Source organism: Spea bombifrons, chromosome 13 (assembly GCF_027358695.1).
Source record: "Spea bombifrons isolate aSpeBom1 chromosome 13, aSpeBom1.2.pri, whole genome shotgun sequence".
Classification (NCBI taxonomy): domain Eukaryota; kingdom Metazoa; phylum Chordata; class Amphibia; order Anura; family Pelobatidae; genus Spea; species Spea bombifrons.
In genome coordinates this window covers 23,045,343-23,189,521 of record NC_071099.1, presented here as the reverse complement: position 1 = coordinate 23,189,521, position 144,179 = coordinate 23,045,343, and the positions used below count along the sequence as shown (strand labels likewise).

Genomic DNA, 144,179 nt, shown 5'->3' with positions numbered 1-144,179 from the left:
AATAACAAAAGTTGACCAAAAATTGGATGAGGACCAAAACAAAGCTGCTATAATTCCTACAGAGGTTTTATTGCCCCGGTGGGGTAGACTGCATGCCAAGAAAAACGCGCATTAACACTTTCATGTATGAGAAGCAAACTTAAGTACATCTTCAGCTTTTTATAGATGGAAAGAAGGAAAGAGAGACATTTCGTTAGTTATAATTATTTCATTAGCAAAACGCTGATGAGTCGAGGAAGTTGTGCTTTTCAGACAACGTTGAGCTCCTCCGCGGTCTGAGCCTCCTAAACAGTTGCCGTACGCAGAGCCGTGGGGGATCGCGAGCGCGGGCGTGCGGTCATCGGGATAAAGGCTCGCTCTGTACACCGGCGTGTTGACGTATTCTGTGCCGAAGCCAAACGCTCCGTGTCTCGGTGCCAGAAGTCAAGCGTTTCCCGGGACGGCTCGGGAGCTTCGTGTCTACTCAAAACTCCCAAAATAATCTGCTCATCAGCCGCTTACATCCATATCAATATCCTCATAGCTGGGAAATAAAACATAAAGAAAAACGCCCAGTCATAACGCTGTGAATCGTGATTATTCCTCCGGGGAAATCAGAGAAATTAACATCCATTTAGCAAGCGGCCCACACGGTATAAAGGAGCCTCCTGTGATCTCTCTCCTCTCCACTCCTCTCTCTCCCTCCTCTTCTCTCTTTTTCCCTTTTCACTTTCTCTCCTCTTTTTTCCTTTTCTCTTTATCTCTTTTCTCTTTTTCTCTTTCTCTCCTCTCTCTCTGTCTTTTCTCTCTCTCACCCCTCCCATTGGCAGAAGGATTTTTTACTCGTATCCATAGAAAAATATCTCTGAGATAATATATTTAAAGGAATAGTCTAATGTCCTGCACAACCTCACCAACAAACAATACATTTTTTTTTGCTATTTTGTTTCTCTTTTTCCTGAGGTTTTAACCATAAGTCAACTTTAATGGGGGTTAATGGAATAAAAGGGGTTAATAGCCCCAGAGACACTTTTTTTTTTCTACCCTTACCTGAAGGTGTGAAATGAAGTGAGGAGGCGGAATTTACTTGGGATGTGGAATCTACAAGCAAAATTCTTTATTGCAGTCTTATGTGGAGCAAATCGAGCGGTGAGGAGCGGAGACCCCCGAGCAAGTCTTTTGTCCTTACTGAGAGCGATTGATACGTTATGCGTTATCAAGAAGTCTAGAAAGAGTCAGAAGCTATATTTAAACAGGATTTCTGTGTCTTCTCCTTTTGGAGGATTAGAATTCTTCTCCCCTGATGCCCCTCTTTTTTAAGCCTAAATGACAATGGGTGGTCCCTAAACCCATTGAAAACAATGCATTTGTCATTAAGGGGTTAATAGCTCAGAATGTTTGCTGGGTATCACAGGGTTCTACGGCCCTAAAAGCCCCGATAATACTTGAAGCCCAATAAACCCCAAAAGTAAGGATCTCGCTTGTTTGCAGCGGCTTTTGCTTCCAATGGTTTCATCAATAAAAGGCCGCTGCCGCTCTTCTCTCTGAAGCCACTAACTGCCCGTCGTCCTTCCCCCCCGCAGAGGATTCCGAGCGCTTTCATCTTTAAAGGGCAGCAGTAAAAAAACACCAAGAAAAAACATCAGAAGTATTTCTGTAAATGTAGGAAATTAGCTGTTTTATTTTTATTTTTTGTCAATTTTGTACCCCCCCCACCACTAAGTAGCGTTCTTCCAATGACCGTTCTGGACAGCAGGTTTCTTAAGAACATAAAATTGGGAAGTCTGCAATATGTAATTTTTGAAACATAGGTTTTCAGGACCTCAAAGGTGCAAAAAAAACTTTGTGTAAGAGGTTTTATGTACAAAACCACGGAAATGATCTTTATAGCCCCCCCCATCACTGGGACTTCATTATCAATAAATGGAGATAGAGATGTCTGGTCCCGGCCCCTGTAACCCGGCCGCGGATCCCGTGAAGCGTAAGCCTTTGTTCCCGAGGAGTGGCAGGCGCTTGATGGATCGCTTCTATTACTGTTTAACGTACGGCGATGTCTGTCTGACAGCCGCGCGCGGGAATCGTTCATCATAAAAACCTGGAACGTTTTAGCTGCCACCTCGAGGAAATCCGCTCTGATTCCAGCCCCGCGTTATTAGGCAGAAAACGACCAAAATATTACCGGCGTCCGTAGGAAACGCGTTAATCCGGGGATTGGGTTACGCTTTCCAAGGCTTTGAATCCTCATCTATTTGACGAGCTGCGGCCGTCCGCTCCGTGTCAGAAACGTAACAAATTCATCCTCTTTTTAAAACTCTTGGGGTGTCGGTTCTGACTCTTTTTCCAGGAATTCTTTTAGCTATTTTTCCATTATTTCTCATACTCTCCCCTGCCGTCTTCTCGGGCATTTGATAGCCTTTATTCCTGCAATCACCCCCCACCCCCCATGAAGTGCCGGTATAATCCATAGGGGGTAGAGTCTGCGTACGGCTGTATAAGGCGCGTATGTTTGAGAGGCGTTAAGCGGAAGGGGTTCGCCTGGTGCAGGGTAACCCGCGTGCCGTTCAGGGGTCGCTGCCGTTAAGTTATTCTGATGAGTGAAGGCGCGAGGGTTTCAGTAGGAAAAGTTTTGATGCTCTGTTTTTTTACCGGTTATCCACTAAAATACGGATTAGCAGCTTTGATCTGTTATTGTTCGCTTCGTTCCTACGTGTTTGAATGTCACCGGTCATCAGGGTCGCTCTATGCATTAATTCCCCGTCTCATGCACCCCCCCCCCGCCCCAGTTTAATTGTTACAATTACTCTCTAATTTATAAAAAGCCTGCAAGTTGCTTGGTTTGCTTTATTTATTTATTTATTTATCTGTTCCTGGAATCCTTGAGCCGCGAAACATCGCTTTGTTGTTGGTGTCGTCGGAGCCGAAGGAGCGGCGGCATCTTTGTAACTCTCTGAAACCTTGTGTCTCCTTTTAAAGCCAGCTTTATGAAGTTTGTTGTCGTGGCAACCTTTGTGGCTTTGAAGGACAAGCGTCTCTGTAAATGTTTTTTTTAAAAAAAAATGTATAGAAAATATTGTTTATAGAATATTATTAGCAAAAAAAATGGTCAACTCATTAAATTAGCTGCTGTCCTTTTTTTATTTTTCTGTAACGTTTGCAAGATAAAGTCTGACCGAAAACGATGTATGTGTTCACGCCGTTCATGTTAAGGATACTTTTAGAATTGTTTTGTTTTTTGAAAAATGTTTGTTTTGTTTTTTAAATCATTTTGTCTTTTTCTTATTCTGCAGATCTTTTGTCCGTGGAAAGACGCCGGGAAACGTAAGTGATTGTTTCCGATTTGTAACAGTCGCGTGTAGTAACAATGTGTAACGTGTAACAATATGTCAACTTTGCAAATGCGACACAAAACATAGCATTTGACATAAAAGTGCTGATGGTATTTTAGTGGCCTTGTAGCCGTTCATTCCGGAATTCAGTACAATAATCATGGAATTATTATTATTATTATTATTATTATTTATTTTTTGTATAGCGCCATGAAATGGAATAAGAGAAGTCGGCACAATACCGGGGGAGCGGCAGTGGAAAGAGGTGGTGGCCCTTTGGTCACGATGAACATACTTGTTTTCAGCCGTCCATTCCATTGGGGTGGAAAATGATTTATCTCTATTTTCTGCTATGGCTGTTTTATTACTTTTTGTAGCTGTTCTGCTCAGTGCCTCTGAGTATCTGTAGTCCGTGGGTAGTTTTAGTGGGGTGGGGGTTCAGTTTGGGATGTAATGTCAGCCCCCATCAGGACCATGGAGAGCAGCATAACATGTAGAATAGTAACTGCGCGCCACAGTTGTGGTTTTGAGCTTCTGTTCCATGGACCAAAACCATCTCGCGGTGCGACAGTCATGATTTTATAGCCAAAACTGTACGCAGCACGCGATGCCTCCACAGAATGCAGGCGGCTCCGATTCGGCCAAGAAAACCGTTGAATGAGATAAAGAAGTGGCTTGGAAACCGTTACCGAGTACTGTGCGATTCATGCAAAATGGGGGGGGGTCTAGTTTTTTGTATGAAATAAAAGTAAGATTTGATGGTCTCTGTAAATTCACAAAGCGGGATTTGGTTTAATCACCCGGGCTTTCTTCTAACTGAGCCTCGCGCGTTCCGTGCTGTCAGTATACGGGTACAGCTTCTCCGCGCTCTTCGGGGTCTTCAGACTTGGGTTGGTTGATAGGCGAGGGCACCACTAGCCTTAAAGGTTATAATGATAATAATAAGTACAAATACCGGTGCATGTTTGTATCGCATGCAAGGTCTTCTTGCTTAGTTAACAGGCAAAGAACAAAAAAGTTTCATATTTAAAGTTTTTTTTTCTGGGATTGTAAGATTTTTTTAAGATAAAAAAGCACAATATTAAGTAAAAAAAAAACAAAAAAAAACCCTATTGTAACTACTCTGGGAAATATTGAGCTCGACTGCTGGTTTTTACCAACTTTAAAAGGATTTGGGTTTTTTTTTTTTATTATTTAATATTTTTCAAGTGAAATATTTTCCGCAGTTAAATCCATGCCTGGGGGGGGGGAACTAAACAGGAAGGACTGTGGAGCGTCAAAGTAAAAGCAGCGCGTTGCGAAATACGGAAAATAAATGCCCGATGTAATGTGTAATGCAGATCAAAGACCACGTGCGCCGGGGCTTATGGGCTTAGGATCTCCGCTCAGGAAATACCTCGAGACGGTTTAACCGATTGAGCGGATGAATTGTGTAAAAACAGAGAAATATCCCCGCGTTCTTCTCCTCCATCAATTTTTGGTGATGCCGTTGGAGTTACCGGAATGCATTCAGGATTAGAAAGGGATTATTTACGTTGGACGTTCGAGGCCGAGCCTCAGAATGATAGATTTTAAAATAAAACACGCGGCAGGCGAAGTATTACCGTTAAAATAATCTGCCCCCATGCAAAAAAAAAGGCAAAGGGGCAGTTTCAAGCGATCGATAAAATAAGCCATGATATTTCTGTTGCGCGCTTATAATTCAAACACTTTTTCCGTGGCCAAAAGCCTCCAAAGCTTCGTGAGGGAGTAACGTAGGGGTTAATGTAAGGATCCAAACATTCTGGGGCCGTTTCCCAACTTTTAGATGTTTACCATTCCACTGCCGTATCTTCAAAAGTGTCAAATATTTTCTCTGTGATTAATTCAGATGGGATTCGTGATTTGAACCTTTTCTTCTTGTTTTTAGGACTATTGTGTTCTCTCCGGGCCTCGTTGCAGCTTATTGAGTCTTTAATTACTGCGCAATCACGGGTATAATGCTTGGCAATTAAGATGCCATTAACCGTCCTCTCCTTTACACGGCGCGATGACCATCTGGCTTACCGATCGCAAGCCGCACGTTCTGCCGCAAAGTCTTTCTTCTTACTCTTTTATGTCAACGTTCGGGCTCCCTGCGTCCTTTTTTGGGTGTAATTCAAAGATAAAAGCCAAGATTTGTGTTTAACTCAATTTTGTTAAGCCGGCCTTTTGATGAGTAAATTCTGATTGCTCAAATTTGATGACATTACGTGCATTAGTGAGAAATACACGGATCTAGCCACGTTAGAGAAGAGCGAGTCTTTAGTCGATACTCTGTATCGGGCTAACAAACATTTAATGTTACATAAGCTTACGGGACCTCAGGGGTCCCTTCTTCAGATTTATGTGAAGAGACCATTGAGGACCCAAAAGCACATGCAACTTCATGTATTTTTCTATAATATAATATATATAAATAATAATAATAATAATAATAATAATAATTAAGGGCCAACTTAAGCTAAAGCTACATGCATTGGGTATTTTAGTAAGATAAGGAGGGAAGCGCCGAGCTATAAAATATACTTCTCCCCGCCCAATAATTACCCTGCGTCCAAAAACCCTCCTTTTTGCATTTTTTTAAATGGCCGACGTTGGAGGATACTGAGCGGAATGAGAAATATATTGGCTCTCGCTCCTTCGGTCTTCTTCCTTTTTTTCCTCTCCAAATGACATAAAGCAGAGTTCCAAAGCGATGGAGATGAAAAACGGTTGTATTTTATTTTCCGTTGTACCAATAATAATAACGCCGTAAGACGGCGTAAGATACAAGGTAGCAGATTAGGTCTTCTGTTTCTTCGCGTTGTTTGTGCCGCAGTCCATAGGAAGCGAAGGATTGGCTGCTCTGAAGTCGGCCAATCATATTGCGTTGATTGTACTTTCTTTGGATGAACTTGACGTCTCCAGGGGGATCTAGAGAGGATATTGGGGTTATTTATCACGGTCCCAATGGTAGCGAGGCGACCTCGGCTTCTGGGTCCGCCTCAGGGCAGTGACTGGAATAAGCGGCTGTAGGTACTCAGTCCTCATCTATCCAGCTGTTTACATCGCTCTTCAAACGTACAGAGGAGACACCAAAGAAATATCGATTTAAGAACAAGTTCCCTGCCCCCGCCTCTCCGCACCCCTAATACTAGTTTATAATAATAGATCGGGAGCGTCCAAAGTGGGGGCTGCCGGCGAAGCCCCAATTCCCACGTGTTTTTGAATGGATCAGTAAATAGTCGCCTATAAGAGCTGGTCGTCGTATTCTATTCTAAAGCAAATAAACCGGAGCCGCGGAGCCCGGCCAGAACCTCGCTATTTTCTGGAATTCTTGCGCATCCGCGATTGTTACTTTGTTGCCCGGGCCAGTGGCTGGCGAGTGTAGAACCGGGAGCCTCTCTGTGTGCGTGGGATTCTATTTCCATTGGAGGGGTCTTCGTTCTTCGTTCTTTCCTTGACTGCCATCCCTTCCAACACACGCTCTTTTTTTTTTTTTTTTTTCCTTTTCCTTTCCCAAAGTGTAACCACGAAAACTCTTAGTAAACATCAGAGAGAGAAAAACACATTAGCCGACGTCGCTCTTAATCATATAGGCATACAGTAAGTAATCTGACTTATTAAAATAAAGGAAACATTAGCGCCTGACATCGTCTGAAGGAGTAATTGGTTTTCTTTCCAAATCTGTGTTTTTGTTTTGGGTTTTTGGGTGAAAGGTCGCGCTCGGCGCAGGTCTTGCTCCGCACAATAAGGCAGTTGATTAAAAGCTGGAAGTAGGTGGGAGGCGGATTAGTGAGCCAGCCTTTGAGCTCTGGAGACCTGCGTTTAAAACGTTCGAAGGGTAACTTGAGCCTTCACGGCTCTGACCACTTAAGAGGCTGGTTATCCCACTTGGTCTGGGTTAAGGTGCCAATGGATCCGCGTGAAGGCTGCCAGCTTTTAAGGGGAAATTTGGCTAATTATGTAAATATATAAATATATTGTAGTGATTTGCTGGCGGAATTTAAGAAGGCTGCTCCTTTGGCATGGAGACGGCTCTGTTAGAAGTTATTAAAAGCTGGAAATAACGCTATTTGAGATTCCAAGTGTTAGTATGCTTCAAAATCCTCCGCTTCATCACAGCGCCCCTTGGAAGTAATGTTTGTAGAGAATGCGCTCGCTGGCAAAAGCCTTAAATGAGCTGCGCCAGCCAGACCACCACAAAATGGCTTGGGTTTAAGGTATGTCGACACGGAAATAAAATAACACGTTTAATACATTTGATAAAAACATAAAACCCAGGGCTGTGTTCATCAAATCACAATAAACAAGTCCATTGATTTTTTATTTTTTTACATGCAGTACTATTTTTATTTAGTTATTTAGTTTGTTTTACTCTACCTTTCTTATAGGTGACACTTTACGTTTAATAATAATAGAATTGCCAAAGAACAACAATATATTTGAAACGGTTTAATCAATTTCTACTTTCATTTCCTTAAAGAACAACTATCTGTCTATCAGTCTATTAAACATATATATATGTTTATCCATCTATTATATCTATCTATTATATATATATATATATATATAATATATTTTTTATTTATATATATATATATATTTCCATCAATTATTTATGTATATGTATGTATATATGTGTATATATGTATATATATATATATATATATATCTACTCCTCTGTTGTGTTATTGTATTTAGGTATAATTGTTAACATTTCCCCTCTTGTGGACAAGGCAAACGTGGATATAGCATTAGAGCTGATCTATTCCTTTGCTAAAATCGCATTGCCATCATCGTCTTAATGCATTGTCTACCCGAGACGTATACACAAGATTTATTCCCCTAGAGAGCTCTTCATGGACCATAACTTATAAATACGTTTATCGTTTGGAAGTCCAAACATCTCACACAGGCTACGTTTCAGCCCCGTAGACGTCTCCTGACCTGAGATTTATCTTCGTGTCCCGGTTGAACGGTGGGGAAAGCTGTGGTGTATGTTGGAAATTCCTTAAGGTTTTCCGCATCTTCAGCCCCGATCCACTGAAATTCCTCAGGAGATCAAATTGAATTTCCATGCTGCTTTTTCTTTTACGCGGATCAGGAAACAATGAATTCCTTCAGGTCCGGCGGTTACGTTTTGTTATGTCTTAAAAAGATATCTGCGGAGTTCTCATAAACAAATTAGGGGACCGAAGACTATTCTCATTAAAATTTCTTTCCAGCTCTCGGGGTCTGTCAACCATGAAGCTTGGGGAGTAGAATCCAACTTTTATCTCGGCCCCTGAGAAAGTTCTTGTAAAGCGTTTAGAAATTGGGTTTGGCATATAGTGGTTTGAGGCCCGTATTCGCTAAGTGGTGTTCTGCTTGGAGCATGATGAAACGCGTTGGCTTGTTAAAAATCTTGTAGAATTACTTATATTTTTTGTGCTATAGTGTTAGTTTTTGCAAAATATGGGTTTTACATAAAACATTCAACCAAATCACACGCATAGAGATGAACGCAAGATGATTTAAGTCTATAATTAATCTCAGTCTTTGGTGGCAACTTGGAATATCTGATGTTAGGAAGGTGGCCACCTTAAAGCTATTATGGCCAGCTATCTACAAATGTCCTAAAGCCAACAGAAGTTGCCCCAGAAATGGCACTGGTGGGTAGGGTTACTTTACAAGGTCAATTACTACTATTCTACCTACCCAACTGAAATAAGATGCCGAGGTCTGTAGACTAAATAACCCGTAGGCATGAGATCCAAGTTCATCTATGTGTTTGTTACGAAAAAGTCTTTCTTTCCCTGACATTCTATCCGGTGTGTTTCCCGCTTTCATCTGAAACTTGCTACAATGAAACACATCACATGCGTGTGACATGTAAAAAAAAAAGACGTTACCTTGATTTGCTACAACATGAATAAAAGGAGAATAGAGGAGCGCGTGATGGCTTGGAGGTGCCGAAGGTGTCAGGACTTATAAGACTTCAATACCGTTCCTAAATCTGTATGGGATGTGGCAGCTGCTAGAAACGATTCTCTTGATTTCTTCCTTTAGAAAAGTTTTTTAATGAATGAGATTCACTGCGTGTGCAGCGTTTCCGTTCCGTGTCCCGAGCTAGTGATCTCGCCGTAGAATTCCTCCTCGCTTTCGTTTATGATCTATCAGGATTGTCATCCGTGCCCTTTAAACCCAAACCCTCCGCATCTGCTTCGGATTAGCCCCGTGGAACCAACATTTCACGGCAAATAAAAAATTACTACATCACTTTAATAAAAACCATTATGTACAAAGAGAAGCGCCGGGCGAGGGAGACTCGGTCCGGGAAGCAGTTGTCCGATTCCCCCCCCCCACCGCACACTACAGACGGAAAATAGTCGGGAGCCACGTAATCAATCTCTAACAAATGGTGCCAGCTTAAAAAACTTTTATAAAACAGTCTGCAGAAACAATGGAAACCTCTCGAGGCTGCTGTAAATATCCATAATTGTGCGGCGAAGCCTCAGAATCCAGCTTAGAAGAGAAACGGTAAAAGTGTTTCCAGAATCCGAGCAAAATCCGATGCATCAAATGAATTCTCTGTTCATTTTTCTTTATTAAATATTTTTTTCACCAAAAACATTTAATTTACAAAAAGTACAGTTGCGATTGAAACGTTTGCTGCTTTCGCCAGGGTCTTGATGACGTTATTAGCCGTTTCTGCCGCTTCTGCTGTATTCCCGCCACGTGCCTCGCTCCTGCGTTTCACCGGTGTTAATGCCCTAATCGCTGTAACGAAACCTCTTTGTAAGTGGCGGCGGCTTTCTGGGGCTCCGACAGATTTGTCTGAATACGACCCCCCCCCCTCGATTTGCCGCTGTGTTTTTTGGAGCGCTTGCAAAGTGAGATTAACGGAGTCAAGCTGTGGAAAGGGAATGATTAAAATGCTGAAAAAGATTGACGGACATGTATAACGAAGCTACTAACCGCCTCCAAGTGCTCGCTGCCCACTTCCAGTACTGGAAACGCGTTTCGCTTTTATACAGGCTTTGGGAAAAGGCCTCCTTCTGGCTTAAGGCAGCTTCGGGAGACAATGAATGATCTCTGCTGGCTGGAGGGCAGTCGTTGCCATCAGCTGGCCGAGGATATCACAAAGAACTCTGATCTTATGTGAACTCTAACAACTCCTCAATGTTATCTACACCATGGGCTTCAAAAGCATGAAGACACCAGAGAACGAGAGAATCTTCCCGGCCTCGTAAGTCTTCCAGAACTTCCAGAAACAAGCCATGCCTTGGACGTTCTTCCAACGTTAGAAAGAACTTCTGGGGGATACAAAGAAGCCCGCGTTATACAGATAGGAGCGAGACGCTAGCTTTATCCCTCCATGGGGCAAACAAATCCGGTTAGTGTGAAGAACACTCCATGATGAACGAACCCCACGGGGTCGGCTTTAATTTTTTTTTGGTTGACCAAAGTTATTGATTCTTAACCTAGGCGGTTTTGCGGGAGCCGTAACGGAACTGAACTCCGATGAACTTCCAGCTGTAAGTCCATCTCTCTCGTCAAAAACGTCGGGACAGAGCAGGTCGGAGCGGAAGACGGGAAAGATGACTACGGAACAATGCGATTATTCGAAACATTAATTCCAGAGCCTTGATGCGTTACGTGAGCTCATTCACATGCAGAGTCACAGCGCATGTTCAGTAAGTCTTTCTTACAAATCATAGAATTACGGCAGACACATTTTCAAACAGGGAATGCCAGATATTTTCTGCATTTTAAAATATATCGATGCAATTTCCTTATTTTTTTCTTTCTTTCTTTCTTTACTCTTTACAAAGCGCCCATCTTTTATTCATCGCGAACCAAACCCTTGGCTAAAGTAATCAAAGCATCTTTGCGAGAATCGTTTTTTATAGGGAGATAAATACCCGGGCACTGTTATCGTATAACAATATACATTATCTTCAGTGATTCAGAATAAAAATGTGTATTGCTTTGGTATAATGTGGACAGAAAGGTTTAACTTGCAGTTGTGAATTGCCGGTTCTTTATGTCACGATCACGGAGGCACAGGCGGTGCTGTTGGCGTAAGATGTCCCGTTTCTGTGCGTGGCAAAAGCCACTTTAATTCGTGAAGCCGGCCTTTGGCATTTCATCCTAATCAGTGGTCCCTTGGCTCGTCAGAAAGGACAGATGCCGGTCCCGCTGTGTAACACGATACCGGCTTGGGTCAGTTCTGTTTCTCTGCGGCAGACACGATAAATGTAACCAAACCATAGCGAAGGAATAAGAAAGAAGCAGCGGTTTCCTTCCGAGACAATTCTATATGAACTGATTGTTCGAACGAGTCCTCGATGGGTTTATACAGACGGTGCGGACAGACCGCTTGCAAACGAAATCCAAATCCCCAACGAAGTCGCCAGAGCGGCCATCGTTATACAGACCGGGGTGTTATTAATGGAGGCTGTGTGAAATATTATACGGGGCCACAGTGAGGTGGTCTGGGCACAGGGTGGTCTCTGTAGCTGTATACGCGATATTCAAACATTTCTGACAGACCGTTAACACCTAGAATCTGGTAAATATTTGCAGCGGCTGTGACCGTATTTTAAAGCACGTAAGCGTTGTTCCCAGAACATCAATCGCCGGTAAAAGCTTGGAAAGACGTTAGCGCCCTGCGTAAGACAATGTATATAGAGACGCATATATATATATATAATATATAATATATATAATATATATATATATCAGTCCGAGAGATCGAATGGAAGGACCAAAGAAGTTTCACCTGCAGAAGATGAATTGGTTGAAGGGTCAGGCTGTGTAAACCCCGCCGGTTCTTTGTTACGTTGACTTTAATCTTTATTATATACGATGATTCTGGTTTATTTTCGCGTCGTGCTCGGACATCGCTCATACTTTATATCGAATATATATAAATAACATATAAATAACTCCTCTACTGCAAAACGGGTTACCAGCTGCTTCCTGGGTGCAGGATTATTTTTCTGTAAAACAATAAATAACATTAATTTTCAATTTGTGGGTTTAGGATTAGATACATTGTAGAATCTGTGAAGCGGATTTATATCTGGAGGGATAAAAATGATACAGATTGGATGATTTTGTAGCCGCTGCTTGGTAGTCTGTGATGCTAAAATACAGCGATACGCCTGAATTACAGTGCAGGCGACGTAGATTAATGCTGTCAGTATGCTGTGACTTTACTGTCTGCGCCGTGTGAGATATCGGATACGTTGTTACAGAAAGCCTGAGCGGTGTCCAAGGTCCGGGTGATCGTTTCTCTAGAAGAGCATGGGGTTTATTTAGATTTGCTCTAGGAGAAAGTAAACGGGCATCGTTCCTTTGGTTGCCATGGTGACTGCACCACATTTGCCACCTTGTCCTGTTGAGAGGTCTGGAGGATAGGGACTGTCCACTAAAATCTGGGTTACACCACAAAGGGTCCAGAGACTTTTCCATGTATGTCGTCCATTTAACTCTTCCATGGATGTCGTCCATTTAACTCTTCCTGACCTTTTGACCTGAACGTCACCTTCATAGCGTTTAATCAACAGGTTGTTCCGGGTTTCGCCGGTTTACAGGGATGGCTCTACAATGCTGTAAAAAAAAAAAAAAAAAAAAAAAGATTTTTCATAATGAAATAAGCAACAAATATAGGAGAACGGTGAGAGCGGCGATGCGGTGCAAAAGAAATGTATTTTCATTTTTAAAGTTATGATGATAGGGCTTAGACGAGGCCATTTCATTTCTCGCTGTCCCCGCACTGACGCTCTAAAAGCAATCCGCCGTTATTTCTTTTTATCCGCAACATTTATTTTGTGTGTTGTAAATAGTCAAGTCTCTCTTACAGGAGATATATTGGGTGCTTTTCCGGTATAATGTGCCCCTCGTGGGCGGAATTGCAGTATTAAAACAGATTTTTTTCTCCCCAGTTCTGTGTGTAGATGCTTTGAACCTGTACGTCTCAGAAGAAGTTGGGTATAAAAATAGCTATTCGTGGTATTTCTATAACGTTGGGGTTAAAATTTGCTGCCCTGATTTGCCGGTCATCAGTTGACCTCATATGCAAATTGATTCACTTATCGTGAAAATGTCCACTAAACACTATGGGCACGCAAAAGGGGGAAAGTTGGACTAAGCGTCATTGTTGGGCGCGAAACGCATCAGGAGTTCACCTACTTGGCGTCGAGTCCTCAGTCCGCAATTTTGGGCTCCCTGGAGAGACTGAGACACGTGGAGAAATAGTGAATTCCAATAAATTCATCAACGCTAAAGCGGCCGTATAGCTCTAGATCAGATTATTTTCTCGCTGGTTGTTATATTTTCTTCCCTTAATTAGATTACGCGTATAATTGGCCATTGCTGATATTTTATCTGTTAAAGCCGTTTGGGAACCGCTGCAGCGTTGTTGAAACAATAGAAAGAAAGTTGCGATTTCACGTTAAAGGCACAGAAAGCGCTTGTTAACCAGCTATGGGGGAACGCTGCGCTCTCTCCCGTTATAAATACATTCTGATCGGCGTGCTCGATTTTCTTAATGGTTTCTGTCTGTACTGCAGGGATTTTGCGCATGCCAGGGATGACAGGGTCCGCTCTAGCTGTTGCCTAGCAAAGCTGTCTGAAAAATAACTCTTCCGTGGCCCTCTAAACTACTACCAACGTAAGCCCATAGCAGCGGTGGGCGGCTGGAATCCCCCCTGCCGCGGCCGAACTTTGTTTTCTATGATCCTGTGTCGGATTGAGAAAGAATCCAGGGTCTGAATAACGGTGGGCAAAACACACATTTGGGGGGGGCATTATAAGGACCGGTATTAGAACGGCTTGGTTGTTACCATAAGGGAGCCACTGACAATGGAATCTTTTGTAATGGACTATTAAAGGGTTAATATTTTGGGTGTCTCTGAGTAAGTTGCCAGGTTGTGATGTAAGGAGTATATATAAACGCTGCGTATCTCCGCACTGCTCCGTGTGTGTACTGATCTGTATACTGATACTAAAACGATTCAGAAAATAACGGGTTAAATTACTAGTTTGCTCCTTTTTGGGGTAAAAACCCGTGTTCTAGTTACACGAGTGACATCTATCTGTGTAGAATTATGGATTTTATTTAGTTTTTCTTCTCTTACACCTCCTGCCCCTCCAAGCGTCTCTAATGTCCCATCTGTACCCCGAATGCATAATTTATAGCCCGGCCCTTTGTGATACCCGACCCGTTCCGGTGTTCGAGCCGCTACGCGGGACCTCAAGAACGAGCTCTCTATTCCTTTTCTAATTCCTCGGACACCTGAACGTAGATCCGATGCTCTGTGGGTCTCCGATGTGTTAATGAAATTGGTAGATACTTCGATGATTAGAAGAGATTAGCTGCGTCTCACCGCGTTATTCCAGAAATCTTCGGTAGGAGCAGCTGTTAGCCGGCGTTAATCGACGTCCTGTGTGTGTAAACGCGTTAAACCGAATGTCTTGTGGAGCGGCTCTGATAAAGTGTCACAAGCCCAGTGGACTGAAGCCTAAACTGCAGCGTTTACTTAGGGGTAGCTGAACGGCAGGAGCCTCGCTCTTCTTGAACCTTCTATGTAACGGAAAGAAATCATACAGTAGATCTCTGAGCTGCACACAAATGAGACTTCCAGGTCGAGAAGGCTGCGAGACGTTAAAAGTAAATGTGTTGCGAGTCCAAGAATGATCCCCGATCACCAGCTTTGTACAAACGGGCCGGGGGCCGACGCATTAATGACCCAGTCGTTAGCCCAAAAGCCCCATTTTGGTATCGGCGTATCCAGATACTGTATCTGTTTATGCTTGCGCTCGTAGTAATATAGCAATAAAAAGGGAGTGCTTTCTGAGACTTTGCCAAATGCTTAGAGCTCTGGCACAATCCACGGAAATTGACTGACGATGGATTTCCCTGAGCCTTTTAAAACTCATACAAAGCCATATAAACTTATGCAGTGTATACGCGGTACACGTTACCGTCACCGTGCTGTGCCGTATAACAGGTGCTGTGCCGTATAACGGATGCTGTGGCGTATAACTGGTGCTGTGCCGTATAACGGATGCTGTGGCGTATAACTGGTGCTGTGCCGTATAACGGATGTTGTGCCGTATAACTGGTGCTGTGCCGTATAACGGGTGCTGTGCCGTATAACGGATGTTGTGCCGTATAACTGGTGCCGTGCCGTATAACTGATGTTTTACCTCGGCTGCTGACCTGTACGGATGCGTGATTCCCGCTATGCAGTAGGGGTATATAATTCATGCTCGCTAACGTCAGCACAAGTGTTGTCGAGACGAGTGAAGACCGGGACGGGTGTATAGTGTCAGCATCAACCTTACCCGGGGGAGCAGGATCCACCATGAAAGTTACAGCAATGTTAAATTAGCAACTTTTAGCAAAACGTTTGCTTTCGTAACGCTGGTAGATGAGGCGGCTGTTATCCAAGGTTAGAAATGAGTGACTTATGAAGGTTTTTGTTGATCACAGAAGCAGCATGAAAGACAACGCTTCGTAGTGATAAAGTGCGTATGTAGACCCCGCATCCGGCGTGTGCGTATTTACTCATCAAGAAAATGCCCCCAATAAGCAGAGAAAGTTGGTAATTCGGTATACGGATGGCGCCTCTTTTTGTGTTTTGTTACCTCCAGTAGTGTGTTGTAAACCTGCCTGCGGTGCAGCTGAAGCAGTAAATGGGACGATGTGGATCCGGTTCCCGCCACCCAGCAGCTTCCTAAACGGAACGTTTTTTGGTGCTGAGAAGATTTATACGTTGCCAGGAGCCCTAGGTGTTGAAACGGCTTATGTGAGTAAGCCGGCTCTGTGTTCCCTCCACTCGCCCTGCTTTTTTAAGGGACCCCTGCAGAGATAAAATACCGTTTGCTGGCTTCTGGTCAATATCTAGGCAAGACTGCTAGAAATACAGACGAGAGCTGTCATCCGTTCGTCGTTCGCGTTCAGAGATATTTCTAAGCTGTTGTAAAAAGACATGGAAAGGGTTTTTATGAAAATATTTTTTTTGTGTAGTCAAAGAGTTTCTGCTTGTACAGCATTGACCGAGTTTGTTGTTAGGGTTGCTTTGCATATTAAGGTATTGCCTACTCAAAATGGATTGCAAGCTCTTTAGAATAGACTAGAGAAAGTAAAACAAACCGGAGACTCAGTTTTTTCTGTTTATTGAAATGATCTTGCTTATTTCAGTTGTCCGTACCGTAAAATGGCCGAATTGTAGAAGCCGAGTTGGTACAGAATGTGTTGGTCGGGTGAGAAATGGATTTAAAAATCGAAGCCCGGTTGCCGTTCTGACGTCACTGGTGTAAAATCACACATCCAACAAACGAGCTTTTTTTTTCTTAAATAATGTTAATTACTTATTTGTAAAACATAAACCATTACTACCTTTTCAGTAACTTAGAATCCTTATGGTCGGTGGATGAAAGCTTTTATGAGCACGTGGAAGGCTGCGTTTAGCAGACATAGTGTGTCCCAGGTTGGCTCTTATCTTGATGACTCCCTCTTCATAGACCGCAGCGCAAGTGTTCCATATTCAACCAGGACATTCAGGCTTTCGTGTGTTCCATGACCCCCTGACTCCCCACATACAGGTGGCTCAGGATGGCATGGCGGGCTTATTTAAATACTTTATCACTTGCAAACCCCTGGTTTAGTTACTAAGCCTCAGTGTTTCAAGGGCAGATAGTGGAGATATTGAAGATGCCTGATGGCCAATACATATTTAGGTTCTTGCCCCAAAACGTGTTCCCCTTACTCTGTGGTTTGGACCTATCCACCACGAACCCTTTATCGGTGATCAATCAGAAAATGCCAGAAAGAAGAGTATTTGAGCTGTTTCACATAATGGAACCGTGAGCTGCGAGGCATGGCAGACCCCGTGAGGCAGAAGGTGACTTTGTGTCACTTAAGGACATCTGTAAAATAATGAACATTATTCACAATTAAATCACAAGCACCACACCTGGAACAGCCATTTGCCGAAGAGCGAGGGATTCATTTGCAAACAAATTTTCTACATTGATTCCTGTAATGTATCAAAAGGTGTGAGCCATTAACAATTAGTTAAATTAAAGGGCCTGACACAATAGCCCTGCGCCTCCTGAAAGGCCATCTTTTGTTATGTAAATGCCTCGGCTCCCTGCTCAGGATGAGTTTTCAGTTGCCTAGGCTTTGAAGTAAAGGGTTCTGCGGTTACACATTCTGCAGCGTTACATTAGGATTCCATTAAATAGCAAAGCCCTGTCACCCTGAATCCGCTGTCTCCTTTATCTCGAATCGAATGACATGTGATCAGTTTACCAGCAGCATTTCTTTAAGAAGGAGAACAGAACTGCTTGTGACTTTGTGCTTTCGGCACATCGAGAACGGACAGCGTTATCTGTGGATATTGCCGGTCCGAAGCAGCTGACACTATAGAAAATCCTGGGTAATTGATACTTGGATGTCGCCGATATGCCTGGAATATTACAGAGATATGCAGGTAACCTAGGATGCTACAGCAGTAATATATATATATATTTATTTGTCAGGTGGGGTCTTAACATTATGAATGGATGGATAGATGTTCTTAAATGATACATTGAATTCATCACCTGTACTAAAATGTGCATTTATGACAGTTAATTATCTAACTGCTTCTGTCCCATTTTTATCACTATAGTTTTATTGGATGTTGGCAAACATTTTGCCTAAAAATCAAATCATTAGAGACCTTTTTACCGGCATGTTCAGCACTTAGATTTTACTGTTATTTCATAGCTCACGAGCCGAGGATTGCCGAAACCCCTCCGTTCCGATAATATCTTGTCACAGCTATTCATTAAAGTGAGCGATCTGATGGTCTTAAAGGGGAACTGACACCTATTGGAGAGCAGACTTTAATATACTCCAACAGCGAAGACATTCATTATGCTAATCCCTTCTTAATATTTAATACAAATGCAAAATCAGCCAGTTACGAAGAAATCGGGTGCATGCTGCGAAATTCAATACAGAGACCATTCAGCCGCAATTCTCACAAACAAACTTGCGGTAGTTCACATCAACGCACCTATTCAACTTTAAATGTTGACGCTATTCTTTTATTCTGTCTTCTTCGTACGATGTCTCGACATTGTGTGAAAGCTTAGGAAGTGCTGTGCTCGGCCGACTTGTTGACTATTAGATCCACCAGCTTCGTCGGTAATGGTTGTCATCACTCATTTTCAATGACTGGGAAAATATCGCCTGTCTTCTCAGTATATTTTAAGAAACAAACTTTGCAAAGGAGATCTCTAGTAACGGAAATGACAGCTGATCGTTCTCCTCAATAGAGAATTCATGAAAATGACTGTTTCTACATGAGAGGAATCTATTAAGAACAAAATGCGTTTGTGTTTTATACTCTTCGGTTTATTGCAGTGTTGTGTAGTGTTTTGGTACAGAAACATATCCAACCAAAGCAAGGGTTAGTTTCCAGAAGTGGAAAAAGACTGAATTTAAGCTCCTTGTTGGCTACCCACTTTGAGAGATCCAAGCTTATAGAACCGTGAGTGCAACTTGCGTAAATGCGTCATGAGATTACATAATAAGAAAACGGAGCACCCATTGGCCTTAGAGATGATTGTCTCGTGTTCAATAACTTACCTACATTTCAGGTCTGCATGGTGACCCTTGACCTATGCGTTTAACCTTCTTTGGCCTCTTATGTCCGGTAAATGTATATTCTAGGTTAATATGCTTTCGGAACACTCGCAGTACTCTATTGAGGACATTTAGTTACTTAGGAAGCATATATTAGGGAAACATATGTCCAAATACCACCACTTTCTACCACACAGAACGTCCAACAGTTGGGTCACCATTCAGGGAGCTGAGGGTTCAGGACTTGAAGCATTTTAATAGAAATATTATTGTGACTGTACTGTCTTTTACCTACATACACAGCTCCACCAGTAAAGGGAAGGTATGGGTCCACATCTGTATTTTTGCTGACAATACTGGTGCTGGCTGGTTCTGTATCACTCCTAATGTTGATCAAATAACCTTCATTTGCTATTTCAGTGTGAAGAGATATTCGTGATAAATTGAGCATTGCAGGGAGCTAAGTTAAGATGAAATGAAACATATCTCAACTTCATTGCTGTCACTGGAGTTAAATAAGCCGATCACCGTGAGCTGCGAGAAGGGTTTCCCTTTATAATGTATGGTTATTCTGTACTCACAGATACTCTACGCTTTGTTATTCTATAGCTTGAAGTGGTCTGCTATGTCAAGAATTGGCTTTGAAAGGATTTGTTATTATCTTTGAATATTGTGTTTCCTGTGTAGCTCCTGTCTGTACTCCAATCAGACAAAGCCTATTCTTAGAAATTGCTTCCCAAAACTGACCCCCGTAAAGTCATTAATGGAGGAGTGCTGAGGTGGGTGCAACACAGCAAGACATCATTGTAAATGAGCTGCTCAGGGATTTGTGACCCCACTCTAGTTGTGGGGAGACTGATGGTGTTTGTGCGAGTGTGGGTAAGCATGTGGTGGTATGTGAGCATGGGTGCATGTTAGCATATGTTGCTAGAGTAAATGTGAGTGTGTGTAGGTGTTTACAGTGTGTAAGTATGTATGCCAATTACAGACACCACCAAAGGAATCCTACATACAGCTACTAGTAGCCCTAGGCTCTCCCCTGGCCTTTGTGTCACTGATTCTCATAACGTAATAAAATGATTCTGCGATGTGTTAACATCCTGAAGGAAATGTTCAGATACTCAACTAAGTGTAAATTCAACAGTGTCCACTTAAATGTGCTGTTCTACATCTAAACTATAAAATTAGGCAAATAACCCTCCGCAGCTCTGCCATTTTTATTTTGTAATCCTAAAAACAATACAGAATCAACAACCCATCAGTGCGTGCTTTATTCACATGACAATCACGCATCCCGTGTAAAGTTAGGAATTTGTAACAAATTGTATTCTAATTTAAATAATAACGTAAATAACGTTCACCAATTCGATTTCTCACTGCCCAATCCAAGTATATTTATTTATAAGACACAATTACATTTTAGAAATATAAATATCAAGATGTAAATGTGACAATCACACGGTATTTTCCCAGGACACAGAGATAATGCAGAACAAACTCAAGTCATCCCCTAACAAATTGAACAAGCTTTGTACAAATGCCATAGTCCATGTGGCACACAAATCCTTTCTGTCTCTTCTGTTTTCTTAGAAGCTTGGTTTGCGAGAGCGGTCTCTCGCCTCGGGTAAATAATGAGCAGTGCTTACATTAGACATTACTCTACAGGAAGCAATTCACAAAGAAACGCATAATTCTCCTGCTTGAGGCACAGATCACAAGTTCCAAAGACCTTTCTTCAAATACATAATTTTTTAACAAGGGTAACAATTAATTGTGTTTGACTCCCACGCCGTTTTGCTAATTGGTCGTTATTACAAGTTGGGTTAAATACGCAGTTTAAAAATGTAGAAAAAGGAGGTAATTCCTGCTTCTCCCAGGCGACTTTCTTGGTGATAAAACCGAACAGCCCATTAAAAACATTAGTACCACAATTGTAATAAAATGTGATTGTACGTATAAATATTCCCATATAAATAATGGTTTCATAATGCTTGCAAGATCACTGCAGGTTATTTCACAGGGCAGTACCTTGCCAGTAACTTGTGACTTCTGACAATTCTGTATCACACATAAAGCTTCCATCATACGACACACCAACAGCAAACTGAAAGAGATTGGCATGACACAAAGGTTATGGAGAAGTTCAAGGAGAAATGTGAACAGGAAAAGTCGCTAATCTGTCTTTGAGGACTTCTGTATTTCTTATTAGAGCCCAAGGTGGCTTCTGGTGATTGGGTTTGTCCTTTCGACTAAAACCCCCTGAGACTAGCAAGTCATACCCCTGATCACTGCAGAACTGTTGGATTCATATACCATGATCTGGTATTGTAAATGTCCGATTGCTTTCTCTGTCTCTGGCAGGAAAGTAAAGAAGTAGTAAACCAGTTTTCTGAAGACTACATTTGACTTTATTTAGGTAATTGACTGTATTTAAGGTGAGAAGGCATGGAATGTGATGGCATCATGGCTGAGTCCGTTTCAAGTGATGATAAAATGATCAAGTCTTTTCCATACATACTCTTTTTTTTTTGTGTGTGTGTGTGTGTAGGACATTGTAATGTCGGCCAAAGATAAAGACGCCAGAGGTTTGCTTTATTAGTTGCTAACTCATGCCGCCAGCTATCTTGTACCATTTACGTTTGGAGTTTTGGATGAGTGTTGGCTCAGATGCCTGAAACAGTCTTGGCTCAGGGAAATGTTATTCAACTTTAGAAGCTTACAAGATCTGCTTCACTTCTTTGCATTCTTCTCAATAGGGAAATATATTACCTCACTTAAAAAACTCAGCGGGGCCAAGTATTCTCTTAACCTTCTCGGTTTGCTGAACATAACTTAAGAGTGTGAAGCCAATCGGGCTAAATTTAGAACTGGAGATACTTAAGTGTGTGTGGGGGGTGTAATCGCATCTACGGTGAGAAGCTCACTAGGGGTCCACCTCTTAGCTTGCTTTGTATAAGTAACATAGCAGTATAACCATGTGGCTGTAGCTCTGTAAGACGTATTGTTACTGCATCGCCACAAGGTTGGATTTCTGTTGAGTGACACTCTGCAATTGCCACATGGCTTGTTGTAGAGTGTCCTTAAATGTATTGCCTTTCCCATCACTCCTTTTTGTATTTATGTAACAATGTTACTGCTCCATCAGCATTTTGTAGCTATCTGTGGTATTTATGGAGTGGACCCTTTTTCGAAAGAGCTAAGTCATAAAAAAACTGCAATGCATAGAACACGCGGCAAGCATCTGTTACCCTGATATATATGAAAGATACAAAGATACCTTTCACTGATCCAGGCCAACCTCCTTGCACTGGTAAAATGGACACAAAGTGAGACCTATCCAGTATATAAACAATAATTAATATTTATTAACACGGGGCAAGAAAAAGTGTTCTGACGCACCTGACATTTATTCACACGTAGAGCTTCTGTTTCTCAGAATAAGCACTCAGTCCTGTGTAAAGCACTTCATATCAAGTGGTTTGAATTGCACCGTAATATCTCACATTATCTGATCTATTTTCTGAGTCAATGTCGTATTTTCAGAGGTTTCCAATAACATTCAGAGCTGAGTCCCCCAGTACTGAGTTTTCACCGACTCACTTGTGATACGCAATTAATTTCTCCATCTGCCGTGATAATTTGGGAATGATCACAGTTTTCCCTCCAGCTAATTAAAGAAAAGAAACAATTCGTGAAGATGTAGCTGTGAGTACCTCTAGACAGAACTTGCTGGCAACTCTTGCAAAAACAATACGCTGGCTTTTGATTTGCAGCCAGAAATGTGTTGTGTATTTAAGCCGATTGCGAACTATCGCCAGTGCAGTCAAAACACGCATGCCTTGTCCCGCTCCGTAGGCGTGTGTAACATTACACTTTATGACAACTGTGTCAATCGGAACGCAACATTCCAAGACTCAACTTTCCAGGGAAAAAAAACTACCAAATCGCTTACACACAAATCTCCTAGCTACAGTTTCTGGGACTAAAAATACGTTTCCATTGAGTACATTTCGCCTATGTTGTATAAAGCTTTCCAATCAGGCTCGATGCCTACCGCTTTACGTTCATTAATACAGTGTTTTAGTCGGTGGAAGAATGTGGTCTTGCAATTAGAATCGTGCTCCATTGTGTCACATGACTCTGTTAATTCCGTGTTTGATACATTGAGACGTGGTCCATACACACATTTGCTGCATGTGAATATTCTTATAGTTTCTGAACCCTCTGGGTTATCATCTCCAATACAGATGTATAAATTGGCCATTTTGAGAATTGATTCCGGTTGTAAGCTGGAATACTACATGAGTTTCTATGGTGAAGACATTGCTTTTCAAACTTTTACATCAGAATCCATTGCTAATAAAAAAGCCCCATTATTCCTCTGTTGGGACTTCTGAAGGGATCAGTATGTGGCCCATGGAATAAACTGCTTTGAGGTTGGTTGTGATCAGCCTAATATTAATCATAAAATGTTTTGAAATGTACATGTTAGATCAGATATCAAGATTAGAGGTATTAGCATGACTCATCTGTACCTTGATGTAAAAATTGATGTAAACATTCTAACACTCCCCATTCAGCACGTGGGGTACCCAGTCACATCTGCCAACAGAGTGCTATGTTGAAATTTCGTTTTGACCGTTCATATCAATCGAGTAGACCAGATCCCTTTATCAGGCATTGGGCTGTTTTTAATTTGTTAGACAAGTATTTTTAAGACTTGGAAAGTATGAACGAACGGGGAGGTTTGGCCAGTGCTTTGATGAGCTAACGTGAATTTGCAAGCAGTTCCACGATTACGTAAGAGCAGCGTGGTCCGTTTCAAACGGCTGGGCTGATGTATTGTTCGTGGCAGCTAGGAGGAGCCTTCTTGCCTCTGTGTCTGTGATAATTACCAAGGTGTTTGATCTCCCCTATCAGTGCCTGGAAAATATTTTATCCAGAGCTTTTCTGTACGTGTCCTGCCAGCGCTCTATCTGTCTTTTTATCGTTTGCGCTAAGGGATGCAGAGGGAATTTAAACCTTGTGCACTTTCATAGTATTCTTTGTGATGATCAGGTACTGATCTGATGGATTTTGAGGACTTTGGAGAAGAGACAGAGAGTTGGGCAACATCTGTAGACTTAAAGCTTAATACTCAGACCAATTCATTGAAAACAGCCACCAAGATGAATTTACTGTTTTGCTTTTCTATTTATTTGCAGTGATATAGCAGACGGTTAGCTTATTATCCTGTTAGCAACCTATTCCAAGTAGCAGCATCTTAGAATGCAGATGCAGAGAGTGTCGGAACATATACCTATTGTCAGCTTGAGGACCTATAACCTTCCTTAATTCCTTATGGTTGCACCCTGTAAATCTAGAACCAGAGAAATCAGGCTAGGTTTCCATTTTTCCTCTAGCTCTTTAGATGTATTGATTATCCATAAGTCTCTTCAAGACAATATAAACCAGTTTAGTTAATTCAGACAGAAGAAGTTATGCGGCTCGTGGTCGGAAGACCTCGCCTAGGGTCCTATGTGAGTCAGTGATGTTACTTATTGCCTTTATTCTGCCTCCACAAATCATTTTGTGCCATAATCCCTATGGTGACTGCACGCGGGGCCCTGACATTTTTCTCTTGTATTAAAGCTTAGCAATTCACTGTTTGTCGATGTTAAGCTTTAGTCATACACCTCAACCTGACTGACCACAGGTGGTGCATAGGTGGTCTTTTTTCTGCTGACACTTTGTCTATGTACTCGCTAAGTAATTATTTTTGCAGGTCCAAACTCCCTCCTTCCCCCGGTGCACTCTCTTACCTGCTTCTCCATTACTACTTCTCAGGTTGTTCCAGCCCCACCTCATCACAAAACGATATGTCAACCTCCACTTCAAGTTTAGGGTTAGCTGTTAACTCCATTTTTCTTTCTCAGCTGCGAAAGGTCAAGATAAAACAGGGGACAATTTCTGTGATCAGTTGATTGCAGCTTTTAGACAGTGTGTTAAGACGTGATTATTTCCAGCTTCTTTGTAGATACCAGTGAAGACAGCAGAAGTGCTTTTGGTGGCGACTGAGTGACAAGTGCTCTCCGCAGGGAGCCTCTTTCCGCTCAAGTGCAGAAGTGCTCACACGTTTGGTGGATAATGCTACCCCAGGGCGTGCGCTGCTTATTAATAAACAGAAATTACCACAGGCTCATGCTGAGAGCATGTCATCCGTGTATTCATCTGTGGTCAAAGAGATATTTTCCCCTCTCTTCATCCTTGATTTCCTTGACTGATCTGGAATAATTTCCATATGTGCCGGTAATTTTCACTCTTACAACCGCTGCTTTCAGTAAAACTTGAAACCCCACCAATGGGGCTTTTTTAATGTAATTTTCAGGTTTCGTCTGTAAGAATACTTAAGCACAAACATTGTTATTCATAATTACAAATACAATGAAACGGGATACAACGTTTATATTTTATAACCTAACGGTTTTCTTGTTTAGTCGTGTAGGTATTAAAATGTCCAACTGCTTAACACTTAGATGATCTTTAGGATACAAAAATGTTACACAAAAAATTAAGTCACAATTAGGACATTTTTTTCTTGGCTGCTTTTGATGCAAGCTGCACTGATGCTCCGATGAAGTGTTATAAATACTGCATTATTATTACATTAGGTATTGACAGGAATGAAACTTGACTTGATCTGGTTGTAGGACTCAACTTGGACTGATAACTTCTTTACCTTGAGATTATACTTCGTATAGCTGAAAAGCTCCATGTCCATTGAGTGGAAGAGATATCATGTTACCGGGCAGTCACTGTGGCCATGACAATCTGCGAGTTTTAGATGCCGAACAACCTTAGGCATTGGCTGAACCTTCGCACGTTTTAGGTACCTGCTTGTGGGTGAACTTTAGTGCAAAGTCTATAATCGGGCTAGAATTACCACCTTAAATTATTGAGTATTTGCCTTACATATAAGCTATTATATTGATTACATCTATTTTGATTTAAGGTGGCAACTCTACCTTGCTTTTAGACTTTGCACTAAAGTGCATTTTAGTAACTTTTACTTTTCACTGTTTTGTCACAATTATGTGTTTATTGGGGAGACACACACTCCAATTGTTGCTGCTAGGTGTATAGTGAGGCGCTGGAACATCACCACATTTCTTTGCACAACTGATAAATTGTTAGCAACATGGAGTGCTATTTCTTTCATTAAAAGAGTGATGATTACGCCTTTTAAACAAAATACTGATACGAGTAAATAGCGGTGCTGGGTGTTTGTTACTGCAGAAAGTATCGGCCGTATTCAACAGATAAAACCCAGGGCTTACTAATTGTGCATGTGATGGCGGCCTATTGTTATTCTGATGGGAACTGCCGGGGCCATTACAGCTAATTGCAACCCTTCTGTCGGCAGATCTTCGACTATTGTCTGCTCTCAATCGCTTTCCTGATGAACGTGGAGATCCGCGTACAACCTGATGGGAATAATGAGAGAGACAAATTTAGTGTGATATTAGAAGTGTTTTGCATTAATTACAGGTGGTTACAATAAATGAGATGTTGGATCTGTTCATAACACAGTGTATATTCGTGACACCGGGCTAGGTATGCCTCGCGTATGCACCGCAACGTGATACATGCGTACAGATAAATAATGGCAATCGTTCTATTCCTTCTGTAACCCAATGCATCTACCCTAAAGGTTTGGGAGAAATATGTGATTCATCTAGGTCTGTGATTTAATCCACTGTTATGGACAAATATTGATGAAGAGGTTTTCCATGTGGCCAGGTTTACAATAAAAGCTAGAGTAGTCGGTCTCAGCATATTCCTGACGTCTGAGATTTTGTCCGGATGATTTGTGTAACATTCATTTTTAGATTTCAGGTTAATTAGAGAAATTCTAACACTCGGCTTGTAACACTTGATGTTGATGAAATGGTACACTAAGAGCTTTAATGATTGATTCCATTTAAGATCAGCAGGCTGTTTGCCTCGGAGAGCCGCACAGGTAGACAAGGGTGTGATTTATAACCTATAGCTCTCATTTGCTATTTTCCCTTTATGCGGACTGTAGCTCTTCTTCCTTTACTTTCTGTGCCTCTCGTTATCCATCGCTGTTACATCACTTAAGAACAGAACTTTTCTGGTAAATCTTACTGGCAGAAACTCAAAGGGAATCATACACAAGAAAATGTATTCATAGTAATATCTGGATATCTATGTGAAGTGGTGGGAGGAAAAAATGGTGAAACGTAACGGTGAAAAAATGACATGCACAAAAACATGATTGAACCAAAATGTCCATGAGTTCCATCCCCTTCTATGTGAAGGGTTAATGTGTATTGTGCAAATCCATCACAACCCCTGTTATGCATACATGTGTGTTTGTAACATTTTGGGCCATCCAGCATTCAATCAGTTCATTAACATTGTGTGAAATTGGTTCATTTTCCTCCATAAAACACCTCGTAAGTCTCTTAGCAGAGACCATTAATCATGGCGAATTGTACAGAGGGTTATGTGATGTCTGTAAGGGACCACCAATCTCCGACTCGAGAGGAAATGATTTCCTTTGGGTAAAAGGCCTGAATTTTCCTAATTAAGCCACTTAGTTATCAAACCACACTTATACAGTAGCCGTTCAGTAGTGATTTTTGCGAGGGGCGTAAAATGGAAATTGATTGCTCATAATGGAGATATAAAAATATATGACACTGGTGAAGTGGAATGCAAACCTTCTCAGTAATGGAAAGATAGAGTTTGTGAGGGAAGGAGCAGATCACCGGCCTGACCGTTACCCGCTGTTTGTTCTGTTCTCAGTTACTAATAAACTGGAATATTTTTACTTCTCGTCGATTATCTCCAGGGTCTGGCTGTTTAAATAAGTAATGTCTACAGGGTCCAGCAGTCAAAACCATGAATCAATTGGCTTATTTTTTCTGTCACCTCCGCTTATGGATGATCCTATAAACCCACCAGTGTATTTTAATGGATTGCTAGATTTCAGTGTACATAAAGCTTATTACTTGAGAACACATTGAAAATAAACATCAATTGTAAATGGCTCAGTGATCAGTATATTGGGAATCTGATCAATTCTCTGATTTCTGAAAGAATCGGAGTGATCCAAGTTATAGCTGTCATACCTATTTGTAATTTGTGAGGGCAACCTATGTAGAGAGAGACAGGGAAGGGGGCTGAGGAAGTTGGGAGGTTAGGAGGCCCGGGGAGAGACAATAATGATGTAGACCGAAACAGAATGTTACAATTCCCCAAATAAGTGTACTTGAATGTATAAATTTTGTGCTTTGCCCTTAAATTAAACCTGCCACCTCATTAAACATGACTTTGTCAAAGCCAAAATAATAGGATGTCTGCTTACCAGCAGAGGGCACCGTCTCACCCCCAGGGTTGGGTATCCATAAAATTGAGTGACTTAAAATACAAATACTTATTTTTACTCTAAATGGCTGTGGTGGAGATGGCATGTACTTATATACCTCTCAGTTGGGCAATGTCTGTCCTAGGGCCATTGATGGTGCTCAGCGGGGCTACAGTGTTTATCATAGGAGCTGCAGTTCTACAAGAGATGGTAGCTTCATGTCACAAATGATGGAACTAAAGCAATTAAACATTAGGCCCATTAGCGCATTGCTACTTTTACACACCTTTTAATTGTAGACAACACTTTACAGCTTATTTAACTCAAAGCTGCTCTTGTGATACAAAGTGAACGGGTTTCCTTTGAGCATATTAAGATGGACAGCTTTGATAAGGGAGAATCAATACGATGTGATGATAGAGACCTGAAAACAGGCAATTAGATGACATTTGTTAAAGAATACACAGCTGTTATCACCGGTCAATCGGCCTCATGCCGTGAATAAACCCCCACAGACACTGATTGCAGGTAACAGCGGCAGTTTTATGATAATCAGATTTGCGCATAAACAGGAATAAACTAAACAGTGGCTATCACTAAAACGAGAGGTTGTCGGTAATGATATTCAGGGATTATCGAAGATTAACATGTAAGAGCGACTTAAAGTAAGTAAATGTCACGGAGTATAGCACGTCTTTCAAGTAGTCTGTTCCTGAATGTAGGAAATACTTCCCGGCTAAATAACTGCATTATAGATACGCATTGAGCAATCCGTCGGAAAGACAGAAAGAGCTCACACTCCTAAAAATAGTTTTGGGTGTCTTCCGTTACGTGTTACGTACCTTTTTACCTCCTGAAAAAGTATATATTATTTAAACAAAATAACAAACATAGGTTTCAGAAAGCAAGTTTATTGTGGGCAAGTTCTTCGCAGAGACACAAGTCCTTTTTTGCATTCTATGTCCGACAAATGAAAACCCTCCCCAGATGATCGCTAGTAGATGTTCGGAAAAATGTGAAATGTAGAACAAGTTGACAAATGCAGACGGTAAGCGGAGTTTTTAATTAATCTGAATGTGTCTGAATAAGATTGCTGAATTGTAGATAATTTAATAATCATTCTCCGGTCCTCCGGGCATCTGAATGCTTAATGAAGAATTATATTTGATTTATTTTCCCCATATTTTTGTATTTTTATTATTATTACTGAAAACAAGGATCTGTGTTTGTAGTGGAACAACTTATAAAGCAGTTTACTGGAAAGGTTTACCTAACGAAAGATATTTGACCTGCCACACTATAGTGCCTTTGGAAATTGGGGTGTATATGTAACAAGGCCTTATTGGCAGTTTAAAAGGGAATTGTTGCCATAACAACTTTTAATAGAACTAAACTAAATTATTAATACTACCTTTAGCTTGTGGTGTTTGTTTGGCAATTCACTTAATTATTAAGAGGTATTTATTTTAAAAGTTCATCCCATGGGAACATCTTCTGACCAGTTTCCTGAGAGTTCCCTGCCTTCTTAGAAAGACTCCCTGAGTCTATCAACAATTGACAGAGGGACATAACTTGGGGGGGGGGGGTTGTAATCATACAGCTCCTGAGAGCAGATAGTTTACGATGGTTGGTTTCTAATATAACATTTTAATCTGTTCTAAAATATAGGATTATGGAGAAGTGGGAGATCCGCTTTGAGTCCCACCATGTGCCATGGTTCTCCGACTTGTCTTGAGTTGCATCGTTTCCGTTACCCTTTCACACATTAGACTGCATTATGCAAATATATGTATATGCAAATACGAAATATATCTCCTGAACCAGATTTTCAATACTGTTTAAAAATAACTGTTGGGTATTCACCTACGAGTGTGTTTATCTTGTACAAAATACCATTCACATCCTATTTCATTATATACATTATAAAGTCGTGACAATAATTATTCAGCTTTTGTTCCATCCAAGAAATGTCTTTATCAAAGCGCAATTGATTCATTCAAATGCAAACGGTTGCTGAGGACAACTCAATTCCACCCCTGGTATTAAGTTTGGTAATTCCTTTCCTAAAAATGGCTTTCATCTGACGCATTTAATGCGATGTATTACAGGTCATTTGAAGAAAGAAAGAGGGGGTAAAAAGAAACCTGATTAACTCGCCTTCAAAGAGAAGCTGAAGCTAAATGAAATTCAGGACAGCATTTGTAATATCTTCGTAAGAAGTATTATTAAGGTCTATTACAGGTTCTGTATGCCTAACACTGAATAATTGACACATTTTGGTGTCACAGAGACCTTAGAACCATTTATGAAATATTGGCCGATGGTGCAAAATATATTAGTTTGTGTCTGTCACAGTCCAGAAATCCCCCAAATTACCCTCCCCTTCCAACAGGCCCAGAGTTATACACCTGGAGTCTCTACGTCAAAAACTGTTCTTTCGTGGCTCTAGGAAAGACTGCTTGCGGTGGATCTGTTTCTTTCTGTATTGTTTAAACGTACATTCGCTCGTTGGGTAGTGTGAGTTAATGCCAGGCACCTCTTCTGCCACAAGCGTACGGCGGACCCCCCAATGACCCACAAGCTCAGTCAATGCAGGTAGAGTCCAGGAAGCAGGTAACTCCACAGATCACCGGAAGTGAATGAAAAGCCCTGGCTATGCCTTTGGTGGATGTCAGAGCGGAAAACAATACTCCTGAATAGCTTAAAAATAAAACATTACATACCATTGTAAATATACTTTCATGTAGCACACAGTTATGGTTTTATTTCTGATGTGTTCTCTTATTGGGTATCTCTGTAACATTGTAGCTTTTGGCAAATGACTGCAATCAGCTTAACCTCTGAAAATAACGGTCGTGATTTTCTTTTGTGAAACGTTCACACAGGGCCCCTTTTATAGCACGGCATGTTCCAGCACCAGGGTACGGGGTTCAGGGTCTGCAGACTAAATGCCTGAAGTGATGTTACATAAACGTGTGCTGAAAGACGCTCTCCGCAAGCAGCATGGGCTGGTGAGTCAGCTTTACGAAGACCTTCAGGAAACCTTTAATTTAAACTAAAACCAGAGTGACTTGGGGACAGCTCCTCCGAACAAATCTATGGTTCGCTTTAAGTCACCGCTATGCGCACTTTACAGCAGTATCACAAAAAGAAACTATTTGAACCAGTTAAATTAATTACATTAGCCTCCCTGAATGCCAGATCATTACTGAGCTAAATGGCTTAAAATGTATTGCGAGAGAAGGCTGTGAATAAAAAGGTTAAATGCTTTCATTGAAGGGCTCCTAATGAGATATTCACTTGGTGCAAATGTACCTTAGCAAAAGAAAATCTCTGGAACATGAGGTCATGCCCTGATTCTAGAGAGGGTGTCAGCCCAGGGCAAATCGAACATTCCCAGCAAAGTGTAGTGGATTCATGGAAATAGCCATGAGAAAATGTAGCTAAGCGAAGAGCAAGAACCCTTTAAGTTAACCTGAATTTGTTTGAAAAGTAAGAAGGATCTTGATCAGTTTATAAGCCTTCGAGTACCAGAGGTTGTGAAACGGCCACTCATCAGTTACATGGGTTACGATCTATCTGCCAGAGAGGGAACTGAGTCCCCATTACAGATCCTAAGGACACCAGTGTGGGACAAAAATAACTATGAGCTGCGTAACACTAATTGATTCTCTTTAATGGTGTATATGTATGTGTATATATATAATATCATGAAGGTAATTTGCCAGTTGCATACCTTCTCTTTCTGTGTAATTCAATATGGTTTCTTGCTATCTGTTTCCTTATAGCATAGAGAGTTCCCTGCGCATAAGTAAGCATGCTATCTGGGTACTGTCCGTCAGTTTATATGAACAAGCCGTAGATGAGCTACCAGGCTACATCACTTCAAAGTGTTACGTTTAAAGTATCAAATTCATCATTAAATCAGGTTCCCGAAGAGCACCGCAACATACTCTTCGAGATAACAGGGACCTACTGCCGTGTAGCTGAGCTTAAACTGCATCCCACCAGGGACAGTACACTAAGCAGTCCGTGAGAAGAGTTTGGAGCCTGGAGCTTAACATGATTTCTGTGGAAGATACTGCAGTGAAATCAAAGTGAATTGTTTCCCCGCAACTGAAACTCCATAGTCTCAAGAGCTTCTGTTTAATTGCATTTGGCAGACCAAGATACTGAATAAAATGCAGGTGCTCCTCGTATTTGAATTTGTTGCAAGTGATGGAATATGTTGCTTATGTGCCTCAGTCCCCAAGAAATTATTTACTTACAAGATTTACTCATGAATTGCAATAGCAGAATTAGCTGTCGTTGGGACAACCTTGGATATACCCTATATGGACAAAAGTATTGGGACACCAGACCATTACTCCAACATTTTGGTTCATCCCGAAGGTGTTCAATGGGGTGTCCCAACACTTTTGTCCATGTAGTGTATGTTTCCTTAACACGTCCTTAACACGTCCATGAAATGGATCTATTAGAGCTCTGTGAGTAGCCACAGAGATGTTGGCCTTTACAAACTTATTGGTTTAGCCTGTAAGACACAGGGGAAACTAACAAACAATTATTGGGGACAGAAACCCATTTATTGCTCGGCCACCTAGCAAGGAGCAATTAATTATTAGGTTGGGGAATAAAAATGTTTTTTATGTGTAAGGTTGGGAAAAAAAAACAAATTGTTTTCTTTTTCACTACATTCATTAAAGCACAGAAAGTTTAAAGAATACAATTCCCGCTGGCAGATATTTTAATGAAAATTTCTTTACAATATTTTCTGTTGAAATAAAGAAAGGAACTTTTCGAGATGCTCTTTGAAAATGAGTTCAAGAATTTGAGTGTTTTATAGAATTTCCTTTGTAGTGATGTTGCACCTGCTGCCTTTGGAAATATTCGTTCTCTGAATCAAGAATTGATTTGTGGCAATTTAAGAAAAATGTATACATGTATAAGAAACAGAAGAATCATACGTGTGTATAAACAGACATGACACAATGCCAACGGAACCTTATTAACACTAGCATGGCCCGGAGAATAGAAAGTTGGTTCTAATGGCAGCTGAATGAAACAAAATATTCTCAAAGCTCTCTAATTCTCTCATCAGTATGTGAAAAATCCGTTTGTAATATGTATGGTTATATTTGTAATAATTCTTAAAATCTTGAAGGGCAAGGCTTCCCTTAGTCCAGGGGATGGAATTTCAGGGGGACAGCAGCTGCCATGTGATATTACTTTTGTAGGGCCAGACATTAATGAAGCATTTCCTAGGGGTGTGGGGCATAGAGTAGTTTGGGAACTACTGCCCTAGTCTTTGAAAAATGAAATAAAGAAAGAAATGTGCGTATGTGCCAAAAAAACACACTTTTCCATATACACGAGTGTGAGAATATAAGTAACCAATATTTTAGTTTAAAATGTTCCTATAACCTTTTCGTGCTAGAGAAGTGAGCAATGTGTTGTGCAATCTCTGTGTGTATATATGTGGTCTTATCACCATAGCAACTGATGGAATGGTTTTGTCAGCTGAAATTTTCTATTGCTTGCTATGGTGATAAGACCACTTTGAATGTATGAAGTATGAATTAACCCCATTCCATTTCTATAATTACACAGCTATGTCTGTACTAAGGCTGAAGCGTGTTCTTTATGGTTAACAGCTAGCGGTCCAAATCGCTGCAGAGGACAGAGTGTCCGGAGCCTCCTGTAATTTTTGTTTTTGTTGCTAGGTACCTAATGATGCTTTTGACTCTGGTCTGAACTTCTAATTTACGGCATGCTCAAGGGGGAGCACTATGGAGAAACTTTCTTAAAAACCAGAGCGTTTGCCAAGTAAATCAGACGTTCCCATTAAAAGAAAGCCATTGTAATGTTCCTTCGGGGGCGCTTTAATTTAACATTTATTAACCACATTAAGATCTGGGAAAATTCTGGTTTAATTGTATATTAACATATATCTTGGTGGTTTCCTTGGTTGAACCAAGCATATTTGTTTCCATGAACATGATTTTGACTCAATGCACACTTTGCCTCTTGGGAAGAAGTTTGAACCTTATCAACGAAATCTTTGCTAGACCACAATGTGATGTTACCGAGACAGGATAATTTACACGCTGAAACCCATAATTACTGTATTTATTCTTGCCAGGACTCACAGCTTAAATGTTCTTGTAGGTTCAGATGTATAGAGGTGCGTTTCGCCCACACTGCTAAATACAATACTTTTATAACGTAAGGAAAATGTGAGAGCTGTGAGTTATCTGGTTAATGCTGCCTGTTATTCTGGGAACTCTTCTGGGTATCAGTTTATTTGTGTTTCACGTTAGGACTGATTCCTTCACCTAATGATATTCTCAATACCAAATGTAAATCCGATTATTAGAAGGGATCTTGCTGAATATAAAGTGGATTTAAAGTCTGTTAATTGAAATACCCGTCAGTTTGTAGACCACAGGTGGTTGTACGCATTTTCTAGGGATTTTTAACATTAGGGTGTTAATTTTGTTCTTTGATTTGATAAGAAAGTACCCATAAACTTAAAAGATAAGTGAGCCCCCAGATCCTCGCTGTGCGCTTCTGTCTTGGCTGGATGCTTACAATTGTTTGATGTCTTTAGTTTACTTGGACCCTTTGATGGCTGCTCACATATTCCGAAAGCCTCAGAAAGGAGAGGTAAAGCCAGAACGGGGGAGTTAGTAACCATAAAACAATTGCCACGCAAGGCACAGATGATCCGAGATGAAACGGGTCATCACTGGGCTATAACTTGCCTGCTTTAAGTGTTTTACAAGAGATGTGAATCTAAAAAATGATACTGATTGGGGTGTTGGTATTCTGAATCATTTTACATAAGAAGTGTTAAGCTGAAATATACTTTGTCTGCTAGTGAGTTATGTCGTTTGTGTAGTCTGTTATTATAGAAAGTAAGTATTGATTATTTCATGTTAGGATCATGTTTTCCACTCCATGATATTTTGTATCAGAGACCAAGCTGATCAATAGATTAAACCCATGGCAGTAATGATCCACGCGGTTATCTAACCGTGCGGCATCGCTGCACTCGCACCGCGTAACGATATGCTGTGTGTGGCCGGGGAGAATAGAAAGCAAAGTCAGCCACGTGCAAATGTACCTTCCAATCAATTATGCTAATCGATGTCATCATGTTCCAGTACATCATACCTGCAATTAAGTCACAATAAAATATCAGGGCTGACGAACTTTGATGCATTAACCCATCCCTTACCAGAGAAACAGATATTTTTCTGGTGCTGCCACCATCTAACCACACAGCTTTCAAGTGCAGATGTCCCATAGCAATAGATATGGTTGCTGTCTGTGTTGCTATGATGATAAGAACCAGCTCAGCCAAGCTCACAGCTCTGGAATCATCTACAGTGATGCACTCAGTACAAGCTGTCGGGATTCCTTATTTATATTATTTTCTCCCCATTGATTTCCCTTTACCACTAATTACCTAGAGATGGCTGGATTCATGTTGTAAAGTGGAGACAGCTTGACATTTAAACACAACAAGCGTTTTTTCTCACCGCTGGTGGTTTTACTAGCACGCTCTCCCGGCTAATGGTTTCAGACAAGGGTAGCCACGCCGGCAAGGTATGGCATTATTTTGTGGTAAAATGGTTGCCTCTCTGCTGCCGTTATAGAATGTGTGTTTTAGGTTAGACCTGGAGGAAGGGGTGTTATTGCCACTTCTGCACTTGCATTTAGTAAGCTTGCCTTATCTTTGATATTCACGCAGCACAAAGAAAAAGACATTAACTTGAAATTGGAAGATCAGAAGCAAATCTATTCTTTACTTCAAGAAAGAGAGGCATTGGATCATCACCCAAAGCCTAAGAACATTACCGCTGAAACTGGTGAGTAAAATATGCCAATATATATAAATGTATAAAAATGATTTTCTATTTGTGTTGTAAGAATGCTGTCTGTATTGTATGATTTCACTTGCAGAGGAATCCCAGGAGGGATCAGAACGGTGCCAACAGGGAAAGCTGTTCTGTCAATTAACTGAAAGGCATCACTAAACTCTAACAAACTTAAACATTTTAGAGAGATATGTTACATATTGTTACAGTTATGTATGTAGTTTGTGAAGGTATGAAAGGGTTAACATCTAACAATTTCCACTTTTACGACAAAGTACTTAATGCCCCTAAATGCCCACTTTGTTGGGCTGAACACAATGCCTTTTTATAGTTCTGTTCTCACCTGAACACCTGTCCTCCGGGATCGGACTTCCAAAAGGTAGATGGATTTTTAAATGTGAAACTGTTTGTGAATACCTTGTTGTGTTTGACATTGTCTTTAAACAAATAGAGATCTTATATGTTTGTTTGCTGAAGTGTCCTTAAATACCAATAATGTTTCTCTGATCCCTAATGGGAATACGCTACATACCACAAAGCCAACTATAACTACACCCGCTTTAACACTGCGTATATTCGCCTTTGTTGTGCATTAAACAATTTGTGTGTTAACCTCAGAGATAACACCAATTAAAGCGGGCTGCTTATAGCAACAGGATGGAATCTGCGTTTGAGCATCTTGGCTTTATTATATGGTGTCCCCTCCCCCGCAGATAATGTTTGTGCTCGCAGTAATCAGAAGCCCATTAATAATTTACTCTTATGGCTTTATATTCTCCACACTTGTGTTTGTTGTGCAGCACTGTTCCTCCCTGAACTCCTTACAACTTTTCTGTTTTGTTAACGGTTCATTTTGCTCCAGAGGGTTGTGCAATTAGAGGGTTAATATGTCTTTGTCTTGAAAGTCCACGAAACATGTTGAGGTGGCACCATATGAGGTTAGTTTAAGCGAGTTCTTGGTCTGCTTGATATTTGTGTCAAGCTTTGAAACAAATCCAATAACTATATGAAGTCCCCCGTTTGGTCTGTATCTCATGCAAATCATAGAAGACCTTCACATACCTGATCACATATGTGATCCAAAATACCATCGGGGACCTGGGAAAATCCATCAGTTTTTTCATGGACTCTTTATAGGCAGCTGCCCAACCAACTTAGTATTTAGTTAGGAACATTATTCTTTTTCCCAAAAGCCAAACTTTTATAGCCATATTAGCCCAAGAGGAATACTCTTTAGTCCACATTGATACTGCTTATTGGAGCAAAAGTAAATTTACTTGAGCTTTTGTGAAATCAGAGGGTTCTTCTTCCATATTTTAGGTCCTAGTCAAATGCTGAGTTCCCGTTGTGAGCTCAGCCAACTCATATTATGTAAGAACCAGCTGGACCTACATTTTGAATAGAATCTAGGGTAAGGCTGAGAAGAACATCCATATTCCAACACACACTAAGCGCCATTTCCTCATCCCCGAGAAAAGTCTTTAATTTAATTGTTATTGTGAATGGAATAGTTTGAGTAATAAACATTCTGTGTCATCAGCATCTGATGCTCTTCACTTGGAGGGATTGCAGTTTTACTGATCAATTAAGGTTTTGGGTCCTGGACCTATACTATGAAGGATAGTTTTGCTGTTTATTTTCAGTGTATCAAGATTCTCGGCTCAGAACAGAACATCAGTCCCCAGGGATCGGTACCGATGCTATTATTGTAATTCTGTAGTACAGTTGCTAAGGAAAGGAAAAATGGAAATCCTGTCTGACCAGCACTAAAGACATTAATAGCACTCTAATGTGTTAAGTGAATAAACCTTTAAAAGTTTTGTTACAAAAGTTTTAAATTGAGCAGAATAGGTGGAACACATGTATATCTTTGCAGTTACAGTACATGTAATGTATCAGCCTGTCCATGTTACTGTCTCTTGTCCAGCCAGTTAAATGGAAACTTCCAGTGGATGGCGAGCTAGCCTTCAGCTTTAACTTTTATTAAGCCTTGTTCTGATGCACTCCAAAGCACTGTTGCTTCATTCATATTTTCTCAAGGACAGCTAAATTCAGGCTGTCGTCCTGTTACACCGATCACCGATATGTTACCACGGCAACTGTCAAAGGCTCTCTAAAGTGTCTGTGCTCTCTAATGTGATTGACACTTTTCAGTGGGAAAAATGTCAAATCGGCTTCTATTCCTTTCCCTTACAAAGCAGATCACCAAAATTCTTGTTCTCTGTAGATCATTTCCCATTTGGGAATGTTTCCACTACTGCCTGAACAGGGCTGCGACCGCGCAGCCAACCCAAGCCCGTGAACCTGTGGCAGAAAAATACTTATATGCTACCTATACATTTATATACTGACAGTAAAAGCTTTTAATCATAAGATAAAAGAACAACTGACAAGTGAAAAGTCACCTGTTTCTCTAACAAAAAGGCATGTGAAAAGTTCAATGCTTTTGGACAATGAGAGAAAATGCAGCTAAACGGATTTGTTGGTGGATCCCAACTCACTACCTCTGACATCATTTTATTGAATATTTATGTGTCACCAATATATGTTTTGCAACATTCCGCAAATAATTTGTAATATACGGTGAGTTTAGAGGATGCTCTGTCTGTATTAACCATATTTTCTGCTTTCCTGGAATAATTGTTGTCCCCATAGCATGGATTAATTTTGTAAGCCTGGGGCGATAATGCGCTTTCAGTTTGTGTCATTAACGTCCGTGGGAGCCTGCAGTAGTAAGCACACGACTGGAAGTGTAGCAATCGAGAGAGTACAGCGCTAAGCGTACCATTCATTAAACCAGGTTGCTAGGCAACGATTACCACATCGCATACCTAGAGATGCAAGCTTTAATGGGCAAGGGGAGGTGGAAATGGATTTGAATGGTGATTGTGGACAATAAGGAAATAGGTGAAATCGTAACAGAGGTACAAATTAACCCTAATAATCATTTCTCTGCATGCAGGTAACTGATGCCTTGTCTTCAAATATTTATCCAGCGCACTCAGGGTTAAACCTGTTTGTAGCCAGAAAAATAAATAAATCTCTGTTTTCCCATGAATCGGTATTGAATTGGGGGGATTAAGATTTGAATTGTGTGACTTCTTATTACTCGAAGTGCACGGTGCAGTCGGTGTGAAAATATTAACCCTTACAATGCAGCAGCGCCCACAGGGTTAAAGTGGACAAATGGGAGAAAAACAAAATCCACTATAAGTTGAGTACAAAAATGTTATGTATGCGCTTCTAAGCAGACTGGGACAATACCTAAAATCTTAAAATGAACCACGGTGTATGTACACACTCCTAATATCTGTATGTATGGGTTCATCCCCTACAGTCAAGACATGCTGAACCCAGAAGGAACACGATACAGGAGCCTATGAAACCAATACTATGTGCGGGAGGATACAGGGTTAATCTCTGTAATGGCATTTATCAAAGAAAAGTGTGTTGGATAAGGGCAACATTTGATAATTTTGTAAATGTAATTAAAGCATGACCCAAGGGCTCCAAGTACCAGGAACAAACCGATATATTATTCCTCCCCCTTACTTTTACTCCCGTGTATTCAGAATGCGTAGGGTTGAAAATGGGCCAACAGTTGTTTTTTGCCAGCGTCCGTCTCCTGCTTTGGTTGCCAAGCCAGCTACTTCCCAAGCAGCTGAGTTGTCATTCGAACGCAGATATCATCATGTTATAAAGGACAATATTCTGCTGTTAACCTTAACATTTCACAGCAAAGCATTTTACATTTCTGAAATCTGAAATTACAACCTCACACAGCAACAAATTTTAAAAACCTTCAGAGCTTCAAGCCTATTCTCTGCCATCACATTGAGTTACCGATGCACAGAAGACTTTGCAAATTACGAAGCCGGACACTTCATTAATTGGAGTTTTACTTCAATGCCCATAGCTGCAAGAACTGGCCGAATTATCATCGGACACCTCCGCTTTTTGAGTTGCGATATCGCTCTACTTCCCGGTTGGAATTTCACAGGCCACAAAGAGCATGCTTGAAATTGCAAGGATTTTCCGCATTAGTTTCAGACAGGCTGCTCCACTTGAGATGTTTGCACACACGCTGATATGACAAGGATACCAACATGTCAAATACCCCGATTATCTCCAGTCTGTAAGCATAGGGCAAGCCCTTGTCTATCTGTAATGGATTGTTACCCCTAGAGAATATTTGTAATGAAATACTCCTATGTTTAGGATGCCATGCATTGCTTCTATTTATAAACAACCCCGGCAGATGTAACGCGTGATTGGGAAATGGAGGGCAAACGGAAACTAGGTCAGTAATTGGGTAGAAGAATGCTCGAGCCATCCTAAATTTCTAGGGACGAATAGAAAGGAACAGTTGAAGGTGCTTGGAAGGAGTCATAAAAAAGATAAGGGTTTCCTATATATATTTTATTTGTTTGTTTATTTTTGTATATCAATATACCGAGGAGTGCACCTGGGAACAAGTGATATTTAAATTATATTCTTTTTTGATCTTCTGCTCTGGGATCTTGGGCCATTCCTGGAACAGGATATACAAGTGCTCCCCCTAGTGGCCAAGAGACATCTGGCAGCCTGTTGAGCTGCAGTGCGATGAATGGAGGCTCCATCTAGTACATTAGCGGAAGATACTTGGAGTCGGTATCTCTAAGCATAAACAGGCAAATTATTGCAACAATGATTAAGAGACTATTACAGGAGCTCATCAGATGCTAGGATATTAAAGATGCATATTCACCTTCAAAATATCCAAATCCTATTTATTCTATATATTTTTTTAAATGTTACCATCTACGTAAGCGGTCTGCAACATACATATATTTGTGCTGGTTGGGGGTTGGTGATTTATGTGGAGTTCTAAGGAACGGACTTGGGATTCAGCTTGGACACCACGGTCACAGGGGCAGAATGTTAACAAGCCCCTAATCCCAGTCCTTATTATACCGCTGTCATTAATATTTCAGTGCTTGTTGTTATAAATTCAGTGCGGATAAACAAGTGATGATAACCGGACACAAAAGAAATAGAAATGTTGTGACAATTATCAGTACTTAGGGGGTTAACTTTACGTGGCTCAATTAGCAGGAGCATTTCCCTGTTTCTATGGCGACTGCATCACTCTTAACACAGGTCCCTTTGAACATCACAGAAAAGAACACTACCCAGGTAATGGTGTGGAATTGACAGTTAATGTTTTTTTGGGGGTGCTGGCTGCTTTATATGTTTATGTATAACTGCTCTTCAGTCACTTTTTACAGTACTTTTTTCCAGCCTCAGTTAAATATAATTATTTTTTTTAGGATTTTCTGAGTGAAGATGACGCAGCAGATGCAGAACCTTCAGCTCTCTCAACCCAAAAGGATCAGTACCCCATCTTCCCCGAACGCAGCCAAACGTCTGTACCGCAATCTCTCTGAGAAGCTCAAAGGAAGCCACTCTTCATTCGACGAAACCTACTTCAGAGCAAGAGGCGACCGTTTACGGAAACCTTCCGTGGTAAAGTATTTTCATTTCTGTGCATTATGAGTATGAAGTCTTCTGTCTGTTGACAGTTTCCATGTTCTTACCCAGAACTTGTGAATTTCACAAACTTTATCCGTATTTCATTTACGTAGATCATCATATTAGTGGATAAATACAAGCCGTATATACATCAAAGAACCCGATTTTATGTATATATCATGGGAGCAGCCCTCTTAACTATCTGTTCTCAGAATCTGCATGTCTATAGCTTTCTATTCCAGCCTTAGAATGAGGAGTCAGACAGAGAGAGATGAACATGACAGGAACTGATTACTTATACAAGTATCATTCACAGAACTAAGCTTTCCAGAGGTCAAATAGTCCCTTCGTTTTAACTGAATTATCCCCAGAAGAATAACATTCTTAAACAACAAAAAATGCTACAGGCAGTTTAAATACAATAATGTAATGGCACAAAAAGAAGAGTATGTAGCAGAGTCCCTAATCAATAAAGATCAGAACTGAATCATTTTTAAGGAAATTCTTAGCGTGTGCCAAAAACAAATGGTCTGACCGATTAACAAAGGGTTACTGCTGTCTGCTTACAATCCTACTGAACTTATATAGTTAAAGGAATAAGGTAACTCTATATCCAGAATCCATTATAATAGTATCCCAGCTACCTTCTCTCTCGTGCTCGCTCTCTCTCTATTTTTATTGCTGGCTATATATCATGTGACAAATACACTTGAATATTTATGAGCCCCCTTAATAATTGTAACAATCGAATCCACTGTGGTTTGTGAAAGAAGTGGCTATATTTTCAGTACTGATATTAGTCTCTCTCACTGCTCTCCTTATTCCAATAAGACTGTGAGGGACTATGGCAATACATATTCAGCAGCTTGAACTGCACTTGGAGAACAGAAAATCTTTTCCATTGGGCAACAATGACGGTAAATTCTAGGTGGACAAGGGATAGACAAATCTACGCAGAATTTAGGAGCCAGTCAGGAGTCTTGGTAGCAAGCGTGATCTGTTGAAGCCGTGCACACAGTGATCATTATAAGGTGGCACAACATTTAGGTGCCAGCAGTAGCACTACAAGAGCTACGACAAAACCTGTGGTTTTTCCAGACCTAACACCATTGCCCATCAACTCTACAAGCTCAGCCATCTATCCTCACAATCTACCTGAGGCCAAACTATGCCTCTTCTATCCTGGTGCTCACACTTTCGCTTGGCTACACTGGATGAAAAGCACAGAAATATGTCTAGAAAATAGCCAACAAGATTTACTGTTATAGTTACTTGATGTAAAGAACTAAGTTCAGTAGAATTAACAGGCTTTCACTTTTCTTCCATGAAACCAATACAAGCTGAACCCCAAACCAAAAGAAAATTGGCTTTGTGTTGTGAAGTCGAAGTAGCACGTGTTGGCCTGGTGAAGGTGTAGAATAAAATGTCCATTGTTTTGGACGGTGCCCCAGGCTGTCCTGCGTTGCAGTAAAGAGCTCCTGTGTGTTTCGAAGCAGATATGATGAATCTGTCAGAGTTATAACGCTGGCGCAGGCCCGCGTAGTGGCGTTTAGCTAAAGAAAGGCATTTGTAAGTTGCCCTGCAGGGTGTCTAGAGTGGATTGTTTAGCTAACTGTACAAAGTCTCTCTCTGTGCTGCCCCCGTAACATTTATAACAGTCTGCCTGTTTGAACACAGCCTCTGCAAGACGACTAAACCATTATTACCCGCACAGAAAATACAATGTGCTCTCAGTCACTCCTGGATATGTATAGAACCAGTTATTCACATAAATAAATATGCCCATTGGAGACAGTGCTTGCATGGACCAGAATATATAAAACAAGTGCATTAGCGAGGGTAGTACTTAATGATAAATGGCCTTAATGTATTAGGGTTCAGAGGTCTTATTCCATGAAACGTTAATGCAGAATAAATATTTGTGGAGACCAGGCTTTTTGATAGCCAGTTAATAAGTGTGTACCCTTTTATTTGTGTAGTTATTGAAAGGGAGTTTGTTGTGTTCCTGGCTATCTCTTGCAGGCGCCCCCTGATAATGAGAGGGGTATTACAGTAATGTCATAACCACTTTTAGGCACTAGGTATATATATGTGTGTGTGCAAAGTATCACCAGCTATGACATTTTAAGGATATTAACAAGAAACGTTCTGACCACAAGTCAGAATATGAGGTGTCTGATAAACTAATTCCATATCGGCCTTAACTAATCTTTCTCTAAACAAGGTCCTTTGATAACAATGAGCACCGGGCAGATGTGTGACCAAAGGCATTCTATACCCTGGTAGTACAGAAACGGTTAAGTGCCGATATCTGGTGTTATCATACAACCAAACTGTGTCCAGTTGGGGCTCCGGTTTGCGTCATAATGTATTTTGGGATATTATGACATGTCTCAGCTCCTGACGCTTCCATTTCTCCAAATTACATTTGTATATTCTGTGTTGAATCATATGTGGAAGAAAGGAAGTCCAGCATACGCTCCTATAACATAACACAATGTGTAATATGGTAGGGAACATGTGTATGACATGTTTAATTTGCTGTAAACATAAGCCCTTTTTTTCTAATTAACTTGGAAGACCCTCAGCAATCTGTGATTGGGATTCTACAAACACTGAAACTTCAAATCGGCAAACAATCCAGATTCATGTTTAAAGTACATTTCCTCAAGATTCCATCTCATTTCTGAATTCGCTTAAAATAACAAAGTTCACGTTAAGATAACGGAAAGAAAAAGGGATACATATGACTGTTTTTACAATACAATGTCTTGATAATATTGAAGCATCTAGAACCTCCTAAATGTATCGGCCTCCTGCACTATTTAGAACTCATATGTTTCTGAAGGAAAATACCAAGGAGTTGCACTTTTAGGTTCAGTATTATTTTTGCTTTAACTGCCACATGTAGAAAGGAGTCTTCCACACAAGAATTAGAAGCACAGAAATGTTTGTGGAGGACAATTAATAGCATTAAAGATATTCTGAAAAAGAATGCACAAGCAATAGGATATTTTAAGGGGCTTTATTTCAAAATAACACCTTGAGTGGTAACCTTGTGCACTTCATTTACATCTTTGAAAATAAATGTGATAGATCATTACGACTCTTGGTAACATCGCTTTTATATTTATCTGACGCAGAACTTTCAGTGCAATGAAGCAGTGTTCGAGGCAGTGGAGCAGCAGGATCTGGATGCTGTACAGATTCTTCTATATCAGTACACGGCAGACGAATTGGATCTGAACACGCCGAACAGTGAAGGGTTAACACCTCTAGATATTGCCATTATGACAAACAATGTGCCTATTGCAAGGACTCTTCTCAGGGCTGGAGCCAAGGAAAGCCCTCACTGTAAGTAGCATGTTTAACATCTATACTTTGTTTGGAGATAGTTTGAAGAAATGTTTGTCTTCAGGATGAGTCTCCAGCTATACCTCCCTGAATCTTAGCCACTGATCAGCTAGCATGGTGTGCGGCGGCTCAGCAGGCCAATCATCTTCAGCTCCTGTCTTTTCACTTCTGCAAGTTATCGGACACCTGTCCGTCTTACAGGGAAATCTATTTGCCAAGTTGCTGAGAAACACTACTGTGCTGTGGTCTAGTATTTGTGGAGGGCACATGTTTATGTGTTTATAAAGAACAGACCGGCCAGTATAGGTACAAATTAAGATCCATTGGAACATGAACGTTTCTATGTTTATTCAGGTTTATTGTGATGTTAACGTGAATGCACTAGAGTTCAAGGATGTGAACCATCCACAACCTGGAGCTTTTTAGTGTTTTTATTATTCCCAGGTAATCATGAAAAGGCTAGTGGAACATTAAGATTGTTGTGAGCGGAAGGGTTAAATCTGTGCTTTGAGGCCTGCTCTGCTAGAGGCACTTACAAGGGTTAACAAGTTCAAATGTTCTCCCCCCCTTCTGTTAACAAGGCTGTTTGGAGGCCCACCCCGTCTCTCTCATATTGCTAATGATTGCAAGGAGCACAAAGCTTCTTTAATAGCCAGTCAATGCCTTGCTCGGCCTTACGGGTACCAGTCAGGAAATGCTGTTAGACAGTGGACAAGCTGGAGCCGGCTGTCAGAGGCAAGCAAATCCTCAGTGGGCAATGTCGCTGGCAGAGCCTGGGGCCTGACGGGTCCCCAAAAGACTGACTCAGGCAGGGGCTCCGTCCCAAAGCAAGCGGTGGGCAGGCTGTCAGATAACCCTGTCAGGCGCTGTCATTCAAGGGATTAACACCGGCCCCTCAGTACAGCTGTCAGACACATGCGGTGATCACGTTAATGGGGAGGAGAATCATTACCAGATGATATATTTGTAACCATGTTCAGTGTACACTGCAAATACTTCGCAAAAATATGTAAACACCTGCAGAGTTCCTCTATCCTCCGGCAAGAAAATTACAAAGTGGCCCCTTTTGTGGCTAATAACTTTAAGTTTAAAAGTTTGAAGTGTCTGCGTATAAATGTACTGCGCAAAATGACCCGTCCAACACCCTTTACGGAGCAAACTGTTCTCACTTGCACTATTTTATTTGGTTTCTATATAATATGCAAGGAGGGTGAGGTGTTGGTCTTGGTATAAAGTTCTGAATGATTGCCATATTGTACATTATTGCGGTAATTCAAAACTCATAACAAGTCGATTATAAAGTGTGTCCAGGGAATCCTTGTTGAGATTTTATTTACAATGTTTTTCATTCCTTTTCTTATGTGTATTATTATGTATTCAAAAAAGACATTCCGGAGCACACTAGTGAAGTTGCCCGATTTCCCCCACTCTTACCACTTTGTATCAAAAATAGCCTTTGTACATTATCCATAATATCTAGGTTAACCGTGACATGCAAGTGCCCACCAAGGAAGGAAACTGCGAGTAGAACCTTAGATCATAGCGAAGGCCGGTTTTCTTTTGAGACAACAAAATGCCCTTTGGTTTATTCTATAGAAATCTTACCATTGCCTGCGTATTTGCACTTTACGGTGTGTATTAATAGGATTACTTTATATGTTGCTACCATTGTGGTCTGTGCAGGAGTTTGTTTCCTGGGGTCTGAATACAGGGCCAGAGCTTTACAGAATAAATCTTTTTGTACCTTCTCTCCAGAGGTCATTTAACTCTTCAATAAAGGTCAGTTTGCACACGTCAGCATTAAGGAAACAATGGTTCTGTTTTTGTCGAGCTAGGCCACACCGGCAGTGATTTTCTTATGTGTTTTGTGTTTTCAGCTTATTGCTGTGTTCGTTATTTGTGATATAGAAACGTGGCATTGGTTGTGAAGAAAAGCATTATTGGCCTTGAGTTCCCGTTAGTGAATATATATTGTACATGTACAAAGAGCCAAGGATAAGTAATGGATAACACTGCTAGAGATACTTATTTAGTATTTGGGGTTTTATGTTCAGCTGCCATAAAGCAAATGTTTAGGCTCCCTATAAATATCCCAGTCCTCATCGGAATAATGCATTGTGTCATAATGTGACATTAGAATCTGAGAAAATTCTGGTTACCACAGCAACTGGCTACTAAATGAAGTAGCCCTTGAATTTTCTGGTCTGGCTCATGGATTGTGAAATACTTCTCAGAGTTCCTCACTCCCTGCCAGTTGGACTCAGCGAGATCTCAGCCCCTCCAATCCCACCGAATTCACCCCAATTTCGTGTGCCCTTCTCAGGATGTTCTTTTGAGCTGCTCTGAGGGAAAAAGCTTTTGACATAACTGGAAAAACACGGATTATGGCATAAAATTTGCCCAAGTACAGGCTAGGAGTGATTGACATTAATTCCAGGGGTTGTATTTTAACATAAATATGGTCCCCCCCCTAATAAGGTTCGTCGGCATTGGAATTAAGATACTTTCCGGTATTTATACCACTCGCTCTCACATTTCATTTTCACATTTATTTTATGCTTCGCTTTCTCTCATTCCGATCGTGCTGTAGGCTCGTGACACACAGAAGCCTGGAGCTCAAACAGTAATGTAGTTCTTTGGGAGATATTGGTAGATACTCAAGTCTTGTCTAAAAGCTATTGGTTTTAGCTTCTCATTAAAGACCGGACTGCCGATGTCTGACAGCTCAGCCGAACACTTAAACCTATTTCAGCTCTTGGCATTTCAGAAAGAATGGTTTCTGTTCCCTCAACAGTGATCCTTTTATTGAGCAGTAGGCAGTGCCTGTTCAGACTATAACAAATCAGCACAGGTTTGTACACAGACGGCTGCTGTAGCCACTATCTCAATCATAAATGACATGACAGCACCCCCTGCAACAAATGAATTCTTTCAATTCAGTGCACAGGAGAAAAGGTTAAATAAAATACCCCAAACATGCATCAAATCATCCTGGTGTCTAAGAAAACTACTTAATGCTATAAGTTGCCCCACTGTGGCTTCACTAATTATTGCTAGACCTTTTACGCGCCTGCGTTCACCCAGCACCCTGCATCATGCCCTGCCCCTAGAGACAGGGCAGAAATAAGTTTAAAAAAAAAAGATTTGGGGCTGTTTCTTATGGTGAACTGCTACTCCAGTAAGAGTGTATCACATTCCCATCACTTTCTATAAGTCTTTGTGCTTTAATATGATTGTTTTGTTGAGAGAAAGAATGAAGTAACTAATTTCTGTTAGTGATATCATCATTTAATGTAAAATAAACTCGCAAACCCTTTGTGTGCTTTCTGTGCTGTTGGGGTGACTTAGCCTGGTCTGTAGTTTTCAGGGTACTGACGAGGTCCAATGAACCGGTGAGTTCTGAATTCTTTCATACAATCACCAACCATCTGTTTGACAGATATTATTTTCAGATCTGTTTCTGTTGGGTCGTAGCGATTGTATTTTGTCATGAACCCTTTTCTCTTGAAAAATACTCCTGGTGAGTTGAAATATTGCGGCCTGTGCTGCAATAAATACCTCCTTCCTACACTATCTGCCGAGCGTTTGTTTGTAGATTGTACTTTGTACTGGGGAACAGGTGGAGCCCCTGCTGCAGCACCTTACTTGCAGAGTTTAGCCCTTCAGCAAAGTGTTTTGACTCATCCTTAACCAAATCTCTGTTTTTGTTGGGTTGTATTGATTGTATTTTGTCTCCAAATCTTTTTTCTCATCTTACCTAATGGTAGCTAGTTGTGAGTTTACCTGACAAGTTTTACGACAACTACAGCCATCCAAGGAGACCATAATAAGGGAGGAACAAAAGCACATGGCCTAGATGGACCCCAGGATCTGCATATTGAGCTGCCTGATCACAATTCAAGATACTATTGTAAATGACTTGCCTCTGGCTAACTCCGGTCCTCTTTTGAGATGCCTGGGTGAGGCAGAAGTTGAGCAGGAGGCTGATGTGGGCTCCTTTGGCTATAGGGGGTAGATTGCTATGAAGATTTGGAGGGATACTGGCCTAACAAGGTCACCTCTACGAACATCTACCCCAAGACTGTAGATCAAACACGAGTTCTTTAAGGGACCTCCAAAAAGCAGTATTTACGTAATATGACTAGCAGGGCGTTAATTGATTCACTGATTTGAATAGCCAGAGATGATTCACAGAGGAAGGCATCAGGTAGATCCGCTCACTTCCCAATCTGGAACTCTGTTATTCTAATTAATGATCCATTTGCCTTTAATGCTGCTTGCCAATTGTAACAATTTATCATAAAAACATTATTGACTTTGGCTCGAGCCATCAGAGACCAACTTACTGGTAATGATACATTTCCACAGAGCGTAGCAGCTAATAAACAAGCCTAACTTTTAGGCATATGTTTAGAAAACTACAGCACATGTTTTCAATTATACATCTAATAATTTGTTGTTTTAAAAAAAAGACATTGATTTCTCCTTTAAAGCCGAAATTATTAAAACATTAGAAACTACAGTTAAAAAGAAAAGGGCATTTTCCCAATGCACAGCTGGACATTTATTAGTTCCAAACATGGTGTGAATTTAAAGAGAGATTTGGATTGTAGTTTTTGCTATTTCTTTCTGAAGATCGCACCTGTTGTTGCAAAAATATAAAATAAATAAACTTTACATTGTTTCAAAGACGTGCCTAAGTTAAACATTTAAACCACACACACTATTCTGCATATACTTGCATATATTTTTAGTTTTTGTTGCTCAGTACCAGTGAAATAACTTTGATCACCCAAACCCCCTGATGCCCCTCTTTTCTAGGAGCTCATGCGGGGTATGAGGGTATCACAGGGTTCTACAGCCCCAAAAATGTTTATAGAAACAGCAGGAATGGCTTTATAAATTAAACTACTCTGAAATATAAAAACAGGATAAGATAGGGCACACAGTCTGAGTAAAGCCCCTCTCCCTTTAGACACCCATAACCCACCCTTTAAAAGTGCCCCTACTCTAAGTCATCCAGCGCATGGGCCTTGGTCCTTGGGTGTTACCTGTTGGTTAAGTGAATCCCCTCTATTGTGTGATCATCTTAGTGTCCCTGTGAAACTCACAGGGTTCATACTGTGTTCTACTAACATTTTATCTACTTGAACATGTGTGGTTTGGCCGTTTTGGGGCTTTCTCTGCTCAAGTTCGAGAAGGGAAAGGATGATTTGAGTACAGTCGGCGGTACATTTTATGCAGTCCTAGCTGCATGGTCAGTTTAGTAAATACATATGTTCTCAGGGTCTTAATGGAATACGGAGTATTTTAATTCTTTAATTAAACATATTTGGTATTGGATGATACAGGACCTACTGACGATAAGAGAGATCTCATCAATTGATCAATGCACTTACCCCTGGGAAAGACTGTATATCACAAAACTGAATAAATCGCTTAAAAGCCAGCAATAACTATTGCTGACATTACCACGACATAAACAGTCTTGTGTATTAGTGCATCCATCATCGGCACAGAATGGCCGAGTAAAGCTCAGCCAACGTAGGAGGTCAGTCTGGGCTGTTTACCCTTTCAGCGCCAGGAGGTCTTGCAACACTTTAAAGTTTGTTTTTCCAATCAGAGGAGATCTGTTATTCTGATATTTAACCTGTTTATTGTGGTAAAACCCGTCTTCGATCTTTCATTTCAAGTCACAAACAAAGGCTCGCAGGGGCTGATCACATCATACTTGGAGGCCAGAAAAGTAACGCAATGTAAAACATTTGGAGATGCCGATTAATCAGAACTATTTATTTGAAGTAGACTTGTGATCACACGGACTTAAATCAGAGCTGATGCCTCCATTCGTACTTGTCATCACCTTCCCCATTTATGGTGTCTGTTCCTCTCGAGGTCGATGCTTTGACCTGAGGGGTTTTTGCTTATGCTGTTTAATGTGGGGATATTATGACAAAGTACAAATTGAAGGTAATTATGCTCCCCTTTTTTTTTTTTAAAGGGCTGTAACTGATGAGTTTAGACTATGTGGTAATTTGGCCATCAGTCAGGAAGAACTTAGTTCTGTAGCCTTTCCATTTTCAGGGCATTTCTTGTCCATCTGGCGATTCGTGGGGAGCTGTCGGGTTTTAGGGAGCCCATTCCGGTCTGTTACATTAGGTCGCATCCTCATCAATTTCGTGATGAAATGTGTCCTTCATAACTGAAGTCATTTGATTTCATTTTTTTCATATTGGACAAAAAACCCTTTTGTAAAAAAAAAAAAAAAAAAAAAAAAAAAAAAAAATACTTGCTTCATTAACTATTTTAACTTATAATCAAAATCCTCAAAGGTGATGTTGAGTCTTTCATTTCCTGTTTGGTGTTGAAAGAAAATAGTGAACTTGATCGTGGTGGAATTCTAAATTAAAATCTTTCTCCTTCACTAATTAATGCGGAGGCCCAATTTATTTTTGTTAAGGTGGATATTTCGGCAATCAGCGAGAATCAAGAGACCATGGATTTGTGACCAATGCTGTGTTGTTTTATTAATGACCCGATACGAAAAGCTCCTTCTCTCTCAAAGTCAGAGATTTGATACTATTTTCTTATGATCTAAGGTGCTTTTCAGAGCTGCCACAGTCTCAGCCACATGGCACAATGTTATTGCAAGAGTTAGTTTACCGTCCACTACCGTCACCCCTGACAGCCGAGCAACTTCATTTCCATTAAGAGCTAGGAATGGGGTAATTCAGCCACAGGCTAACCTGTCTTGCATGGCTGATACTGTGCGTGTTAAGGCGACAATGGAATTGTTTTGTGGACTATTTGGGCCATGTGAAACCTCTATGTAAATTCCCAAAGCTTCATTTGTTCAGATAACGCTAAAGAGAAGAAACTTTTTGGGTTGACCAACTGAACTATGAAGAATGACGTCAGATACGAGTCGTCTGGCACACCTTATGTTCGGGACCAGACTAAATCTATCCTACACATGCATAAATTCCAGCAGTTTCACTATTAATCTCGAATAATATTCCCTTATGTTTTAAGCCTCTCACCCTTTTCATTTTTGAACTTATGATTTTTTCTCATATTTCTTGGAATAAGTGAACTTTACATTTTATGCAAAATTTAAAAAATGCATTTTTGTTATCTCTGAAACTCCATACAAAATAACAATGATTTATTTTATTTTCTCTACAAAATATTTTTGCTTTTTAACATAAGGTTAGAAAATTTCACTGTTGGGCCCCCTATGATCATCTGTAGAATCTCGTATTCATCTGTATAGATGTATGATGGCGATAAGGGTAAAAGTGTTATAGTGTGAAATGTAGGATTTTTTTTTTGTTCTTTCTTCATTTAAATACGCCCTGGTCTATGGCTGGCAGTGTGGAGACAGATGGCTATGGGCTGTGGCCAGAAATAATGCTTGTACATGTTTCATGTTCATGTGCAATTGTTTTAGACTGGCTTGTCACATTGAAAATGCCACAGCAGAGCCAGGCCCCAAAGACTCTGCTTTTTGGTAAGGGGTATTGAGCATTTTTGCCACATCCCACCTTGAAGACTTAAGCGTGTCTCCTCTTCGGAGGAGGCCCTAAAGGATCCCGACCTCCCTTGACTTCAGTCTGGGAGGGAAGGAAGGGCTGCATATCCCTTAAAGGGGACTTGAGCCTCAGAAGAAGATTGGGGACCTGGTTTCCCTGGCCCTAAAGCCACTTGAAGCACTTGTCAATTTCTTTCCTTCGCAGCGGCTGAGGGAGCACAGTTAACCCCCAGGCCTCATAAAAAAAAAAAAAAAGTTAAAAAAGAAATTGGAAGGATCAGTCTCTTTTGGTGTTGTAGACTGCCACAGACTATGTGTAAGATTGATTGTGTTGATAGCATTACATAAATCCTTTATCATGATTTAGGCCTGAATTATGAGTTTTATCTTCTTGGTTTCCAAAAAATACCCCATTAATATGATGACCCTGAGATCTTTGATGCTGTGGATTAAGGGAAGGTGATGATAGGCGCCTGTGGAGACATTTAACAGTTTATTTTGTCCCTTTTGGATCATCGTCATGTCCTGTACTTTAGTCTGAGTGTGTGTTGCAAGCATTGGCGCAGTTAAGGCTCTTCTTTTGGAAATGATGTCACTATTATGTTAAGGTTATATGAGAACGTTCAAAAGATTAAGGACTTAACACCTAAACTCGTGTATATGTAGCTCCTTTTCATACAAAATGCTTTAGGTGATTTTTTTTTATTATGAAGTATTAAGTATCTCAACACAGAGACTCTGCCAGCTACATGGTACGGACACTAACTGTATATGGCTAATCTCCAAGTACTTGGACAGAGATTCTAAATCATTTTTGTTTTGTGTTGGATTGTGTGAAACTGGATTTTGTTTTTGTATATTATGTGTCATATTCATCTCTATCACTCAAATGCTAGTTTATTAAAGGCCGTTATTATTATTATTTTACTTTCTTACACTTTTTGTTATGTTTTTTTGCTTCTTGTAGCCGACTTAATCCTGTTAAGTTATTACACCATCTTCCACGACTCACCTGTGTCTAAAATGACTCCCATTCAGAAGCTTTTTTCTACAAACTGTCTAAATCTAGTGCGTTCTCTCATGGAGGCTACAATAAGACTTATTTTGTCAGTGGAGGCTGCTTTTAAGACTATGCCACTAATTTAAAGTTAATTTAACTAACAACATTTAAGACCGATGTCAATCTGCAGGAAATTGCATGTTCGGGCTACAAATATCACAATTTTTCCAGTAGAGATTTAAAAAAAATACTAAGCAAATCTTTCAGCGTCAGTCCACCTACTTTAAAAATTATCCACAACAGCTTCATTATCTTTTATTCTCGCCCTCTGTTAATTCCCCCAGGGGATTTAGCATATATTACCAATCCATGAAAGAGGGGTTTTTCTGTTTATTTGTTTATTTTTCTGTCACGGTTCATGGCGTTTTTTCCCCCTGAGAAGTGTGACACTATTTAGAGTCTGTGATTGACTGCTAAGGCAACATTCATTAGCCGTGACACATGTGTCTTAAAAACACAGTCCTGAGTGTTCTAAACAGCAGTAAAAAATATATATAAAAAAAATAAAATTCATTGACATCATCTGTAAATAAATTTAGTTTGAGGGGGTTTTAGTGGATTCATAAATTAGTATTCAATCCGTGTAATTAAGGCAGACAGCCAGCCTGAAAATAGAAAGTTTGAGTAAGCGATCAATGTTACAAAAATGCTTACTTGTATTTTCCCAAGAAATAATATTTACTATTGGTGCATTAATATGAAGAGGGACCTGTAATCCCACCAGTAATTCTATCAGTGTTTTTGGGGGGTTTTAAGGGTACTTGAAATGTGGAAAAAATGGGGTGTCTTACATTTCGTTGTGGTTCTTTTTTAGATTATTAGTTTCTTCTAATTTACCAATGATTTGGGTAAGAGTATATTACTATAAAATGTTTTTTTTAAAGAAACACATGCAATGACACTCTATATAGCTTTAGGATTATTGCATTTAACAACAAATAACTTTTTAATTGTATAATCCAGATAATTCCATTAGTTAAAATATTTCCTTTGAGATATTTCTTGCAGGAACCCTTCCAGGCACTGGTAGGTTGTTGTCATATAAACTGAAAAAGGTATTTGGATTTATGTACTAAATCTGCCTAGGATTTATTTGCTTAACACACTAGGGAGTGCAGTTAATGTTTTGTCTGTTTTGTTGAGAGGAACAGCACCGTTAATAGATCTATTGATCTGAGTTGGGGTTTTATATAAGTCAGTGTAGATGTAAGTGTTCTCTGACTGCTCTCCCGTACATTCAGTAGTTCGTTCTTAGACCCATGAAGCCGCTTAATGTACGGAGACTGATTGAGAAGATCGAGTAGGATGATGCCGACAATGGAATGCTCCTTAAAAAGAAGTGAACGGACACCAGAGCGCACCAACGTGGTTCTAGAATGGATATTATACCGTTGGCATAAATCTTTCCTTTATTGAATTAAAAAATGTGTGTAACATGAGTCATGTACAGGCTTGACACTGTATGAACATGCTTGAGCGTTATCAGTAGGAGTGGTGAGTGAGAGTTTACATGATGTGTCGATTTTAATCTGCCGTATCATGTTCTCAGTCTGTTATTCTTCTTGTCTTCACTCTTTACATAATCTGTGTAAAACTTTCTATTTTTCTCCCCACTCCAAAGCGGATGTCTACGTGCTAAGCATTGATATGTAACGAGCCAAGAATGTGGCAATCAGTATACCAGCTTTTCACGCCTCGGTAATGTTTGGTGTAGCCAAGGCTGGACAAACCCCAGATCCAGGGAGCCGTGGCTCATAAAACTTTACAGCTGGTGCCTACTTTTCTTATCATATGTTCTCTAGGGATGGAACCTCCACAGACTCTTATATTCAGAATTAAAATGGGCTTCTGAAAACGCTGCGTTGGTTCCTGCATCTAACATCCCCAAGCATCTTTGCCATACCTTGTTTCAAGTTGCTGCTTCCCCGAAGATATTTGTGATAGTGGCTTTGCAAAGAAACTAGAGGCTTGTGCAAAGTTCACTTGAACAAGCCAGGGGCAGTTCAGCAAGCGGGCGATAACTTCATGTTTGTGCTGAAATTAGAATTATGCAGTCTGCACTGAAGTATCATGGGAAATAGAGGAAGCGTTGCTCACATAGTACCCATAGTGGATATTTGGGATCTGCCCGCATCATTTGCTAATATAAAATTATTCTATTTTTTTTTTAAGAAGGAAAGAATGTGGGAGCCGTGTGGTTGTTGACTTTTAAAAATATTCATATTTTCTGTTGTGCACAAATAAATGCCTGGGAATTCTGGATGTATTGGGCAAATCCTCTCATCAGTAATGGATTTATTTTGAACCTCTTGTTTTGAGTGTCCTCCAAAGCCCTGCTGAGAGAGAGGTGCAGATGTGATCTGAAAATCATTGTAAGGCCTGAATGAGCTTCTTGTACTAAAAGAATTTAGTATCCAAGCTGAAAAGCCTAAAATAGTCAAAAGCAAAACCAATGTTCTCTTTTTGCAGTAGAATATTCAAAACCTTTTCTAGGTTGAAGTTGTAGCATTTTTTATGTATTGCAATCTAATATTTGTCTTGGGTGAACTAGTAAGAATTGTCTCAACAGGCCGTTTCTCAGCTTTTGTTCTACAGAATGATCAAACTTCTTCTGTCTGCCCTCTTGTACACCTTGATGGAGTATGTTGGCGCTTTAAAAATAAAGCAACAGTAATCGAGATAATGTTCCAAACAATAAAATACTGTTTTGGGACCATGTCACATTGTTCAACATCTATGCGTCTCTTCTAAGTGTTTGCAGGGTCCGTTCCAATGCATCTGAGCTGGTGAATGGGTCAGGCCCCCTGGGACATGGCAGATTGGAATAATAGATGAGAAAACTGGAGAATGTTTACTATTTACATGTTATTTCATTGTTTTATTTTTTTTTCACTACAGCAGTATTTTCTCCCTTATGTTCTGCAGTTGTCAGCCTTGAAAGCAGATCCTTGCACCTGAACACTTTGGTTGAGGAGGCCCTACAGAGAGTAAACGAACTGTCTGCAAAGATACAGAATGAAGGGCTGGGTGTGGACAGCAGCGAGAAGGACAAGCAACTCAAGTCTTGGGAGTGGAGATATCGCCTGTATAAGAGGATGAAGGCGGGTTATGATCACGCACGTGAGTAATATTCATCAACACTAGGAGTACAGCGACTGAGGCCGAATTCCCTGTAAAGCGGATCAATACCTAGACCACCATCAGCTCTTCCATTCGTTGGCCTGTGTGCCATAAAACCACTGGGCTGTTTGCAATAACAAGGACTTGAGCTGGATCATTTCTGTGCTCCCTTGATGGGTTTTCTAAGGATATTATATGTCATAAGTTAGGATTGATTGTGATGATATGACACCAAATTTATACAGTTGTATTGTTTGTTATATCCTCCCCCAAAAACTTCCCAGCAGCGACAATAACTCATAAATCCTTCAGTTTATTTTGTGCAAGTGCACTATTAATTAAAAAGATTACTAATCCCTGCTGCATAATTGGGTGTCATTATCTACAAACCCAGACTGCAGTACATTAAAATGAAGCAGTAAAGAGTGAAGCTGTAACCATCCACGAAAACATTCTTGACTGTCCATTAACTCAAGCACCCCCGGCTTTTTCTAAATTCATTGCGAGTCGCGTTTGTCCTGTACGCAGAGTATAGTAAAGCAATTAGTGCTGGCTCTGAGCAGCTCCTGAGAGAGCACAGTGTGTCCGGCCTGCCTGGGTGGTCCTTTCTGGCACAGAGGGACGTCCAGCAGACTCTGAAAAGGCTTGAGTCCAAAAAGGCTCTTCTATGATAGCATGGATAGAACGGACTGGCCATTTTCAACAAGCCTTCTTTCTTCAACTATCCCCTCAACGAAGTGTTAGCCATACTTCCAACTGGCACGTCAAGGCGGCACCCTCTCTCCTCCCACCGTGTGGGAATGGTGGCAAGCTCCTCCGGCCACTGCAGACCACTATCACTCTGCAAATAGATCCTCTCAGGCTTCTAACAGCACTTAGTATGTGTCAGTAGGAGCTCTTTACATGCATGTGATGGGGAATACCACATTGCAGGAATACCTCTTTTCTTGGTAGGCTGCCCCATTGTCCTGACACACATCGCTGCTTTCTTCCTGTAGTCTCGCACACAATGTCTTCTTTCTGAGCCGCGTCACTACAGGTCTGCCTTGTGCAAAACAAGCTCACAGAATGTGAACGCGACTCAGACAAAATGAGATACAAACATCTGTTTTTTTCCAATGGGAAATAAATGCACCCTGCTGCAAATATATGAGCACGGACCAATAGGCTGCTGTAAGTTTTCATTCACCCTACAGAAAAAGATGACATAAAAAAGGAAGGATCACATCTTCTGTTGACGTGCAGCCTGGAATTTATATATATCTGTGTTGTAAACAGCTGGCTGGAAATATAGCAGCAGGAAAGAGCCATGTAGAAATGATGCCTTAAATCTTTAATATTCTAGATACTATAAAGGAGCTATATGAGAAATGGAGGAGTAAAACACACAAGACAGACAGAAAGGCTTCTACTTATGACCTAAAATCAGTAGCAGGCCAAGAGGGCAATTGCTTCCTTCTGTTTGCTTTTTCACCCCTCTGCTGTACAATGAAGCTCCACTGTGCATCACTGATAGCTGCCCCAGGTAGGGCTGAGCTGACCCTGTGTAATGTATAGTGATATTAAGCAACATTCCACCCTCCTGCAAACTTCAGGTTAGTTAACCCAACATGACTTATGTTATAGCCCTTTATCACCAGGGGTACAGGCATCATGCTAACTAGGTCTTTAAATTGTCTTCCCTCTTCACAGAGCATCAGCAGCACTATCCATCAATGGCATATCACAAATGTGAGACTAATACCCACGGCTTTATTTCAGCTCCCTCATGTGGTTTAGTTTTCATGTATACACAACATCTGCAGCATAAACATTGGGGATTCCATCACACTATATGGCCATATATTGCGTAGGTTGTCGACGCCTATGGGACTGCACTGCCTTTTAACCCACTCTCAGCAGGACCCCAGAATCTGAATGTGTATGCTTTTAGGGTGTGCTACCCTTTCTGTGTATTTTCTTGGTTTTCATGTACGTTTCCTATTCCAGGAACACCCGAAGCGCCAACCAATGTCTGTCTCATGATAACAAGCAGTACATCACTCACGGTCACATTCCAGGAGCCTCTGAGTGTCAACTCTGCTGTGGTGACCAAATATAGAGGTATGAAACGCTCCAACCACCTTCTCATTGTTCATCTCACATCCTCCCTATATATTTAGGAGACATTTCTGTGTCTTTCAAATATTTCCATAAGTTCACTTTTGTAATTGCCATGACTGCCTGCATTAGATAACTGGCACACTTATTGCAGTATGATCTACATGTAAAGACCCACAAAACATTGGCAGCAAAGCATGGTTAGACTGTAACAGCGTTGCGTTTATATGGTAGCAGCAATCTCGTGTAACATTCATACTGATACTAATACCCTCCTTTCAGTGCAGTTTGCTGCATACAAACCACTTTTGGATATATCTAATCCAAGCAGTGGAGAAAACACTGTTCTCGGAAACGGGGAATGGCAGAACCTGTCCCTTTGTTGTACTGTGTGCCAGTTAGTATGTACGCAGTTATATATTTAGTTATTTAGAATTCTGCAGGTAAGTGATCTTAGTGTCTCATGTATTTTAGAACTACACCTGTGCACTCATCAAGACCTTGATGTTGCCCGACATCTCGCTTGGTCCTTTGCCCAGGAAGAACCTCCTTCAAACATTAGAACTCACAGTTTAGTGAGTTTATATTGGAGATAGGAGCTTCCTTTATTCGTTACTTTAATTTAAAGAATTACTGACTAAAATATGCATTGTGTGTAATTCACAATGAGTGAGACACTTGTGTTCCAGCTCATTGAGTTCTAATAACATCTGTCCAGGGGATTTTAATTGTGAATCTCCAGCCAGCTGCTGTAATCTTGTTGACTGTTTGTAATGAGTATACCTTGGAGATATCTGACCTGCCAGTTCCATATACTGACTAATGAGAGCCGGAGAGCGGCCAGTGTTGGCAAAATGATATGTTCTACAGAGAAATATGCATTAACCCTTTGTGTGCCAGAGGAGACGCTCAAGGCATTGCTCACCCCCACAACACTAGTTGACATAGAACATCGAGGTTTGTTTGTCATGGAATGGTTTACGTCTCTAACGCAAGGGCTAGAAAACATTTGATATTTCTGTATCACGGTCAAGGAAAATAAAAAGTGAATTAAAAAACACAGCTTTTCATCATGTATCACAAGCTAAGGCTCCCAGCCTAGCACATTCTCAGTGACAGAAAGGGTGTTGTCTCCGTTAGTAAAAATACTTTTGGGGCCAAACTGTAATTAGAGATGGGAGGGTATAGGACAATTTCTTTCAGATTGAAAATGTTGGAAAATTCAAGAGATTGGTCAAAAATTCCAGTTATGTGTTCTGCTTTGAACAAGGAGCAAGTTCCATAATCATAGACTTCTGGCAAAAAGGCACTCAACAGCTGTTACCATAGAGATGACACACATTATGACAGTAACTTTGTATCAGTGGAACATTACAACACCGTTGTGGTTACTTCCAGTACGTCAGTGAGGGCCCAACGTGAAAAACATGATCAAAATGCGCTTACAGACACAGATCAGGAATGTAGTTCTTTCTTGGCATGGCACCACTTACAAAAGGGGAGGATGCCGCCCAAAGTGAAGGAATTTTACCAGTACCCGGAGATCTTTAAGCCAAATTCCTATCCACATTGGCTTAGCTATATCTCCGATTTATTTTAAACTCCTGATGAGCAAGGGTTCCCTCGGGGATCTATATTAGAACCTAACTGAACAGTTTTGAAGGGACTGCCATGGAAATTTGTAAGGGTCTTTAAAGGGTATATAGGCTAAGTCCGCAGGTCGGCTCACCCAGAAAGTTTTAAAATTAAATTTATGTGCCTGAAAGCTTTATGATGACTTGTTGATACATTTAGGTCCCTTCAGTCTATAAGCCATGGATTGCTCTGTGTGCTTCGTACGGACTTGGCCATTAACTGTTCAGTTGAAGTTCCAGACTGTGGCCTTGTCTGTACACCGGTGACATCACTGCCAAAATACAGGTAGTACTGTACTCCAGAGCCTTCCAAAACACCATTAAACAGTCATTGCCTTATTATGAACACAGTCCTTGGCTTCAGGTTAGTAATTCAATTGGGATATTTCCTGGAATGAAAAAACTGCTACAGAATGGAAACACGGCCATCATGTGCTCAGCAGTTCAATACTTTAGTAAGACGGGTATAAAAATCCGGTACTCACAAACCATTGAAACACTGGCTTTTTACAAATTATGCATCAAATCCAAATGCTACACTTGCCGCTGTGTCTGTAAACAGAAGTGACTGCAAACATTGTGCTTTCCAAGACACTATATGTCCAGATTACAAAGGAAAGCAGAGAATATTGGGGTACTACGTTTTCTCATCTCATCTTCAGTTTACAAAGTCTTTACAGAATATCAGACAGAAGAACATCATCCCTTAGATTTGGCAGGCGATATATACTTTCATGTAGAGCGTGACTATTCCAGCATGGTAGTACCTTACCAAGGGTAGCCATTAAAATTGATGTGAATGTGACTAGCACAGGGAAATGAACTGCATACATTGTTCTACAAGATTGCTGTACAAAAGGTTCCTTAAACACAACCCTTACCAGGCTGTCCCTGAAAATAAGGTGGTTTGTCAACTGCATATGACCTGAATATCAGGCCTTTGGGACATGAAGTGTGATTTAACAGAGAATTGGGATGTATTGCTGTAGAGAAAGTAATCAGAAGAGAAGACATAGTCAGAGATGGTGATGATCATATAACATGATTAATATTTTCTTTGTTTGGTCCGAGTCCAGTTGCCGAGAGCAGAATAGGAGGGGATGTGCCTAATACTTGGCTGTGATGTAGAAGGGATTCTGCGGCTCCGTGAAATGCAGTCTGTGGATTGTACTGGGCTTGTGCATTAACAAGACTTTTGGCTTGGTGACTTTAGCATTTGACGATGTTCATTTCTTTAGCAGTCACATTGACAGCCGCTGTGCTCTGTGTGCTTCACTTACCTGTCCTGCAGAGATGCTGCCGTCAGCCATTCCTCCTCGAAAGCGGAGGTTACTCCTTTTAGTAACATTTAAACCTAACAGCCGCCCTCAGGCTGGTCGAAGACTTCTTTAAAACTTCATCCTGACATCTGACTGTATTTTGCGCACACGCAGCACTTTGTGCAATGAGAAATGTTGGTGGAAAGAAATATGGAGCACGTAGTGTTATGTTGGTTTTTATAAAACATATATCTGTCTTTTCTGCTTTGAATAGATGCTTTTCAAGTGTTGACTATATAGCCAGAAAAAAATGTGCAATTACTAATATACGTGAGTATCCATTTCTGCAGAGAATGGTTGCAGCTCACTCCCAGAATCCACTGGGAAAAAGAGGACAATAACCCTAGCATGTCTGCCTCCTTGGATTTGCCATCCTGATAACTGGCATGTGCCACTTTGCCTGTAGCCCTGGCCTTTGTCTTTGATAAACTGGCCTGTTGTAATGCTGGCCATATATATAATATAAGACGGGATGATGCTGGGTTATAGCGAACTTCAGAACTGGTTATTAGAATTTCTAGTACAGTTAATTTTAGGGCACCATATAAAATATCATATATATATATATATATATATATATATATATATATATATATATATATATATATAAAATATTACACTCATCGTAGATGTTCAGCACCTGATAGTCTCGACTCTAAAGAACACGCTGATGTATTTTTTTGGAACAAGCTTTAATTTGAAAACTGAATTCTCTGGACTTGTGTCTTTTTTTTCTGCCACATGATGTAACAATATAATAAATCTTTTTGCGAAGCAAATCGCGGTGAACAAAATACCGCTGTTTATTGGCAGGATTTTAAAGGGACATCCTACAGTAAACAATTCATCTGTGCACCAAAAGCATGTCACTAGTAATTCTTATCAACACTGCAGCAAGCAGGGCGCATATGGAATTAACTATACGCAGGTTCAGCATATTCCCTGAGTCAGAACAGTAATCAAGAGAAGCTTTAGTTATTCGGGTATATGTTATTGTCCTGAATTGTAATTACAACTACATGAAAAGAATTTTGTCAATTCTGCCGTGTAGACTAATTGAGTTTCAGACTCCATTGTAATTAAGAAATTTAAAAAATCTTGCTCTAATTATTTCAAAGCATTTTTTCCTCTCCTCTGTCTCCCGTAAATAGAAGAAAGGATTGAGAGATTATAACTGGGCAGAGGTTTACGTCCCCAGGCAGTGAGATACAAAAGCAAACCCCTTAACTGCTCATTGTAACAATATCCTTACACGGAGCTTGCCAAAAGCACACAATTCTTTTTTTTTTTTTCTTTTATCTTTAACAGTCCCATGTAATATATTTGTTCCTCCCCGTACAGATTACTGTGGTTTCTTGTGAGCTCATAAGGTATGACACACTGGGTAGTATGGATTCCAAAATTAGTTGGAAACATAAGACAGACGTGTGAATATTTCACCGGGGTTAGAGGCACTGGAATAATGATGCACACAGATCTATTCCAAATGATAGTGTAGAAAGTTCTGATTTAACTGCATCAAGTCTAAGAAATTGGGATGAGTAAGAAAATGGGCAGTGGGCTTAGAAGGTGGAGTGGCATATGGGAACATGACATATGGAAGCAGCAGGAGAAATTACTGGAATTGCCAGAATATCGTCCTAACCAGCAGAATGAAGAAATAAAGATGAGATATATCAATATATATAAATACAAAAGATATATAAATAAGAGTACATCGGATGTGGCCACATTTGCAGCGTTTACCCAACAGGCTTTCCCCTGATCATCCTCTGAGACCATTTGAAGACACTAATATTCTTGGTTGTTTTCATTTAAAAATCCAACCTCCATCATGCTCCCCAGTGCAGAACGTCTGGACCGCCTCAGACAAGATTTTTGGTTTAATTGGCTTTGTAATATTTTTTGTGAAATGTAACTGAAGTGAATTCTTCTCAAATGTATCTATTCTTCACGACAAGTATTTCGGCAAACGTTGACCTAGAGTTTGTGGAGATTTTGCAGATTCTGTGATGAATCGATGCACACGTGAAACATATTGTGTCAATGCAAATACGCTGGTGTACTCCTCACTAAGTACACTAAGCTGGCTGACAATGTATTCAGCAGCGGCAGAAGACTTCCCACAGAACACCGGCTTGTTTGACCATTTTCCCCTCAGTTTTTGATATTTAGATTTTTGTTTAAAGAGACGCAAAGCCCTTTCTTTCCCCAACTCAGATGTCTAATTTGTACAATGGAAACCAAATGCCAGGAAAGATGTCGGTATTCATATCCCCTGCAGCCTGAATTTATCAAACACCAAGGAAAAAAAAACCTCTCCAATTTCCTTTTTTTCCTGTGGGGCTGGTTTATCTGTCACGGCTCACTGATTAATCAACCATTTCTCAAGAAAAGGCTTACTATCTACTTTTTTCTTCTCAATTTAATTTAACAAGAATTCTAAATAAAGAAAAGTTAACTCATGAAAGAGAATGTTAATTCTTCCATGTGCACACAGCAATTGTTGACCCAACAAAAGATATTGCATTTTATCTTCTTTTACTCCAAGACGCCTCCATCTATTGTTCTTACGCTTTCATTCCTTGACTTTAGCTTAAAACAGACATGTATATTTAAGGCGGATAACAGTCGCTTTCTCTAATCTGCAATCTCCCTAGAACCTAACATTTTGCGGAAGAACCTTGTTCATATCGAATATATTTTTGCATCCCTAAAAGGTGTCCAACTCAAATGCTTTCCGTTCTCCATCTTAAAAGAACCCAACCATTTAGAGCTAGCACCCCTTGAAAAATAACTACACGTGAAACTCCTAAATCGGCACGTAAACACTAAAAACTCACCATGCAGAAAAGGTTAAATTACCTCAAAATTCCGATCGTATTTGTAGCTCTTCTTTATAGAGCGAGCACCTGAAGAGTAGTATATGTTAAGATATTCAAGTAGGGGAAAAAATCCTTGGCAGAGGTAAAGGTACATAATTTAAGTTAACATACGTGCCAACGATTTAGTGTTTTATATACTTATTTACACTGTTGTTTATTGAAAAATCAGTACTTACGCTGCCAACCGCAGCAACACATGTTCTGTTTGCTAACTTTTGAAACACAGAGTACCTTCATTAAAAGACACACGCTCCGCACTGGGGAACATGGAAAATCTCTTTACACATCATGCAGAATGTGTTAGCTATGCCTGGGCCGAAGACTGGCGAGCGCAGCTCAGATGGTCTCCAGGGTACGGCTTCCTGTCTAACCTAATGTCCTGTATGAACAGAAATAATTATCTGTGTGCCACACGTACTTTCAAATGGATTTATGTTTTCCGAGGTTTATGTTGTCGACTATATTCCAGGTTAATAAATGGATAGACAGAGGCAATTCCTCGAGATTCTAAGCTTCCAGCTAAATAGATTTCTTGTCTGTAACATATATATATATACATAGAACTGTATTTATAAGGAACTTTCTAGAAAATACTTTGCATTAAGGACATAGAAGATCATTGGCTTTAATGTCGTAATAATGGTGAATGGCCTCAGATCAGAGTCTTCGAGGTTTCAAAGGATACTTCTTTTAATAACTGGTTAAATATCACGTTTAATGTTTAATTGTGCCACATATACTACAAAAATTAAAGTTACAGATAAGCATCCAGTTTATTTTTTGGTCTACCAAATTCAACACAAATTCTAGAGAAAGCAGAGGAGAGCGGCACAGAGACGGCACTCCATCACTTAATGTTTTCACACTCAAAGGTGTCTCGGAGCGTTATCACTGCAGACAGCCCAATTCTTTCAGATGGGAAGAAGCAGGTGTTTTTCCATATGGAGGGTTCGACTTAAAACATAAACTTTTAGAAATATCATCTATTGGATAAAGGAATTGATTGCTGTGGTAGATATGGCATCTGTACCTGTGCATTGCAACAAATTGAACATTGATTTCTGGCATAATCCAGGTGCCTCGTTCATGACTTTTTTCTGATATATATATATATATAGAGCTTATGGCTTTGTTGGCTCTTCCCAAAGTATAACATAAATACTGTATAAATACAGCATATTCTCTGAGCAAACATCCTACCCAAAGACATCTATTGTACTTGGGCATTATTCACTTTAATCCTGTTTTTGTGGATGCCTCGGGAATGACTTGTTTGCTGAAGTCTGCTTTACAATCTGAATGAACTTGCCTCTTTTTTTTCCAGTTGAATGGAGCTGCTCCTCGGATTTCTCCTCCAGAGCTGGGGAACTAATCTTGGATAACCTACAGTCTTTGAGATGTACCATCACAGGCCTTACTATGGTAAGTGCAAAGTTATTTCTCTCGCAAAAATAAGTCCTCTTGGCTGAGCGCTATCATTTGTCTGCTGTCTATGAAATAAAATTATACAGAGTATATAGGGGGTCGAGAGAGACTGGCCCTCATCATAGCTGCCTCCTCAGCAGATCCCTCTGCATAATCTTCTACAGGACAAAAGACATCCTCACAGAAAAGACCCTTAAGTGATACTTAAAACAGAAAATGAAATGTATACTTTAGGCATTTGCATATTTATAGAACAACCTCCAAGCAGTGGTAGAGGTTATCCTGTGAGGGAAATTAAACCGGCATGGGATCAGCTTTCGGCTAAAACCAAACCAAGTAAGTGTGAGATCCTACAGCAGTTAGAAAAAGCAGGCAAACTATATAAGCCAAATGACTCTTATTTGCCATAAATTAACGGTTTCTGTGACCACGTTAAACGGTTGTTATTCTTACTCAACTAAACTGGTAACTAGAAAACAGCAAACATATTTTCCTCACCCAGAACACTTCGCACTGGACTCGAGATGCCCGATGACAACCTAACGAGATGACGTCGATGGTATTACCCACTGCTTTGTCACTAACAGATGTTTTAATGCCAACAGATTAGCTTCAAACACAGCGGTAGAATTACATGGCTGCCTAATCAACCAGCAATCTCGACTTCCTAGTGATTGATAAACTGAGTTCTGCTCTACGGCTTTTCAAACTGTGTGGCATCCGCTGTCAAACTTAACATCCTCTATGTTTGCAAAGTCTGCTCTGGGACTGGCTTGCTTATAATAATGGCTAAATGTTGCATGACCAAATGTTTAATCTCAGTGCTTTGTGTTACACGTGTATATTGTCTGATTTAACCCTTATAGTTTCAAGAAAGGTGAAGGGCTTGATACATTTCATGCGGTCTTACAAAAGGATGAACCGATGCATGGATACAGAGTGGATGCTTTATAATGACCCCAGTCAACTCCGTGCCAACTGCTAAAAAAAAAACAAAAAAAAAACACTAAAGGCCACAAGCTTCAGGGTTAATTGCATCTCTTTGTATAAACTGTCTGTAGATCAGTGGCAAGTTGAACATCTGTATTCACCCCAAGCGCAGGATAGTATCAGGGAACCTGCGCACTGCAAGATTACTAAACATGCGGATGAGTAGGACATTCTTGTAAAGCGGTTACAGATGTGATTTACGATCTGAGTAGTTATTAGGAAGTGACTTGCTCTTCTAACCTTTTCTCCTGTTTGGTTGGTTGGCAGGGGCAGCTGTATTATGTTCGGGTCTCCGCTTGCAACATGAAAGGATGGGGGCCTGCTGAAATCTCCAACCCTGCTTGCGCAGCTCCTTCCAGTAAGTTAAATAATTTCCATGAAAACAAACTGGCTTAGCAGTCGGAGGAGTAACGTATCTAACTCACTGTATTCCAATAGGAGAGCATGCCTGTCCAGAGTAACGATGAAGAACAGTACACTTGTATTTGGATCTAAGGAAGCTAGTTTTATTATCTAGACTTCAGGCCGGCTTACAGAAGATGAGGGGTGCGCTGAAAACCATATATAAAAATAAGCACACTACGTAGATTTGGGTGGAAATTACTAGATCACATATTAGTTGGGCAAGGAGGCAGATCTAATGCAGTACCCCATCTGACCAGTAGGTGGAAGAAATGAACCCTATGAATGTGGCTTTATCTAGGGCACAGCTTGCCTATTCATAGGGGTGAGAGCCTCCCTGTGCCCAGGCTTGGTATTCTGCTATGAGGTTTTATCACTTATTTTAAAAGAAAATATACTTTAACACAGTTCTCATAGATGGTCTAGAAGATGCCTCTTGAGCTACAGTTATTACATTAACTGGCTTTATTACTTCTTAAAATTAATTTGGCATCATAATGTCCAAGAAAGCCACTGAATGTATTATCTTTTTACAGTTGATATGAAGGCCCAGGCTCAGTAGTTCCCTACTAATACCTCTCGCTATACACTTAGGACCTGCTTGCTTTTTCTGATGCTTTATTGCATTGTCTACTTAACTTTAAGTCATCAGAAATAATGACAGCACAGGGGCCCTCATTGCTATTTTCTGCATAGGTTTATCAACATTAAACTGCATCTGCCAGACTCTGCATCATTCTTCTAGTAGTAGTGGTTCCCAAAAAAAACGATACACAATAATCACTTGACTAAGAAAGTAAGAACAGTCCCGTGGGCCATTTGCTAACTTCCAGTCTTTAGGACGTCTTTCTCTTTAAACACACCACATATATGTTTGGGCCTCCAAAGGCATCAGTGAGTTACAGGTATCTTTCGGTGAACACTAAGCAAGGTTTAGGTTACTATTCACAGCTGGAGAGATGCCGTGAGATGGTGTAAGTAAGTACTCTGTGAGTTTGTGGTCAGCACATATTGTGTGGAAAGGGTTACAGACATTCCAGGGATTCACAGCAGTCAGAATGAGGGAAAAAAGGTCATTCATTGTTGACTAGTTAGTATCTGCAGCTGGGTTAACACTCCCAATATTCTCAGCCAGCTTGCTCACAAGGAAATAATTTGTCCCCAGTACAAATGTTATTTCCCATCAGTGTCTACTTTTCTTTTTAATATGGTGTAATAATATGGATCATCCTGTCACTGTGTAAACAGACAGCGTGCTTCTTACGTTAAATGATATTCTTCCTCTTGCACGGTATGGATTAGCTTCCTATTCTGCCCCAGGCCAGCGCCCCGTGCATGCCTGGCTGTGTAGCTACATTGTATCAGCTCTTGTTTTGCTACAGAATGATTTCATAATTACTGCACTCAAGCACACAAGCGTGTTGCGAAATTCAGGAAGAAAGTAGACAGGACTTTTTCATAAAAATCTATTAATATTTTCAAATTGTGGGAGATATCTTGCTAATTTGTTTAGGAAGGGAAGAGCATGAATTACCACTACGCATTGGAATAATACATATTATATTATGCAAAAAGTGCATTTCAGCCAATGTACGCCCTTAATGCATATTATAGCGGAGAGTGAATGCACCCTATATGACTCTCTCTATATGCATTTACCTCCCAGCTATTATCTGTGTTCGGCCCCAAACATCTCCAGTCAGCGCCAGCAACGGCTGTGCTAATTCTGAGGGGAATTTACCGAATTTAGAGATCCCACGCACCGGTTACAGCTCCACGATTATTTGGGCATTTAGATATATATATTTATTTATTTCATACTGGCAGAATAACTTTAATATCATCGCCTTTAGTGTCAGTGATAACTCTGAGCACATGTTCAGATATTTATAAAGCCTAACTCAACACTTTTATTCATGCTACCCTGTTCAGTTCATCAATAATTGCTCTCAAGGTGATGGCATGCACCAGAAATGTGTCCACTTTAAGAATCCTAACGAAACCCATGATAGTCAAACAAGATTTGGCACCAATAAAGATTTGGCACCAATAAACGTACGCCCGACTCGCTGACAAGTGATGTCATCTGGGGTTTTGGGTGTTTTTCTCTGTGGGATTTCAGAGCTGTCTTGAGTTACCTGTGAAACAATTCTGTCACAAGGTGGGGTGTGTATTTATGTGTTGGAGTGTGTGTGCGCATATTTATATATATATATATATATAGAGAGAGAGATGTATTTATATATATAAATGTAATTGTCGGTGCAAGGTAGTGTGGCAATCCACCTGCAAATGGCCACTTACACACAAGCACCTAGCATGGGTTGAGAAACAGATCTTGCCTTGTGTGACCTAAGAGCTCCAGTTAGACCTATATAAATGCAGATAAACTTTGGGTTACTTATGGGCATGGTATTCAATGTTAATGCATGTTCTGAATGCTTACTCTATCTGGCTCCAGTGAACGGCTCCAATCCTGCAGCCACATTAACTGGTCAGCATTTCCAAGGCCTTAAAGTAGCATTCCCTGTCCATGGTACTGACGAGGAAAACAATAAGGCACGGGATTAATGTATAATAATCTGCTAGATATTAGTGGGCACGGGGCAGTTTGATGCTGCCATCTAGTAGTGAATACTGGCAACTGTGCTCGCCACACATATCCTTAGCCGTTTCTAGCTATACTCCTTCATATTTTATCATGGTGCTAGTTTCTCTTCCTCTTTCTTATTGGAATTGGATAATATTCTTTCATACACTTAAGGGTTTTACATGTTTGGCGTTGACTCATAAGAGCCACAATTAGAAAATAATGACAATGTGCAACATCATCGTCGGGTATCACTGCTTATTGCGATAGAACCCTCCTCTAGGATTTTACTTTATGTAGAAGGTAAATATTTTATGGATTTTTGTCCGCCTTTTTGGGTTTATAAAGGACCCAGTAAAAGACCAGGCATTAAGTGGCTTCAAAATCTACCAATCCAGGACAACAAGGGTGATTGTATTCCCAGAGATTAATCGGGCGTTGGGAACATAAAAGGTTTATGTTTCAAATCTCTTCCTTCTAAAAGGAAACAGTTTATTTCTGAGCAAATTCTGTATTTTGATGGAACACGATCTTAAGTACTTATTAATACCAGTTAAGTATACTGGAAATCCCCACGGGGATGGTTCCAGTCAAAGAGTACATTGTTAGTAAAGAGGCTGTCACCAGGCATTCCTCCCGTTTATCCTTATCTCTTGATTGCGGCACATGATCGCTGTTATGACGATGTCTCGTAATCTTGTTGGCCAGAAGCAAAATGTGAAATTTACAGAGCATTTCCATGGCCCCAGCGTTTGGCACATTATTACCTGCTGTCAGCTTCTGTTGACAAATGAGACAGCTCGCGGTTACCACATCAACAGTGATTGACACTTAGTTCTGGGCTTGTAGACGAACCTCACAATAACGAGTGATATCGCCACCTATTATGTGCCTGCATTTAAATCAGACGTTGATTACTTGAAAAGAATCGGGTTACGTGTTCCCGCGTGCCAACTATTTTTTTTTTTTCCCCAAGTGTAAATGTCAGGAGGATTTGAGGTGAAGCAGAGTTAGAAGAACTATCTGTTGATGTTGAACGAGTAGCAGACTTATTCATTTGGAAAATAAAAAGAGTAAAAGGCCACCAGTTTCCATCAATAATTCCAATCCAATAACAATCCACAACCAAAAATACATAAAATGCAAATGTGTAACTAAAATATTTCTAAGTCTGCTTCTCTCTAGCACCTTTCCATGCACGGTTACACACACAGTATGTTAGTATATCCTTCACACGCCTGATCTACATGGCTTGATGCCTTTGTACATAGGAATTCTGTGCTGCAATAATAAGCTATAGGTGTCTGGTGTATGATGGGAAGGACAGGTGTCTACAAAGTGATTAGTCTGCATCATTTGTTATGTACTAAACTCATGAACAAAAGGTAACCTTGTGGACCGAGCTATAGTACCAAAAGGTGCAGACACCCTCACCTTACAAGTAGAGCATCGGAAAGGAAATATAGAATCGATGGGATGGGGTGGTTGCGAGGATCACAATTTCTTTCTTTGTATTGGAAACGCTGCTTGATTCCTTCCACTGTTAAAGACATATCTGCTCTGTCTGTGTTTGCCCAACAGACTGGAAAGATTATGATAGACGAGACTACAGACGCAAGGGGCAGGTCGACACACTGGAGCGTCTGCTTCAGAAGGTCCGGGCTGTTCATCAGCATTACAGCTGCCGAGGTAAGAGAGTTCTGGATCTTCACAAAATGGGAAGCAGGAAGTAAATCATTTTTTGATGGCTTACGATATATACCACTGCTTAGGACCCCTGTAAAAATGTGCTAAAGCGCCGCACATACCCTCGTCTCCTCCCGTATAATGAATTATGTGTATGGTGCAAGAATTAGGAAAGTAATACAATACCCTGGCTAGAGTCCATTGGATGCTTCTGGCTTAAATGGTTAAAAAGTCTGAATGTAAAAATGTCTGTAAGCTTTGTGAACCTGGAAAAGCTCCAGAATCAAGAAGGGGGGTATGAATTCCTTTGCTGTAAGACAAGCAATTGATCTGACCTAATCCCCAAATCAGCTGTCATCGGAAACAGACCAAGCTGAGCAAGTGAATGTTCTCGGGGTCACAAAGAAGAAGTATGAAATACGCATCTGATGGAATCATTCTGTATTTCCAGCCTTTTTTTTATGAGACGGCTCCTCGTGTAGAACTTGGATGTTGATTAATATGCAGCCCCTGCTTTTCCTCTAACCTTTAGCCTGAGCAGAGACCAGAGAGAACCTTTTTAGTTCAGAGGTTCTCAAACTCCACTGAGGACAGTATTCCTGAGATAATGAGCGCATTGACCTGCTTTACTCATATCCAGGTTTGCTGCAGGTTTAGCTTGCAGAACTCTGGGCTTAATTGCACACAAGATACTAACGTGTTTGGGGTTTTTGTCAGTTTTCTCTTGCTTTTTCCAGTGGATAATAAGGATATTTGTACAGACAGACACTCCTTCTCACTCTTATTTTTGAAAGTATTTTACATGCGCATCATACAAGGAGCAGGGATAAAAGGCGAGGCTTAGACACTAAAGGTTGCCTGCGTAGTGTGAGGACTTGGACGGTACCCAGATGCGGTCAGCGAGCCTCAAAAGGTAGCAGGAAAATTGTGGTTGGTTTTCGCGGTAAAGTAACTTTCATTTCAAGCCATTTGTCTCTTTCTGCATAAACTTGTAAATATTTTTATGGGATTCTGGAGGAATTTAAGTGGATATGTAACCCTTCTGAGTGCTAATGTACTGTCCCGAAACAGAGAATTTACTTCTGGGAAAGTTCTGCAATACATGTTGTGATTGATATTATGTTTCATTAATTTTCCTTTTGATCCATATAGTTTCCTGAGCACCTTATTTGAGATAAATTAGAACACGGTCCAATCAGAAGGAACATTCCATTGGTTGCTATGGCAATAAGGCCATGTTTCAAACTTTGCAGTAGAAACCCCATCTTATGCTTAATCCCTTATGTGCCTCTCAGAGTGAGACAAAGAATGAAGCGGTGAAAGTTCTTCCTTTCTTCCTCGCTGACACAGCGGTTTGTGTGAAAGTAAAATGCTTTAGGTGTCGCTTTAAATTGGTCTCACATCTCAGAGGTTCCTTATTAAAGCTTTACCAACTAAAAAAAACGGAAAGCTGTTTCTACCAGACCTTAAACTGTGTACCTTAGCACCGGGGGAAGAGGCGGAATAAGCTGTACCCCATAATGTCATTATTCCCCGTGCATGACTTCCTTTCCGTGGCATTATCACACAGACCTATAAATCCATATGAGATATTGAATAGTAACAACAGAAAGTTGTCCAATTTCTTGCCTTTTCCAAGATGTTCGGTTGTATTGATTGTATCCTACAGATGCATTGGCACTAATGAAAGTTGTGAGCGATGTTAATATGTTTGTGTGTGTATATATATATATAACATGTCTAAACATTGAGATGTGGAAAAGGCCATGTTACAGTTGTGAGAAATACAGAGTCAGTTTGAATCAAATAAATAACAATAAAATGGGTCCTCTGAGCTATAGATACATCAAAACTGCTCTTTATGTCAAAGCTATTTTATACACTTAGGAGACCTATTTTATAATAAGGAAACCTATTTTATACACACCTAACCAAAAACTAGTTCAAAATAGTTTGTCCGTTTATTGGGAAAATTCCTCATTTAAAATATACCTCTTTCTATTTTTATTAACATATTATATATAGTTTGGTTGGCATGGTTACAAAGCCAGAATTATTATAAAAAAAATTGTTTTTTAGACACATTGGTGAATGATTGGCTTGTCAATGCATATTGAGGTCAAAATACTTTTCCCCCTCTATTTTTGTTTTCATTATTTGTCTGATACTTACATGCTGTTTGGGTAGCAATTTAAGGTCTATTTACATATGTGTACATGTGGTTTAACAGCCTTTTAAACTATTTCCAAATTTGTTATCTAGGGGGCCTGTTTTAAGTGGTACTAGTTAAACATGCCATTAAGGGAGCAGCCAAATATAAAATGCATGCGTTACGACACAGAAAGGAAATGGTTTTATTTTGTGGTTGGGAGAAATCATTTTCTTGAAAGTTCAAAGAATTTGAAATATTACGGGTTTTGCACCAATTGTAAATAAATCACATTGGAAACTAATTACGATGTATTTGTGTAAGGACGAGGTGGGAAAAAATAATTAAACACACAAAATACTTTCCTTTGAAACGGAATGCAGTTTATTTGTATTTCCAACTAAATTGCAGCCAAGGGGCCGGGAATTAGTGGAGATAGAATTCTTGCATAAACGCCGTCTTATCCTAAACGCTCCATGTGAGTTTTCATGGAGCTGAAAGACATTTTTCAATGTTTAGGGGATCCTTTGATGGAAAGAGAGTATGCCTGAATCTGAACGCTCTGCAGAGCCAAGGCAATCATAGCCAAACACCACTAGACAACAAAAAAATGGAGGCTTGGAGAAGCAGATGCCCTGGAATCATCTGTGAAAATCCTAAATATTAATGTAATATTTGAGCCACACCTGTAAGACCAAGTATCTGATCTGTGTACTTTTACATACATGGCTATCCTAGAATAGATTTTTAAACAGCAATTCTGGTATAAGGTGCCAATGTAGAGGAAACAGAAGAAACGTACCATTGGTTGTCATGGCAATTGCTCTATATTTAAAAAACTTGCCTTTAGAATTCTGCTTTATAACTACAGCTTGTACGTGTTAAGGGTTTACTAGGTAAGTCCTTGTGGCCAAGGAAGGATCCTAGGAAAGGGAAAAGTGACTAAGAACCCCCTCTTAGTCACTTTTCCCTTTCTTAGGATCCTTCCTTGGCCACAAGGACTTACCTCGTCAGTTGCAGGAGGTTGGAGAGTGTATGTCGACCTGTTTTAGGGGGGATGCTATTTTACATTGCTATGGCCTCTTAAGACCTAAAGGCTTTAGATCTGCAGTTGTGAGTTGACGTTGAAGGTGGCTTTAGAAGTCTTGTGCAAAATGGTGCATTGGTTCCAGCTCCAGCCACTCCTGAAGTTGATGAAGACTTCACGCCAAGGTTAGGTTCAGTAAGGGAAAGCTTTCCAGTCAGTCTGTTATTTTCTTAAGTTAAAAGAAGTCTGAACAGGATGATCTCATATAAAGATGGTTAATGATGGTGGAGTCAGCTTTGACACTATGGGTGTGAAACCACAATCAATGCTGTTGGAGCTTTGTTTCATTAGTGTTGTGTTCCTATGCTTCGGTTATGTAGCAAATCTTCCGTTACACATACTCGAGAGAATGTTTATACATCTCATTCGGAGCCCACAATTTCTCCAGTTGGTATCTTCTAAGTGTTTCCACCATGCACATCGTTTCAATGCAAATCCTTTTAAGAGACCTTGACCTTCCTCCCAGTGCTCTGGCAGCGGACATATCGTCACCTTGGACTCTGGAAGCATTGTTCATTCAGAGAGATAGTCTTTGCCCTCCACCTTAGCTTTGACACTAGGTTCAGTTAAAGAGAAAAGGCTTAGGTCCAATTACCAAGCAATTATTTACAAGATGTATTACTAAGCGCTTTGAATATAATGCAATTCCACCGGACACAGAATCTTATTAGAGCAATATGCTCTGAGAAAGGCGCGAGCCGATATAATTAAAGACAGAGGCACGCAACACGAGAGAACACCTACAGGCATAGAACACTGAATGCAGACAAGGTTAACGATTATGTAACTGTTCATGTGCATCTCTTTTAAAAAGCTTCCTAAAAACTTTAACATACATCAAACCATTTAATCCATATAATTATTTTTAATCCTGGCCTCCAAGATGCTACGATATTCTCAAATAGAACTCCAGCGTTCACAATAAATGAATGGTTGGGATGACTAGGTAGTAAAATTGTATTCAGTTTCTTATCTAAAGCCTTATGTTTATTCAATGTATTCAGTTGCAGGTTTGGATAACTTGTTCTTGTTTGCTTATTAAATATGGCTAAAATATCTGTTGTTGCCACTGCCCAGTGTATTGGGATTGAGTGCGGACATCTCGCAGAGGTCCAATCCTCTATGGTATTTGCTGCTTACTTTGTACTTTTACCAAAATGTTTCTATCGATCCGCTTTATGTTAAAGGTAAACATTTGATTAATGTAGAGTTGTATTGACGTTTCAGTGGTAGCCCACCCTCGTTAATGCACCTGAAAGTTACCCTGGCTTCCATTAAGGGCAGATGCCCCTAACAAAAGCCTGGCGCAACCGCAGTTCAGGATCGACAGCGATTTCTAAATTATGCCATGAAACTACTATTGTTTATAAACTGGTTAAAAAACCTTTCATTTTGTACTCAAACTGAGTAAATTGCCAGAAGCCATTAATTCTGCTAAAATACAAAATGTTACTTTATATTTTTACAAAGGTTTTATTTTCATTTCAAAGGAAACTGTTTGAAAATGAACAATGGTCATGAGAAAAAAGGTTGTATTGAACAGGGAAAATATGAAACCTTGTCAGGCTTTGTGCAGTTAGCATGCAGCGACATACGACTAACTCATCCGGGGAATAGCTTCAAAGACTTGGTTTTATAGGATTAATCTTCTGGAAAATGAAAATGATTATGAAAGCAGTCATTTGTTTGTCATTGTAATGCTACAGGCCAGCAGAGTGGTTAAATAACCATGATTACCTATGTTGACAACACATTTAATTGTCCTAATGTTGGCCGACATGTTGTAAACTAAAAAGTCTCGTAACATTTTTGCCAAAAGGATAGTAGATCATGATTTTGGCAGATTGTTTCCCGTATATATTTATACCTTCATCATGCATTTGTAAAACATGCCCATGAGCCGTAGTGGCCTGTTGTGTCCACGTGACAGTGTAGTTGAGCTTGGCCTGGAAGAGCACACAGTTTGATGGACTCGGGATGAGGGTGAATTTAGGTTTTGCGGTTTGGATACGGTGTATTCTCCATTGGTATGTGCAGCTGAGAGGGTAGAAGTCTTCAGCGTTGGTAGGAGTGTGTCGGTAAAAAGCCAGGCGTATCTCACTATGGACTACTGAAGCACACGCCAGTGTTCTTAAGAACACAAACTTGCATTGACCCTCTCAGCGCTAACAAAATAAGCAAAACTGCTGAGAATAGAAGGGAGGGGCAAGTGGGGGGATTTTACATCAACACGCAGGACCAGGGGAGGATGTCGGCTTTGACACAGTAATGACATCTCACTGCCGGTTCTCTAGAAGTCCAATCTTGCTCAAAAAAGAAAAAGACGGCATACTCCCCTGGCAACATATCTAGATTTCTCAAAAGAAAAATCCTTGTTTTGAGGGATCAATGAAGCAAAACATGATACGATGTAGTGTCCAATCGTTCCATGTTCTAAGCAGTCTTCACATGAGGAGTGCATGCACCCGCTCATTCCATCCTGGCTGCTGACACATACATAATCCTTGAGTAAAAGCCGAGAGAGATGTGTACAAATCAAACAATGTGAGTGCATACATTTCTAGAGATTAGTACAGTTTTGAGTGATGCATTTTTTGAGTGGCCATGAGCATCTATCAAACATTATCCTTAAAGAGCCATCCCATGTTTTCTGTCACCTGTCACACAGAGGATCTATCAGCTTGAGACTGTTGGGGGAAATGCGTCCCCCTGGTAAAGCTGGGTCGGTAAGTGATCAATCAGTGGATGCAGGAATCTCAGGCTCTATAGCCTGGAACCTCAGTAGCACACACTGCATTCCTCCCCAGAAACACAATAGCTGCCTGTTAAACCCTGTAATTCTGGATCCAGTTACTGGTATGCTGCATCATTCAGGTATTTGGCAATTTGTTTCAACAGCCTCATTCCTGTGGCACACGAGCTGCCCTGTGGCTTCACCTTTTATAGAAGCTCCCCAAACAAATGCTTGTTCCAATGTGACCTCTATCCCCTTCCAATCCCTTCCATTCAGAGGGTTTATTGGAATGAATGCATTAACAGGCCATTGACAGCTCCTTTCATACATGGCTAGAGTGGGCCTGTTGTCAAAGGCTTTGCAAGTTACAGGCTGACCTTTATGTCCCTGGATTATCCTATTAACTCTTTAAAGTCTTCTGTTTTCTTGTTTATTTTTGTGTGTGCTGCAATTTGTTTGTGTGTGCATTGCCTTCAAGGCAAAAAAAGGAACACTTTAGGAAGTGAAAGATTCCATTGTTAAGTTTTTGTATTGGTTATACAAGACCAGAAAACCTAAACATTTATCAGTACAGACTACTGTATAAGATATCAGTCTGTTGCATGATATAACATTACATTTGTTGGCTAAAAATGAACAACTCTAGAAATGGAAAAATATATTAAAATGATATTTTAAATATATTCATGAAAAGCTGTAAAGCTAATATCAGGCCTTATGTTTATGTAACAAATAACTGAATTTACATTTTATGCGAAAAAACCTGGTGGAATTCTGAATTCTCCCTAAAACTGACTAATAAAACCATAAAACAGGTACCCAAAGTTCTTGAGATGTAGCAGGTGTATAAAAGTTCTTTTTGATTCAGGCACTTATATATACACGTATATACATATAATTTATTATATATATATCTATATATATGTGTGTATATATATATATATATATGATATATGGATCTTTTTAAATGTTAAGCACATGCAAGTTAAAATACATTGTAAGATCTAACATGGATCCTTTACTTGCTTCGTGGTGTCTCAGGTCCTGACCCCTTTGATTTTGGCTTTACCCTCGCAGGCTCAATTAATTCAGTGCGTTAACTCTATAATAGAGGGAACTCATTTCTTTTTGGTGGTAACTCCTGCAGTAAGCTCTTATCACCCCCTAGGAACACCCCCGGCTGCGTATTGTCAAGCAGCTGTCTGAACGGCCGAATAACATGTATAACCAGCACTACACACCAAGTTTAGAAAGGAAGCGTTGTTGCTATTTTATTCCACAGTTTGTTTCAGTTGCTAATTGATGTAATGCTGTGTCCCAGACTTGCATGTCGTGAATTACACATGCCCTGGGAAATGTAAAATGTGGTTTTTGCTTACTGTAACATTTGAAGCTCGGTCCAGGAGTTTAATCAAAGCTCTGGCGTCACGTGCTGGGCAATTTCTAAACATTACAAAGCGCTGCAAAAGTGTGTTTCACAGACTTTAAAGACATGAGGAATTCATTTATAATAATTGGTGAAATCATCTGAAGGGCTGGCAATTATAAACCCAGAAGAGTTTCATCTGAAACAGTAATGTCAAAACAGTGTATCTAATCTGAAACGATGTATCTCTGCCAACCCACGTCCGTACCGTATACAGATTTGATTTCACCTACCACTGTTGGCTCCAACTGACAGAGTTTATTACCAACTCAGCTGACAGCAGTTGGCTTTTTGACCCATGTTTATAATTTTATGTGTGGTGGGATGTCATACAGAAAGAATCATAACGCTCTATGACAATCTACAGTGTGGATTTTGCTCTTGATGTGGGACCTACTAAATATTTAAGGACAATGTGGCCGGTTCAGGTACTGGACCCAGATGGCGCGGATTGGTCATTCAAGGGGTGACCGCTACCTTTTGAGGTCCAACAAGCTAAAACTATTTTTTTCTTACAACAAATGACATTTTTATGAACAACATTCAGTGAAGTTAGAGCTTTTAAAAGGCAGTTTGGGTGAAATAAAGGATGCAGGTGCTGCTAGTAAGCACTGGCTGGACCGGAATGAGAGATGCTGCTAGTGGCTGATCGTTTAGTTCACACTTGCTGCCATTCAGTTGGTATCCCGTCCAGTCCAGAAAAGGGTAACAGACGTGTGACGGGCGACACACTCCCAGGGTTTATTTAAATTTCATACCCCACAGTCCAGTGTGAAATAACTTGGGTCTGTCATCTACCACAATGATTGGAGGAGATGAAGATATTGGAAGAACCCAAAATGTCCAGGTCAAAAATCAAAATTTTGCCCATAGAACCCTGGAATGACAGCATTATGTTGGCGCATAAGTGTTCTTACATGATGTCATAAAATTGGCTTAGGGGTCCATTTGAATCATTTCATAGTGTTGGCCTGCTGTCAGCATGATGTCATCTCATTGGCCCCAATCATATTATTGGCTGCGTGTATTGGCCATGGCCTTGGCTCATGGACACAGTACATGTGATGGTATGCATAAAACTGACTTAAGGCATAAGACACTGTGTCATTGTATTGGCTGTGGATCTGTATAAATGATGGGATCACAACCTATTTGCTTAAATAGCTAAAATTAACCGGTGTTTGCTTTATTCCTTCGGCTTCAACAAGATTTGAGAGTATTTGTAGTCTATAAAGATGGCCAAGTTAATCTGACGGACTAACAAAGAAAATAGCATATCTGGATTGTTCCAGTATCCCACGTTTCCCTTCCACACATTACTATGCTGCAGGTTTACCTCAATGAATGCCAGAAGGCTGATCACTGCTTTGCTAGGAGATTATACAAACCCGATTGTGAATCACTCACTGGGAACTATAGAATACCCCGATTATGTTTAGTACCGGCTTTACAGAAAATGAAACAAAGTATAGAAAAGGGGAAAGTATGGAGGAGACTCCATTAATGATTGTGTCTGTCTGGATTTAATCCCCGTATTAACCTTCTTCAGGGGTTTGGACTAAGAGGTCAGCGATTATTAAATGAAGCCATGTATCTTCGATTACTAGCTTGCACTGCGTGATTCGCTTTAAATACTTTCGATAAGGAACCTGATCTCTGCTATACAGAGCACTTTTTTAATCCCCTTTGTCATTGCTTCTATAGGACTGTCTCCCCCCCCAGGAGTTCTTGTGTGCTTGTAAAAAGCCCTTGGACGGATTACACATCTTCACTATTATACTGACCTGTTTTATTAGACAAGTATAATACACTTAGCAGCCGCTTAACATTAATCCCCTGTATCTTTCATTTTAGAAAGTATGAAACTGCAAAACCCCAGCCGCAAACAGTCCGTGTCCAGGAGCCTGAAACATCTTTTCCACTCATCCAACAAATTTGTCAAGACGCTGAAAAGGTTGGTCAAGGCGGAGAACGGGCATTAAATGTTTTCACATGTACATTGTTTGTAAGGGAAAGTCTATTTTATTTAATTATATATAATCAAATCTTTATTAATGACATGAGCTTCTGCGGACTGCAGTAAGGGGTCGCAGCTGCCCTTATTTACTCGCCAATGGTTGGGGGCCCTTCGTGTACTTTTGTTAAAGTCACTGATCACCTATATGTTTTTTACTTGGGACTAGTTTGTATAGTTCCATGCTGTGATTGTGTTCATATATATGATCCGTCCTCCTCCCCTTCTCTGGAAGGTCTGTGTTACACTAGGTTTATGTGGGCTCCATTAACAAATATTTCCTTTCCTTCCAATGCTATTTGTTGAGGTGTTATCACTTGGATGTCCTGGCATTACCTTATGGAGTATTTCGATTTCTGTTCATTTGCCATCCCATTCTAACTGATGAGTGTGTAACGTTTTGAGATTTAAGTGAGTTAGAACTTGACAGGATTCCTCAGAACTCAACAGATGCCAAGGAAAGCTGTACCCTCCCAAACAATACAAAAACAATTAAAAACCTTATATATACTGTATTAATGACTGTTAAAGTGTGTAACTTTGTCTCGTGTAGTGATCATGATCAGTAAGTGACTGTTTTACACTTGTAGGGGTCTGTACATTGCCGTAATATTTCATTACAAAGACAACATGCTGGTTACCAATGAAGACCATATACCCATTGTAGAGATAGACGATTCCTGCACCAGTTCTATTATGCAAGATTTCCTCTGGTTTACCAAGGTAACATCAAATACATTCTGTTTCTTTTCCCAATAAGTATACATTGATGTAATATTATGCAACAAATTGGTAGAGACAAACCGGTCTCTGCAGCTACCAGAGCTCTACCACGATAAGAGATTCATGAATACATTAACCCTTCTCTTTGTAAATGCATCACTTTTATCTACACGTATTTACCCTAATGCCCTGTATCATGTTGATATATGTTGACTAAAGGATGCCAAAGTATGGTGTCTCTCACAGCTTATTAGTAAGGAAGTTTGAGCCTATATTTTCAAGTCTTCCACCATGCGATGTCCCTGCCTTATCTCAGGTGGCTCAGGGAATGACTTCTAACATTGCATTTGCTTTGGTCTTCGCAGTTGTCCTGTATGTGGGATGACATCAGATGGCTTCGGCAGAGCATGTCAATCTCGATGTCCTCATCCACAGCCCTCCAGGCCAGGCAGAAGATGTTAGCAGCCACAGCCCAGCTTCAGGTTAGATGAGAGCGGAGGTAACGAGTTTAGGATGGGAAGATATTATGTTATGTGAACAGGGTCAGCTTTTTGTTTTGTTTTTTGGACACTGATTGGCCGAATAGCTCAGAAAAATAGTATTTGTGTTTTTAATTACACGGTTATTTTTAAACGCTCAGGCACAAATTCAATACTATGAAATCTATAAATGATAAATTCTGCTCTGCTGTAAACCAGATACAAAGTGAAATGGTTGCGAACAGTTCAGCAAACATTAAAATGCATTTCCATAGGGGGGGTAGTGTAGTCCACTGCAAAATATCTGCTTATTTAACAAGCTGTCAGTGGATACTGAACAAAAGATCCATAAAGTCATGAAGGAAGATGCCAGAGACTGTGCTTTTAGACATACTCCTAGTGATGACAACACGCAAGGTATACGCCACGAAGAACAGCCTTACAAGGTGTCTGGGCTTGTGCATCAATTACTCAAACCATGGCACTGGTCATTCTTTTATGCTCCTAAAATATGGACTTTTCCTTCTGACAATCTGAATTAACTTGTCAGCAAAACATGTTTACTCCCCGAAGCCTACAGTTTATTATTGCATTAGTGATTGTGATAGTTGGAGATCCCCAGCGGTGCTTTGGATCAGTGAACTTTTTGAATGTGGCCAATTCATACTTTGTTTTCATGGCTGGTAGGCTGCTTATTTACATTTGCCCCGAGAAGGAAGTTCGCTTGATAGTGGCTGAAAGATTAGGAATAATTAGCTAAAATACTTTCACAGAGTTTGATCTGGGACGTGTGCGTTATCTGCCAAATATACCAAGCAGCAGCATTTGTTTATGGGATTAAAAGTAAATGAGAAATTGAGAAAATAACAGCTTAGTTGCCTGATTTAGATCCAAAATTTGGTTCCTAATTCGGAATAGAACGTCGGTGACAAATGAAAGAGGGTATAGCGATTACAGCCCCCTTCACCGTGACACGAATTGTTCCTTATAGCAGCGATTAGTGCAGTTTAATAGCAGCGAAGGAACCCCGCTCAGATTTTGCAAGTTCTGAAATTCTTATGGGTCCCAACGGTGCTGGTTTAATTACATCTGCCTGATAATTACATCTGCCTGATAATTTAGAGTGTGCGCTGTTCAATCACTTATGGCCCTTTATAAATGTTTATAATATATGTATATTTTATATTTTTACATGATGATACGTTTTGATTTTGCAGAATCTACTTGGGACCCATAACTTAGGTAGAGTTTATTATGAGCCCATCAAGGACAGACACGGTAACGTTGTAATAGTCACAATTCGAGAAGTGGAGACGTTATATTCTTTTTTTAATGGTAAATGGATGCAAATCTCAAAGCTTCAAAGCCAAAGGAAATCCCTTTCAACGCCGGAAGAACCAACTGCCCTGGACATCTTACTTATAACTATCCAGGTACGGTAATTATTCTCTGCGAGTAAGTCCTACATACAGATGCCAATTAATACATATTAATACATTTGTAACACCTGAGACGAAGTACACAGACGTTAAACGAGACTGGCGCACAAGGACAGACAAACTCCCTGAACGCACGGTCTGAGATGTATAAACAATAACCAAAGACGGGTGAAACGGCTCAATCTTCGCTGCCGATTAGTGCCGACGGGACTGTTGGAATGAAGTAACAAGCTACAAAATATCTTGTTTTCTGAGATTTGCAGAAGTTTACATTAAGTCAATTTATTGTTCCTTTAATAATAACATATATACATTTCTGCAAGGCTTAGCTTTGTCCTCAGTCTTAGGCTAAGCTCCTGATGATTGAGCTGTTTCAGCTTTTAATGTTCTGTGTAGAGCTTAGCTTTGGAAATAGATCAGACCTCGTGTGAGCTCTCAATACTATTTAATACTATTACTTACCTTTTTATTCTGTAATGACAGGAGGAATGAACACTTAAAATGATCCATAACATGTATGATATAAACATGTGCAAGGATCAGGGCCTGGGGCTGCTTTTCTAGCGCTTGGGCCCCTTAGTTCTAGTGAAGAGTAATGTTAATGGTTCGGCAGACAAATACATTTTAGACAATTTTATGCTAACAAACATGGTTTTGGAATGGGATGTCCAACAAGTTCATATAGGTGTGATGGTCAGGTGTATCCTGAATCTAAGACAAAACCAAGAACTGACCGAGTTTCAGTCTTTACATCAGGATTCTTATCTGGCATCTAATTTTTCTATGGCATATATATATATATTTTTTTTTTAAAAGGGATAGAAATTGGACCCACTTAAATAATGCAGCTCATTCACAAGTAACCCATATTTTGGTGTGTTTCAGGACATATTGTCTTATCAGAAGAGAAGCCAGCATCGTCTATCTCCGGGTCTATATCTTGGGTACTTAAAACTGTGTAGCTCTGTGGATCAGATCAAAGTCTTGGTGTCTCAGCGACTCCCCAATATGCTCTGCCACGTCAAAGTACGGGACAACAGCAATGTTTCCAAGTAAGTGCCTTCTGAGGTAATCACCATATTCCTTCTCTTTTCCAAAAAAATGAAAAACTCAGTCCAGTACCAAGGCGCAATACAATCCTCAAGTCTAGTTCTGGAAGAGTAAATTGCAATGGGGTCTTTCGCTTTTCCATCAGAGTCTAATCTGTGCCTTGATGCACAGTGATACATTCATTAAACAGTGTTATTTTTTCCTCTGATGATGTAATATCACTTGATTCATCATTACTCACTACGGTTAATCCGCGCAGACACCAGCGTTAGATAAGTAAATGAATAAGCTGCTTAGAATAACACAGTTTGTAGTGATCTTGTCTACAATAACCTCAAAGGGTGAGGACTCTTCCCATTTGTGGGAGGCCATCACTCCCCGATGAATTTCATCACAATGCAAACTTTTGTTGGGGCCATTTTCTGTAGGTGTCAGATACCACCCTTCCATGTCAGGTTTTTTGTTCCCAAGCCGTCAAATCCAAATGAAAGGAAAAGTCTCCATATTTTTTGCACACTTTTGTTTTATTGAAAGAGACAGAAGTCCCACTAATTAAAATAATATGAAAGGGGCTGTTCCACCCAATCTCTCGAATGAAAATTACATTTATTGAAATTACTTCAGGATTTTTGCTGGGAACACTTGTCAACAACACACCAAAAAGCTGTTGCCATAGAAACTTAAGTGTTTGTGCGCTTTTATGTGATTAAAACATCAGTGGAAAAAATATCATAATAGAGGCTGAGATGTAATTAACATGCTAGGAATTACTTAACCTGCACCCCAGGAACCAGCAAAAACACCCAGCGGTAAAAACTACTACAAGATCCCCACTGACCGCATATAGCGTCGGGACTCATGTCTGAAAAACTGCAGTGATTATTCTTTATATGACTTCATATGACTCTTCCTTTTCAATTATTTTACATGTGCAGAGATGAATGGGAATGGATTCAAACCCTCTCCGTGTCGGAGTCTGTGGACAGCATGGAGCTCTCTCTAGACCAACACACCCATCAGTTACTATGCGATCTCCAGGCAGCAGTTAAAGCCCTACTGAAACTGATCAATCTACCTCTTCACCAGGTACCAGGTTCCATCCCCATAAGCTTCTACTAGGACATGAGTGGAAAGCATCCGGTGAAACGTTTGCAGTCAAGTTCCAACACAACATTTTTATCACTGACAGAATTCCAGGATTTATCTTCTAATGTTAAGCTCTGACGAAGTTCTATTCACATTGTCACCAAGCTGCTAGATTGCAGGAACTAAGAGACTTGTGACGGTCACGTTATTCATACTAAACAAGGTGTTTGAGGTTGGACAACAAATGCTGTTTGGAACCATGTTCAGAAGGCATGGCAACAACTGAGGTTGCCTTCCGAGTCCAGCCTCTAAGACAAGGTCTGTTGAGAGTAACCAAACCCAAACTTCCAAGGCTTCTTTAATTAAACTGTAGCTTACAATGTCTGACAAGGTTACGGAGGACCTGAAACTTGCCCAAGAATTTCTATGATTCACATAATAAATACATTCGCCTCAAACGTTCCATAGATTTCCTAGGGCAGGATTATAAAAAGAATAATGCTGGCGGAAGGTTGTTAATGCTGCGCAATCGCCGTGGTGACTGTTCAACATTAAGAACGTTGCACCAGCGTTTGTTCTTAAAAGTTATAGTGTATGGAGCTCATTACTAATTGCAGTCATGTGACTTTTAACTTTTTAAGTGCCAAGGCGTAATCCTTTTGGCCGGTTTTAAATGTCAGCCTTGAAGCAAAAAAATAAATGCATAAAAAGTGAATTTGGGTGGTCTGAGCTTCTCATGGAAACGTGATGATAAAGTGTGAGCGCAGTAACGCGGCCAGGGTTCCCCGCACGGAGTTCACATTTCATTTTGTTGGCCATAAAACTGATTTTATGAAAAGCAACGTGAAATCTATAAGTCGGACACAAGCTGAGCCCCGGAGCTGAATGTGACCATATTGTATACACAAAGGTGGCCATTAATCTGGCCGAGTTTGAAAAGTGTCAGGAAAGTCTCCTAATAAAAACACGTGGCACCTACAGAAAGCGGCATTTGAGTAAATAGAGGCGCTGTGAGTGTATGTATTTATCAAAATGAAATATTTTTATTATGGTTTGCGAGGCAGGTTACTGTGTTAGTGATTCATGTCGCCGCGGGTCTTTGGCCAAGCAAATTATAATCCTCCCCTGTTTCGTTACGACGAATAGTAGTTTAGCGCGGGGAAGAATCCCCCGGTCCCAAATACATGCTCATGTTCACAACTGGAAAGATATACAAACATGCTTGTCTTCTTTATAATAATGTCTTTCTTAAGACAGTACACAAGTAGTGACGTGTCCCAGCATCGGGCCGCAGTCCCCTTGGTACAGAACTGGGGGGCAGATCGCACCCTCGGGCAATCAAGCCGCCAAATAATGGGCTGGTTACACTACGGAGGCTGTGCCGGCGTACCCTGCATAGACTTCAGTAAAAGGCACTGTGCTTCCTCAAGAAATAACCAAGACTATCAGGGAGACTCAACTTTAATGGGTGATTAGGAGGAGTCCAAAGAAACTGCGCAGGTTGGCACAACATTGTTTCATGTGTAAGGCTACTCAAGCAGACTTGATAAGAGACTTTTATACTTTTCCACTTAAGGCTATTGATACAACACACTACAAACTAAAGGATACGAAGCAGGATACAAACGCATGCTGCTTCCTGTAACTCACAGGTTGTAATTTCCCTTTGATGGTTAGTGTCGGACCCCACGCAGAGCACAAAGCATGGTCCGAAATGTGGTAAAAGTAAACAGGATTCAAGATGCAATGGAGGTTATGTACAAGGTGATTATAGAATGTTATCAACGAGAACATACCAATGGTTGCTAAGACCATTTCCATCATTGCTATTCCCCAATGTCTCCATATGCAGCTAAGTAGTCTCTGTTCAGTATCTGTACAACACTTACAAACACACCACGCGGTGGGCAAACAATCCAATTATTTCAAATACAGCCATATTTATTTGTCCCCTGAGCCAACATTAGTCTCAGAATGTTGGCGATTCAATTGGTTCCCACGGTTACAACACCAGAACAGCTCGATACAAACCTCCACTGTTTTACCTCGGCTGTTAAGAGACTTGTGTTGGGTTTGTTTTGTGATGATGATTGTGTTGTATTCTAACACTCTGTGTGTCCCTCTACAGGCCAACCACTTCCGCCTGTACACACAGGAGGTGCTGGAGCTCGGCCACAACGTCTCCTTTCTTCTACTGCTCCCTGCCTCTGATGTTGTCTGCAGTGCCCCAGGACAGAGTAATCCTTACACCCCACACTCAGGATTCCTTCACCTCCCCCTTCAGATGTTCGAGCTAGGTACGCCTGCTTCCATACCTACCTACGCAGCTTCTCCATTACATAATCTACCATCTGTCCCAGTGCTGGGGCAAACATCTCCATCTTTCTTTTGATTTGAAATAGATGGTTAATCAACTTAAGGAGGTTTTACTGTTTCAGGATGTTGGTAGATAAATAGAACGACCTCCACTGAGAAGTGGTAATGGCTAATGGAGTGAAGGATAGGCATATGGCTCCTGAATCTGAGAGGACAGCAAAAACTGATTAAGGCACAAATTGCCACAGATACACTCCAAAAATCTTGTGGAAAGCCTCCCAATAAGAATGTATAAAGTATTCTAGTCTTGATGTCACATAATTGGAATTTTAATAAAGAAAGAAGGTAAATATTTGAAGCCTCCAGTCTTGCCTTAAAATTGAGGCTGTTATACCCACAAAGGGAGGCGGTCACTCCATATGAATACCCGTGGATTTGAAATGTCCAACAAGCTCATATAGCTCTGATAGTCAGGTGTCCACATACTTTGGGTCATATAGTGTTTCCTGAATCTAAGACAAGACCGATGATTTATTTTTACAGCAGTAAAAAAGGAGGCAGGCTAGATGGGTGCTGTATGAGGCCGATCTACCACCAAATGTTATGTTTCTCTTATGTAAATGTACAGACCAAAAAAGATCTTAAAATAAAAGATCTGGTTGGTAATTGAATGCAGGTGAAATGCGTCAGACTTAATGCATCATGAAAGGTACCACATGCCCCAATGGGGAATGCAATCCTCTATTTCCATGACAATGGGTTAATGTGTGAATAGGCGCAAGTAGGAGCTGCTGTAGTGCCTCTTTGACTAAAGTGATGTGTGTGTGTGTGTGTAACATAGCAGATGTAGTGAGCTTTTCATTTAATTCATCAATGTCGAAAGACATTTTTTTTGCCCCAGTGGCAGCCTCGGGGGAGTTTAGTCACATTTTCTGTATAAAGGTTGGAGATGTGCGCCGCGTGTGCATAGTCTGGCATGTTGCATTCTAGTCGGAGGCTCGCTGGAGACTGCTGAAGGAAGATAAGGTGACGTGCCTGGAGGCGGATGGAGCCAGCCAGGATGGAACCGGGAATTGTATCCCCCGTGTGATATGTCACACACAGGCTGCCTGACCTGCCCAGCAGTGCAATAACATGGGGTAATATTACTTCTGCCCGAGACATTGATTGGGAGCGGCTTGTCTGCATTTCCCTGCGCTGCGTCAGGAGATGTTAACCCTTACATATACCAAGTGGAGTGACTTATTATACTGCAAGGCATCCCCTGCCCCCGTAATTGGGGAGGTGTACGTGAGCTCCTTATACTGGCAGATTTAGGAGCGGTAGCCGAGGAAAGCAGGGTCACCGAGGGGTAACCAGGGCAGAGGAAGCTCACAGCATCCTTTTCCATCCTGATTAGAACGACTGCTCTCTCTGGTCTGCAGATTCTAACAACCCACAGGTTCTTTTTTGGGGGGTCAGCCCTTCTTGTTCTTAGTGCACCTTGAAGTTGAAGCTTCAGCCATTATATGCATTTGAGTGAAATTTATGGGTGGCATTATCAGATCCCTTCACTGCATCTGCCGTCCTTCCCGGCACCCCAGCTATTTGCAGCACGGATGTTTAGGTCTATTCTTTAACACAGTAATAAATGCATATTAAACTACTTTAACACAGCATTCAAGGCTGTATGGCCTTTATCAATGACACATATACATTTATTGTTCATATATAGGTTCAGCACTACGGGTTATCCTTTTAACTATTCAATCACTGGTATGCACATGGAAGCTGCGTTTGGCACTCGACCTACAGCATTACCATTCTTATCACTTAACTGAAAGCGAAAATCTCAATTACAAATGTTGAAGTTTGTATGAGGGCAGGGATTTATATGCCTGTCCATATGGGGGCACACAGCCCATCACGTATTTCATTAATATTCTTATAGCTTGTATGCTTCTCCATATATGTATCACAGAGACAAATAGTACAATAAAAATCAGCAAATGATTGTAAATTAGCCTGTGCAAATAAAACACTTTGTGACTTAACTAATGCCATAAATTGCTATCGGCAACCCACAGCGCAGAGCGCACCGCAAACACATCACCGCACAAACGCTTTGTGCACCTGCCCTGCTCTCGCACGGCTGCCTGGCTTTTCTTTGGCACTGAAAGAGTTAACTTAAGGATTAACAATGAGCATAAATAAAATTAGTCAAAACAACCCTTCCAGACTCTAAATTGCGTGCAAAAATGTTTCATGAGATGATCTCACGTTTTTTATTTTTCCAACTTAATTCGTTTTAATTAAACTTTTAATTTAGAAGAACATGCAGTGTGCCGCCCCGCGAGCGGACTGTCTCAGCCGGCTTCCGAGCCAAAGTGATGCAATTTATGGAGAAAGCAGCTTCTTCCCCAGGCTGACCCCAGACCACACCATCCTCTCTAAACATTACCCAAATTGGAAAGGACATACACAAATCATAATGACATCATAACTTAGTCTCTTATCCATCATGTACAAAGCATTCAAATGGTTAACCCTAGGTGTTCCGACATATTACCCACCAGTCATATGTTTTACTTTTATATTACCATGAAGAGTTACTTAGTACTTGCCCAGAAACCGGGCACCGTCTGCTCAATTCAGGTTATTTATAGAAAGCAATTTTGGTGCAAAGTTTGAAATGCGGTCTTCTCACCATAGAAACCGTGGAAATGGCCCCCTCTGCAGAAGTATGTAATTGGTTGCTATGGTGAAAAGACCACTTAGCAGCAGAATTGCTGTTTGAAACAGCCCATATGTATAATGTAATGGCGGGGCCGAGCTTACAGCCCTGTGATGTAAAGATAGACATTTCTTAGAAAATGCAGAACACGGAGAATGCAGCTTTTGCTTGCGTTATGAGGCTGAATCCTGAGGTTTGTCTGCGAGGGTGAACGGGGTGAAAAAATTCAGATTAAGCACCAAAAAGAGACACGTTTGGTGGTAATTCTGGCATTGAGGGAACAGCTAGCCTTTCAGGCCTGAACATACACTGGAGCTCTGTGCTCCTGCGACGGGCCGGACTGCGTGTAAATACGTTTCTGTCCCACGGAAGCAGCTGCTCCTTGGCTAACTGGATCTGTGCATGTACAAACGTGATCCGGGCCGCTACCTACACGCCACGCGTCCCCCAACATCTCACCGACCTAGATACAGCCCCTTAGCACACATTCAATAAAATGGATTTAAATAGATCTGTATGCAGATCTTTTATATAGCACCATCATATGCCACAGCACTGTACAAACATAACAATTTTCCAATGCCTGCAGCCCTTAACCCCTTTCCAGCCGCTCCGTGCTGCAGCATTTACTTTCTGCCCACAACGATGTAAATCACGTCACGCGCTGACTGCGCTAAACCAGCAGCCGGGTATCATTTTTAGAATGAGCCTGAAGAAGGTAATAGCATGAGGAATTTCTCATGCCTTATTTAAAAATAAATACACTTAAAAAAGTCTAGACGCGCTGTCTCTCTGCGGGGCCGAGCACACCGTACACCTCCTGATTGGGCCTTTGTTTGGAATTATTGGTCGGCGTGATAGCGCTCTGATGTTGTATGAACGCAGCTGCCATCGAGGTGACAGATAACTGTTTGTTCCTTGCTTAGAACGCACTATAGGTGATGTCTCCTGTCAGCTGTTCATGGTGCAAGCGAGCTGAAGGCTGAGATAAGCTTACGGCAATTCCGACAATATGGACGGAACGCGTCGGTGACCGCTACTCTATGGAGGTTTTTTGTTTTCTTTTTTTCTTTGGCTTTGTCCATTTGGAATTAGAAATGATTTTATGTTTGGTCTTTCTCACTGTTATTAAGAGCAACAATATATCAAACATGTTTTGGGATTTTTGTTATCCCTTTATTGTTTGTTTCATAATACGGCAAACTTGGCATAAACACTTTCCCATCGCGCACCTCGATCGGCTGCTCGCTGTATACAATTTTAATATGATAAAGCTGGTGCAAAACGTAGGAGAGAACCGGGTCAGTATGAAGCAGTCACTTCTCAGGCCTCTCAGAGACAGAATATCTCCGCTTAACCGTTTTTAAACATCTTCCCTGGGGCTAATATGTTAAGTTGGTAACGTGAGTGTTGCAGGTAGGTCTGAAGTAATCCAATTAGTAGGACCTGTTTCGAGACAGGATGAAATGGGGATTGAGGTTTAAGTTAGATTTCAGACCAGGAGAGGCGTTTCTGACGTAGAACAAGTTTCCATGTTTGAAAGGAAAGAAGATGTGAGGTGGATGAACCCCAAAGATGGCATTTTATGTAGTGAGCGCTTGCAGGTTCTGTAGCGCTGTCCCAAAGAGGTGAAAACTAACACAAAACGTTTAACACGTACTGATACAGAGAAGAGGGTCCTGCCCTAGTGAGCTTACAATCTATCTTAGTCTTAGTCTTCAGTGACGCTTTAAAAGATAAAGTCCGCTGTGTGCCGAATGCACTCTGAACAATTGCTGTGACATGGTGGAAATTAATTTAGTGTCGAAGTTCTATAAAGTAGCCTTAATGCTACAGGTAGCTGTGTTTCAGTGTCTAAATCGAAGAGAATAACACAATAGTAATTTTTTAGAAACAGACAGTTGTCCTCAGCGAGGAAGTCGGATTGGCTGCATTTTGAAGTTGCGACCAGTGGCTTAACACTGGGGTCACAGGTTTATTTACATGAAGGCTGAATAAACAGGGCAAAAATACCATAATACTAGGGTAAAACCACCCTGACCGTGAAGGGGTTAAGGGGGTCAGGCCTGCCTAGGTCCAAAATGCATGGATAACAGCGACATGTTCAAGAGGTCAATCTCTTGTAAGATCCAAGTGCATTAGTGGCAGGGACAGGTATATGGGGTTATCCAGCTCCGGGCCAAAGTGTACTAATGGCAGTGACATGTTTAAATAATCACTTTGTAAACATGGACGCTCTCCCCTGCCGCTCACAGGACAAACGACTAGAAATTGGTTCTCCTGCTGATAAGGCCAGAACGGCACTCAATGAGAGTTCACAGAGAGGTCTCGAATCCAGAACATAGCAGTACCTTGTTAAGGGTTAATTCAGGGAACTTGTATCTGTCGCTGGAGATCCAAGCGCATAAAGCATAAAGTAAATGGATGATAATCGACACAGGGTTTAACAATATTCTGAATAGTTAATTTTGAGCAAACTATTCAAGGGCTGTCAATAATGTTTTTTTTCCCTGCCACATTTGACCTTTTGTTGCACACAAACTGCCCTGTTGCCAAAATGGCTAGTTTCCACGGCAACTCCATTTGATAAACTCCTGAGGTGCAGACCATTTGTAGACAATTTGTACTCTTTCCGCCTTCAGGGCATAAATTTCATCCAATCTACTGTATGTTTGATGCCAGACAGGATTATACAATGCGAAGCAGAGAGGCCGAGGATGATAACATTTCCAATGATATCTATTATAAAACGTTCACACGACCCTTCCGCAGCCAGAACGTTTCCCTCTTACAGCTTCGCACGCAGCCGCTCATTATCTTTGGCCTTTCCAATGTGAGGTCTGCTGGCAGAAGACACGAGGGATTCTTTTTATTGATTTGCCATCCTTTTAGATGTAATTGCTGGCAGTTGTGCTGAATTTGCCCCCGTTGGCTCCATACTGGGACCTTTTGTTCTTTCGAGCATCTACGGGCTCTAAAAATTAGGCTCTCTGCAGCTACACGCGGCTGCTATGCTGTCACATTATTAAAAGACTGATCCCCATAATTTACATTTGTTTGGAAGTCAGTGGGTTAAAGGCTACTTATACCTTTGATAACTGTAGATACTCATATTTGGTCCAAAAGTCAGTTGACTTTCCGCAAACTGCTAAAAAGGCTTCCTAGCCTTCCTTTAATGTCACTTAGTGCCGGCTGCAAGGTCATCACCAACATGCTCAGCCGGCAACTGTTACAGAATTACCGTCTAATCACAAGCCCGCAGCTCAGACCCCTAAATATTTTCTTAAATGGTTAACGAGTATAGATTTTTTATTCAAGGCTTTAAAGGATGGCACAATGAGTTAAGTTCTCCTCCGTGGGCCCTGTGAAAGCCTTGTCTCCTAAATGAATTGTTCTTTCAGCGGTCTAACATGGTACCAAGCCTCTGTGCCAAAATAAACATCATTATTATTGCATGAAAAAGGGTGCAGTCTTAAACTTTTTTCATTAAAAGTCTGATCTCTTCATCGAGAGTAAAACAGCCTATAAAAACATTCATCAATTTCTAACATTCCAAACATGGAAAAATACACATCTAATTAATCAATCATATTACGCCCCATAAATCAAGCGAACGGGCAGAAAAATGCATTAACATTGAGGCAGCAATATTTACAGTGTTACACGTATCGGAACAAAGCTAAGAAGTTCAGCAGGCTTTTCATCACATGGGTCGCTTGCCACCGGGCCGGCCAATACATGACCTGGTACAAATCGGATAACGCCATTAAAAGACACCGTGAAGGGCGTGCTAATTGAGTGTCGGGGAACTGAGCTTATAAAATGTTTGAGGGGCACTCCGGCCATCATGTGAACTTAAATGTTTGTGCTGTCCATGCAAAATGCATTTGGTCCTTCCCTCGCCCCCAAATAATGCCCCGAAGGAGACGCATTCACTAGAATGCATCTCACTGCACATGATGTGCTAACCTCCAGTCAGCTCTTAGACCCCAGTGCGCATGTGTAAAGCCTTCCTTTTGATTTTAATGGGAGCACTTTCCTGCCACTGATTGGCTACTTCAAGCAGCCAATCAATGGCAAAAAATGGCAGATCACGGAAGTAGTAAGATTTTGGAGCATGGCTGGTGCTTTATTTTTATTTTGCATTCTGAAAGAAGCTAAGGCTAGACGGGCTGGGATCTCAACTCCTGATACACCTGTGTATCTATATATTATATGTTAGGTGTGTTAACTGCCCCATTTAAAATGCGTACTTTGCTGTCTATTATTATTATTATTATATTATTATTATTATTGTTTAATAACATTAATAAAATAATAATAAACCCTGCTGGGCTCTCCCACTGCTCCCCCTGCTGGCTGATCTCACATATGCATTCTTCTATAGGAGGGGTGTCAGTGACATAAGACTGTCCCTTTCATTTCTAGAAATAATAATAAAATGTGTCACTTTTAGAGTAGAATAAAGGAAACCATAAGAACTCTGTGGTGCGCATTTACAGAGAACACCAGGGTTCTAGTAGATCAATGTCAACCCCTGTGGTACCCCGAGGGTACCTGCCCTTCAAGCTCAGAGATATAGCACTAATTCAATTTGATTTGACCAACTGGCATGGCAGGATTTCCTAAACGTAGATTTCTTGTACTGATGATTTCTAAGCAATTGAGCGAACGCTCTCTCACATTCACTCTATAATCTGGAGATCTATGAGATGTTCGCCTATTATTGGAAGCAAGTGAGTTATACGGATTCATGGAGCGATAAGCTTATTTTGTTTAGTCTACAACCTCTAAAACACCTGTTTTTTAAGATTTTTTTTATGATGTTTATGTTCCTGTCCACATTTGACCTGCTAGAGGTATGTGTGGGCAGCAAAGCTGTTTGGAAATATTAATTCCACTTACATGCGCAAATTAAATCAGACACAAGATATTCTGCTCCTAAGGAATTAGGAATCAGGTGGCCTTGTAGCTACATTCTGCATCATTCTGGAGATAGGAGTAAAGTCTGATTGTTGACCCAATAAGTACATGTTTCCCCAAAACAGAAGAAACGCTCCGCGCCAAGGAACAAATGCCTTCTCCAGGGAGATACTGTGACGGGCAAGATGTGGGCGTATTGGAGCAGGAACGATGGAGTCATAGCTGGCTCTAGACCGTGCATTATCCTGATGGTTTAGCAAAAACAACCGAGAGAATTAGGGGAACAAAAATAAGCCTGGCTCACATGCAACGACCTGGCATGAGATAGAAGGAGGGAATTCATTTAAGGCCAAGGGAGTGTAATCATAACTCGGAAAACCCTGGAAAGTCCTGAGAGCCACTGACACTGAGTGAACCAAGTAGACAGTCTTACTCCATGGGAGTGGGGCTTTATCAGGTTGTGCGTTCACGAAATTCCACCCGTGACCACTTCAAGTCCGACTGCCCCGATAAACCCCCAGCACCCGCCAGTTCAATACCCACTTTACTGAAAAGAAACAGAGTGCTCCGGCGTGTTAAGCAAAGAAACCTAAATTGTTATTCCAACACTTCAAACACATGTTAAGGTTTTTCTGCTGCAATGGCAACAAACACATTCGACCAAACAGTGCCACGTTGGCTTCGAACATTGAAAGTTAATGAAGATGGCGTCAAAAGTGCTGTATTTCGGTATAAAAGCGATATGTTCAGCAGAGCACTTTTAGTAATCCCCCCAACTACGTGACTAAAGCACCCGCAGAACTTCCCACCAGGCGACTTTGTAACGTGAACGGACTAGACAGTTTCTTTTGGAATTGATTGCAGTTTATTTATTCTCTCATCGAGGTTACTTGAGTTATAAAAGATCCAAGAGTTACTTCAAAATAGATTTCTTTACTAACCCGGGCCATTCCTTAGGCTGTGGCGTTATTCATACGCAGCTTTTATATAGAATAAGTGTTGATTGTTGGATAAATGGAAGATTCATTAATCAGTGTCACTGAAATGTGTGTAAGTGATGAACAAGGTTTCAGCTCCCCAACCCCCACATTCTTTTTAAAAGGGTTTGTTGTGATTTGGCTCATATCAAAGAAAAATACCCAGTTTTTACACAAAAAATAAAATAATAAAAACTGTTTGCTATGTGAAGTCACAGCGGAATAAAAGCAATATTTGCGGGCGTTTAATGTGCGCTCATCCATCTTCCGCTGGACATGTCTCATCTGAAACCCCATTGTGTTTATAACTCGGCTTTACGTCTGTTCCAGAGCATTTTTATTGCATAGAACGGGGGTCCCGACAACCCTGGAACCGCATATCATGTCAGATAATAACCGCATATCCATGCACAGCATGCTTAGCTTTATCCCGATAACCTGCTGTGTCGGGGGGATTTAAATGCCAGGCGCCCCAAGCAGAGGACTAAAATAAAGTAATATAATTTGCAGGGGGCGCTATTAGGAACCTTTTCTGTCGGCTGCATAAAAACCTGCTGATTTGGGATTGTGATTTTACAACAATCTCGCTATTTCCCCCAAAAAATAAGACAAGGTACGGAGTGTAGACAGGGGAAAGAAAAATGTCGGTGCGCTAAGCTAGTTCCAGGCTAAGGTAGGGAGTGTAGACAGACATGAGAATGGACCAATTGAAGCAATTTTAATCAATCATTTTTCCCCTTTTTTCTCTAATTTCAGTTCACTTTTGCAGCTACAAAGAGAAATCGATCAGCCTTTACTGCCGCCTCTCTGCCATACTAGAGCTGGACTCCTTAATTTCCCAGCAGGCATTGCGAGAAGCCATCTCGGACGATGAAGTTGGAGCCGCTAAACAGAGACACCAGCAGGTTCTGGACTATATCCAGGTAAGAGGGTCACAGCATAGCTCACCCTGGGAACGCAAGCAGCCGCTAGGCCTCAGCGCCCTGACCCCAGGCTTTATGGCAGATAAGAATCATTCGGTCCCGACTAGTCTGCCCATCTTTCTTCTGCAGCACCGGCTGAGCTCACGACACGCCATTTACTACATATGAGTGAATATTACACATCTCTAGCAGCAGGTCACTTAATGAATTCTGGGGCAAAAAGACTGAAAGACACAAATGTGTCAATTACCGATCCCCCTTACATTGTAACACTTTTACCATAATAAGATTCCTTACACCGTCAGAGCCTTAGCTTTGCTGTAGTTTTTATAAATCTCTATCTGTCTTATAAACTCTGTATTGATTTGTCTGAACAGACAAAGCCTCTTAGTTCGCTGCAACCTGATTGGACAGCATGCTGCCAACTGCGTTAGAGGCCGGCGTGTGCTGTCTGGTTAAAGGTACGGCGTATCTGTGCAGCTCAGCTTCCACAATAATAAAGCCCAGCTGTAGCTTACCTTATAAGAAATAAATCATCGTGATGTTCAGCCCTGACCACAAACCACAGGAACACGTGTGTGATTGTACGCTTAAACCATGCTAGAGTCCCTCCACAAACCGCACATTATAGAGAGCAGGGAAAGGCTATGTAAATATCGTATAGTTATTAAAATAAAGCAAGCCTTCGAAACGTAGATTTATAGAAACATTTGCATGCGTTTTGATACATATACACATTTTACTTTTTTTCTCACACCAATAGTGTTTTTTAATGTATCTATTTTCTTCTTTTTAGTCCATAAAATATATACAAAGCGTGTGTTTACGAATGGCAGATTAGCAAGAGCACGGTGTTCTGAACCATAACTGCTTTTTGGCCCATGTTTCCTAAGCAGTGCTATTTCTTTGACTTCAGTTTGGACGGCCATGGAAGCACAAGCATCTAATTACGGATAAAATAAGGCATTAGCCCCTGGAATGCTGATTGAAACCGTAGGCACAGGTTTAAAAGGCCTAAGTGGTCTTATTACAAGTAGTAATTGGCTGTCATGGTGGAGAGACCACTTCTAAATACCCCCCACCACCAGCATGCGTTCTATAACCTGCCCCATCCATGTGTGTGTAGAATTACGTTGCAGTAATCATAGCAGGGATATTCAGCGTGTCAACAGGTCATTCTTGATGCACCCGTCTGAAAAATCTATCACTTATTATTATTTCTTGTAAGATGCCAGCAGATTCCATTAAAATGTAATAACATGGACAAGCATAAGGCATGCTGGCACAGGAGGATAAGAGGACGGAAATGTCACATTCAAATATTTAAATAATCTTGTTCTCGGTGTTGACAGCAAACAGATGAAATATGGCGTGAAATGAGGTGGATCATGGACGCCCTGCAGTACGCCCGCTATAAACAGCCAGTGGCTGGCTTGCCGATAACCAGATTTATGGACCTTTCTGAAGACCAGAACCAAAAGAAGAACAATTCAACATCGTCCCATCTCGATTGTCTGCCGTCCCCCTCACCGTCACCAGAACTGCACCGTAGAAAACCTCTGAGCGGTAAGGTTTTGCCTTTGCTCTGTGCCCCTGGGCTGTACAGAATACTGCTTAGTAAGCGTGGCCCATCCGCCTTTTATTTCTCCCGTCGCCTAGTACTGGAGGTCGGTGAGTAATAGGAGAGTGTTTGTGGGCTGCTCTGGTGTATACATTAGAATTTATGGGTTCTCCCACTTCAAAGCATCACCATATTTACCACTAAGTCGCTCCTTTCACCAGTAAACACAGGCAGGGATCTGGAGAACAGCTCTCTCTGGCCGTGATATACTGCGGTGGGTGAAGGTGCCTACCTGCCAGATCAAATTCAAAATATGATTTCAGAAACCGCTGCAACATGCAAAATATGTCAGATTTAGGGAAACGGGTGGCAAACGTATTACTATTTCTTTAAATCAGGTAGTCGAGAAAAAGAAAGAAAGCTGCTTTAAATCAGCCTTGTAGCCGTAGAGAACTCTAGTTTGTCCTACAGAGCTGCATGAACTGTAAAGCCTTTTATATCGGGAATGATGTGCGGTAACACGGGAATGATAAAGGGAGGTCTATTCACAGAACAGGGTCTCTCTAGTGCTTTATTATCCTGTTAGCGGCCGTAGAGAATCGCACTGACATTTTATACGCCAATAATATGTCTGATAGGTAATCCTTATACCTCGAGCTGTCTGCAAGGCACCGCGGCACCTTAACTCATTTCAGCTTCTCGGCGAAAAGAAAAAAAAAAGAAAAGAATAAACTAATAGTAGTTTTTCCGGCTACTGAAAGGGTTTCTGTTTGGCAGACAGATCTCCATTAACCAGGGGCACACGGCACTCACTCCTAAAATCCCTTTACAGACAGATGCGGATCTGCGGGCAGGCGGCCGGCCGTCTTCGGATACTCGCAGTCTGCGCACATTGGAAAGCTCTTTGTTGTGGCTTCTCATAAATTAGGTTCGAACTAGACAGTCGAGGAAAGAGGTTTTTTTAGGGTTTTATAAGAGGATAAGCCTCCTTTACACCCCCCCCCCAATAACGTTTGCGAGTTCCCTTTCCTGGGGGCAATAAACTGTAGTAGCGGATATTATTTACATAAAATACAAATAAAAACACTATCATGACCCAAATTTCTAAATACATTGCGCTAATTATCTTGGGGGGGGGGTTGCTATTTGGGTTAAGATATATTGCTTGTAGGGACACGTAAGGTATCCCCCGCTGTGTTTTACATATCAGGGAACGGGGACACGTAAGGTATCCCCCACTCTATTTAATTCTAAAAAGGCTGATAACATTTATGAATATGCAGGAGGAAGGTTATTGAGACCCAGCCATGCTAACTCAGCTGGTGAGATAGAGTCCTTCAAATTACATTGTTCTTACGCATCAGGTTTTGGACTGTCGGGAGCTTTCGCTGGCTGCAACATACACTGGAATCCAATGCAATCTGCCTTAATAATTTTGGGACAGATCTGTGAGGTTAATGTGACCTCACCTTGGCGCACCCGGTAGCAGAACACCGACACAGCGCCACAAGCCAATTCAGCGATCCAATGACTCAGTATGAGTGCCAGAGGCCTCTCCGGTTAATTGGTTGCTCTTACAGTATATCACATTGCAATGTTTTTTTGTGCGAAAACAAAGTATTTCTGTGCCGATTTTAACCTCTACTTAACTCTCCTAAATAATAATAAAAAGGCGGTACTTAGACAAGATAGGACAGATTTTGGCTTCTATCGTCCTGAACTCTAGAACCAGAAGAACGGAGGTTCTTGGCTTGGTGGCTGTGCTGCGGGCCCTGTAGTCACTCGTGTCCTGGGCAATTAGTGCACAGAGACATTATTCAGCTGCATGCTGGCTTAAAAATACCGCCGTCCCTTGGGGGCTTCGTCTAGGTGAAACAGTGGGCTCCTTCAGGTTGGGTAATGCTGTCCTTGCATACTGCACCAGAGTTTACTCAATCCCATCATTGTGGAATTCTAGCAGAACCAAGCAAGACTACGAAGGATTTCTTTTTTTCTTTTCTGTAAAAGTTTGCTAGGAATCTCTGCGTATTTGCGGTTAAGAGGCTTCTGTTGGCGGCGTGAGTCATCATTCCAGTTATAAATAGATGCAAAGGTGTATTTTCTACATTTTTTTGGTCTGAATTAATGTGTTTTACAGCCAAAAACACACAGCAACTAATCAGAAGTGCAAGCCGTTTAACCGTTAAGCTGACGGTTCGTCAGGCGATACTTTCATGCAGTCTTGTGTGGCCTATTGAGCACAAGAAATAAAATTGCTGAGCTTCGGCCCCGAGCGCACATCTCAAGATAAAGCATGAGTGAAAGACGCCGGAATACCTACATTCAAGCATCTTGAACTAAGTTGATTTAGCCACAAAACGCGAATCTGACACGTATCTGATATGTATAGACGGCTCCCAATCGGCTAGTGCTTCCTAAATTAGTCACATTGTTTTTAAGGAGATATTTCAGGCTTTTCACAGATATTTTAAAAAAATTAAATGTGATCCAGTTATGATTGGTCAGCCCAAAACGGAGCGCTCTCATTAATAATATTGAGCTGGTGTTCTAGCACAAGTTCCACCTGACCCTTGTATTTAAAGACATTTAAGTCCTGAAAGGGAGAAAGCATTGGCTGGAATCTGACAAATACCCCTTTTTAATACAGAACTAAATATAACCACTGTTTGGCAAAGCGATCCGGGAGCTTATTGAATTAAACATGCATCGAGAGCCCCGTGTGTTTCAGTGACCTAAGCTGAAAACGCTTCTAATTAAGGTACATTTTACATTCTGTTCGGATTTCTAACACGCGCAGCCATCTGTGTTTTTCTTAAAAAGTACAATTAATTACAGTCGGTAATTGCTTAACTGGAAATGCATGATAAGGAGCCAAGGGGTCCGACGTATGGGGAGTAATGTGTTTAAACCTATTTGTATGATAACAGGTATAGTATTGGGTACCGCTGATAATGCTGTCACAGTTTGTGTGTTCCTACCCGCTATCTCAGTCACAAAGGAGGAATGAATAAAATGCACGCACATTCACTTTCCAGGCCAGCAGCACCTTTACAGGTAGCCAGGTTAAGGAGCCCATCTTTCAGTGTTACTGAACACGTTAGAGGGGCTACATCATTTCATAGGTTCCAGAACAGGCTCAGACTAACCGTGCGAGTAAGTGGTCTGACCTGCCCGACTCCATTGGAACCACTCATTATAGCCCTTTCTGGCAGGATCTTTTAGCGGCTTGAAACCAAGCTTCTGCCTTGCGCTAGAAAACGGGTTTATGTTAACAGAATGTCATTGAAGGAGAGAAATTGCTTACTGCAAAACATACTGGCCTTAAGTAACAATTACACTCCATGTTTTTTTACTTACCTCAGTGTTTCATTGCCCTGATGCACCCATAACATTCACAGTATATATGTACTATGCTCTGGATTTTTGTATATTTACAGTAAATTCACTTCTGTGATATTGTCGGTTTCCTAATAAGCTAAAACTTACACCAGTTCTCCCAGTACAGATAGATCACAGTACATTTCCATCAATAAAAAGGGCCTTCCGGTGAGTTAAGAGGCTATAAGACACGGTATGACTGTCTTCCCACGCTGCGCTAATAAATCGTGATGCAATAAAACAAATCATTAAAAAAAAGCTCATTGAGGACACTTTAAAACAAAAAAAAAAAGTGGAAATGCCCTTTTTCAGTCTGTCTATACTGGTCTCAAAATGATAATTATATTTGGATGTCTGAATTAATCCCCATCGTTATTTTAAAAACATACATTTAAATATTGCAGCAATATAAAAATTTAGAAAGTACCGTTTCTCAACATCTTCCCCTAAAGCACGGCCCTCATAATAAAGCCAAAGCACTAACGGATATAATTGGCACAGGACAGGAAAGAGAATTATACACAAAGTGTGTTTCAAGTAACACTGGGGTGACAGATTATCCGTGACACTCACACGCTTATAAAAGAACACACTGAAATTCACAGTCTCCTCCAGCATGGAAAGGGTAAAGATGTCTTTCAAAAGGCAAAATCAGGGGACAAAACAAAGGAACCGTGCCTGATCGCTAAACGGTACAGATTTGTGCTGTGGGCAATTAAAACGTAAGTTTGAAAAGAACATTTCCCCAGAGGCGAGGGTGCTGAGTGCTACTGATGAAATTAATACTGGCCTCGCTGTTAGAGATACCGCAGGAAGACCCCAAGAACAAACACACGAAGTCAAAACAACAAATAAGGGTTCTTCCTGTGCCAAGACCTTCCTCAATGAATCTCGGAGCATTATATATATATATATATATATATATATAATGACACTGTGGGATAAGACATTGGCCATCACTGATGTTTAGGAGAAATGGTTTAGGATACATACCAGAGTCCAGCAGAAGAGGAAATCTTGGGTCTATTGCTAACAAAATACTAGGACTGACGATAGAGGAGATAACGAAGTGTGCAAACAATTCTCTGTATCCAGGACACGCCACATGCTTCTCGGCGTAGGTCATGCCCTATGGCTATATTGTGACTTATGATATCTTCTAAATGACAATGAAGGTAGGCTGTGAGCGGAAAACACACAGGCAGTTCAGACAGTTTCCCGATCGACCAGGGGTAATAATGGCTGCAGAGGCAAACATTTGCATTGATCTTTCCAGCAAACTACAACAAATAATCACCTTCTCAAAGTCAAATAGTGATTCAGGCAAATATTCTCATTCCTTGGAAACAGAGTGGGGAACAGGGGTTCATGGCATGCGAAGGAGAACTGGGTAGTGTCATGGCATGGGGGGGTCGGAAAAGCGTGAGAAAGGAGCTAAAAGGGAAAAAGAGAAGAGTGGGGACTTTTGAGGATGAAGAAAGATGATATTACTAATATCATATTGTGCAGTTGAAATGTAACACGATATGTTCTCTTGTAATAGAAGATGGGATTGTCTGTCTTTTGAGAATAATGATGGCTTGTGGATACTAGCTACGTTTCTCCTTTCAGATTCCCAGCCATGCTCAGATGAAGAAGGCTGCTCAGAGGTGTTTCTTCCGACTGACAGTGACTACGACTCCAGCGATGCTCTGAGTCCCAGAGAGCTCGACTTAGTCTATTCGTCTTCTAATGACATATCCCAGCAGGCGTTGTCTGGTCTGAGCGGCAGCGCCCCCGACGTCCTCCAGGTGAACGACATGAAACCTTGCTTCACCTTGAAGGAAGAGTGCACCACCTTGGACCCGAATACGGAGTACTGTACCAGATACATGGACAACCTCTCTGTAATGGGTTTCCCTTCAAAAAGCATGGACAAGTCCCCTAACTCAAAGCAGCACTTTAGCCTCCTAGGTAAGAAAAGGTCAGGGAAGCATCAACACTGCAACTACTTCACTCGGCATCATCGCTGGCTACGGGTCCACAGCGAGTCACAGTCTTTGTCTGAAGGAATCTACACTCAGCACATGTCTAGAGCAGTGGATCTTAATGAAGATTCCACCTCTGGTGAACAAATAACCATTCCAGTAGATACCCCAAGAAGCACTTTTTTACCTCATGCTTCTAGCCTGCCCGAAGAGGGCAAAACCAAGTACGACGAATCGAAAATGAATGTGCGCAGGATTTATGTTGAGCCTTGCAAGCAAACCATGGCAGAGAAGGAAAGGAAAACATGGACTTTAAACATAGATGGATCGCGATCACCTGTCAAGGAACCCAGCATACAGCTCATAACTGGGCAAGACATGGACTCTGATGATAAGACCAACTTACAGCTGTCGGAAGTATGTAGCAGCACATTATAACCAGAAGGAACATCTTACATGCCTTTCTCCATCTGTCAAGGTCCTCCCTTAATTTATCATTTCTCGTGATGCTGATGTGTTTGTATAGAGCTTTGTCTGCTGGTGTTATCATATTCTGTTTGTACATAATCAAATGTATCAACACAATTTGGTTAATATTGCCCTTCATAGCAAGAAAGCCAAGTGTGTGTTATGGTGGCTAAATGAACAACAACCATGTGTTGCATCCCCTTACTGATGTCTGCATGGAAGCATTTTAAGGACACAATGTCGTATTGCCACGTTACATTGGATACACCTAAAAATAATGTTTCCTTATCTTTCTCTTCTGTTGAGAATTGACAAGTTTCTAATCCCAAGTATTATTTAATGAATATCGATCAAAAATGCATTAGGTAGAAAGTTTTCCTAAACATGGAAGGACACAAAAGCACAAAGCTGAAGAGATTCCTGTGTTAGAATAAGCACGTAGCTATTCATTCCATTAGCACAAAACGGCAGCCACTTCCATTTCATCGGCGATAAAGAACCAGTTTTACCGAAAAGTTTTAAGATTTCCCATTTTAAAATTAGTATACTTAATTATGAAACATACAGGGCGGCAGTAAGAAGCAAGCGACTGCGTCATAAAGAGGTACGGTATTTTCACAAAAGATACATGGTATAGTTTTACAATTTCTAAAAGCGGTATACACTAAGTTTATTCCGATACCGCAACAAAACCCATAAACCATATTTCACACAATAAAACATAATAACCCGCCATAGACCTTCAGCATTCAAAGGGTAAACCTGTTTACAAATAATATTTCACAATTATAAATTCTCCAGAGTTTGAATATTTACCATTTTTTGGAGCTCTAGGACCTTTTATTAAAGCACCTAACAGTTTACAGTAGAATCAGACAAGCTGTTTGATGGCTGAGGGTGATCGGAGCTAGCCCAACAGCCGACGGGTGAATGGCTACCTGGTACTGGTTTACAGCTCCAAAAACGTTTTTGGTTGTAATATTGCTCTTAAAATAGAATTTCATGATTGCTTAGTACATTTAGCATTTCCTATAAGGGATCACTTTTGTAGGGCCAGTAGCTTAATCAACTATTTTTTTATGGATGGAAACAAGTTAACAATTAAATGGAATTCTATGCAACACGTACTTTGTTTATTAATTAAAAAAAATGTGCTGTTCTGCTTACTTATCGTGACTGTAAGACGTTACTAGCAAAGTTTGGTGTTTCTGGAAATAAGACACTAGCTGGTGTCACTTGTCACCTACACTTTAGCATCTAGTAACGCATTATGCATCACTTTAGAATAAGTAACACTGAGATAGTTAAATGAAGCCTCATTTTTTATAGATTGGGCTGTTTTCTACTCAATAGAGACCATGCCTTCTCCAATATCACAGCCCAAATAAAATAGCTTGATAGCAGCTTTCTCCTCCACACACAGCCCTGGTGACCATCGTGCCACATCATCTTACAGCTTTCACTTTAACTCATAAATCACTCAATGCTGTACCCCCCCCAAACAAGTGGCCTCAATCTTAACCTACTGTGCAACCAAACAGGTTCTTAACATTTGAAGTAGCCCAAAACCCAATCTTTTCAACGGCTCTCTAACGCACCAAAAGTGACAGTCAAAACTCTTTGGTCGCCAGCGTAAGATGCAGCTGGCATGGTGAGAACAGGGAGGCGCTGGCTGGCATCTTCCTGAATTTACTGAGCTATCCGAGTTCAGTTCTTCCTCTATGATCGAGACCGCTTCACTTTAGAGAAAGGTTCAAAAGTTTAAATCTATTCCTATTATCTTCGAGATAACCGTACTAAAGCTCTCCGGTCCCTTTCAGTGATTTTCTCTTGACGCTTCAGCGTTTTAGTAGCAAATGACCCTAATTATTTTTAGACAGTTTCCATCTGAAATTTTTGTAGACTCCAGGGCTGGATTTTCATGACAGGTCTCGGCTACTCGTAAGGCAGGAGCGGTAGGCAGAGAACCTTTTCCTGGTATCAATCAGGGCATCAGGCCCCGTTTGTAGCTCTGTCATCTACAATCCTTTGACAGGTTTTTATTTATCCAATCTACTCATCCTAGCGATTCTTTTTGAAGTGTCTCATTCCAGCCACAGTGGAGTCAGCCTCTGTTTGTTTTGTTAACCCTGGAAGCCAATCTGAATGACTTTCCTCAGAAAATGAGACATTGAAGCAACACAAGCCTGACTTCATCTCTGTTATCACATGTGCCTCTATTGTAAAGACAATATTTACAATCTCCGACACTTCTGTCTGTTCTTAGTATATATAAGCACGCAACAGTGAATTACCACAATCCTTCAAGGGCCGCTCCATTCTTTCTACAAGCGGCAGAATAGCTGTATTTACAGAACAAGCCAGAATGAGAATTTTTTTTTCTTACGTGCGCATTACTAAAAGGCAAACAAAACATTTGCTTTTATAAATCACTGCAGAATTCTGTAGGATAATCTAAAGTGTCAAGAAATAGCGCAACCTGGCTTTCTGGAGCTTACGGCCTCCATATATACACATACCCTTTTTTTTGTAGGAGTTGGGAAAATAGAAATCACTATTATTATTTTTAGCCATTAATTGTGAAACAAAAACCCCAGACCCGTTGATGACCTTGTGTGTAATGTGAATGAACCGTGTTAATGAATGAAAATATCTTGCTGAACCTGTACAAGTAACACTGGAATGATACCGCCATAATGCACCAATATGCTACATCGCAGAAGAAAGGTGTAAAACTAATACAAAAGAGAGAGGACAGTAATTTACCTATTTTGTTTCTGATAGAATGAAGGGAAAGGTCCTTTGGGGTTGTGTATAAAAAGTGATTCGGGGGGAGGGGGGCTTAAAAAGTGCTCTGGTGCACCGGTTGAGAAGACCACATCTCAACCCATGGTGACTCCGCTTCAAGTGTCCTTCGCAAATTATAGTCCATGCAACTAATGGAAAACCAAACATGTTATTTACTTGATTCAGTACATTTTAAAGCACTTTCCTGTTTCAAATAAAACCCCTACACGTATTCTTCACACACAATGTATAATTTAAAAGATAACATTCTAAAAAGCCCTGAAGAAAGCCGTACTTCAAAATGTCCCCTCTTGCCAGGGCAGGAATCTGTGATGCTGGCAATGCCTGGGTATTTAACCCATGATGTATATGCAGGGGTTTTATTGTAACTATATTGTGACTATACGTTCTAATCGTTCAGTGAAATGTAGCATTCAAACCCTTTGTAGCAAGTGAGTGCAATATCCACGGTAACAGCTGCCGGTCAGCTGCTGTTAATGAATTCTAACACATGGATCTATACACGCATTAAGAATTAGTCAAACACACATATTAAACAAACATATTTATGGCGTGTGACTGTTAAAACTTACGTACAAGCATTAATTCAAAGTGTATATTATTGTATACATATTTATTATCTGGTACTAATATTTATGAAGAATGTGCTGCTATATATAAAATACTATATTTGAGTGCTTAGGGTCGGGTATACTAAAGGTGTTTTGATCAAGTCGGTGTTGTACAATGTGGCATTTTGCACCAAGTAGCTGGGCATATAAAATACATTGAATACCACATGAGGCTGTAGACTGCCCCCTGCTGCACCAGTAAATTTTACCACCACCTAGTTACCCCCTGGCCGAGCCCATTTGTAATTTCATTTTTGTAGAGGGGGAATATTAAGAGTTTACACAAGTGGAATATAAATATATAAATAAATTATATATAATATACATTTCTGAAGGGTTAATGCTGTCATGGTTAAAAGGACCACACCAGGGAAATGTGCAGCAGAACTTATCTATGTAACTTTGCCTGCCTAGCCCAACATTTGAGGGATTCTGGAAAGGCGAGGGAATGAAGGAATTACAAATTTAAATCAAAGTGATTAAAAGTGTGTAGATGCGGGGGGGAAAACAAAGTCATAACAAACAAACTAATATATTGAAACACCGGCTCATAATCTTGTGTAAGACCCCAGTCAGGAGGGGAAACTTGTTCCACGGTAAACTTATTTCACAACAATAATCTCCGGTGAGGCTGCTCATTCTTACACGGTGCTCGTAATACTCTGGGCGAGGAGTTAAACCAGCTATACCATGCAGCTCTTATATTGTTAAATGAAGTATTAGTGAATAGAAAGGCACGCGAGTATTCTGCCTTTTGCTGTGAGTAACACGTGGATGTGCGTTAGGTGGTATATAATCGTAAAATATATTTTAATCTAATCACCAGCAGTCTTACAATACGAAATGTCTCATAATGGTGACTTTTTCTGACCACTTTCTACTTTGTAACGTAAAGAACGTTGCTCCACCCGTGTCAATAGTTTAGCAAACTTCATGTCTTTATTTCTAAAGGCAACTGTAGTGTGTTTTTGTTGTTTGGTTTTGTTTTTTTATGGTTAAGCTTCGATACGGACGATACTTGTGTACATATCAAATCTTTCATTCCCAATGATTGTGTTATACTCTCAGGGACCTGTAACACTTTGGGCAGATTTCCAGGTCTCTATCATTGAGTAGGCTGGATGATAGAGACCTGGATATCTGCCCAAACTGTCTGTTTTCAGATGGGAGAGGGACTGTCAAAGTCTGGCAGATCTCTGACAGGGGTATTCACTAAACCATGCATTTGTAGATCTCAAACATTTCAAAACCCCTACAATGTCACTATCCATTATAAAATGACCAATGAGCTCCTCCTATAGGAAGGGCTGACCCTGTATAACGTATAGTTTCTAATATACGGAGTTATACATTATAGAGGGCCAGCTTCGGTCTTCCTGCAGTAGAGGCTGCTAGGGGTAGGCCCTTCGTTGCCCAGTGAAAATGTTCACCTGTCATGAATAAACGCCCCGTTTAGTGAATACATCCATTTATAATCCACCATTCCTGTGAATGTTATGAATCACTACTCGAAAAAGCCTGGAAACTGTTTCGCTTTATGCCTTTCCTGTACATAGCAGATTAGATGTTTTTGTTAGTTGTCCTTGGAGTACGTTGTTAATATATATGCAATATACAGTATATACACACATTCTATTCTGTAAAATAATTATTTTGTCGGCCTTTATGTATATATTGCACAGTGTACATTGCTATAATCAGCACCAGAACAGAACAATATTTTTGAATCTAATGTATTGCCTAGTTTTATAAAATTTGGGTGGAAATGGCCTCTTACAGAATTTCGCTAATGTTTTGATGTGTTTTATAGGAGGGGGGCTGCAGACACTGACATTTTGGGATATTTTCTAAGAATGTTTGTGGCAGTTAAGCTCCAAGGATAGACTGGGAACAAAAGTCTTTATTCTAAAGGCTTCCAACTTAAAGTTATTGGGCTGCCAAAGATAAGAGTGATCCTGGACTATTATACCTGCTTGTAGTGTTAAGTTTAGAATTATATTTGACACGTGTTTTATCCTCACACTTGTGGCACTTCGCAGTTTCAACCAAGGTGCTATCTGTCCAAGACTTGGGAGTCTAACTTTGAAGGGGCCAGAGGGGCTATGAAATAAAATCTCAGAATTGCTGGGTTTCTTAGTGACGTGTAGCAGGCTCCGTCCTGTACTATGGACAAAGATGGTCTAAAAAGCCAAATGAGTGGAACAGGACATGTGGATCTTGGGCATCCACAGATCATCACACATTGGGGATCTTATAACCATTTACACACCGTTGCTCGTACCCGCGGTGGTTAGGTGGGCACCAAAAAATATCGGTAAGGTCGAACCCCGTGCACGGGGCATGATCTGGGTATGAGAGGAAGAGCTAGTGACAGGAGCAATGCCCAAACACCATAAGGCTCCTCCACAAAGCCTAGGTTGTCAGTATTCCCTTTCATAGTTTTTGCACTTGTATCGGCCTCCATGTTCCCCATTTGGCTGGAACCATTCTGTGGAGCTCTTATGCAGTCACTTTGGGCACGGTCTGGCCACTGAGCGTTTTGGGAAGCTCTGCTTTCTGGGTGGGCAAAATGCGAGAACCCATAGTTTTGATTGTTTCCCTTGTTCTTGAGAAACATGATCAATTTATTGGCTAATTAAAGTATCATAGATTGCAAGCCTTCCAGACTATCTAGATCTCGTCTAGTCTCAAAAGCTGGCAATCCATTATACTTCAGTTAGCCAATAAAGGTATTATATTTACCACATGGCTCTCTTTACACAACTAACACGGTTCAACTCTAAACCTTGCTCTTAGTAGCCGAAGTTGGACCCCCCAGCTCACTCCAGCAGATAACACGTAGAACTGCTACTTTACCTAAATTTATCTAAATGCCTAAGGTTTGTACAAAAATACAAGCCCCTCCACCAATGCATTATACGCCCCATAAAGAAAAGAAAACATTACATACAATCTACTTAGATATTTGTTACTTAGAGTGGTTTTCAGGCAGGAAGAATGTTTCAAAGGAAGATTTATTGTCAAAAGTGAACTTTTCTCCTGAATAAACTTCAGAGTATCAGAGCTTGTATTTGTAATAAAGACTGTTTCAACCGAACAAACAATGCAATTTCTGAACAAATACTTTCCGTGCATGTCTACATGTTTTTCGGCGCTGTTCTTGCATGTCCAATGCATTTTTGCTGTGTGTTCAACTGGATGATGCTCTTAATTTTTCCCTCTTTGTGTTTGAATGATTGTGAAGTTTGTTTGTTAAAATTTCAGAGTGAAGCCGTTGTTCTTACAAAGACCTTAAAAAAGCCCAAAAAGTTTTTATTCTCTCGCTTGGAGTTTTGAAATCGCTTCGCCCTAATATTGTGCTCAGTTTTAACACCAGTTCTCTGTAAATCAGGAGACCTCTGTTTTGGCACGTTTGTGATTTTGTTACTTTGGACCTGAGGATGTGCATTTTGTTGTCTTTTTTCTGAATGTACTGTTTTTTCCAACGCAAATCGTTGACTTTTTCAGCAAACGGTTCTCTTATTTTCTAGAGTCTACCTTTCAATAAACGGTTTTCCTACACCCAGAGTCGTAGTCATAGTCTTTTTTTCCCATTAACTCGCACATCACACTCCAGCACAAAGCCATATGTACAAGCAATATACAACTGTTCATGGGAGACGATTAAGCCCATAATTAAACTATTAATTTGTGATAATGTAAAGATAAACCGGAAAAACGTAGCAACGGTTATCCAGAGGCCCGCTGACGAAACAAATGGCAACACGATAACTAATATATACGTGAATCATAAAATCTAGTCTTTTTCAAAAAAGTTTTACTATTCCACAAAGTTATTATTGAAAAGGGTTAATAATGCACTATGGTTTGGGAAATCATGCTGAATAATTTTCTTATTATTGTGTTATTAGGCAAAAATATAATTATATATATATATATATAATTATAATAATGCTCTGTCGTATTCTACTATTCTGATCTTAAAATTTGAGTCAATTTGAATAACTTAAAGTGAATAATTTGAATTCCAATTTGAAATATGTCTGCGATTGGCTTTTTTTTCCCTGATGATTTGCATTAGCCAAAAAAAAAAAAAACGTGGGGAAAAGACATTGATTTGTAGAGCTAGTGGAATGTGCCGGCTTAAAATATTCACGATAATCTCAACCTAATTCTTAAACAAACAACACACAATAGACGGCAGAGGCAAAGCTGTTACCGATATGTCCTGCTTGCTGAATTATGACTCGGAGTGTTTAGAATGAGGTCATTAAAAGGAGTTAGCAGCGAGTCTTCGGTAACTCTTGCAGAAAATAAATATATGATATTAAACAAATCCAAAGACCGCTCTGCCTATAGCAAACACAACCTTTGTACCGCATCCGGTCGCAACATTTCGAGCCGCCTTCAAAGGAATCTTTGTTTAGTTATTTCATAGAGACACCTCAAGCATTAGCGTTAAAACTTTTACAATAGACGCGCCAATAATATCAAATAAAGCAGAGGTTTACGCGGAAAGCGTACGGGGAGGATGCGGAATCGTCCATAGCCTGGTAGCTGCCTGCTGTCTCTGATTCGACTCCACCAGCAAGACTTTACATTGTCTGTGTTGGTGTCTTTTAAAGTCATATCTAAAGTAACTTTAAAGCAATCTGAATTTGCAGTGTTCGTTAATAGGATCCAACAAATGTAACATCCTCTACCAATCGCCCCCGCAGTGAATGGCGAGTTCCAAGTCATGTTTTATTATATATTTTCTGACACTACAAGGAGGGTAAAAAAAACAATTACTTTTCCAGTTATAGTAAAGAGAGCTTCTAACCGTGTAAAATAAACAACACATCCGACCAATACATCTTGGAATCATCAGCTCTTTTAAATAAATCCTTCATCAGGAGTACATTATTCTAATAATAATTAATTACTATTGCTTCACTTAACTAACCCAACTGAACCAGAGCTATCATGTGTCAGGATCTAAGTACCTAGCACAGCTCTTAAAATACATTTAAAAAGAAATCTGTGAGTTAACAATTCTTATCTCCCGGTCCTCTTCAACTTATCTCAAGTCCCAAGTTTCACTTCACATTGTGCGGCAGACAATAGATGATTGGTAGCCCATATTAAGTCAAAGTGTTATATGTGCTAAAATACCCAGGTCTGAGGCTTGCTAGGTACGGGATAATTACACCTTTAGCCCCCACTCAGCCAGTCCTATCACTAGACCCCATGGAAAGAGAGAAAAGGTATTAACAAATTACACTCATACCAAATATATCATCCATAAATCAAGCTACTAGATTTTCGTTGCCGATGGCATGACGGTAATTACAGTAGGTGCACAATTTCACTCCCTCAGAGACCAAACAATTTAGTTTAATATCCCAAAGCAATGGATCTGCAAGATCTGCTTAAATCTAGTGGATTCAATGTTGGGGCTGTTAAATCAAGGCCCACGGAGTATATGATATAAAACTCTAGGAATGTATCAATGTGTCCGCATATCAAACTATAAGGTAAACAAATGGATACCCAAGAAGGCGCCCTTCATTCTTTGAATGACTCCTAATGAATTCATAAACATGGACCTTTTCTGCACAAAAGGTGGCAACGTGTTAGGTCCTGATGGGGCAGCATCTTTACTGGTATCATAATCTCTATGAACCTCAACTCATCCAAGTGATTAACATCCCAAGAAAACCACATAACTCCCAAATCGCCTGGGGGGTTCCCAATTTTTAACTTTTGTCCAAATACCTCAGCGTTAAACTTTGGTACCAAGGTGTCTGCCAAGATCTTCTGTAAATGCACTTTAGAAAAGACTTGACTCAATCTCAGCCGCATCGGATCCTCCTGAATTCTACTTCATATATATATATATATATATAACCAAAACTTATCAGCGACAAAAGAATGCACAGTCCAAAATCACACACATGACACATTAGTCAAAAACCCTGGGGATAGCGCATGGAAGTCTCCGAGACATCACGGATTCGGAAGTAAAATTCTATTTTGAACGCCCGCTATCGCTGTTTAGCTAAGCTGTGAAAGGCTGCTGATAGCGGCGCGATCGGATGCACAATCAACGCCACATCAAAAGGCAAACAGAGACTAATATGCTTGCTATTTCTCAAAGACAAAAGTACAATCCGTTATCAAAAATCCAACTAGTGCCCATCCCTAAAAATGCTTCTGCCCCCCCCCCAAATAACAGACGCGGGAGATAGAAAAGGAAATATTATTCCAAATAAAAGCAAAGATGATTGAATTAAGGATATGCCACCCCACTAAATCTGCCCTCGGAATTCATTGTGCAAATTATACTTGTGCACAAGACAGGAAACATTTTCCCCTGATGCCCCTCTTTTCGAGGAGCTCGGGATATTTGCTGGGTATGAGGGGATCGCAGGGTTCTACAGCCCTAAAAAGCCCCGATAATGTGTATAGAAACAGCAGGGAATGGATTTATAAATTAAATACACAATTCTCCTTCTAAATGCCGCAATTATATTTGAAATCGTTCTGCTCTTACCCAGAAACGCCACTGACAGGGTTAACCAGCATTGGAAAAGCATCCCGTTGCGTTGGCAGCCAAGAGGACTCTAAATAAACTCGATTTTATGTGCAGAAAATAGAAATCTGCCTTGTTGGGGGAACCTGGTGGTCAATGTTGAGATTTATCCCCATATACAAAAATAAAAAAAGATGGTTAAAAGTTAAACGTTAAAAATTAGCATCTTTGGAAAACGTACACTGAGAAAAAAAACAAGTATAAAAGTAAGAGCGGAAAGCAAAGTGGAAAAGAACACAACTCTGCGATTAGACAAATCAGAATTTCATTAATCGCCAGGAATAGTATTTCTAATTCGTTTGTATAAAAATATTCTGTATTTTATCTGAACTTTGGAAAGCTCATCAAAAAAAAATCAAGAGAAATCGTGAAAATTGGCTGAGCAAGCCGTCATGTGGATGGATCCCGCGCCGTACCGATTGTCTCCCAGCAGGACGCCGATGTGCCCTCAGATGAAGGGGCCGAGTTAACAGACCCCCTGCCCTGGCCGATAATTTGCACCATATTTGCGGTGAAGCTTAACACATGCAAACGAGCGTCTCGGAGAATGAAAATGTTGATTAAGTGTAATCAAAAGGTCCTTATTTCCCAGAATATTTTCACACCTCAAAGTGTTCACAGATTAAGATGGACTCATTGCCTTCCTTGACAACCTTCGTGTCCCTCATTCAACCCCCTTCAAGAGCTCTCCCTGAGTGTGAAGTGCTTTGGAGGAGATGTGATCAGGAAACTCAAGTGTCATTAGGAGGCGTTAGCCTTAGACCCAAAAAAAAAAAAAAAAAAAGTAAAGTCCCTGGGTGCTTTTTCAATCACTTAAAGTAAGAGGAGCGGAGGAGATTTCCTTATCTCCAGACTTGTAAAGAGACATGCGGATTGGTAAACACGCTTGACAGAATGAATGGCCCCAAATCAAACAGAGCCCTCTGGATATTTGTTTCTCTTGTGCATTTTTATTGCTTTTTCCGAAGTTACCCTCATCCAACATTTAGCAAAACTTTACGGAAAATTATTAATTCAGAAACAAACAAACAATCAGGACTCTGCGCGAGAGGAAACAAATTCTAACGGGGTTCCTATTCATTTTTTGGACAAATACGTTTGGAAGAATGTAATTAAAACAAGCCACACAACACAAATAAATGAATTAAAAAGTTATGTGTTGAGATTTAAAAAGAGAGTGAGCTGTTGGATGACCTCAGATCTTCTGTGGATAATTTAGCTGATGAAGGGCCTTAGCGCTTTCTCGGTTACTTCTAAAAAGATCACTTATCATAATCCAGGGGTTATTAGCGATGTTTAACCCTTAAAACCAGGGAGGCTCTCCTTCCAGGGCAATTTAAACACACATTTTTTTTGCAACCAAATATGGATTTCGGTGGCACAGAAAGATGAACGAGGTGAAGCTATAGACAATTTTTTGGCATCAATCCCAAAATCAACCGATTGCCGTTATGGAAGGATTCAGGCACTCGGACATCAAGACTGCATATAACAACAGCGAAGAAAACATTTCCAAAGAGCCAGCCCATTTTAAAGAAGCCGTATGTCAGCAGCACACGTTAGAAGGGGGTGGATTAGGATGATCAGATGTGGCATTTAATCATCGTTTTATACAGCAATGGGGGCAATGCAGTCACGCACTTTCCAAAATGCCCCAGATTACAGGAGGCACCTGGGGTAGATTACAAGTGAAGGTGGCTGCTTTGGAGTGGGAATGGAGCTTGGGGTTTTACTACAGCCCCATGCTGGGGTTAGAGAGGGTCTTGATTACAAATGAAGTTGAGAAGCTGGTGTTTATGGCTGCTTCTGGGGGATTCTCCCTGCCTACAGACACCATTCTGTCCCATGTTTAAATATTTGCCTAATTACCTCTGCCTTATGTGGTCTCGTTATCCAGTTTGCATAGGAAAGCATTCATCAAAGACTGCGGTTTAAGGTGTGAACAAGCTTTATGGTGTCACTCGGGTTATTTCACTCACACTGCCTATGACTTTGTGACGCTTAACCCCGGCAACACAAAGTCACTTATAGACCGTCTCAGATCATACAGTACGGATTACAGTAAACCCACCAATGGGAGAGCAACGCATTGAAATAAATACAGAGGTTGGAACCTGATCAACTTTCGCAAACCCTGGGAATTCGGTTTAAGAAAACCTTGCGTCATGCTGTGCATCGCTTTAAATGATAAGTCGGTGGTATTTGTAAAAGCAAAAAAAATTTTAAAAATTAAAAACCCCAAATGATTCACATCTGTAATTCTGCACCTATTAGCTTCCCTCGTACGTCATCCACCCAGAATTCAACATTTCAACTAGCGTTGATCATTTATCCTCATATCGCGGAAAAAAGTCACAGCTTCTAAGTAGTTGTTCAAGGACCTTCGGTCTGTTCTTATCTTGTTCTTTTAGGTTTAAAGTGGCCATAGTTGAAATGATCAAACACTTACATTTACAAGAGTTTTCAGGACGCCTTGAATGAGAGATGCTCAGCAGCCATTACGGCTCACGTCATAACGCCTTTTACTTCAAGTGCAGCAGATTATGCTTTAAAAAAGCACAGCCGGGATCAGAACATCATTTAAAGTGGACTTTCCACTCGAGAGACAATCCAATAACACGGCTATTGTAGGGAAAGTGCTATGCTGAGTGGAGCTTGGTAGGTCCCTGAGGCTCAGCTACTTCAGTCGGCAATTATCCGAAAGATGTCCAAGTCGCGGCTGTCAGTACACTTTCCATACAAACGGTAAATACAGTTTTGGTTCTTTAATAGGCATTTCACCCATTTCTAATGCATACGACCGCCGATTATCCCCTCAAAATTCTTCAAATGCATTCTTAATAAGTTTGTAAAGGACCCTAGACTGCTACGCAACACATTCTTAATACACAATGTAACACCCACCTGTAAGTCTTCTGCATTCTGTCGGCTTCATGTTCTCTTCGTTTTTATTGTGTCTCCTCGTTTATATAAAATAGTAAGTTGGCGTCCGCGCATACGGCGGCCCTTTACATTTTTGTATATGTAAATTACATTTTTGTAAATGTATAATTCTGTTTCAATGTATACTGTTCGCAGACCTTTACATAGCATGTTACATCTCTTTTAGCTTCAATTGCAAATTAATGTAAAGTGGATAATAAAGCAAATTACATTTCTGCCAGCGATGCATGCGATGAAAACAAGGGCAAGAAAAGATTTTTTGAAGCAGCAGCAGAAAAGCTCACAGAAATTTCTCTGAATATGTCGGGGATCTTTCCTAAGATGTCGTTAATCAATTAAAATATTTTACACCAAGTTCTGTGGATCTGTGATTATGTGAAGCGTTGTACCTCTTCCCCGGAGTTTCACACACGTTACGTAAAATACTTTCCAAACCCATCTCTCCTTAAGCAGACAAGCCTGGATATCATACCAAAAGAAGGTTTTTACATTGGGCTACATGGCCGATTTACAGGTAATGTTCATGCATTATGTCTGGAAAATAACCATTTGCTACGGGTTCAGAGAAAAATACAATAATTATAGGAAGTCTTTAACTTTACTTAAAGAAGCTTCCAGGTCAGTAGCCAGAATGTCTTCTCTCAGCCTTCCTTACAGCCCTGCTGCAATAGGACTTTAACATACGCTATATGGACAAAAGTATTGGGACACCTGACCATTACACCAACAGGGACTTTGATGACATCACATTGTAAATACATAGACATTAATATGTAGTTTGTTCGCAATCTCTGTTTCAGTTCATCCAACCATGTCTTTATGGAGCTTGCTTTGTGCGCTGGGGCGCAGTCATGCTGGAATAGAAAAGGGTCTTCCCCAAACTGTTCCCACACAGTTGGAAGCAGAGCATCGTCCAAAATGTCTTGGTATACTGAAGCATTAAGATTTCCCTTCAATGGAAGTAAGGAGCCCAACCTTTGAAAAATCCAACCACGCATCCAACCACAGGGCCACGCATCCAGCCACAGGGCCACGCATCCAGCCACAGGGCCACGCATCCAGCCACAGGGCCACGCATCCAGCCACAGGGCCACGCATCCAACCACAGGGCCACGCATCCAACCACAGGGCCACGCATCCAACCACAGAGCCACGCTTGAATTGACCGAGCTCTACAGAACGACCTATTTTTTTTCACAGATGTTTGTAAATGCAGGCTGCATGGCCAGGAGCTTCATTTCATTCACCCGCGGAAATGAGTCTGATTGAAACACTTGAATTCAAGAATGAAGAGATTTGTCCCAATACTTTTGTCCATATAGTGTATTCTCAAACAAGTTCGTGCCAAATTCCATGTCTTTCAATACTTCTTGGAGGAGTCAGAGTTTATTGAGGTTGTTTGTTGCCATCTCTTCCTTGAAGAATGAGAGTGTCAACCGCATCTTACAGAAGCAACATTTTACAGAATGTTCAGACATTCAAAATTGGGCAAATTGTTTAATTAGCCTGAACATGGCGCCTTGTAGCGAAGAAAACACACTTCAGTTATATCGAGGGTTTTGTTAGGGTCACTCAGGAACGGAACAAAATGTGCAGAATCTCTCAAAACGTTCAATACATTCTTGCACAACATATAATTAAATGCATTGTTTATCATGAAGGCTGAAGACCCCAGTAAATGGTTACTTTCCACCTCGTACCTGAGTAAGCTGTCAATGTCATATTCTTAAATGCGATAATTAGCATGAAATATAAAACTCACTTACCTCTATACAAAGGGTGCTTCTGGTAGGGGCTTTACAGGCTTATCAAGTGCCTTACTGCCCAGATGCCAACCTGATCCAAAGCAGAGCCTGACGGCAAATATCAGATACAAAGTTCTGCAAAACACAAAAAAAAGGGAAAACATTTATTTATTTATTTTACTTTTTACATTATGTACATTATAGATTGTAGCCTTCAAATGTAACTTTTTAAATAAAAACAGTTCTTTGATCACGTTTAGTATTTTCTGTTCCAATACCAAAACCGACGCGAGCGGTTATTACCGTCGAGAGCTTGGCTCGAGAATACTTTAAATCATTCTAGATTTTTTAATGCTTTCCGAGAACCCAGAACCTGAACAAAATCGCTAATGACTCGTAAGCCTCATTTAAACATGTAAGACATAAAGTTAAAGGTTCATCATTCAAGCTAAACCTTTAAGAGATCATTTCACAAAAGAGCTTAAAGGCCAAAAATGTATACCCACAAGCCTGATAGATTCTTTTAAAATAAATCCCATTTTGTTTGGGAATGCGCGAGGGATTTGAAATGCTGTCGTAGATTACTAAAAAGGTAACAGTGCTTGTTTAAAGGGACGGCGCTGTCTATCCTGTATGCTTTGTCTTCTCTCAGTCATCGGCTCTCGGCGTACACAAAGGCCGCGTGACTTGAAAAATGGCCGGGATGACATGAAAGAATTTGTAACAAGTCAAAATGTTGCAACAGCATGAATTTGGTCTCATAACTTGTAGACAGGTTAAAGGTTTTAAAAAAATATAACACTTTGCAAAATGAAACATAGATACATTTGTATATATAAGAAAAAAAAACCTACCCTGTTTAATTAAGCGGGGCAACAAAAAAAATTAAAGGCATAATTCATTCCTCAGGACTTAATATCTGAACACTATTGCCTAGAAATGAACACGCCAAGCGATGCACTCACGAGACACACGATATACATTTTATCTTAAGAACGTCAAGAGAAAAAAAAGCTGGCACTTTAATTATTTTGTCACGATAAACAACTTGGCCCAGCAAGCCAACCCTAATTAAATGACATACTTTAGAAATAACGATATACTAGATCAAGCAATGCGAAGGCAGCCTTGCGGGACTGCGCCGGATTACTGGGACCCGCAGCTACATTATCTGAACCCCCACAACACCCGAAAAACCACCCGCACCTGCAGGTTTTTTTGACGGTTCCCGTGGGACCCGCATCCTGATGACCCAGGTGCCCACTAACCTAGATGCCCAGTGGTTCTGTGGTGGAAGCAGCATGGCAGCACAAAAGGTGCAAGCGGCAGTGAAGAAAGGCCTTCGAAAGTAAGAGGGGAGGGAGAGGACGATGAAGGGACTGCAGTGTGATGAAATGATTGGGAGTAGTATGTATGTATGTATGTATGTATAGTCATTGTGTTTGTGTAAGTGTATAAAGTGTGGTGTTAGTGTATGCGAGAGTATGGTGTGTGCTTTTCTGTATGATGTTAGCGTGGGTGTGTAAGCATATAGTGTTAGCGTGTGTGTTACTGCACAGTATCAGTGTCTGAGCATGGTTAACGTGTGTGGGTTTAGTATTTGGTGTTAGCATGTATATGTGTGTGAGCATGTGTGTCTGTTTATGGTGTTGTGTCAGGGAAAGGCTAGGATTACTGGCATCTGAGAGAGATGTGGATCTGGAAAAAGAATGTGTGTGTGTAAAAGTGTAAGTGTATGGCTTTAGAGGGAGGGAGCATGTTTGCATGTTAGCATGCATGTGTTATGGGGTGGCACTGAAGAAATACTACACCAAAGTACCACTGGTCACCAGAGCACACCCCAAGAATGATTCATTTTCACTGCATCTTACATTATAATAAATCATAGATTAATCCTCAGAAGGCAACAAAAAGGTACCACACGACTCCTAACATGCCTTTACTTCCCTTTGATGAACACAATTCCATATATCCTTCCCAAGCATCTAGTTTATATAAATACACAGCACACGCATAGGATAATTTACAAATATTTAAAGAAACGAAAATCAAAACGTAAAAATGCGCCATAACCCATAAGAGGCATCTACATACACGTGGACTGAGAAAATCCTGTAAATATCGCCTGGCATTCACAGCGCCGCAAGCTCTCAAAACGTGCGAGAACTTTATGAATACAACTCACGGGAGACGAGTCGTGTTTGACATTTTCCACAAAGGATTTCCTCCGCGGTTAATCTTCAAAGAGTTTTTCGGAAGAAAAGAAAACAATTTCTGCGGATCTCCAGTTCAGGTAGGTCTGAAAGCGCACACAATGGCCCTGTTTTCAATCACTGATTCAATATTGGATTTAAAATCCTTGTTAGAAGTTTTGTAGGATTTTTTTTAACCATAAAAGGGACTTTTATGCTAACAGGAGATGCCAGAAAAAAAAAAGACTTGTAATCAAGTGAAAGCGCCCGGGTATTTAACACCTTATTCTGCGAGACATCTTTATCATGTTCGGGGAGGCATCCCGAGTAACATACAGGTTGACCAAAAACATTCAGTCCTTATTAACCAAACAAAATTAACAGAAAAACAATTGGTTCACTTAACAAAAAGGAAAAAAAGTTACCAAAACCTCAATGCCATCTTTTAGTTTAGAAAAAGATTTAGTCTGCTAAAAAAAAAAAAAAAAAATAGCTAATATGGATTTTACAGAAATAACAGAAGTTACGTCGTCGCCTGCCGGAAAACATTTTTGAGATATTTGTAACAAAGTGCTGTCTCTTTTTGCGTTGTAGACATGATTTGCATATATGTAAATTCAAAATGTACCATGACCCCTCCCCCTCGATGCATGTGGGTGTGGCTAGGCAATACACCGTACATACGATAAGCTTGCCCGTCTCCCCGTCTCCTTACATGCCCTGCCTACCGATCTCTGCCAAGTCTTATTATGTACATTTCCTTTCCTTATCTCACCTTCTTTATCTGGTTTAATAATTGCGGTTTTATATAGGCTTGGATATAATTGGTGTATTTTTTTTCTTCTCTTCAAGAGAGTGTTCTGCCAAAATTGTGCTTGTTATCATTAGTTCTTGGCTTTGCGAGCGGCTACGTGTGTGTATATGAGCGGGGAAAGCTCACGTGTGACCACAACACCTATTTTTTAATGCTGTGCACCAAGCTGACTTAACGCACTTTATCAACAGGCGTCTGTCAGCGGCCAGAGCGTCTCCGAGCCGTTCCAGCCCTTCCCGGGCAATGAATTTTGAGAGATTCTTGGGTCGAGACACGGCTGATAGGAAAGACACAAGCGCACAAATGTTTTCTCTTTTGGTTACAACTTCCTCCTTTGTTCTAGATTCATACAAGGTATTAACTGCTTAAAAATAAATATTTTTTATTTAAAGTAAAAAAAAGAACTCGTCTCAGCGCCAAGAATAAGAAATTGAGGTTTTGTGCGCAAAACTCACATTTTTCTTAGCAGCGTCTCTGCCAGGCCGGGAACGTGCTAGCTGCCTCCGGACCGGCTTATATCTAACAATTCATATGGTATGTAAGCAGCGACAAATAGGACTCTAAGCACCCTCAGCCAGCATTTGGCTGACTTACAATAGGGAATTAAACGAGGCATGGTTTGAAACTCCAAGTCTACGATGTGGTTTAAAAGAAAGGACTATACGTCCTCTGCATAGTGGAGCTCGCTACTGATCCACCAACGGGGAAAAGCAACATAATCATCTAATTATTACCTTTTAATATACAGCGGCAACACATTCCACAACAGCGTATGCGGTTATACATTAAAAAAAAACGCCCCGCATTACGCTCTGCCGACATTGTCAGATTTGGTTTGGTGAATTTCCAGACAGCGATAGTTTTTTTTTTAATTTTTTTTTATTGAAGACAAATACAAATTATTCACAGATGTCCGCCGAGAGTTTAAAAGATCTTTGTTTAGAAGTGGCCCCCATACCACGTTATACAACACAGAGATTTATATGGTCTGGAAAGCAAATTTATAGCCATTGTTTATGTGGATTTTTATTTGAATGCTATAAAAACAGTCATGAACTCTCGCTGATTTGGGGGCCTTCGCTTTGATTCCTAATGCCATCAATCTCTCTGCGTATGATAATAATGCAGCGAGGTGGTATATAACTGCATGGGGGCATCATCCCGTTACTCACTGATTTTGGAGTAAATGAGTAACACAGCTTAATCGCGGACGACCTGAATATCCCTAAACACATTTTACTCCCAGGGACCTGGGCAGGATAACTTAAGGTTTGTAGCTCCATGACCGGTAGATGTTCTCGGTCCAAAAACCCCGTAATATAGATGCTCTAAAAGATTAGTGAAAATCTTTCACAGGCTGGACACGGGTGGCTGGGTTCAAGTCCAAACAATGATACAGACGCATGCACCTTAACATCTGATTGTCCTACGGAATCAAGTTGAGGGGCTTCAATCTCCTCTTTGGAGGAGGCTCTAGAAGATCCAGCCCTCTCTTGACTTTGGTCTGGGAGCAAATGAAGGGAATGCATATCCCTTTTTTAAGTTTCAAGTTGACGGTGGAAGCCTGGGCTCCAGAAACAAAAATAAATAAATAAATGGGGCTGTTCCATGTTTTAGATATAAATAGAATTTTAAAAAACACATACACAAAAATATGTCTATTTTATCTTAACTTGGCGTTACTTGACATGCCAAGGTATGCGTCATCCCTGTTTATTGAGTGTGTACAGAAATTATGTTAATATAGTTTGACTTGCTACATAAAATACGCCAAAGGCAGACAGTTTTTTTTGACAGATCCCAAGAACATTTAAAAAAAAAAAATTGCCGATTATAGTAAGAAAACGCTAGATGTTTCGGCTGAAAACATTTCTAAACACATGGACGCGGACCTTGCTGCACCATAGCCGCAGCCGGTACGGATTTTACATGTGTGGACTCACGGGTGACAACTGGCTTCTTATTACTGCTAATAAAGGGAAATATTGCTTAAAAATAAAACTATAAGCCTCACGGATGACGGCCGTGATTAAAAAAGAAAGATTATCACATGCTTTAAGTGTCCAAGCCATTTTATATATTTTTTTATTTTACATGCAGAAATTATTTTTCTCAGTTTACTTTTCTTTTTAGAAAACCGGGTTAATAACAGCGCAAATTTTTCTTTAGAAATAAAACTCGAGCGGCTCAGAGATTTTAAAAAGCAGAGCTTTTTCACAGGAAGACTTTATTCGGACTTCAGACATTGAATCATTGTATAACGTTTCATATTTACAAGCCTGCGCTGGCTGCGGGGCAGTTTTAGTGACATTGTAAATAAGTCCAGAAGATATATTTCTCAAACCCCCTATTCTTTATGCTGCTCTCGCTGCGCAACCAGCTCGGAATACTAGGAGTTCTTGATACCAGTCAAGGTGGCATTTGAAAGATTAACGACATACACTACGACTACATACACTCTTATTTTTTGTCCTTTATGGGTTTTTTTCCTGTTTAAATTTTTTTTTTTAATGTAAAAACGTAAAGCAACAAAAACGGGCAACTGTTATACGAACAGTGCCCAAACTGGGGTCTGACATTTTGTTTCAATTTCGGGTAAAAGATAATATCAAAGGGCTGGAAAAACCTAGACACAAATGCCAACGGCGAACGGGAAGGGTACAGCAGCATCAGCGTCATCATGAGCAAAGATCTACGGGTAGAACAGACATCAGATAAAAAAATCTTTGTAGAAAATTGCGGTTGCATCATATACGTAACTAAACTAAAGGGTTAAAGTTCCCTTCCTGTCCGAAGTTTTTTTATCCTGGTACCTACGTAAGTGTTTTAAGGTTAGATTTTACCTTTTTTCTTTTTTTTGTTTGGTAGACGTTCACAGCACGCCAGAGCAAGTGTCAGTCAATAAGGTGTTAACAGGCTAGGTCTGTACTGTGGTTATCATGTTCATGTTATTAAATATGCGGAATAATTCAGATGTATGGAACGAAGAAGTTAAAATTCTGCTTTTTAATATTTTTTTTTGAAAGCGGCAGATCCAGCCATTTATACAGCTACAGCCGCGTTAATTTCCTACTACCGTCTCCGTCTAGCAGAATTTGCTTTCTTCATTAGACGTAAAAAATTTTAATGTTCTAAATCAGGGTCGCATCTACATTAACACAAACCCCTGATTTAATAAGCCTCCGACACGTTTATAATCCCCTTCGCCGTGCCGGAAATTTAAATTCCCCATGCTGGCTCGCTAAGCCAAAAAGACAAGCTCGGAGACAGCTTTTGTATCCCCTGCTAAATACCCTTTTGTGCTGGTGATGATGTTTTGACTGTAAGTGTCTGCGGCGGTGGAGTTAATGCAGAGAGGATGCTCCCTCAGGAGGGGTTAGGGTGGAAAACTAAATCCCCTCCCCGTGGTCAGCGGCAATTAGCTTCATCATCTGCGGTTAGAAAGAGAAGAATAGCTCGGATCGCACAAGTTATTAACAGCTATTAAATCACTCTAAAAGATACCAGGAACAAGAAACAGCCAGATGAACTCAGAGCTCTCGTTATACAGAGACATAAAAAAGATGGGAAAACACATATTGGAATTTAAGATGAAAACAGCAAAAATAAAAAATATAATAAATAAGTTGCTTCAATCATACCAAATACACTGTTTCAATCGCACTAACATTCCTTAGGCTCATCACTCCCAGCCAGCACTTGCACTGCCTCCACCTGTTTTCATTCTGTATCATACACCTTGTATAAAATGTTAGCTCCAGAGTAATTTCACGTTTATTAACGCAGGGCAGATCTCTCCAAAGGGTGACTCGGGGGGACAGACCTCTCCACGTCTGCCCACTTGGGGACGCTGAGCAAACAGCCCACAGCAAACATCTCTGCATTCCTTTTAGTGTTGGAACGGTTTCTCGGTGCAGCTCTCTGTTTAGTGAATAAACCCCACATGGTGCTGCCCCTCACCCAGGTATACGGTAGCTCTGTTAACGTTATATTTGTGGTCAGACAGTCACAGTGGGATTCAAAAAGCAGCCCGTCAAATGAAAAAAATATTTTTCCATCTTTGAAGCCTGATTTTCTATGCTCTTTGCAGCTAAAGACCCATCGTGTTCCCAGTGTGTTGCTCCTCTTATCTGCAAATACCCCCAATGCGAGCGCCCCATATAATAATGCTAATAAGAAAATTGAGCTTTGACCATGGTTGGCTGTGAGACTATAGGACTGAGGATGATTTGAACACACATTTCGTAACCAAGCATCCCATCACAATTAGAACTTATTGATCTCTGTATATTTCCTGTCGTTTAAACTCCAGCTTAAATAAAACGTGCGCTGAAAAGGAGGCCATTTTACCAAATTTGTTGTTTTTTTATTTATTTATTTTACACAAAACTATTATTATTATTTTCTGAAAAGCAATACAACATACCTGCAATGCTACAGGTGAGAAAGGTTCCTTCATCTTGTGTGAGGCGCGCCAATCAGGCCAATGATGTTTCCTGTAAGATATATAAATTTAGCAAAAATGAAAAACAACGTTGAACAATAATTAATAAATTCTGGAAGGTGAGACATTAAGTGGGTTTGCAGGACTTTATTTTTTTGCTTGGCGCAACCTGTGCAGGTAACACACGTGCATTGAATGTTTTTTGTGCCAGAGGGATGAGTAACGCATCAATCACCAAGCGTGCGTCTCATTCATATGGCGTGGAAAGAATTAAAGGGGAGTTTTGGCTAATTATAGTATTCCGTTTAATAAAAGAAGCATTTTCACACCGCCGGGTGATGCCACAACTTAACACTCAGTATCAACAAAATCATCCCCAAAGCCCCCCCCTCCGTATTATAAAATCTTTCCTAATTCTGCTAAAAACAATTCTCTAGAAAGGGTTCAATAGCATAAAATTTGCTCTGTTTGTTTTTTTTTGGTTTTTTTTGCAGGGAACATATAATTGTCTTATGATGCAAAAGCAAGTCTGGAAAGGCGTTGCCATAGAAACCGAAAAAAGCTTCTTGAAAGTTTCGGTGTTATTTTTGGGTGATTAGGTTCGGATAAAATGACAGATTCCGCCACGGTTTATTTTGTTAATTTATCAGAGTGTGAAATTAACATTTTGCTTAAGTGGAACAGCCCCTATAACACAATATATAAACATTTTTTGAGCGAGAAACATCACTTGAGCTCTTTACGCTTTGTAGCCATTGATATGGTCCCCCCCTTGAGAAGAGGAGGTGACAGGGCTAAGCTATTGCTTCAACGCGAGACCTTTTGGATCAAGACTCTCAACACCATCACACCAATGGGACTAAATGAACATGTTTCTTTTTCCTCATTTTTGGATACTCGATGAAATGGAGCATCATACCTTTTTATGGACTTTTGCTTGCGGCACTTATGAAATCCCTATATGTTCTGTTTTTATTTATTGCCTGCATAATACTTCTTTGCAGCCTGCAGAAGTCTCTGCCTTCACTAAATTTTGTCCATTACAGATTCTTGGGGTATGGTACTATGTATTTTTTAAACGTACACATTTTCATTCTATATGCACTATTTAATTGCTATTTCACTGAGAAGTTTCTCTTTTATTTATATTATTTCACATGACCAAAGGAAATTCAATGTATTGAACGGAACGGTTATAGGTTCCGCGTGTTGCATGGGGATGTTTTACTAGGTACACACCATGTTTAACTGGGGATATGCACATGCTGTTCTGGTGATTCCAGTCTTCATTCCCACAGGATGATCGTTTGAGAGGTGGGGTAAGCCACTCCTGTTGTTTATCACATTAATCACTGCACTGCATAAATTGTTTCACTTTGCCACACAGCACTTGCCTTGAGAAAGGACCGGAGGTGGTCCGAAACGGTGGCTGTGCTGGTTGAAATAAAATTGTGCTTAATGCACTTTACTGCAAAGACCCGTGAGTGCCATCCAAACCGTATAACATATGGGGATTCTTTTATTATTGTGCCTTTTTGATGCAGGTTTCTCTGCTACCTGCGCACAGGTGCACCTCCAGTTAGCGAGGTCTGACAGACAGTGATTGTGTCACCTGTGCTTAGGTAACACCAGCTGCTATAGGTGACGCTGTATAGTGTAATACACTGCGGATGAACCCGTGTTCTCCCTTTAAACATAACATTATTCCACTACATTTATATGGCGCCAGCATACGCCGGGGCACTGTTACAACACAGGGACAGTGAAGGTTAGCAATGCAATTAAAACGGACAATAAACAAAACGGACACTAATAAAGTTTTTACAAAATGCTAATGCTGTGCTTTGCCTGGAGCACACTCTGCCTCAGGCCCTCTGCCCCCGGTATATACATCCAGCAGGTATCAGAAACCGTTTAGGAGCCCATGCGGGTCTAGTTGGCAAACCCTGTGGCCCAGGAAGATTACATGCCTACATTTACTGCCCCCTGGGCCCTCAGGGCCTTAACGTGCTGCCCCACTGACTGCATGTTACCTCACCGGATGGAGCACGGTATCGGCTCCCGGTCAGGAAACACCCCCCCCTTGCGGAGAGGGGGTAAAGTCCGTGTGGCCGAGGAGCGCTCTGCCCCGCAGGGGTCACATTCTGAGGTAAATGAGGTGCTGGAGAGGGGGGTAACTCACCTACTCCGCGCCCGCTCCGCGCGCTGCCATGAGGCCACGCCCCTCATTCTTACAACGTGACTTGGCTACTGTAAACCCCAGAAGAAACTTTTACCGTAAAGCATGGAGTAGGAGTGCAGCATCTCTACTACATATCACTTAATATGAGATCTGCTTTCTTATGTACCGTATATAACCGTGTATAGGGGCATATGATGATATGCTATATTTTATAGTGCATGAGGTCAACTGTGTGTCGTTTCTTATTATTTATATAGTGCTAACAGATACCGCAGTGCTGTGCAATTATAAAAGGAATAACAAATGTAAGGGGGCGTAAGGTATTGTAAGAAAATAATAATAGCTTTCATTAGTGGCCGTAGCGTCATTTAAAACCATTAATAAAATGACAGTGGTACAGCGCTGCAGAATAAGAGGGCGCTATATAAACCGCTAAATAAGAGAAATGATTTGGAAAGCATACAGGAAAAAGAGGAACAAAGGGATTTAGATGCCAAGGTGGGACTGATCCTTCTAAAACAAGGACACTTGGGAAGTATGAATACATATGACTAATACTTTAACTATGATGTACCGATGATGTCATTATATTCAGTGGATCCATGTCATTTAAATGCTGTCGTTGATCCATACATTGTTTTTAAGCCGCCCCCCTCCGGTTTTAGAACGAGACACATTTCAGCCCTCCGGGAAAATTAGGCTGAGGTGCGAAGTGTCTTTTTTTTTTGGGGGGTGGCCGTTAACCATGTTTATAGAATTCTTACAGGAAGTTCCAAATTATTTCAATTCAGACCTAAAAAGACAGCGCGAAGAATCGTCGTCATTTCCCAGCGATAAAACTAAATAAGGATTAAACCTTTAAACTTTCACTCAGTGAAACATCACCCCGGTGTATCCTGCCCTTTAACGTTTTCCTGATCTTCCTATTGTATTACATCATCACAGAGTCATTATTACAGTGCGACATTTTTTAGGAGATTTAAATAAAAAAATGTCCCCATATTACTGTCCTCTCCTGCGCAGAACATGGAATTTCCCATCATGCACCTGACATCACCCTGATTGGCCACTCATTCTCCAACAGTGGAGTAGGAAGGTTCCAAAAAAAGAGGAGTCATGACAAAATGTCATATTATTCACATATTATTTCATAAATATTATAGTCATAACTAAATATCTTTACCCAGCTGCTTCACAACTTTTTCCGCACCACTCATGGGCATTCTGCAGGGGTACCCAGGGGCCCCTTTCTCTGCAGTACCCTGTACAGCTGGAAGGGGGCAGCGAACTCTGACCCCCACCCACTCTAACACCATACACTAAAACACACACTCACTCTAACACTATACACCATACATTAACACATACACCCACTCTAAATCCATACACTAACTCACACTCAGTCTAACACCATACACTAACACACACACTCACTCTAACACCATACACTTACACATACACCCACTCTAACACCATACACTAAAACACACACTCACTCTAACACTATACACTTACACCATACATTCACACATACACCCACTTTAAAACCATACACTAACTCACACTCAGTCTAACACCATACACTAACACACACACTCACTCTAACACCATACACTTACACATACACACTCTCTAACACCATACACTTACAGATGCACTCACTCTAACACCATACACTAACACACACACTCACTCTAACACCAAACACTTACACATACACTCACTCTAACACCATACACTTACACATACACACTCTCTAACACCATACACTTACAGATGCACTCACTCTAACACCATACACTTACAGATACACACTCTAACACCATACACTGACACATACACACTCTCTAACACCATACACTTACACATACACACTCTAACACCATACACTTACACATGCATACATACATATAAATACACACACACGCTCTTATTCACTGACCCGTTCACGTCTTCCTCTGCTCCCCCCGCTCCATATTACAGCTCTTTCTCGCTCTTCCTCCTTTGCACCTCTCGTGGAACCCTGTCTTCAGTGTACATCACTCTCTCCATGTGAGCTGCTTCGCTTCTTAAGGTTAGTATGCCGACTTGCCGAACACCATCCATCGTCTACTGGACCAGAGGAGATAGATCCGGTTTACTTCTCATGGATTAATTAGTCTTTAATAAACTCCGGCCGCACTAAAACCAACCAGGTTTATTAATATTCCATATTGTAACTAACCCCCCAAAATTAAAGACGTTTTAATACATGGAAATCCAACTTGCAAAACAAAAAAAAACCCCAAGGCATTTATCCGAGATAACACGTTTCCTGCAGGAAAGCATAACAATGATTTATGGGGTGGAATTAATTGATTTTCTTTTTTTAGTATAATAGAGGGATTGTTTACAAAGAACATTATCTTATCTGTTAAAGTGCAATTACTCAAACTGATTGTATTACTCGAGTATCAAATATGTGTATTTAAACATCAGTCGCTTTTTTTTTATTCCGCTGGTGAAGTTAATAGGGGTCCCGAAAGCCCAGGGCATAGTGTTACTTATAGTAAAAACATTACGCGGGTTATTCTATACAGACATCCGACTTTTGAGCCCCGTTGACAGTGTTTAAAAGAACAGGTGAATTCACTGCCGGGGAGATGAAATTCCTGTATTGAAGTGGAAAATTCAACCCACTGGATTTTAAAAACTTTAAAATAAATATCTGTTAAATTAATTTTTGTTTTTGCTTAGTTTTGTCACAATCGCCAAATATTGGACGTTGCTCATCAAGACAAGAAGAGCTGATTCTCAAACCAATGGTATGGAATTTTAAATCATGGCAGATGGTCCTTTCTAGAGTAAGGTAATAAGGTGGTTCTTTTATCCAGAGAAACATAAAAAATGTACAGAGCGGATGACCCATACACAGAGGATCCATACACGGAGGATCCATACACGGAAGATCCATACACGGAGGATCCATACACGGAGGATCCATACACGGAGGATCCATACACGGTTGATCCATACATGGAGGATCCATACACGGAAGATCCATACACAGAGGATCCATACACAGAAGATCCATACACAGAGGATCTATACACGGAAGATCCATACACGGAGGATCCATACACGGTTGATCCATACATGGAGGATCCATACACGGAAGATCCATACACAGAGGATCTATACACAGAAGATCCATACACAGAGGATCCATACACGGAGGATCCATACACGGAGGATCCATACACGGAGGATCCATACACGGAAGATCCATACACGGAGGATCCATACACGGAGGATCCATACACGGAGGATCCATACACCGAGGATCCATACACCGAGGATCCATACACGGAGGATCCATACACGGAGGATCCATACACGGAGGATCCATACACCGAGGATCCATACACCGAGGATCCATACACGGAGGATCCATACACGGAAGATCCATACACGGAGGATCCGTACACGGAGGATCCATACACCGAGGATCCATACACGGAGGATCCATACACGGATGATCCATACACCGAGGATCCATACACGGAGGATCCATACACGGATGATCCATACATTGCTTTAAGGCCTCCAGTTTAACTTCAGAATGTGATACATTGTAGCCCTTTTGGAAAGGTGCAAAGTGTGTTTTATTACTTTTAGTAACCATGTTTATGGAATTCCCCGAGGAATTGCCCAGCGCCCACTTCCAGCCCAGGATGAAATCGGAAATCACCAGATGTTACCAGATCTTTGGAAAAGCACGAATTTGTTGGTCTGTGTTCGTCGGCGGAGCAGGCAATCCCTCAACAGGCCGGCGGCGGTGAAGTGTAACCCGCGTACCCTGAGCACAGAGCATTTCTTATCTGCGTGTTTTCTCCTTATGTTAACTAGATATAAAATCCAACTGGCGCCCGGCTCCCGTTGTCGCAGCATCAGATAGAAGGGCGACCAAGGTCACCGGGGAAAGTGAAAAGCACTGAGACTTCTGATAGGCGACGGTTCCAGCAGCGACACTAATCAGATGTGTGCTTTCGTGGGTGTCTGGCGGCACATGTGTGTGTGTGTGTGTGTGCAACACTCTGATATAACTCGTACCTAATACTATAACATAGTGATACATAATGTAACATACACCGTGATATACCTGTAACATACATCGTGATATACCTGTAACATACATCGTGATATACCTGTAACATACACCGTGATATACCTGTAACATACACAGTGATACACCTGTAACATACACAGTGATACACCTGTAACATACACCGTGATATACCTGTAACATACACCGTGATATACCTGTAACATACACAGTGATATACCTGTAACATACACCGTGATATACCTGTAACATACGTAGTAATATACCTGTGACACACACAGTTATATACCTGTGACACACACCGTGATATACCTGTAACATACACCGTGATATGCCTGTAACATACACCGTGATATACCTGTAACATACACCGTGATATACCTGTAACATACACAGTGATATACCTGTAACATACATAACGATACACCTGTAACATACAATGTGATACACCTGTAACATACATAATAATATACCTGTAACATACACAGTGATATACCTGTAACATACAACGTGATATACCTGTAACATACACAGTGATATACCTGTAACATACAACGTGATACACCTGTAACATACACAGTGATACACCTGTAACATACACAGTGATATACCAGTAACATACATAACGATATACCTGTATCATACACCGTGATACACCTGTATCATACACCGTGATATACCTGTATCATACACAGTGATATACCTGTAGCATACACAGTGATACACCTGTAACATACACAGTGATATACCTGTAACATTCCTGATACACAGTGATATACCTGTAACATACATAACAATATACATGTAACATACACAGTGATACACCTGTAATATACATAACGATACACCTGTAACATACACAGTGATATACCAGTAACATACATAACGATATACCTGTATCATACACCGTGATACACCTGTATCATACACCGTGATATACCTGTATCATACACAGTGATATACCTGTAGCATACACAGTGATACACCTGTAACATACACAGTGATATACCTGTAACATTCCTGATACACAGTGATATACCTGTAACATACATAACAATATACATGTAACATACACAGTGATACACCTGTAACATACATAACGATACACCTGTAACATACACCGTGATATACCTGTAACATACATAACGATATACCTGTAACATACACCGTGATACACCTGTAACATACACAGTGATACACCTGTAACATTCCTGTTACCCTATTCCCTTTACGGCCAGTGATGCTTCACCCCTGGATGGCAGATTTTTGAAATTGCCGGATTATATTTATCTAATAAATCTACTGACGGACCTGCATTGAACGTAATCAATAACACGTAAATTAAACAGGGCAGAAACTGCTAAGTGGCGGATAAGGGCCAACATCTTGTCAAGGATCATACAACGGTAGAAGAGCATGATGGGAGTTGTAGTCCACGGCATGTGATGCTTACAGTTGCAAAGTGATCGGCGTGCGTCTGCGTCCCATTGTGGGCTGTGTTTTAAATATTTTCTATTTGCATAGATGCATTAAAAGTGTCCCCTGTGGCCCCCGCAGCCAGAGGCCACACATTGCTTCCAGTGATCTGTTTACTGCCGATTGCCGCTTCCTGCACTCGGTGAAAGTGTTATGACCCCTGCGCCCTGGGAAAAAGGGGCAGATAGCTCTTAAAGGAGACGTAGCATTAAAATGTCTTGATATACAGGTTTAAAAATAGGGTCCTAATGAAACAGAATGCTGGCGACTCGTGTATAGTCGCTCCAATTATATCTGCCCACATTCTAATCTCAGTCTCCTAAATAAACATACCAAGGCTTTCTCTTACTGCATTGCCATTAACAAATACAGCGATCACTTTTTCTTATGATCTACCGGACCGTTTTTTGTAACAAGACATTCTCTTTGGGGGCAAAAGTGGTAAATGGTGTTGGTTGGCTTGGAAATACAATTTACAGCCTGTAATTCGGTTAAATTAATATATATATACCATATAATATGTACTTCTGAAAGAGTGAATGCAGCAAAGAATCTTTTCCAATTTTCCCCCCAAGTCAGACAAAAGTAACTTGGTATAATCGGAATGGCACCGGAACAAAGTCAAATATTCCCTCCCTGACCCATGCGGCAATAAAGTCTGTTATCCGTGCCTCTACGACTCCTGTGTCTAAATCTTCTTTAAAGAAGATGGCCCCCGGGGGACCATGGAAATGCTGTCTGTGGCCTGCGTCTAAATCACGGCTCTCTGTAAAATTATTATTTTTTAATTAAAGTCTACCTAGCCTACATGGATAAGACGACGGACGCCCAATGCTTTTCTCCAACTGAGAGAACGGATTAATAAATATCAGACTAGCCTGTGAAAATAAAGTATGACGGTCTAATTGATACTATTTATTGGGCCAACATAGAAAATATATGTTATATAATGTTTTGGGGTCTTAGAGGCGCCTTGTTTAAGCAGAATGTAAGTGTTGCTTTCACCGACACTTATTTGATACAGGTTCTCTAGCGTTCTTTTTTCTAGTTCATACTTCTGAATTAGAACTTTCAGGCTCACAACGTATCAAACATCTGATAAAGATTAACGTCCAATAATCAGGACAACCGGACTGTGTTCATTATTGTATGAGTCTGTTTTAATTGATACTATATAATTAATTGTCTATAACACCGTTGCTTTGGTTTTCCTCATCTCCATCGCTTACGTACAGTTAGATCAAATTGGAATCGTAAACTATCATTGATTTGTGTAACTTTTATTGTATATTACGATTATTATGAAAATACTTACAAAAAATCAGGTGATGAACTAAGGTCTATGAAGAAAATTCTCAGCTAGGACTTTAGAACCTCTGCCATAAAGCGTGAAGCAAATGTGATGCCAAGCAGGGGCACCCAAATATCACATGATAACACACAATGGTTGGGGTCATTAGTGGGGAACATCCTTTATTTCCTTAAATAGGGTTTCCCTTTAAGGCGTTTGGAGTTTGGTCTACATGGGATTCTCAATATGAAGGAGAAATTCACAATGGAAAGGCTCACTGAATTTTATCTCAAAGTTTTTGTTTGTCTTGGGAATAAAGGGCAGTTAGTTTACTTTGGATTGGAGAAATGGAGCCAGGTTTGTTTGCTGCTGATAGAAGGTGTTTCTGGCTTATGGAAAGTTAAAAAAAATAATAAAAAAGGAGCTTGTAGCTCTCTCTCTCTCTTTCTCCCCCCTCTTTCTATCTCTTTCACTCTCCCCCTCTCTCCCCCTATCTATCTCTCTCTCTATTTTTTCTCCCTATCTATTTCTCTCTCTCTCTCCCCCCCCCTCTCTCATTCTCTCTTTCACTCTGTCTATTTTCTATCTCTGATTTGCAGAATTCGGATGTTTTCAAAGCTTTTGCACTTTTTTGTTACCTTGTTGTTACATTGTATCAAAACACAAACACCACATTCTATTCGAGAATAGAAACACAGAAAAGAAAACAACAAATATCTACACATTGCAGGGCTGCAGCTACTTTCATATTACAATAAGAACAATCATTTACACATCTATCCTGGTGGGTACATACAGTATATGCAGACATTCACACAGGGTACAGGAGGTGCCAGCACTGCCCTGTATGCAGATGAGCTGTCCTAGCCCAGTTATTCTAATAAGCCAGAGATTTAGCTCTAAAGCCCCACTGTCAGTTAGAGGGGATAAGGAGGGACTGTCTGCTAATCAACTGCAAGTTAAACCTGGCTGGTGGATTTAGCTGCTTTAAAGCTCATTTTTCATGCTTGCCTGGCTGCCAATGAGTCAGGGAGCTTGGGGCTGGGAGAGGTGTGTGTGGGGGGAGGGAGCCCTGGTATTTTTAGTGATTTTTGTTTTTTTATAGAGTGCATCCCTGTGGTTTGGCTCCACACTTAAATACTGTCCCAGGCTGCATGACATATACACAGAGCAGGCACTAAGATCCTGGCGCCAGGGCTCAGCTCCTGCTGCTGGAGGACTCAGAAGGCTGCTAATTACAAATAACTCGGGCTTTGTGCATCTCAGCATCACTGCCTGGCAAACAGTGCCTTATTTACTAGCACAGGGGGGCACACAGCTCCCTGCCCTGTGAAATATGGGGAGAGGGCAAAATGGTCCCGGGGGGTACACAAACAGGGGGGTGGGTGTCAGGAGGCATTAACCATAAATTGTCTTTATCACATTTTTTGACTGTTCATCTATTTCTATCTATCTATTTCTAAATATTTCTATCTATCTATCTATCTATCTATCTATCTATCTATCTATCTATCTATCTATCTATCTCTGTCTGTCTCAGTCTGTCTATTTGTCTGGCTATCTATGAATCTCAGGCTATCTATCTATCTATCTATCTATCTATCTATCTATCTATCTATCTATCTATCTATCTATTTCTATCTATCTATCTATCTATCTATCTCTATATCTATCTATCTATCTATCTATCTATCTATCTATCTATCTATCTATCTATCTATCTATCTATCTCTGTCTGTCTCAGTCTGTCTATTTGTCTGGCTATCTATGAATCTCAGGCTATCTATCTATCTATCTATCTATCTATCTATCTATCTATCTATCTATCTATCTATCTGTCTATATCTATCTATCTATCTATCTATCTATCTATCTCTATATCTATCTATCTATCTATCTATCTATCTATCTATCTATCTATCTATCTATCTATCTATCTCTGTCTGTCTCAGTCTGTCTATTTGTCTGGCTATCTATGAATCTCAGGCTATCTATCTATCTATCTATCTATCTATCTATCTATCTATCTATCTATCTATCTATCTGTCTATATCTATCTATCTATCTATCTATCTATCTATCTATCTATCTATCTATCTGTCTGTCTATATCTATCTATCTATCTATCTATCTATCTATCTGTCTGTCTGTCTATATCTATCTATCTGTCTATCTATCTATCTGTCTGTCAATCAGCTGTATCATATCTAATTAAAGGGACACACACAGTTATGTCACTCACAATGCTTTTTGTGATTTACAATTCCCTTTATGACCTTGGATTCTGACACCATGCAGTACCTTTGCTAAGTAACAGTATTGGTTATAAAATAATGAATCTCCGCAAATGGAAATTGAAAGGAGGCTGGAGCTCATGAAACTATTTCCCATATTATGCTCATTCTAGAATTTAAAGACACAGAATGGGTAGATTCAGCAGGAAAACAGTTAATGTGTACCTTTCAGGCGGACGGACACCCAAAAGGTCTATGGTTATCCCTAGGCATGGCTGGCTAGGAGTGCCTAGAGCCCTAAGCTGCAGGGGGGCCACTGTGTGAGCCCCGGCCAGGCTAGATCAAGGTGATTTAAATGATGGTTTAATGACAGTTTGCCCTGGGCAACAAGGATGTCATCCCAAGACTTAAAGACAACGTGGAACATGTAGTTCAGATAAGATAACTAGTCCTTTAATATTGCCATATGTCTGGAGTCCAATAAAATCGTATCCTCTAAATGAATTAACAATCAAAGAGAATAAGGAATCCATCTGTATTGGATTGTACAGACTCTCTGGTTCTCAAAGGGTTAAACATTCATCCAATGCTACTTTTTTTTTTTTTTTTGCACAGACAGCTGTGATAACCGATAAATTACGCTTTGTTCACGTTGTATCGAATGATTGTATTTATATAATTCTTCTCGGCTGTCAGGAAGGTTAAACACACTCGCCCCCCACTCCCCTCATAAAGCAGATTCAATATTAGATCATATTTACGGGCTAGGCAGGGAATTACTTGGAAACACAGCGTGCCTGCTTTTAAAAGGAATCCCTGTAACTCCTAAAAGAAAAATATGCCAATTACCAGGTTTACGTTAATGTATAACTTTCGAAAACTTTATTTTTTCTTGGTACTGAATTTTTGGGGAAAAAAAATGAACCTTTCTCATCATAAGGGACTAATACCAAGCAATGCAGATTATTTCAGGGGGGGGTTGTCTTCTCTTGTAGTAAGTCGGAGCTTTTGAAGTTAGTTAAATGTATTTGGGTCTTGTGTGTGCCTTGTCTCAGTGAGAAGGTTCTCCATTGGAGAGTCTTGGAGGGTCTTATCTCCAAGCTTGACTTCCATGGGCTGGAAGTTCTCTAGAAGTTGATCCATTCTTGCAATATAGATGTTATTGTATGGGCAAAAACCATCAAAATCTACCAGTATCGTAGGTAATTTCTGTTTTTTTTTGCATCTTAATCCCTTTCTTTGTTCCCCAAGGTCAGTAGAACTGTTTTTCATGAACAGATTTATAGTAGAGGCAAAAAAGTGTTATCGCTTTTGATAAGTTTCCTCATCCGGCATTAAAAAGGCTAATTTAAAAAAAATCTTGATAAATTACTGACCCAATGAAATAAATCTTATCCATCAGAGTAATGAGGCCAACATTAGAAGAGTTTAAAAACAATATAGAAAATAGCTGAGATATGTAACCTCTATTACAACCAACCAGCTAGAGGAGGAAAGACTCAAATAAATCACTGCAGCTGGATTTTGCCATTACTGGTTCCTTAAATTGGCCGAGAGATCCCTAGTTTTCTATTCACTGAGTGGTACAAGAATTCTGGAATTCAGCTTCTAAGAAAATGGGGTTTCCTCCATGGTCCTCTCACGATGGTCTCAAAAGAGATACCAAAACTAATGATATTTAAAAGTTCAACACATGGAGGATATGTCATCCAAAATTCCAGTTGGCCTTTTCAGCATTGCGTGTGTCCAACTTCTAAGATCTACAAGGTCTCTGGTGGACCACCACAGATCAACGTCCAAGACAACCCCCCAAACACACACACAACTTAAAATACTGGGAAGAGGGTATTTCTGTCTTAAAATGCAAACAAACTCACGCGGTAACTTTAGATATAAGGAAAATAACAGCGCTTGGGACTGAGTGATACGTTGTTTGTGTTGAAAGTGATGATCCAAAAGGCATGTTATTCTCGAGTCATGCTTCATCATAGCCCAAGACTAGAGCCGCACTCACGCAAGTGAGACTGGATTCTAAAAGGAAGGCATCAAATGACATTAAATGGCAATTGTATTCATATTTTAAGAATGTCTGGAATATTTAATTTTATTCGTGTTTTTATAAGTTTTAGTTAGGATTTGCCAAAACTTGTATATTACAAATAACTTATTTTGGGTATCTGTTGTCTGGAAACCCCACTCGCTCTTTCTTCCATCAACCTCTCACTTATTTGGACTTGATGCAAGCTAGAGACACAGTCATGCCTATAGGTGGCACCATTAAAGATGAGCAGACAAAAGTTCCAGCTTGTTACAGTGAGGGCAGTTAAGATACACAATTCACTAACATTAGAAGAATTGTATTAGTAAATAATTGGGGGCGGCATCTCAGATCTGAATATTCTATTCATTGCATTGTACAGCACTACAGAATATGATGGCGCTATATGACACAATAATAATAATCTCTAGCGTTATCACTGGAGTTTGTGGGAAGATGTTTTTACAACAGAAAAGAACAGGAAATCACTTCCCGTGGAAAGAAATATTGTGACATGCCCCTCGGAAGGCCATTAATAAGTGTAATATGGAAGGAACCAGCATGCACGCTGAAGAAGTGGCTCTTAACAAGCACTTAGTCCTCACTTTCAACACGTCTTGTTAGGTTTTTGAACTATTGAAAACCCTTATCAAATAAAGATGAGCATCACCTGTGCTCAAGCAGATGGCGTTTATCACATGCTGATTTAGCCTGGTTATAGCTATGCTTAATTATAATAATAAAGATAGCAGAGCACATAATAGAAATCATTTTAAACTCGTAAATCAAGAAGAAAAATAGGTTTTATGGAGCAATTTAGATCGCGGAATGTGTAAGTGTTTGGAATATTTGTTGCTTTACCTTGAAATGTTGACTTAATTCTTGAAGAACATGTTTTTTATTTTAAAAGATTTAGATAAGTGGCGGGTAACCTATTGCACTCCAGCTCCAATTAAGTACAGGTCTCCTAATTTCAAACTATGTTTTTCTAAGTGGTTATAATGCCATAGTTCTCCTTAATGTTCACTCCATAGCTGGAATTTGGAACATTTGCGAAACAATTTTTAATTTCCGATGTTTTTGAGTCCAAGGTTCCAACCTTTCACTGGAGTAGCCTATGTTTGGGTCACTAGGATAGAATTATGCATAAATAGAGACCTAAAATAACTCTAATTGATCTAAATGTCTGTCCATGTTTTTTTTTCTGTTCCTTTGCCCTTGTCTTTGGCACCGTTACAGTGACACACCCCAAAAATGTTTGAATTATTTGCCTGCTTTGATATAATCAAGCTTGGGAAACATTATTTTTCAATTCCAGACAAATTAACGGATATAGTGAGAAACATAAAGAGCAGAAGAGAGGCGAAAGTGCCAATAGAGAAGGTGAGTTAAGAAGAAAGAGAGTTTTTTGGGGGTAAAGGTAGGGAGAAAAGTGAGAAGGGAAGGGGCAACTTGAGAAAGTGATCAGAGGGATGAAGGAGAAGAAGACAAGGAAAGGCAGATTATGAGTTAATAGAAAGTATGGAAAAAGAAGGGAAAAGAAAAGGAGCACAATGGAGGGAGATGCGTGTGGGGAGACATGCGGGCAAACATTGAAAGACAAGGGCAAAGTGGGTATCGAGGCAGAAAGGCAGGACGAACATTGAGGCGTTTCTATTATTTTACCAATATACCCAACACAAGGGTGCACGTGAGTCTAGGACAACTAGGCCTTAAATGCCGCATTAGATGATTGGTTGTTGCTGCTGATTGAAGCCACCCCGAGTTGTGTGTTCCTCCAGCATAGTCCTCTGGAATTTGATGAAAGAGACATTAGGTCAAAGAAACACATTTATTTGGCGCTGATCCTTCTTGAGAGCAAAGGGAATTGCCAAGAACACATACATACCTGACGCGTTTCACTTATTATAGGAATGTGTAACGGCAGAGCTCAAAGCCAGGGAAATCAATCAATTAATCAATCAACAGATAAAAACAGGTAAAACTACAGTTACGTACAAAATATATGCGGTTAGACTAAAGTGAAACTGACATTCAAACCAGTTTGCATGGACGGCAGATTTTTAATATATACTGTTGTAAAGCAGGTATCAGTATCTACCTGTGTGTGTAAATGTATATAGAAGAGAGAATTTCCTGATCGCATTTCAACTTTCTTTAGCTTTTACTGATGATATCAGCCCTAAACGACTTGAACGCCCTGTTATCTGTGTTTACAGGCAATTAGGAACCAATCAGTACTCCATTGTATCTGCATAATTAGGTGATATGTTTGGAATCTCAGATTCTGGGGTGAAAAAAGAGAAAGCCCATTTGTTTTTCACAGGATGTGAATGAGTTCAATTGTTCCTATAGAGGTGATTGAATCGGAACCAACTACAATGTTGGTTTTTTTTTTAGGTATGGCTTTACTTTACATAGCCACCAAGCTTCCAGGTATTCATTGTAAATTTTCTATTGGCCTTGTTGATTAAATCCCATGTATACTCTAGGTCTTTCAACAGCCCCATGGCAAACATCCACTCACCTGTACCTACAATCACCTATAGCACTGAATCTACTGAATAATTTGCATGCTAATTGTTTGTAAATGTATCAAGGCTTTGAAAGAAAGGGAACTTTGCTTTGACAATAGATGTAAAAAGGGATCCTGTACACTCTGTTTGATCCTTGGCTTATCTAGTAAAGGTGATAAAAGAAATAATTCAAATATCTATGAAACCAGCATTAAAAGCGTAAGTCAAACTGAATATATATATATATATATATATATATATATATATATATATATATATATATATATCTATATTCTTTCCACATATATTATAGTGTTAATATATACATATATTCATTGAGGGTTTTTTTTTTATTTTTAATTAATTCAATGTAATCTTTATATGGGATATAGCTTGCATTTAGACATAATCCAAAACCAAGTGTTTCATATAATATAACATAGATTATTATTTTCGATCACAGTTTATGGCTAATTGGAAGTAAATAGATATTTTCAATTCACTTTTCCCTGATGTATTTTAAAACCAAAAAAACTGTATGTGTAGAGAAATGGGGATGAATGCATCGACAAAGAGATAGAAAGTGGTTTTTTTTTTTGCCAAAAAAAGTCAGTTAGTTCAATTACATTATATATATTAAACTGTTTATTCATATATTTATGTTTAGTTTTATATTGTATCTATAGTTCAGTCTTAGTGGTTGTTCTGTGTGATCCCTTCTTGAAATGCTTATTAGAGGACTCCAAAAAAACCTCCCAAGAATTTACTGCAGATGAAGATGGAAAAAAAAAAAAAAACTTTGTCAGACTATAGCTCCTACCCAACATGATATATAGGGTAGAAGGAAGGATAAAGACACAAACACAGTGGATTCTGTCTCCAGCAAATCTCAACAGAGGCTTCCCTCATAAAACAAAAGATAAACAGTCTATCAGCACTCCAAGAGAGAGACCCCTGGACCAAGACAAAAAGTCTGTACCTTCTGAAAATA

General features: G+C 40.5%; 1 protein-coding gene across 1 annotated transcript; it reads left to right on the top strand.

Annotated features, from left to right (window-relative positions):
• Positions 1-41,520: 41,520 nt before the first annotated feature.
• ANKFN1 (ankyrin repeat and fibronectin type III domain containing 1) lies at positions 41,521-105,358 on the top strand. The gene is made up of 17 exons (XM_053452715.1): positions 41,521-41,700; positions 44,850-45,060; positions 56,577-56,771; positions 58,761-58,874; positions 66,034-66,131; positions 67,392-67,482; positions 71,698-71,805; positions 81,053-81,152; positions 81,803-81,935; positions 82,301-82,417; positions 83,632-83,847; positions 84,739-84,905; positions 85,839-85,989; positions 88,118-88,286; positions 97,675-97,841; positions 99,194-99,407; positions 104,392-105,358. Exons 1-17 carry the CDS (start codon positions 41,521-41,523, stop codon positions 105,183-105,185), a joined length of 3,225 nt encoding a protein of 1,074 aa, XP_053308690.1. The 3' UTR covers positions 105,186-105,358.
• The last annotated feature ends 38,821 nt before the right edge of the window (positions 105,359-144,179 follow it).

What these genes read in the sequence shown, in the direction of transcription:
- ANKFN1 (XM_053452715.1), top strand. Translation starts at nt 41,521, where the DNA reads ATGACGCAGCAGATGCAGAACCTTCAGCTCTCTCAACCCAAAAGGATC. An exon ending in ATTTCCTCTGGTTTACCAAG is followed by an intron (nt 81,936 to 82,300) that starts GTAACATCAAAT and finishes TGGTCTTCGCAG; the next exon opens with TTGTCCTGTATGTGGGATGA. An exon ending in AGGTTCTGGACTATATCCAG is followed by an intron (nt 97,842 to 99,193) that starts GTAAGAGGGTCA and finishes CGGTGTTGACAG; the next exon opens with CAAACAGATGAAATATGGCG.